General features: G+C 40.7%; 1 protein-coding gene across 4 annotated transcripts; it reads left to right on the plus strand.

The window, feature by feature from the left end:
* The first annotated feature begins 7,424 nt into the window (after positions 1-7,424).
* On the plus strand, positions 7,425-117,975 carry TBL1XR1 (transducin beta like 1 X-linked receptor 1). 4 transcript variants are annotated; one of them, XM_027647308.1, is made up of 18 exons: positions 7,425-7,638; positions 9,750-9,831; positions 55,597-55,661; positions 79,369-79,436; positions 96,215-96,317; positions 98,485-98,630; positions 100,102-100,321; positions 102,274-102,421; positions 102,632-102,773; positions 103,064-103,127; positions 103,229-103,326; positions 105,049-105,109; positions 106,277-106,398; positions 106,851-106,925; positions 109,341-109,468; positions 109,648-109,813; positions 110,493-110,594; positions 112,642-117,975. In XM_027647308.1, exons 5-18 carry the CDS (start codon positions 96,260-96,262, stop codon positions 112,666-112,668), a joined length of 1,557 nt encoding a protein of 518 aa, XP_027503109.1. In that variant the 5' UTR covers positions 7,425-7,638; positions 9,750-9,831; positions 55,597-55,661; positions 79,369-79,436; positions 96,215-96,259; the 3' UTR covers positions 112,669-117,975. The 4 variants fall into 4 exon arrangements, with proteins under 4 accessions (XP_027503109.1, XP_027503107.1, XP_027503111.1 ...); XM_027647306.1 differs by lacking the exon at positions 9,750-9,831; XM_027647310.1 differs by lacking the exon at positions 9,750-9,831 and having other exon boundaries at positions 102,289-102,421.
* Positions 117,976-144,179: the final 26,204 nt, after the last annotated feature.

Here is a 144,179-nt window from a genome sequence, read left to right on the forward strand (position 1 = left end):
TGTGTGTGTGTTTTTCGGTCTCATGTTATGGCACACATTTAGCACCGTGAAAGATGGAGAGCTGTTTCTAATACACTGCTCTAAACAGTCAAATCTCTCTTTCTCTATATACCCTGAAGTGTTTTATGAACCTGCTCAGAATGTTACAAAGGATGCTCACACAGCTCACAAAATTTGGTCTCATTTTGGAAATGTTTTGTGGAAATATGCTGCTTAATCTGCTGCAGCCAGTCACAGTTACTGTCGCGGCGGTGCATGTCGGAGGGGGTGAAGATTACAGCCAGCTTGGGGAAGTTTGATACGTTATCAGAAGTCCTCAAGAATAAAACTGAAAGAAGTGGATGTTCAAAGAAATGTAGAAAATCGACAAAAAAAAAGGGGGAAATACAGGAGGCCCCGGGGAAATCATCCTTCTGGCTGGACTTGTGCTGCTCCTTCTGAGTACCTGCAGTCACCCTCTCACTAAGGGATTGTGTGGAATAAATCCTGGGTGTGCTTTAATTGAGTGCTAAGCACATAAGCAATGTGCAGTGAAAGACAAGGCTGGAGATCCAGGATGAAATCCTTGCCCAGCGGGGTGGGGAAACAAAAACAACCCAACAACTGCAAAACCTCTATTGACTTCAAGGGCTTTAATCACCGGAGCAAGTTGTCTAATAACACACTGCAGGGTGTGCTTTGGCACTGCCATCTACTTCGTTCATTTTATGCTTAATATGCCAGAAAACAATGTTTAACATCTTGTATAAATGGATATGGCATATCTGTCTGCAGGAAATCAGCTGATGCAAATAATATAAGAAACAAAACCAGGGTCTTTCGAGTGTACCTACTGATGTTTTTCTACACCTTTTTGACACCATCATTAGCAAAACCTAATTAGAAGGTGGTTTTCAACAACTGCTGTCCTCAAGACATAAAGTATACCCCTCAAATAAATAATATTATCATCATCTTTAAAATACTCCATAAACACTAATTTACCCTCCCAATTTACTTGTGAGATAGATAATTATGTGTTAACAATAATATAATCACCATTAGTAGCTGTGTTAGTCCTCTCTTTTTATAGATGGAAGCTCATGCCCTGATAATAAACAGCTTGCTGAAGGCCACATGAGGAGTCTTTCAGGACTCTGATTATGGAGCAAATCAGTCCTGGGTCTGTCCTCTCCTCACATAAAAAACGGAACAATGTCAGTATAACAAAAAAGAAAGCAGGATTTAAGCATGGGCAAGAAAGAGAAATCTTCTTCAGGTTGGCTGGATTCTTGAACTGACAGGAAATATTAAATTAGTATGTGACAGAAATCAAGGTAAATAATAAATATTATACCTTTTGTACTTGTGCCTTTATTTACTCTGCAGTAATTATACCGAGTAATGTAGATTATATTATGAATCACTATGACGCTTACAAGACTGAATTTTTTTGCAACCACATCCTGGCCCTGTGAGATAATCTGTTTGATCTCCTACGAGGGCCAGATATGTCTTGCTTGAAACTTCAGAGGTGTGTGAGAGCAGCTGGTACACACCCTTTTTCGTAACCATGTTAAAATAAAACAGGTTTGGATTTGCTCAGCCAGTGTAGGATGTAACATCTGAGTTACAACCCCACTGTGAAGGGAGCTTTGCCATAACCACAGAGTTAACAGGGACCCCTTCAGTATTTCTGTTTGAGAAGTAACATTTTCTTTCCATCTTAATGTGGATATTTTCATATGCAACTAAAAAAAAAGAAAAAAAAAAAGAAAAAAATTTAAAATAATCCTTAGTGATTAAAGTCAAAACATAAATGTGTTCCTATGCCTCCAACAACCCCAGTTCATGCTAAAGCAACAGTGCTGCACCTGTGATAACTAAACCCGCTGAGGTCAGTCAGTGCCACTTCCCAGAGTCAGGTCTGTGTCAGCACCTTTCTGTGTTGTTCGCTCATTTTTCTCCCCTTCTTGTGTGAAATATCCACCAGTCCTCCTGGGGCCGGATTCTGGGTCGCAAGGGATGATATTCGATGATATTCGGCTTTTATTTTGTCCTCCCTCTTGTGCCAGGACCCACTGTGGGAGCCCGGGGAGGGACAGTGTCATCCTTTGCCCTCAGTATCAGCCCTCTGTGGGCAGAGGCCCTGGGACAGCAGCAACAAACCCACTGGTTTTCTTCTCCAAAAAAAAAGAGGACAATGTGCCCAGGTGGGAGCAGCTGCTTCCCTGCAGGAAGCCAACGTGCAGGAGCCCTTGCTTGAAGGGGCTCAAGCGACAGGCATCTCTTCTCTGTTTCTTCCACTTTTCCTTTAAAAATCCTTTCCTCTGGCACTGATCTGGAAGCTCTCCTTGGTACAACACGTTCACACACACATTTCTGTTCCTGTTAAAAAGACTTCAGGGAATGCTGGGCCTCTGGATGGGAAGTCAGCAGCAATAACACAGTAAGGCCAATGGCACGGTTCGGTAAGTATCCCCACCCCCTCTGTTTTTTGGGGGCCTGCTGGTAGATTTTAAAATCAGAAATGTGAAATTGGCCCTGTGCAGAAGGGCTGAGGCAAGCAGCCCGTGCCCTGTTGGAGCTCTGTACAGCAGGGAGATGCTGACAGGTTCTTGTGCCTCAACACCAATGTAGGGCAAAATGTGCTCTGAGCAGCATAACTTGTGTCCTGAAACTTCTGAAAGAGCCACTTCATGGCTTCGGATCACACAGTCCATCAACTGCCTATGAATGAGGGACTATTCACCTGGTCATGCTGTGCCTCTGCTCTTGCTGTTTATTCTGGGAAGCAGAAGCCTCTGAGATCGATCTGGGAAGTGTATCAATGAGATGATTGTTTTGGGATTGACTCCTCCCTGCCTTATGGAGTTCTACAACTTTATCTCTGTGTGTATACTTTAAAGCATCTGATAAAAACTAGTGCTACAGGTATGCTAATGACTAATGTTAGACATTTTTTACCATATATGTCCACTGTTCAGTTACTGATGAATTTGTACACTAAGGTATGGCCAAAAAATGCTCCATACTCAGAAAGAAGCCCTTTTCCAGCATGTCATCTTCTGCAGTCATTGTCAGCAGACTCAGAATAAAACCAGTGCTTTCAAACTGGTGAAACCTCCATTTCCTTTCTTAGCACAATACAAAGACAAATAGTTTACAGGTGTGGGTTGGTTTGGGTTTGTTTTGTTGGGGGTTTTTTTGTGTTTTTTTTTTTAAGTTGATATCTGCCTCAAATTAAGGAGAAAACTAAAGTCTTAGAGTATGAAGGCCACCAGCCCTAACTGTTCAGTGCTTCCGGCTTGCAGCCACAGGGAATTCACGGTGGAATTGTTAGGGTGTGGGTGTACCTGTTCATTAGGATTAAAGTGCCCCTGTGGTTTATGTTAATCCACTTTGGGATGCAAACTGACGAAAGCATCTTTGCGGGGAATTGGACCGTCCACGCCGGGAGCCCGATTCCAGCACCCAAGTCCCTCCTCCACCCTGGCAAGCCCGGGAGCTCCCCCGTGGGAGCCTGATGGTTCTTCTATTTAAGTCAACAGGGTTTAAGTACCGCTGGTTTAAATATCAGGTTTAACTGGGGCTTGCCTGCATATCAAAGGCACTATGGTAATTTTTACAAGGGAAAGTGTTGAGGGAAAGTGTTTGCCTAGTGCTGTCCAGGCTCCTCCCCGCTGTCCCTGTTGCTCAACACGGTGCTGAGTCACTGCCCTTTCTCACCCAGTAAGCGCCTGCACTTTCTTGGTGCTGTGTTTGTGTAGGATGGGGTCATGCATGCCCAAGCTGGGGGAGTCCTCTGCATAAACAAGAGCTAAAAAGAACAAAGAGCCTTCCTGCTTCACTGGTATTTATTTACGCACTACCATGCGTGGCAAGTTCCATTCTGGCACCTGGATTACGTGTGGACTGGGCTTGAACTTTCCTGGAGTCAGTCATACACTTCCTGCTGATGTACTGGTGCCTCACTGGGCCTTCAGTATCGCCTCGATCTGCAGAAGATTTATGGAAGGATATTATATAGATTTAACACAATACCATGGGTTTTATTATTTGCTGGAAAATGTTAATAAACCTCAAGTATTACAGATGCATTTTAATCCCTGAAGTGATTTTTGAGTAGAATGCATGAATTATTAATTGTTGTTATTGTTATTATCGCAGTGCATACCTATCTCACAGGGCATTGTGAGGATTAATTAATTCTTGTAAAGATGTAAAAGGCCATATAGGTGTCAAGGGTTATGACTAAAGTGCTTTGAAAATGGAAACCATTCTGTGAGTGCCAAGTATTATTATTTATGGAGTCCAGGCAATGTGCTTGGTGCTGTGCAAACACTGGGCCAGTTATTGCAAATATTTGCTTATATGTGCTTGGTAGGCTGAGCACTCCCTGTTACAAGTAATTTCAGCTATTTTAAGGATGTGTCTTAAAAATATGTCTGTGAGAAGACTTGCCAGTCTCTGGGATGCCATGGGCCATGAACAGCTGGGCCACTGAAGCACTTTGGAGGCATGCTTTTATTCAAACACAGGTATGAACCAAGACCTCAGAACCGCTCCAATTACATATCCAAAAGTCAGAGCTTTGCCCCGTCTTTCCCATTACTCTGTGAAAGGAAACATAACAACAGTCATTGTTTTAGAGTGCCTCTCCCAGCTAAAGGCAAAGCCGACTGCCCAAGCTCAGCTTGCTCACCAAACAATCTGCTGTAAACCACAACCTGCTCAACTGCCCTGTGTTACCCAACATCCGTTCTTGGAAACCTCTGAGAGCGAGAATCTCCCTCCCAGATGCTCAGGAAGTGGCCTCTGGTAGCTCTGAGCCCAGCTACGCATTTGGGCAACAAGAACTACAAAGTCTAAAGCTCATCGTGGAGAGCAAAAGGCCTTTGTGCAGTCCTGTGGGGTATTCGCCTTCGTGAAGAAAGGGAAACCAGAACAAAACGGATGGGGTACAATTATTAAAGCATCAATCTGCCGGAGCACACTTTGTAGATCCTGCAGAGCAGAACGTCTCCTCGGGTAATTGCCCAGCACGTCAGCAGGTTAAAAACGAGAGCCTGGCACCCCGGAGCCATGACTGAACATTTGGAGAACGCCAGACCACGGAAACCTCCAGCCAGATGACTTCAGTTCAGCACGTTGTTGCTGCTCAGCAGATGGATGGGAAGTCGGTGTTTGTAGTTCCTGAGGGCCAAACAACGCACACTCCAGGGATTTTCCCTCCCCCGTTTCTCACACAAGCTTTCTGAACGTTACACCCCTCATTCCCGTTTCATGGACTTTTCTCACAGCTCCTCCCATATCCTTCTTTAGGCCCCGGTGTCCCCCACTCCCCTAGAAGAGCTCCTTTTCCTTTTGCCTTAGGCTACGTGTGTATTCCCATTCCCCTTCCTCCACCCAGTGTTTTTGCTTATCTTCTTTCAGTAAATCAGAGTATCAAGGAGGTTAAACTCCTTTAGAAGCATGGTCAGATCTGAGATAATAATGCAGAAACTAACGAGTGCTAACGAGTTCCTTTGCACTTTTTTTTGCCCCATTTAAATTTCCCAACTTTCATCAAAGTGGTCAAATTTTGGAATTGGACTGGTTGTGGTCTTCAAAAATTATCACTTCTTACATACCTAAAGCAGATAACCTACACACCATCACTGAGAAGAGAAAGTTGCCCACTTGGGCCATCGAAACCATTGCAAAAATAAATATTGGACATCAAGGGATTTGCAATTACAAATATGCTTCCTGACTTCCTAGAGAGATTTTAGTTTTCTCATATAACTCTGCCCTCTTCAAGCAAATGGTCTGAAGGCCTAGGGTTTTCTCAGAATTGTATGATTTTGCAATGCAAAAAAATCTGTTTTCTCAGAGTATTTTAATATTTTTCTTCATAAAAGAAGGAAAAATGCATGGGCTTGACCCTGAGGGAAATGAGCACTGTGAGGTGATCCTACACCCAGACACCCACTTATCCAAGACTTTGTGGAGTGGTTGGGTCTCATCTGTTTTTGAGAGGATGCTCAGGTAGGTAAAATCTGCCTATGGTATGTCCCAGGCTGAAAGTAAAATCCACTCTTAACTCCAGAACTGCTGCCTTACGACCGTAATTCTCCAACAATGCCGAGCAATATCCATTAAAAAAAAAAAAAAAGGAAAAGCAGCACTGAATTCGTGGCCCATCTCTTTATCCTCTTTTGCCAGCAGTGAAATCAAGCTCTGCAGAACTGTGGTGATGTGGAGGCCCTGTTTGAGCAGCACCAGGCCTGGGATAGGGCCCATGGCGAGCCTTTGGAACGAGCAGGGATAACATCGGATGTTTCTATCGGATCCGTGCATGGTTTGTGGTCATTGTGACTCTGCACAGTGCCAATGACCGGACATGAGAGTGCTGGACCATCGCCCAAGAGTGTGAAATGCTGTTGCAAAACCATTTTAAGATGGAAAGGGCTGCCTGGTCACGAATGTGCTTTTGATTAACAAAGCTCGCTTTCAAAAACAAACAATACAGATGGCAAACAGCATTTCAATTCTAAAAACGAGCAGAACCCAGGTAGGGCACTACACTGCTGCAGCGGAGGATTATTTTCATTAAATGAAATTAGAGGGCAGAGGCGGTAGCGGCGCTGGATCCCGGTGCCCATCGCCAACCGGGCTGCGAGAGGAGAGAAGGAAAAAACCACCATGTTACATCCTGCATTTACATAAGCGCTGTTGGCAGCGCAGTTTAATGGCTTTCCTAGAAAAGCTCCACGGCCCGGGGCCTGCCATGCCCGAGCGGCCTCCCCTTCCCCTCCCATCCCATTCCCCGCAGCCGCTTCCCCGGGAGCAGCGGCGGCGAAGGACGGGCGGGCGGGAGGCAGGGAAGGAAAGGGATCCGGGAGCGGGTCCCCCGCCCCGACCCCCGCGCTGCCAGGGCGGCGGGGTTGTGTGGCCGGGCCGGCCCGCTCCTCCTCGCCTTGGCCTCGCCTCCCGGCTCCACTCCTTCCCTTCCTCCCTTCCTTCCTTCCCTCCCTTCCTCCCCTTTCCCTTCCCTTCCCGTCCCTTCCCCGGCGCCCATTTCGGCGCGGCCGGGCACCCGGAGTGTCTGCGGGCCGCCGGCTGCTCCGCGCCGCTTGGCTCCTTCCCCCAGTAACAGCTCCCACATTCCGCCCCGATCCCTCCTCAATCTCAATCACACACACACACATATTACTTTTTTTTTTTTTTTCTCCCCTCCTTCCTCGGGACTTAATCTCCAGCCCCCCCTCGCCCTCCCCACCCTCCCCTCCCCCGGCCCCTGGCTCGGATATAATTGAATATCACAGCGCTACGCGCTGGGTATTTTTTTTCCTTCCTCCTCCTGTGTGTGTGTGTGTGTGGTGGTTTTGTTGTTTTTGGGTTTGTTTTTTTTTCTCCCCCCCCCCTCTCCTGGTATTTTTTTTCTCCTCCTCCTCTCGGTGTGGACACCTTAAAAATACATATATATAGATATTTATATATATATATATATTATCGACACCTATACGCGTGTACACACACACACACTCACACGCAGGGATGTGCGCGTATAATATACACGCGGCGGTATAAAACACACGGGAGGAGGAGAGACAATCCAGGGTGAATTCCTCGTGCCTCCATTCCCTGGGAAAGGGGGGAGCAGCCGCTCGCAAGGTAAGGACCGGGGGGCTCCGAGCCCCGGGGGCGGGAGGGGGCCGGGGATAGGGATGGGGGGGCGGCCGCCCTGTTTGTGCCGGTGGAGGCGGGAGGGGGATGGGACCAGAACGCCCCTGTGACCCCCCTGTTTTTTGATATATGTGCATATATACACGTATATGTGTGTATAATATATATATATTTACCCCCCTCCCCTCCCCCACTCCGCGCCGCTGGCTTCCCCTCCCCCACCCGCCTTCATTTTTTTTTTAATTTTTTTTTTTTTTTTTAAGAAAAAAGGGTTTAACGGAGCGGGGGATGGGGCGATGGGGGGGACACCGGACTCGGCAGCGAATGGCACACGGGAGCCATGGCGAGAGGCCTATTTTTAGCCTGATTTGTGTGGAAGAGCGGCTTCCCCTCCCCCCCATAAGTAAATATGCGGGAAGGGGGGGAGGGGAAAGGGGGGAGGGGAGGCCCTGCCCCTCCCCCCACTGCTCGGAGTTCTCCCCCATCCCGACCCGGCCATTCCTTGGAAGGGGATACACACCCCTCCCCCAACCCCCCCCCGGGCCATTCCCGATGTTTCTCCCCCCGTCGCGAGCCAAGTTATTGATCAGTTTTCCTGCGAAGTTCGGGGCGGAACATGCAATACCCCGCGGTCGCAGCGAGCTGGCCCAGTTTGGGGCATAAAATAAGCTTTTTCCCCCACTTCACAGCGTCTTTCTGTTTCCGGGTTTATCCCTGTCTGAAACCCTGGTGTAAATTGTGTGTTGCATCAATTAGACGGGCTCACACGTTGATGCAATGTGTACATTTTCTTGGTGGAGGATATAAGCCCTGTAATATGTGGCTTATTATTGTTGTACCCTCGAAAGGGTTAAAATCTATCGTGTTGTTCCAGGTGAATTTAATCTTTCATCACCGAATTTCCTTTTAAGGCAGCTTGACAGAATAAAAGTCTCCCCTAGCTTGTCTTTATCCCCAGAACAGCAAAACTTTGTCTGTGCTTTATGGCAGGGGCTGGTTGCTGCAGATGACACGTGAGTCTGGAGGAAAGTTTGGTTTGTAGGTCGCTGTGTAGGAAAGTGAAGTTTGCTGGTGAAGTTTTTACTATTCTCCAGTGTGCTCAACTTCCTCGTTTTCCTGTCTGTGTAAATCAAATTCCTAACTGATTTATGGGGGGAGGGGATCACAAAACATACTCCTTATTGTTAAGGCATGGGAGGCATGATCAGGAGAACCAAGTCTTTGTTGCGTAAAAAAAAAAAAAAGGAGTATTCTATTCTGGGCTTGTCTGACTTGCTTTGCTGTCCTGTGGTACAAAAATAAATGTCTGAGCATGCTGAATGTATTAACTGAGGTTCTTTGGTGTTGGTGGTCTCTACCCTTTGGGTGTTGGAAGTTGTGCCCCTTTGGCAGAGCAGGCACCATTTTGCAAAACTGAACTTTAGGGTTTGAGTTGTGCCTGAGCTTTTGGGCAGTTTTGGGCCCTCTTTTTGCTCTGAGCAGCCTGAAGACTGATGTGTGTGAGGCTCATTCTGGGTTTTGGGCCTTCCTTTGGACACGTGTTAGCAGGGTTTTTGGAATATATTTCAAATGAGGACTGAACCTCCAAACTCTTGTGTGTGCCCCTGTATTTAAGCAAGTGGGCATGTGGCTGAGCATGTGAAAGGCTTTTTTTCCCCTTATTCATAGAAGTAAGGGGTCCACGCTGGTGATGGTGCTTAGGGCACAGGTGGTGCCCAGTACATGATCATGACAAGCTTTCTGTGGTTTCTTGTAGTGATTTTTTCCTCTTTGCTTTTGGCTGAGGTCTAATGGAACAGCAGCATACTGTAGTATTTGCCTAAGATCACCTCAGCTTGTACACTGTTGTTACCTTAAGTTTTCTTAAGGGAAGGTGAATTTGTCTTCTGGTGCTGTGTCTTGGGAACTTGGTGGCCTGCCTCCTAAACTGTTATTGGGAACACCTGGAAAACACTTGGTTCTCACTCCATGAGGAAAGGGGTAGGAAATGTAATTTATATGTATGAAAAGAGTTGGTGTTTGGCTTTTGGGCTTTATGTTTATTTTTAAGATTGTTCAAGAGTTTATTTATTTATTTATGTTTGTTTGAATATGTGCAGCCATAACACGTATGCGTAGCGTGAAGAATGCAATAATTACAGGAGATTGTGTTGCTCAAGCTTTTTTCCCCTCTTCAAACAGGTAGTTAAGATTTTTTTTTCCTGTGAATTTTTTTTCATATGAATACTTCTTTCAGTTTTACTCTATATATGGTAATTATTGATGTTTGTATAATGCTTTGAAGTTGTAAGGCAGGGTATAAGCGCTAAGTACCCAACAGCAATACTTCATAGTCATTTTCCCATCATGAAAGAGTTTGATGCTAAAAAGTGCTACAGCCCTAAGCATAAAGAGGCTCTGGATGGATTAGGGAAAATGGTCAAAGTTGCTGATTAATGTTGTTTTCAGATAATAGTTTTTAGTTAGGAAGAACAGATCTGAATGATGTAAAGCAAACTGAGTTATTTTACCTAACTTGATTTTAGTCTGGAATTTAGTTGAACGTGGACTTCACATTTGAGTCAGAATGTGTTTACTGTTATAAATTTTGTAGTGGCAGTAAAGACCCGCATCCTACAAGGTTGTAATCGTGCAGAAGTCAGGAAGTCCTGTAAAAAACACAACTTTGTGAACATTAGTGATCTCGTTCGGCTGAATAAGCTCTGCAGCTGTCTGTGAAGTTGCTCCCAGAAGCTGGGTGTGTTTTGTATTAGTGGTGGGCAGTAGGATGTGAATCTTTCATTATACTGATGCTGTTTTGATATCACAGGGCTGTTAAGGGTTTTCGAGAAGGCTGAAGTAGTGACATGTGTGATACCTTTCCATTACTAATCCTGTTCCACTGCACGTTGGGAGTCCCAAGCAGTAGCCAACCCCCGCCAGTTTTGGCTTACTTTGCCTCTCTTCCATCCCCCCAGTCCCACAGCCACTGGGGATTGTGGTGCCTGTGTGAATTCAGACACCTTACTGGCAAGGACACTCTGCTGGCAAATGGAGAAGAGGCAGACACAAACCTCCTGCCAGCCATTCCCCTTCTGAACTGGGATAGGGAGGTCATGAAGTGGTCTGGTCCCTGCTTTGGAGAGGAGTGCAAGGGCAGGGTGTGCTGCTGTGTCCGTGCTGCAATATTGTGATACTGAAATGTATCATACCAAAGTGTGACTCATTCACAGTCTAATTCGTGTTGTTTATATGGAGTGGTGTGATGCCGTTCTGTGTGCTGACCATCCTCCCTGTGCGTGTCTTTGGGCGTGCGTGCACACAGGGTTTAGGGTGTAATAATGGCTGTGTTTAATGCCCTAAACATCAGCTCATGCAAGTAGCTGCAGGTTGGGAGAGAAGTGAAAGTGTGTGTGCGTGCACACTGTAATTATGCATGTTTGGCTCCTACCAAAAGTAACTGCTGTGAGAATATACTCATTGCGTGCTCATTTTTAAATACAAATTTAAGTGTTTGTGTTTGGTGGAGAGGTGTCAGTAGTTTCCCATTAGGAACTATGATTGACAGCTCTTTTCAGTGTTGGAGTTTCACTGCAGCATTAATGTAGTAGCTTCAAATTAACAGGTGATGAAGAAACCATTTCTATGTTCCTGCTATTGCTTTGGCTAACCCATTCCCAAACATGTGCAGTTTTCTAAGTGCTGCAGTATGAAATTAGATGGTCTTAATTTCTATAAAGTAACTTAATAACAAGAGTGACTTTACTAGAAAAAGGTTCATCCAGTGATCCTGAGCAGAGTAGATGGAGACTGCTTTATTCGTCTCGTAATTGGTTTCCTCCGAGATAAAGTATGACAATGAAATGAGGAATAAGAAATATCTTTTGATATGAAATTGTAGGGGAATACATTGGCTTTCTTTTAATTTTGCAAAATTGAATTAGCTAACTGGAGGTAAGAAGCAGTGAAGATGAGGCAGCATAGCTGTCACTTTGGGAGGGTTGATTGCTTGAGTGAAAAGGTTCGGAAATCTGGTCTGGAAATCACACTGCCAGTTTGTATGAAAACTGTGAACAACTTCTTCTCCTTAGGATTTCATCTTGTGATGTCAAATCCAGAATGGGAAGGCCCTTTTCTTCTTTCTTGTAATGAAAACAAGGCTGAACTTGTTGATACAAAATGCCCTGGAGTCTCAGTGGCCTTGTTTGAGCTCACATTGAATTTTCCTTTGGTTCTGAAGGATCTATAGAGTCGTAACTCAGCTTACACTCTGAAACCCTGATCTTTAATACTTTACCACATAGCTTTCTGTGACATCCTTTGGACTTTCCTTTTTACATGGTTAAAAAAAAAAAATCATTCCTTGATAAGAAATAGGCAGTCATTCCAAGCTGGAGGTTATTTAACTACAGGGATAAGTGCACGCACTGATCAGGTGTGAAGGATCTTGCTGTCTTGGCTAGCTAAGGAGTGAAATGCTGGTGCTGCACCTCACCCTTGCTCACTTTCTTTCTTGGATGGGCTGATTGCAGGGAAGACTTCTGAGTGTATTTCCTTACCCATAGAAATAGTTATCCAAAGGTTTGGGGAATTGGTGTAGCTCTCTGAAAAACCTACTGAAAGAAGCTCCAAAGCGATGAGGAGGAATATTATGGAATTGTCTTGGCCAATGTGCGTGACCTCATTCAAAGAGTCCCTTTTTGGTCTTTGAATGTACGCGTATGTGGCCTTAGCGCTACGAGGACATACTAAGGTCCTTCTCAATATGTGGGTTTGAATACCAGAAGCAACATCCCTGGGTGTGCTATCAGACTAACACATCATTTTTTCAGGATGAGTAATGCAAGCAGGTTGGGTGTCAACCTGGTTACGTGGTTCAGTGCCTGCCCGTGGCCCTTCGTGGTGCTCTGTGTGCCGTGTGTGGCTCCAGGAGCTGAGTGCTCCAGAGTGCAGTGGGAGTGGGGATCAGTCCCCTGGATTTGTGCTGCAGTTCTGTTTGGTGCAAACATGACTCCTCTGAAGAGTATAAACTGGCATCTGCATCTGTAAAGTAAGATATTAATAGTCTTATTTTCTAAGATGCTGAGTCCCCGCAGTTGCATGTGAAGTTGGCAGTCTCTGTGTGTGCTTAGCATTTCTAAAAATCAACTCTTGTGTGTGGTTTGCTGGCTTTTGCAAACTCCCGTGAGGGTGTAGTTTCTGTTCCTGGGAGTAGTATTAGTAAAAGGCTATGTTGTGTACTCTGACTTGTGTTTATTGTTGTAATTCTGAAGTCTCCATGTTGCAAAGGAGCAATCTTGTTTACTAGTAATGTCTAGCAGTAAAAAATCAGAATCATCCAGAGAAAAAACAATTGTGTGGTTTTTCTGTTTTTCTTTTATGATCTCAGGCTCAGTTCAATCTCTGTTCAATGTCAGTGTACTACAGACACACTCTCTACAACCGTGTGCCATATGCAGACATGCTGAGTGTCATTTCAGATTGCTGGAAGCGCATTACTGGAAGTTTTAGGTGGTGTGGTGTTAGTAGTAGGCCTTCCCTTCCCCCAGTTTTGCCAGCCTGGCAAGGCAGACAAGAAGCAGGAGCACCCTGCAGCTAATGCTGGTGCTCCTTTTAACCGGTTGTGGGTTCGGGGAACGGTTCAGTCACTTCCCCAGCTGCACGCAGAGCTCCCTCTGAACCCCACTGACGTCAGGCCGATGGTAGACTTTTATGAATTGGGACTGTGAAAGTGCCTGTGGAAACTTTCTTGCTCTGTACACAGCTACGTGCCTGCTGGTGGAGACCAGAGAGCGCACAGAAAAGATCTCTCTGCAGTCTATTCCTGGAGCATTTTTCCAAGGTTACGAGTTAAGGGTCAAATATTTACTGTTTGTGAAAATGTAGTGCTAAATATTGTGCCCAGTGCCAAAACCACAGAAATTGTCAAGGTCTAGAGCCCTAAATAGAACCAGCCCTAAAAGTTGCATCCATTTGACATTAACGATGTTAAAAGTTCGGGCTCTTCACATGGGTGGCCTATCGCCGGCAAACTGAGCAGGGAATTTGCTGCATGGTGAGCACACACGAGGTGGATTTCAGTCTCCTGATGGTTCCCTAAAAGTATCAGGCAAAGAAGCAGCAGTTTGATTTCCTGCAAGAAGTTGCCCAGGCTGGCCAAGGAGAGGAATAATAAGTTTCATAGCTCTTTTGTGGTTTTTGGACAGACTGATTAATGCTCGATTGTCAGCAAGACTTCTGAAAATGTGTTTTTGCTTTGTAAAAATAGTAATAAAAAGATTCAATTATTTTTCATTTATTATTGATGTTGGCGTAACTTAGAGTCCTCTTGGACAAATGAGCATTTTTGCCATTAATTTGAGCACTTGGGAGAGTGTTAAATGTGGCTGAAAATCTTACCTTAAAATACCAATTGATCTTAACAGATGTGAATGAGTCTGTTGCCCCTCCCCTCTGCTTCCTGGTCTCTCCACCTCAAAGAAATCATGAGGACTTTTCCTCTTTTAGGTTATGTTTAAATTTGTGGAGAAAGAAATAGTTTTGATATTGCATAGACCTATGGGGGAAACAACAAGAGATCTGGGTCAAAAAAGTAGGACGTGCAAGATTTAGAAGCTGTTGAAGTGTATTTATTTGTCCTGTATTAGGTTAAAGGAAGTATTGGTGCTCTCAGTTTGGCAACGTGTCCTTCAGTCCGCAGTGTGCTGTAAAGGGAAGACAACTGTTAAACAGTGAATCACTGCTAATTTTTGTATGGATGTCCACATTCTTCTCTAGTGCAGAAATTTTTGCCTGGATATTAACACAAACATGCATTCCTAAATAAATACTCTTGGAGATAAATTTTAATTAGGAAGTGCTTTGTAAAAATACAGATTTTTGCCATGATGATGTTTGTGAATCTGTAACGTATTTACTTAGGGGTTACGTTTGTTCAGATATAATACTTTTTAGTGTACTTTGAAAGCAGCGTTAGCACAGATGTGGATGGAGGAAAATGAGGGACCCGTGTTGCCAAAACCATCTATTAATACTGACATCAAATAAATTGTGCTAGAAATGGCTAATGCAGTGGATGTGGGGTTTAGAGAAGTAGGGTCCATACTCGCTGAACAACATGAATATTTTGCTGGTTCAGACCCAGGACCTGAATTTTCACTTTATTTCAAATGCACAACTAAATTTTACAATCTGGTGTCTTGTTTAGATTGTAAGTATCTAGCACTGGGTAGGATGAAAAAAAGTCTTGAATAAGAAACTTCAGTATGTTGAATTACAATAAAACTTGAACAAAAATACAATGAAACAGCCTAGTAGGCAGTTTTGGTGAGCTTGATCTGATAGCAGGAACGGATATCTAAATGTAGCTGATTAATAGAAACCAACTTTTTTTTTTAACAGCTTTTGCCATTATAGTAAATGTTTGTCACAATTATTTGAATTGTGAGAAAATTGCTTTGTATTACTGTGACTGTCTTCCAGGGCAGATTGTGGAGGGCCTTGGATTATATTAGAAATATCAATGTGTTTATCTTACTGTTGGCAAAGTCCATGTTAGTTGGGTCTTCTGCTGTCTACACATGCAAGGTTATTTTGATATGGATTAGTTATTCCTAGTTCATTGAGGCTCTTTGTAAGAGTCTTTCTTACAGTGCATTTCATACACAGTAAATACATAAGTAATTAAGTTCTAAGAGTCTGTTCCATTAAAACAAAACACCCCCTTGATTGTTGCGTCATCCCATTAGGGTGCCTGGGCACCACAGCACTCCCAGGGGGATTATTTTCCAGTAGAATGCATGGGCATTGCTTTTGCCTTAGAAATTAACTTAGAAATTGCTCTCTGTGTGGTTCTGGGGGCTGGCTGTGAAAGCATCAAACTCAATACTCCTGTCAGTCTCCTCTTGTTGTCCCAGTGCCTGGGACACAGCTTGGGGTCCCCATGTTGGAGAGATGATGTCTGCTTGTATGTACTGGGGCACTTTGGACTTTTAGAGACCCTGTGTGTATTGACAGAATTGGTAAGAAGAACTTTAAAAAAAATATATGAAGGATAAAGGGATGGAAACTTTCAGAGGTAGCCAGGGAAAACACTTTCGATGTGTTTTGACTCGCTTTTTGATGCTATGGATGACTTCACACATGAGGCTCGGAGGGTATGTGAAATGCAGTGGCAGACTCCAGCTAAGAGTACGTCCCCTACGTAGGCTGAGGTTCTCTGTTGTGCCAGCAGTAAGGCTTGTGTGCGTTGGACATTGCTGCAGAGCTCCAGAAAGCTCCACTGATGGTGTTAGAATATGTAAAATCTAATTTGCCTGCTCGATGTGCCTCCTGCTTTCCCAGCTGTGGTTTGTAGCTACCTGCTTGCGGAACAGAGTTTTTTCAAGGTGAAGGGAAAGAAATGTGCTGGTTTTAAAAACACACGTTCAGAGATCAGGTTAGTCAGATTTCATTTGCATTAATGTTCCTGTAAATGCTGTAAATTTGGAACTGCAGTGTACTTCCATGTGCCTCTTGGTGCCTAGTTTTATTTGTTAATCTGGTGCTGTTGGGCCTACTGCTGTTCTGTGTGATTGAAATAACCCCCCAAACTTCCCCCTTCATAATAAAAGACAAGTGGTGCAAGATTGTACTGCTTTTTTTCTTTCTGACACTTACCCTTCCAAGGGTCAGAGTGGCTGTGCCTGGTCCTCTTCTTGGCTCTGCTTCCTTGTCTGTGATGTAGCGTGAATATGGTAAATTAATGTTGTGTACCGAGGTGTTTTGTGTCCGTCCTGGCAGTTTCCATCACTTTATTCTTACCCCATGCTGAGGCTTTATTTGAGTTTTCTAATCTTTCCCCACTTGTTTTTTTCCCTGGACTTTCTCTCTCTTCTTTGTCATTTTGGACTTTTCTTTTGTGTTCTCCTCATCTGTTCTTGTCAGTCCTTTAAATTGGTGCCTTTTTGTTTCTGTTCTGTGGGTTTTCTCTGCTTTCTTCCCATTTCTCATAGCGTTAGTTAAGTTTATGTGTAGGGCTTGATCCCAGGTAGGTAGCCCTCTTGAACCAGAGGGCTTGGAAGGGTTTGGATGGTGCTGCTGAGGAAGTCTCATTTTGCGGGTTGGCAGCGAGCGGAGGTGAGCGAGGGCTCTGCCTGTGGGCAGATGGGTGGCTGGGACAGGCACACAGGAAACAGAGAGGACAAATTTTGGCAGTGCTTTATTTGATAAAAGTAATCTTGGCTTTAGGCATAAAGCATTGATCCAACTCTTGATGAAGTCAGAGGGAGGCTTTGGAGGGAGTTGGTGCGAGCGTTTAGTGCGAACACGAAGAGCTGAGGAAGCCTGAGCGAAAACCTCAGCGCAAGGTGAGGTTGGCTTTGGGCTTTTCAAAATAAGGGGTTTTGTGCAATAAGCTTTTCACTGACGTTGTGACTTAAAATTAGCAAAAACAAAGTCAGTCATCCCGAAATCAGTGGCAGCCTTATCTTATTGTTTTTGTTGTGGGTAGTGTTGACAAGTCACATGCCCCATTGTTCTGGGTGAACAAACACTGCTTTGAGGCTGGGAGCTGCGACTACGTGCACACAGGCGCCTCCGTCCTACCCGTCGTGGATGAGTGTGTGCAACTGTGACTTTGGAGTGGAAAGATTGTCTTTAAAGACTTCACGGCTAGAAACTGCTGTAATATACGAAATAACCTCTTGCTTGGTATCTAAGCAGCATTTTTATTTGGTGTCTTGTCGTCCCAAACCTAAGAAAACAAGCACAAGTGGTTAGGGAGTCATAAACTCTCTCCTACCTTGTTGTCTAGAGAAACCTATGGATAGCAGGCTTGTGTTCTGGCTCGGAAGCGCAGATGTGCTTGGGACAGAGAGAGCACAAGATGTTCTTTCTCAAAAGTCAGGAAAAGATTTTTGCTTGGAAGTCTTTCAGGTGTAGGTCCTTTACCTCAAAGCTGTTGACACTTGAGACGATAATAGTGAACCTCATCTCTACTGAGATCACAGTTTTGTGGATCACCTCTAAATTACTCTTGCCATGTATAAATCCCTGTAATCAGGATATGTGTAGTGTAACTAAGATGGATGCAATAGAGGCTGGCTGCAGGAGCAGACTTGGCACGTGGAGGCTGTGGATGTAGTCATCCAGCCGTATCTGGGGGAGAATTCCATTGAAATTGCTGTGAGTTTCGCTTAAGGAAGAGCAGAAAGATTACTCTTCCCTGCCTACAGTGATTTCTATTATGTTGTTGTGTTTAGTACATCTTAATAATGCCAGTGTAGTAGCTCATTGTCTGGTCCAGTATTTTTGATTTGTAGAATAAGTTTGTTTTTTTTTTTTCTCTTTTTGTCAGCTCGTAGTCTTGCTTTTTCCTCTTTGGAAACCTGTGCTTGTGGTGTGTTTTATACCTAAACAAGAGCATTCACCAAAATGGTCCTGAATTGTTAGAGTTCCATAGCAGGTATTATCAAGATGCTTTCATATGTAATGTCACGAATGGTGGTAGAAACTTTCAGGCTGGTAGAAACTGTCGTAGCTTGATAGAGGCAATTATGGAATTACTTTCTGGTTATAAAGTATTTCTCTGCATTTTCAGAGGCCTCTCTAGCTTTGTGGTGGATTCCCAAGGACACACCTCCAGTCCCCACACCCAAAATTTTGCTTTTCTGAGTCGACCTAATATACGTGTATGTAACAGATAACTATGTTTACTTTAGTTTGCATCACTGAAGATTTTCTGTCCTCATAATGATTAGGACAGAAAGCTGGTGTCAGGATTATCTGCTATTTCTGCCACTGTGTGACCTTAGCAAATGGATTAACAAATTTACCCATGCACCAGTGATTTAATTCTTACCAGGAGCATTTTCAGACCTGTTCAGTGCCCTGAGACCTTCTGGTGAAAGGCTGCATGGCAGTGTAAAGTGGCTCTTGTTTCATTTTTCATCCTCTGCTTCCTTGGAGTTTTCAATTTAGGCAAGTGCTCCATTCCTTGCTTTTGTGTGTGTCTTTTAGTTTTGTCTTATGTTAGACAAAACATGGTTCTTCACATTGGAAATATTTTTTGATAGTGCCAATACATGTTGAAATCAAGCTACTTGGTTCATAAAGTGGATCGTATTTGTGTCCTTAGTAACGTGGGAATGCCACCTTATATGAAGTTTTAAGACGCCTGTGCTTTTTCTGGACCCTGGCAGCTGAATTTTTGTGGTGGAACCACTTGAGGAATGGTTTTTGGAGAGCAGCTACCCAAGCAGCCACTTAACTCAGCAGTAGGGGTGGGAAGGGAGGTGTTGGGGACCCTTAAGCTGACCCTGTTCTTGATGGAGCAGAGATGCAAAAAAGTTTCTATTGTCTCCTCTGCTCTGCTGATAAAGAGGCTTATTACTCCTAAAAACATCATCTCTGTAAGGATGTGTTTAAGACAACAGCTATTTTGGGAGCGGGATGTGTGTATTAAAATCCAGGTAGTTTTGCTGAACCAGTTTGCAGCATGACCTCACAAACTGCTGCGTTTTTGCTGTAAAGGTGGTGGTAAACTCTAACTTAACCAGAGGTGTGAACGGTGAGGGTGGGCCGTGAACTTCTTATCTCAGCTTTGCTATCAGACAGAATCTTCCCAGGCTGCAGTGGGGTGGCTGATAGCTCAGCCCAGTCTGACACCAGCCAGCAGGATCGCATGACTCAAACCGTCTGGGCTGCTTGGGTTTGTCCGTGTATAAAATAAAAATAAATGGTGACACGGTCTTTGTCACGTGCTCACAATTTCATTTGGGCAAGTCTTTCTTTATAACTTCCTAAATGATTCTTGTTTATAAGTTTATAGTTAAGCAAATGCACAAGCTTGTATAAATATCTTTTTTTAATGCCCTTTACTGGGAGACAGTGTTGTTTTCCTTGTCTGAGGGCATTGATTTCAGGTGAGTGTCAGTATTGGTGTCTCCTAAAACACACTTCAGTCTTGGCTGTCACAGCTGTGCTTGTGACACTGATGAGCACATACTCCCCGTTGTTTGGCTGTTTTTCACCTGCTGGAAAATGAAATTTTTGGGAGTGTTTTAATTTTTGGGAATTTCTTCAGTTTGGGAATAGTACTTTGGGGTTTCCTATTGTAAATTGCAATTTTGTATGGTGACTTTTCTTATTTTCACCATATTCTACTCTGAGAAGTATTCTCTGGTTAATTTGAAAAGCAAGTCCTGCCAGCACTTTAATAAATCCCTTAAACTTTACAAAAATGTATTTACGCTTGCTGGCAGCATGGCTTGAAGTTTAAAAGTGGGAATTTACAGTATGTTCACATTTTTGTTTGGAATGACTCCAGAAAGAAAGTGTTTAATTCCTCTTTAGTGTAATATATATCTATATATCAGCAGATATAGCTGTTGGTGTAGTCAAGCCCTAATTGTTTAAAAATTATCACTTTTAAGTGTGATCCTTGTGTATATTTAGAAGAGCTGATTGAAGCCCTTTCTTAGTTGAACCATTTTCTCGTGTTCTGAGGCAGTTTGTGTTCTTTGTAAGAAATGTATTATCACACCATGGAAGTCAATTCAGGTTCTCTGGAAATGATCCAACCTTCAGGAAAGAAAAATATTAGTGCGCATGTTGAGGGAAAGGGTTTCCCTTTATTTCAGAATTTGCTTGTCATGTGTAGCAAATAAGCCATTTTCAGATGCATTAAGGCTCTGTGAAACTAATTTTCAGGGCTGACAGTTTTCTAGTCCCGGGTTAAACAAAAAGATTTAAATTTAATGTTTCCAATTTTTTTGTTTTGTTTTAAATAGCAAGGGATATGTACATTTGCTCAGTTATAATTTGAGTGCCATGCATATTTCAGGGGAACAGAAAAATGAACTGTTTGAAATTATGATGACGATGGGGTAGCATTTTTTAGCCAGTCGTTTGTCTCAGTGTCTAAAATGTTTTGTTGCCAGTTTAAATGTTGGAATTTACAGAAGTAGCCTTTGCTTGGAAGCCTTAAATATTTGCAATGTGTTGTTTATTTGGTTTATGAAGTCTTGTGCTGTTTGAACGCTGGTTTTTGTTTTAACTATGAGTTTTGGCAACGCACATTCTAGCCTATGTAGTCAGTCATAAACAAACCAGAGGCCACTAATGTTTTAGTCCTGCGGCTGTATCAAATTGTATGAGGTTAAAATTAAAGCTGGATGGGCACGTGCATCTTGGACCTGTGCTCCACTGAGACATTCAAGATGCTCATGTAAAAATTCCGTGCCTTCTGTCATCAAAGCAGTGACTATCTCAAGTTTTTTTTATGACTTTAATCTTTTAATTGAGGAGGGGTTTGCAGGTTTCTAGGCCTGGTTTGTGGCTGAAGACCAGCACTGCACATACAAACCTGTCTCGAGTTGGGTACCTGCTCTCCAGAGCGAGTGGAGGTTCAGTGATTTTTGCAGGATTTCGTGTGCTTCCCTGGGGAGGGCAGGGATTTGGCAGCAGACTGTCCTTCGGTAGCTGTGTGCTCTTCGAAGTTATGCAAGCTGAGCCATTTAGCAATCGGTTTCTGAAGGCTGCAGACAGGCTTCAGAAGGGTGGAGATGAGGTGCAGCCAAGAGGAGCCCCACGATCAAGGACTCTTCTCTCAAGGCTGCTCAAAGGCTTGCGCCGAGGTGCCCAGGGAAGCGGGCGCTGGGTCAGGGGGTCACCCCAAAGGACAGTCCAGATGGCCTCTGTCCGGGGTCAACAGGAGAAGAGGCTGGAGCCTTCCCCCAAACAGAAGGGGTAACTAGACTGTGCTTGAGCACAGCCCTTCTCCAGGAAAGTGCCACCCTCCTGTGCCCATTGGGACCTGCCCTTCGTTCCCTCCTCTCCTCTGATTTAGCTACCAAACCGATGGCATTTTTCCTGCACCTGTCCAGAGCACTTCTCTCAGTGTTGCTTCTGAAACAAATGCCATCTTTGCCCCCTTGTCATTGCAGTCATAGAGCCGCAGTTTAGAAATTATTTTTTTTTTTTAATATTTGCACATATTTCAGTTTATTTTCCTCACTTAGGCTTTTAACATCTTAGTGACTCAAAACTTGAACTGGCTTTGTTTGGAACTGTTTCTTCCTCAGGCAGAAATCAGACCTGAAGTTTCTGAAGCAAAAGCTCTGTGGTAGCATTTCTGAGTTGTTGAGATTAGCTCTGAATTTCCAGATAATGTAATTTTCTTTCTTAAAAGAGCTCCCCTCCCCCCTACCCGGCAAGCCCTAAAGTATTCTTTGTGTGAATATACTATATGATCTCTAATTATATGATCACATACCATTCCACAAATAGTGCAATACAATAGCATAGAATTATTCCTAGGATCTTGTAGAGGTCTATTCACCAGACTACCTTAAACCCTGAGCTTGCAATTTGTTTTGTGTAAATCGACTCCTTCGCCTCCCAGAAGCCGTGTTTACTGTAGCTCTGCCTTAAAGCCCAGGTTCAGAGCTTGTTATGGAATCAGGGTTTGGGATGTCAGCCTTGAAAGTTGCCATTTAGCTGCTCTTACACAGCATATGCATATTAAGTAGGATAGCAGAAGCTCACCTAGGTCTGCAGATGGATTACCATAATTAACTGCTTCTTCCTATGAATTGCACCTAACGAGGGCTGTGCTGTTGGCTGAAAATAAATTGCATAATGCATTGCTGTTGACTAAATTATTTACATACCTCAGAGAGGAGATGGTATAAAAAGGCTGCAGAATAAGTGCTGGACCATTATGAAAAAGAAGTGGGGGGGAGGGAATCACAGCTAGAACATGGTGTAGCCTGCCTTCTCCCGGGTCACCGAGGAGCTCTGTGTCCTGTTTGCAATACAGTGTGTGCCTCCATGGTTACATATTTATCACATTGTATTGCATAATGTATGTGTGGAGAAAGCAGAGTTAGATCTGTGCACACAGCCCTGGGCCTGCTCTTAAGAAGAGTGTGTCTGTGTGGTTATAAATTGCTAAAAATGACTTTTCTTCCCCCCCTCCGCCCGTGTAACTGGTCCCAAAATACATGAAGTCAAAAGCAGAATGTGGCTTAACAAAATCAATTATAAACCAAGTTGGACAATTTTTGAAATGCTTGCTGTTCTGTGTTTATTTGTGAAGCGTCTTTTGTGTGCCTGTTGTGAGGTGGTTCAGCATTTGTGGGCTATATTCATGACCTGTTTTTCTTAGCTTCCTGTTTAGCCAAGAAGTGTTTTAAAAGAGCTGTATTTTCATCTGCTATCCTATTTTTGTGTTGTGGAATCCTCTGCAGCCCTATTTGTTGATACTTATTAGAAAAGATGGTTTCGCTGTATAGAGATTACTTACACTAATTTACCAGAGGAGTCAGACAATAAATATATGTGTGAGCTGCTCCACACACAAGCACTGGCAACACCAAATAACTGCAATAATAAATGTGAGCTCAAACAGAGGTGGCGATTTGTGTTAAGGCTTTTCCAAAGTGAGGCTTGTCACAGCTTGTGTTTTCCATGGGCAAAAGCCGGTCTGGAATCGTAGCTCTTGATTGCTGCTTTTTTGGGGGTTTGCTTTTTTCTGGGGACTTTGTTTTGGGCCTAATCTTGTCAATTGTTGACAAAACTTGAAGATACTTTTTGTTCCTGGGTGTAGGGATGTCCATCCCTGTGCCTCCGTCACAGAGGTGGTGGTGGTAGTTTGGGATGGACAAGGAAGCTGCAAGTGGGGTCACGGCCCTCACAGTAACTCACTTGTTTACGTGATCACTTCTGGTTATGATCCCAGTGGAAATGTAGTTGCAGAGGGGAAAAGCTTTGTAAAAACAACTAAGCTTGGGAAATTGGATCACATTTGTTTTTTTATAAGTAGGCCAAAACATTTCGTGATAAGGCTGGTATTGAGTAGGCTCCCTTCTCTTGCCAGAGGAGTTGGAATAGCTCAGCTGTTGCGATAACAGCAACAAGAAAAATGAGTCAGTTGTTTTCTTTACCTGTTAAAAATTTTTCTTGAAAAGCTTTATTTCCTGTTCGACAACATGTGCTTGAAGTTTGGCAAAGTTGTGACCTTTGTGTCAGCAAGGGATATTTTTGGTTTTGTTTTGGGTTTCTTTTGTTGTTTTGTTTTTTTTTTATGTTGGTGGGGCTATTCCGTAGAACACAAATCTGACATTTTGCATTTCTAATATAATACGCTGTTCAGGTGAGTGAACCACTTACTGTGGAGAGGTTGTGTGTAATATTATTAGTAAGCCTTAAGTGACAAAATGGTATTATTTGGTATGCAAGCAAAAGGGTAAAGATAGCAGAATAATCTTTGAAACAAAATGCATTAATGTTCATCCAACATTTGTGACATACCTAACAAATTATGACAAAACATTTTTAACAAATGTTTTTCTCCAGAATTTCAGAACATTTTCACTTCGTTGCACAATGTTCTTTGTAATGATGGGTGATTGACAGTGGTGTAAATACATCCTATGCAAAAAAGTGCCACAGAGGTAAAAATTTGGGTCTGTGTGTGTTGTTTGTTTTTTTTTAAAAAATATTATTTTGTCTGCTTTATTTATGTTTTTAGAGAGGGATCTAAATTTAATTTACAGTAACAAATTAGAGTTTTCCATGTAAAAGTTGAGATTGCAGTGTTCCTGGCTGGTATGGTCCTTCACATACATGGTGAACCCTGAAGGCACTGCTGAAGGACAGGGCCTTTCCTGCTGTCCTTCTCCTCTTGGTGTTTGTCACTGAACTTCCGAACTGTTATTTAGGAGAGAAGGATGATCAGAAAGGGCAGCAGAGACCTTGGAAATGCTCTGCCAAAATCTGAAATCTGAACTGGGGTGTGTGAATGCATATTTCCTTTATGAGGACTGGAAGAAGAGTCCAGGGCCTTAAGAGCATAGAGGAGGGGGAGCAGTGGCAGTAATTGTGTTTCTTGCTCTTCTCTTTTGAGCACTGATTACATGAAGACATAAGTTCAATGTGCTGCTTTAGCTTGGTAGGAACTTCACCAGCTTCCTAGTCCTGTCTGTCAGCAAAGAACTGTGTGAGGATCACGAGCGTTTCAGGATACTGCCACCTGACGTGGCACTGTGTGTTACCTGTGGGACAGGGATCCATCATTCTGGGCACACCACGGGGCTTAGTTGTGTTTGTGTGTGGTTAGAACTGCAGTGACAAAATGCTGCAGTAGGGAATGCATACTCAGAGATGAAAGTGTGCATGGCGTTGTAACGTCCAGGAAGAGGAAATGGTCACTTTAGTACCTGTGGCACCACTGTCTTCAAATTCGTTTGGCTTTTTGGTTTGTTGGATGAAGTTTTTTGTGTGTTACAGAAAGGTTGCAAAGGGAATAAATAAAAAAATTCGTGCAAAGCCTTGGGGCAGTGAGAACCTGTTATGAAGTATGAGTAGAAGGGGCAGGATTTTACACTTAGGGTATAACTATGGATATGGAACAATTGTAAATTTGCAGGTGAGAAAATATTCTACTTTGCATCAGGCTTTCCAAGTCCCAGTTGAGCACGGATAGAATTTGTCTTGGCTAACATCTGTTCCTTTCTGGAGTAATTGACTTTAGAGGAAGGCATGAAACTTTAATATGATTTCTATTTAGCTCAATCTATCTCTTTCTTTGTATTTTCAAAACATATTTTATTTTATTAGATTCAAAAATACAGGTTACCTATACAAGCTGCTGGCTCCTTACATAAGTAATCATATGATAAATACAATTAGGTTGAACTTCAGCAATATTGAAGCCACTTCCATAGGAAGTTGGCTGACTGCCCAGGCATCTGACGTCATTGTAGGAACCACACACTCGGTCTTGGACAAATGTCTTTGGCACAGTCCTGTGAAAGTCACTGGGGTTGGGATCTAGGTGGAAATAAGCTCTGAAGTCTCAGTGTGTTATGCCTGATGCCATCTCCCTCCCATCAGATACTCAGAGGCTGGCAGGAATGTGTCTGTACTGTCCGCAGGCGCGGGGAGGAGGAGGAGGAGCTCCAATCCTCGGCCATTAAACGTTCCTTCATATACAGCGACGAGTTTCCACTCAGCCTTCCAGACTCCTGTGATGTGGTGTAATAATGTGGGATGAGGACTCAGTTGTGGCCAACGTAATTCTTGGTAAACAGAGACGGGGAATGATGTCTCATTAAAAAATGTAGTGTGGCAATAGGAAAATCATGTTTATTACCAGTTCTAGAGTTGTATAAATAGAGATGGGAGACATCTGCTGAGCATTGCTGTAGAAGAAATACTGAAATCACATTTACTCAAGTTAATAAATCCCAGAGCTAGGAAGGAAAGTGGTGGAGCAAGGGGTAGAAGCAAGGCAAATGAAATGAGCAGTGGCAATGGAATCATGGGAGAGTTTTTGAATTTATTTTCATGAGAAGGTAGCTGTATATAGTTGAATATAACAATATTCAGTGTTGTAGGATTTTATCTCCTCATACTTGTTGAAAGGGCAGGGCAGACTAAACATGACTATGGAACTCCTTGCATCAGGCCATTAATTACACTTTTATTTAGGTAATGAATGTGTATTGAACTGGTGGAAGTGAGAACTGCATCTGTAGAGCAAGTGTTGTCCCAGCAGTGGGGAGCTCCCTGTGCTCTAGGGACAGTTATAGGGGGATTCCCAAATCGTAGAAGGTTTTTGTCTCCTCTTTACACACCTGCAGGATTTGATCTTGAAAGATTGTTAATGCTTATTGTAGAGTGGGAGTTGGGTTTTTTGGTGGCCTTTTGATTTTTTTTTTTTTTTAGCAGTGAATGCGTCTCAATAAAATTTTGAAAATGAGAAAAAAACCACTGTTTTTGTGTAACGCAGTTCTAAGCTACTAAGGAACAGAGTTGTAGTCTAGATTTAATTTCAAAAGCAAAAGTAATTTACTGCCTGTTACACATGAGCAAAGAAAATCCCAATATGTTGAAGAATGTTTTGGAACTACTTTCACTGGAAAATGTAGACAGAAATCTCTCAAAATTGGTCACTGGCTACCTAAACAAGGTAATTGTGTCCCCTGTGTGACCAAGTTCTTGCAGGATCACTGGTTTTACCTATTGGAGCAAGAATAAAATAGAAGGTATGAGTGCCACATAGTGTAGTTCCACAAATAGATGCCGGTATTTCTCTTTTTAATAACAAAGTGGGTCGAAATAAAGAGAAATTTAGAAATTACATCAGGCATTTTTCAGGGTGGTTTGATAGAGCTCTGATCACTCTTTTATTTTGTTTTGGGGCTTTTTTGTTGCTTGGTTTTTGATTAGGTGGACCTAACTTTTTCTTTGGCGGTTTCACATGTCTTGTCCTCAATCTATTCTGCTCAGTGTTTATCTACCGCATTTGTCTCTTGAAATTTGCAAGTTATTCTGTTGACCAGCACTTCTCTTTTATCTCCTGAATTTGTATTCAGGATTTTTTGTTTGTTTAGCAAAAAACCATAAAATAATGCTGTGCTGTTTTCCACTCCTCTTTATTGCCTGAGCAAAATTGGTTCTGATGGTAGCAATGTTACCTCAACAGCTGTCCCTTCCCCCTCTTGTGTTGGCTTTCCTCAATAAAAACACATTGTTCATCCATTTCCAGTTAACAACCAGCTCCCTGAACCCATTCAGCTTTATCCAAGTGTGACACCAACCCACATTCTCTGTGGAGCATCCACAAATTTATACATTCTGACCCTATTGTTAGTATGATTATTTTCTTTAAGGTTATTTTTAGAAATTTTATAATAAAAATCAATTTGGAACAGCTCAGGAGGAGCAGGGCAATACTTTTTTTGATCCCCGAATCATTCTAGTTTGAACCTTTTTTTTTTTTTTTTTCCAAAGATATCTTTTTGTAATATGTATTTTGAGGTAGAAAAATTGTAACATTTTGAATGTTGTCCAAACAGACCCAAAAACTCAGAGACTTTCTGACTGCAGGCTGGATGGATATGCCTTCATGTTCTGTAGACACCCCTGTGTGTAAATGAAATAGTTGCATTTTGTTTAATTTGAATGGTGGAAATTATTGTAGTATTTAGTGAACCAGTAGGATTACTGTAATAGGGTGGCATGGGAAGACTTCATTATTTATGGGGCAGTTTTTATTTCGTGGTTCATTATATTGACTTAAAATTAATTCACTGTGAGATTCCTATAAAATTGCTCTCTATGAAATGGTATTTATTTTGCCTTTTAATAGGCAAACCCCAACTCCTATGATAGGCATGAAAATAATTGAAATAAATTATATGCAAATAATTATTTAAATGCAATTGAAATGCCTGGACCCCCATCAGTCTTCCTAAGTGAAGTCCTTGTAATGGTGTTTTTCAGCTGCATTTGCCTGTGTCCTGCTCTCAGGTTGTCCCATGTGAAGTTTAACAGGAACTTGGGTCAACTGGAGCAACTCTTTGCATTAGAAACGTGACCTGGATTGTCTTTCTGGTAATGCCATGGTGAGGATTTTAGGAACACCTAGACAATACTGTTCTCGTTGCTGCCTGGATTTAAGGCCTCAGAGGGTTTAAGTCTGTAAATTCTGCTGGGGTCAGAAAGGTGATGGACTCCTTGTCCGTGTCAGGCTGCCTCTCCACTCCCTGTGCTCAGTGAGGAGGATGCCAAAATCAGTGTTGAGGTGGGGTTTGAGTTACACACTGAACTCTCACTGGGGTTTTGATACACAGAGAAGTAAGGAAAGCTCTTTAGGATCCTTGTTGAGGCAAGATATTAAGCTATAACCAGATCTGTGCCTTTCTTGGGTGTCTCCAGGTCCAGTTTCCTCACAACGCTATGTTTTCAGAAGCTCAAAATAATGCCTTGTTCTCTACTGATATTAATCATCTTGCATGCATTGAAATGTGGATCTGACTGTGACCCAGAACAATTCAAAATCAGACTTCACGTCTTATGAAAATAAGTGGCTCCCAGAGGAGAAAGGACTTCTGTTTTCACTTATCGCTTGTGATGCTGGGCTGTACTTCATAGCTTGAGACGTCCCATCTTGCACTGACTTCCTCGTGTCCCAGTTCATGCTGACAGTGAGATTGGCTTTGATCCCAGCCTTTACTGGGAGAAAATCTTGTAATGGTTTAGGTGGCCTGGGGACAGATCTGATAAGAGACGATTTCTGATGTTTCATCAGTGGGTCAGGTAGGAATTGACAGAAATACAGCTGGTGTACATTTGAAGCATGGAGAGGGAAGGTATCATTGAAGGGAAGACAGCTCATGGGAAGAATTGAATTGGCTTTGGGAACAGCCCTGGAGCGGGAAACTATTGAAGTAAAGGCTGTGAAGATTGATCTTTTGGGGGTTATAGCTGGAGGGTATGTGAAACATTTTGCTTTCATTAAAATAAATTGTATTTGAGTGTTTTCTTACTGGTACCTTATCTCTGCACCACAATTGAAGGAAGTTACTTTTTGTCCTCTTGGATTGCAGTGGGTGTGTCTGTTTTTAGCCAGTTTGGGGGTTTTTAGCTGCAATGAATGGTCTAGGATGGTTACTTAAGTAACAGGTTTCAAATTGGGAATGGAAAGATAGATTTTGAGCACTGTGTATGTTCACAGTGGACTCATCTGAGAACATCATTTAATGATTTCATTGAAAACTGTCGAGAGCTACAGGAATATTTGCTTAAATTAATTCACCTCATTAATTTCTAGATGACACTGGGTAGCATGGGTGTGCTGGCTACCCTGTAGTTCCACCTTGAGGCATGGACGAGTGGATTTTTGAAGCGTGATCTTCTCTGTCAGAGGCTGTGTGTAAGACTGGTTGCCCATTTGTCAGAATTTTAGACAGTCTGTGAGACAAAGTTGCTCTTGTAGAGGGACCTGTTTCTGAAATATGTTCTGGAGACAGTAGGTTGTGGTGGCAATTTTTGTTTGTATTTTGAGGGCTTTCTCATTGTCCTCATTCTTGTTGAGCTGGACAAAATGGTTACATTTTAAGGCAAAAAATGTAATCCTTTTTGATAGCATTGCATTATTCAACAGCAGCCTCCAACAGTTAAATGTAGTATCGACAGTCACAGTAACACCCTTCAATATATTGAAGATTAAAATACGCGTGTATGTTTTTGGGAGAGCATTTCTGGTGCTTTGTATTTGATATATCATTGCCTATTTGTCATTATCTGTCTAGTTTCAGACCTACCCACATCAAACCTGTGATTCTGCAGAGAACATGTGGTCAGAGTTATACTTCTGTGCAAAGGCAAGCGGTTTTTGGTGCTCTTCCCCTAAAAAGTGTGAAACAAGCTGCATGGAAGTTAGAGCAGATTCAGAGCCTGCAGTTTGATCTTGTGTTATCCTGGTTACCTGCTATGGCAGTTTGGCCTCCCCTTCATTAGAGCGTTCCTCTATTTTATTCTTTCATTTAGGAAATTTGGGTTTTGATGGCACTAGTGAAAGCAAAATCTCAGGAGACCATGCTGACTGGCTGCAGTTATTTGAGGAAAACTCAGAATGAAATTTACCTTCTTTTCTCAGCTAGCAAGAACACAAGAATTAATACAGATTAAAACCAGATTCCTCCTCCTTTATTGTCATCTTGTTAATTGTAACTTTCAGTTATGGCTTGGGGGGAAGAGGGTGTGTCAGTTTACCCAATGAATTAAGAGGGGTAGTGGGTGGAGAATGTGGTAATGAGGAGAGACAATGAATCTTTGAGTAGTTCAGTCCAGCACATGAAGTGATGTGTTTGTATGGAGGGGATTGAATTAGTTTTCCTTGCTTGTGACTTTTTTTTTTTTTCTGGAGTGTCTTGTGCAGCACTTTGTGGTTGGATTTGGGGCAGGATGTCTTCTTGATCAGTGATGACTTTCTGTTGCACTTTATTGGGCTGTGTATTCCTGGAAATGATGAACTCTGAGTGGCACTGGGAGACTCTGGCATTTCTTTGTTGTCCTGAGCGACATCTGTAGACAGCTGTATTGTTTCAGAGAGCAGGGCAGGTATTTAAGAACCCCAAATATCTACATGACATTTGAGGCTTCCAACAACAGTTGCCCTTAGTACATGGCCAAATGGAAAATGGCAATCCCATCTGCATTCTCTGTCCTGTTTTCAGTCTGATATGGAGACTTAGAAAAGTTACCTAAACTGCCTAAAAACCCAAACAAGACTAACCTTAGGTCAGAACTCCCATGTTCACGCTAATGGGTATGTTATTTTGTATTTGTGCTTTTTGACTGTCTTGTTTCTAGGAAATCAGCAAGGGCATGATGTGACGGATACACTGCCTTTGGAGGAGCCCTAGTGTCTGATCAAACCTGGAGTGTGTCAGATCACAGCTGCTCCTTCTGGCCTTTTTTTTGTGCAAATTCAACCTGGCAACATAGTTTTGCACCAGTTTCTCTCTTGTGTGGTGATTTTGTTTTGGTGTTCCATGTTCTGCTGAAAGAGCCCTTGACCTGTTTCAGCGGGAGTCCTTGGTGTGGTCGCAGAGAGAGGGGGGGAAAAGGTTCACATTTGTGGCAAAAAAAGCCCCAAACCCTTGCAATACAAGGAACAGTATTTGCCACTGTAAAAATTTCAGATTACTGCAGTGCAAAATGTGAGGAGAAACGGTCTCTGGTAACCAGTTCTGCAATAAGACTTACATCTCCAGTATGTTTCTCTAGCTTTTCAGTCTTCAGACATGGAAGGAAAAAGCATGTTGAAGTTTGTCCTTGCAGTACCACCACGATGGTCCAATCTACTGCTGTGGGTTTGTGTTGTTAATGAGGGTGCTGGGTGAGGTGTGTTTTATGGCCACAACCATGGGTCATGTACACTAGGTACAGTTCCTCTGTGTTCTTACCATGCTGGTACTCCATGGTCCCAGGCTCTAAAACTCCAGGCTCCTGAGAATTTATCTGGTGTCCTCTGAAACTTCCAACAGCTGAAACAACTTCCATCAAACTTGAGGATAAGCGAGAGGGAGTTTGCTTAATAAAGAAATAAATTCTACAATGTCTTCTGGATGTGAACTTCTCACATAGGAGTGTGCAGTTAAGGTAATTTTAAAGAAATGAAAGTTATTTTATGTGAGTGGCAGACTCTTACATCTCCATATGATTTCCTCATTGGATCCCCTGTTGGCAGTTCACAATTTGTCCTTCAGGCTTGCACGTACTGGATGAGTGTTCACTGCATTTTCTCCTCCTAACTACCACAGGTGCTTATTTGCTCCTCTCTGGCCTGTGGCACTTACAGGTTTGCCTCTGGAGTGAGGAAATGAGGAGTCATTAAACTAGAGGAAACTCGAAAATAGCTTGCTTCAGGCACCTTATTGCGAGGTTGTTTAGTGTTATTCTTTTTTTTGAATAGCAGAACAAAGCCACAACAGTTCAAATGTTTTAAAAGCCTTTTCTTCACTGCTGTGACTTGTTTATTTCTTTTTGTAATTTTTTTTTTCTCCCCTCATGTTATATTATGCAATTTTTGGGCTGCTACCTTACCACAACTACTGCTTTAGTGAAGATGAAAATAGTAACCTGAGTAATACCTTATGCCAGGGATGGCACTGACACGTTCACAGGGAGCAGTTTGTTACCAGTGGTGTCTGCAGGGCTGTTCTTGCTGCTGATGGCACGGCTGGGAAGCAAACTCTGTCCAGTTAAGGAGCAGGGAGAACCAAACACCCTGTGCCTGGTGAGCAGCTCTTGGCATCACAGGAGCTTGAGGTGATCCCCACATAGTGAAGTTTGGTGATGTTGGAGGTGAGGAGCAATTGACTGCGAGGGGTGAATCTGACTGCTTGGGGCTTGAAGGCTTGGCCTGGGAGGGAGAAAAACATGTCACCACCTTAGGGGAAAAAAAAGCCAGGAGGTATCGGGCATTTGGTGTGGCAAAATTTGAGAACAAAGAAGATGGCAGCAAAGCCTTGAGAGGAAAAAATGGCTGGAAAGTGTCAAGGCAGTAGACAGAGGTGAGTAGCTGGCAGAGGAGAAGCTTGTTTCAAAATGACTGGGACCATTTGGTTTGTGTTAACACGTTCGACTTCACAGTTTGGGAGGAGTGCAAATAAACTAGGTCATCTCATGCAAGCCTTGTTAAAAGAAACGTGAAAAAATGGCTAAGTGTAGTAAGAGAAACTATGGGAGACATCAAAGATAAAACTGTTTGAATGGTTTTATAATTTTTGAAATGATTATTTTTATTGGATGTGTAATGTTAACTTAGTGAGGCAGCATGGATTTTATTTTCCCTACTGCTATAGTTAATGATTATCTTGCTTCTTTTGGAGGCTGAAAAATAACAGTGGTCGAGTGTGGCTGGGGCTTTGGAAATATCTGTAACTCACTAGGCAGTGGTTCTGTAAACAGATGCGAGACATCTTGGAGGAGGATATAAAATTATTTAACCATCAAACAGTGAAACTATAGAACCTTTCAGTGTGTTCACCCAAGTTCTTACAGGTTCTCCCTCAAAGGAAATAAAACCACTGCTAGAGAACCTCATTAATTTATGTCTCAGTCAGCTCCAAATATGTACCAAAAATGCATTTCCTGACTTAAAAATATGAATTTATTAGGACACTACTGCTGTGCTGTGGGTATCATGGGGAAGTTAACTCATCTAGTGAATTAATGGAGGCATGTGTGTTGAACTTCCTTACACAGCCATTCCCTTTTGCTGCCTATGGCAGGAACTGATAACTTTTTTCCTGCTGTTGCAGAATAAGGAATTGGACCAGAGGCAGATTAGGCTCTAACAACAGTTCTGTTAGAGTTGCTACCCAAGTGCAGGGGAACCAGGTCTGTGGCTTCCCTGAAGGTTTGTGGTTCGTCACAGCCACCTTGTCATCCCCAGTAAAGTTCAGCCCTTGAGAGGAAATCTAATTAATTCATTTTTCACGGTAGTGATATCAGATGTGGAGGCTGAATAACCAGAGCAACCGGGGAAGGATTTGGTAATCCTCAGTATCCCTTGCTGTCCTTTCCCTTCTGCTGCCATGGGTGATAGGGAACATCTCTCTTTTCCTGGCAGCAGAGATTAGTAGTGCTGACAACTTTCTTTGTACACTGGACTCAGCATCGAATGTCCTTGAGGTAGAACAATTCCAGAAGCCTGTCCTGCTAATGAGAAGACAAACTGATTTCTTTTTAAGTCTTTGCTGGAAACTTAGTGAGGTGTCTGCTCAGGTTCACAAGTCGGGTCATCCCCACAGTCAGAATCAGCAGTGGAAAAGTTTCATTAAACAGTCGAGTAGTCTCCAGTTTGTGTCAGGAACCCATTAACAGCTGAGGGAGGTGTTGGGAGAGATTTGTAAATTGGGGAGCACTGTGGTGAAGGTAATCAGGGAGTGATTGTTGTCACTCTAGCAAAGGCTAAAGGCATCAAATGAAACTAAAAAGTGATATCCAAAATAAACAACAGTTAAGTATTTTTTTTCCTAGAATATTCCTACAGAATTCTTTGCCTCAGAACACGGTAATGCTAAAAGTTTATGCGAATTCAGAAAACCATTGTATATTCATGGAATAAAAAAATCACCTGGAGTTACTGAACACAGTTTTTGAGCTAACATAGAAAAGGAGAGTTTTGAAAGGGTTTGAGGGGAGTCTTGTGAATTTGGGAGCAGCTCTCATAATGAGCACTGTGTGAGAAAGCATGCTGATGTTCATCAGAAAATACATCAAGTGCATCATTAGCCATTTGGAGGGAGCTGAAGTTGGCTCTTTGGTACCAAATGAGTGATAAGCAAAGTGCAAAGGCCCTTCTTGGCTATTTAGAGAAGCCTGGTAAGTGTGATGTGTTCGAAGGTGAAGCTGAGTAGGGAGTACAAAGAGATGTGGCAAGACAAAAGCCAGTCATCTCTTCAGAAGGATTTTAAGTGGATATGAGTGGGGCAAGCTTGCTTTTTCCAGGACCAGCACCAGGTCAGGTGGGAGGTAATGAAGAACTTCAGTTGGATGGATGGAATAGGCCACGTTTTACAAGTGCTAGGCAGAAAGAATTGCAAAATTTAGATATAACCTAATTACATCTATAGTCTATAGAAAGATAGAGGCATATAGACCTGTAAAAAATTTGTTTTTTATTGAGCAACACTTTGCATCTCAATGTATAGGTATGTATGTACTTGAGTGTTTTGAAGATGTACAGTCACAGTCTCTAAGCCTACAGAAACACTTTAAAAATAAGAATATCTTTGTTTTTTATTGCTGTTTACTCAAAGTATAAGGAGCCCTGGAATGTACACTGAGACTTGCAGAAGTAAAATGGTCTTGCTTTTCTTTGTGATTATTTAAGGAGTAGATACACTGATTGCAGAGGCTTAGTTAAAGGATTCTTTGAAGAGCAGTGGAAATGGAATGATGGTGTATGTCAGCCTCCCAGCTAATATTCAGACTGTGTGCTTTAATTAATCCTTTTTTCTTCCAAAGTGATCATTACATGAGATTGTGGTTACTCTAATGCAAAGACTAAAGGCACCACGTGAAAATAGAAAGTGATGTCCAAAATAAACAGGTATTTTTTTCCTAGAATATTCCTGGAATCTGCCAAGTATTGCTCAGATATGTCATATGGCCTTTTTTGTTTAACCTTAATTTGTGAATGTTTATGACATTTTTTTCGTTTTTTTACTGTGGGAAGAAGTTTTTACTAAGCAGATATTTAGCTAAAGAGAAGAACTTTGCAGGTATTTCAAAATTCTAGGAGCACTATAAACATCATCCTGCCAAATTAAATCTACTTTAACCCTCAGAATGTGGTTAAAGAAATTCCTTTTAACAACTATGGACTTGATTCTTTTTATCTACATAAATGTTCAATTAGAAGCCTTGTGCTCATAAAATTAAAATATGCCACTTAGTTCAGCCTCCTTGAGTGGTTGAATGTTACATCTCTGAATATTAGCAAAGTGGGGTGGGTTGGAGACAGCGCTGCTGTACGTGCTTGGGGAGACAGTCATGTTAAAGTTTCTTGCCTCTTTTTCTTCCCCCCAGATGCTCACAGTTTAACCTCCAGCTTTCCTCTCTGTGCAGCTGCTGTTCTTTTTCCTGGAAAAAGATAACTTTGAGGGAACATTAGTTACAGTGTGGGTGCACGTGCTTAGCAACCTTGGTGTCTAGGGGAAATGAAGCTAGGCTCTGTATGCCCCCAGCATACTTTGTTTCAAAAATGTGCTTCTATATAAAATATTTAAAAGTGTTTGTGCGAATATACATACATATCAAATATAGTGTTTATATGAACATGCCTCTTGGATAGATTTGCTTTGGTTTAGGTTAGAAATAGCAATTATGTGCTCACAAATTGCCTATTACATATGCCCAGTATACAGTTTTTTCCAGTAAATTTGTAACAGTTTGCTCAGTTCCAAGCCCCTGTGAGCATGCGCTGCCTCTACAACTCGTTCTGGCTTTTGCGTGTGGAAACAAATTAATTTGGCTTTGCGTGTTAAGTGCTGTATTAATGAAAACTCAAATAATCACATATATTTATGGGACTTTGCAGTTGCCTGACTTTTAAGATGCTCGATAACGAATTAGAATTAAATACAAACTCAAGGAGCTCCTTTGGCAAATAAGCAAAGATGCTCATTGCACTCATCATGCGGCGCTTTTTCATGCACATAGTATTTACTTTAGCAGCATGCACTGTAGAATGTGCCCCTTAAAGTGCCAATTGTGGCTTAATTATAGACACAGGAATCACAATTTTAAGTTGTTTTGCTGAAGGCTCTACACTGGCTCTCTCTGAAGACAAAGTGCACATTTTCGGAACAAAAAAATCCACAACCAGCAGTACCTGCTGGATATGGAGGTGGGCTACTTTATTTTATAAAAGAACAGCCAAAACCGTGTTATTAAGGTTTCAAAGTCGTCAAATATTCCAAAGGCAGTGAATAGACAGAATTAACCATTATAGGACCAAGACATTTAGCAAATACACACCACCACTGGCTGGTGCTCAACCCATAGGCTCTTCTCAACAGAACGATTCTCTGGCCATGGGTCCCAACCTGGGGTTATGCAAGGGCTCTTCCCTCCCTGGAACAACACACTGTGCTTTTCCCTGTGGAATTGCAGTGGGTTCCTGGTCCCTCTGGATGGCAACCCTGCCTCCAAGGAGCTGCCTGCAAGGGGCTGCTGGTTGCCCCCAAGCTGGGTGTTACCTACAAGCTTAATGAGAGTGTTCTCTAAGTCACAGATAGAGACATTGGATAGGTCAGGTCTCAGGAGAGATGGTTGCAGTATCCCATATGTTACTGGCCTCTAAGTTCACAGAATCAGTGTGAGCAAAATCACAGAATCATAGAATGGATTGGGTTGGCAGGGACCTCAAAGATCACTTCATTCCATCCCCCTGCCATGGACAGGGACACCTTTCACTAGACCAGGTTGCTCAGAGCCCTGTCCAACCTGACCTTGAACACTTCCAGGGATGAGGCAACCACAGCTTCTCTGGGCAACCTATTCCAATGTCTGACCACCCTCACAGTAAAGAATTCCTTCCTTATATCTAATCTAAACTGACTCTCTGTCAGTTTAAAGCTGTTCCCATTATCCTGTACAAAATTCCTCTCTAGCTTTCCTGTAGACTTCCTTTAGGTATTGGAAGGTGCTTTAAGGTCTCCCTGAAGCCTTTTCTTCTTCAGGCTGAAAAACCCCAGCTCTCTCAGCCTGTCTTCATAGCCGAGGTGTCCATCCCTCTGAGCATCTTTGTGGCCTCCTCTCGGTAGCTGAAGAACCCATTAACTGCTGCCTGTGGAGCCCAAGCATCCAACCATGTTTCCACCCATCTGGTGGTGTTTCATCCAGCTGGCAACGTCCCAGGTTGGATATGTGGATATGGTGTCAGGCAGTGTCAAGCCTCACTAAGGTTGGGGTAATAGCCTCTGCTGCTCTCCCTTTTTGTTTAAAGGTAGCAGAAAATCTACCTTTCTGCAGCCATCAAGGACCCCTCAGTCTCCACGTGCTTTCTGACGTGACAGTGGCCTTGCTGTGACTTTGGCTCTCTGCACCCTTGGACATGGCCCATCTGGTCCCGTGGGTCAGGTTGTATCAAATAATCCCTGATATGAGCCTCAGCCTTATCTCCCATCTGCTGTCACTAAATCATCCACCTCCTTCAGCAACGGGCCTACTTTTCCCCTGTTTAGCCTTTTGCTATTATTTGCAGCGTTAAACATCAGACTTTTTTCTAAGCGTTTTGACGAAATGTTGATTTGGAAAGTTATGATTTATCAGTGAAATGCAATGCAGCGTGTGTGCTACACTCCGGTTATGTGTGCATTAAGTGTTCCCATAAGAAGTCTAAACTGAATTTTGCAAATTTTTATTTAATTATAGACTTACATTTCAGGATGTATTAGGCCACCCACTGTGTGTGAGGGCGTTCTAGATTGCTCCCAAAGAGCTACTGGTTGCTTTGGGAAAACTTAGTTCTTGTCATCAACCTGATGAAGCTTACAGGAAATTTTCCTGCAAAAATGACAGCAACAGCTCTACTCTGACTTCTCTATCTTACCTGATAATTTAATTTTAAAAACGTGAAGTCTAGTATTTGAAATAACTTCTTGCTAGTGACAATATAAATATTTTTCATTTTTATTTAATATTTAAAGCAGGTGTTTGTGTATGAATGTGTGCACTTGTACACTGCGTAGAAAAATACTCAGCATTTATGTCTGCTGCATTCATTTAGTGTTCTCAAAAAACCCCTTGTATGTCTAGCCAAAACAGGATTTTACTGTAAACCTAATGCAGTGTGCTCATTTGTATGGGTTGCTGCAACTGGAATTTTTCAAATGCATAATGTGGTGGTCATGATAATGTGTTTACAGAGTGTAAAATTTGAGCTTGAATTAGGATTGCTAAAATAATTGATCATCAGGATTTGTGCTTTGCATAAGAAGAGTTCAAGAAAACTGAATATTAAATAAACAGCATGTTGGATGAACAGCATTTGTCTTTACTCACAACTCATCAAAGAAACAAAAACTAAGAGAAGAGCATGTATTCTTATTGCCAATTACTGTCCAAGGAGGATAATGATACAATCTTTATGACCTGCTAGAACTGTATGCTTAAAATAAATTTCCCATTACATTCCTCTCAGTGTTAAAATACAGTCTTTCTACCAGCAGATAAGTTGTGCTAAAAATAAAACCAGAAAGGTCTCTCATACATAGTTTCTGGTTATTAAATAATGTGCAGTCTCTCCATTCCCTTCCCAGCAGGCTCTTCTAGTTTCTCCAAAGGCTTTGGGAGCTCCTGTGGGAATTCAAGGAGCTGGTAGATGCAGGGGGTAAATGAACAAAATTGAAACCCTCTCCTTAGAACTTCTCACCTGTTTTGGATCATCTTGCAAATGAGTAGAAATGTATAGAATTTCTGTTTGTTTTAAAGCATTATTTACACTGTATCTCTGACATCTACAGTAGAGCACTCAGACATCAAATGTGATCTTCCTTTTGTGGGAATTTATGTTCTGTGAGTAAAATTGTTAGAGAAATTGTTAGGATTTAGAGGTACAGATTTAATTTATAGGAGTCAATAGTGCATTCAGTATGTTTGATCAACCTGTAATCTGGGAATGTAATCTTTTAGAGAAGCAGCCGAAGGGGTCTGTAGCGTGGGTGGGCCAGGGAGAAGGATGGAATAAACAGCTCTGGTCGGAGTGGAAAAGCACAGAGAGCCTCATGTCTTGTTTTGATGTGGTGCGTTTTCTGCTCCGAATAAAGAAATAATGCTGTCTCGGGGCCGGGGCCGTCGACAGTGCAGTCGGTAGAAATCTTTTAGAAATGATACATTAGTCTCACAGAGATGTTTACACCCCCGTGCCTTTGTTTTCCCGGAACACTGTGGTCTGGAAGTGTGGGAGCGATGCAGCTGCTGCAGAGCCAACAGGTTGCAGGGCTTTGGATGTGGCAGCAAAGACAGGGAATGTGTCTGTCATGGAATAGGCAGGAGGAATACAGGACATACACACCCTCCACCCCCCCTTTTTTTTCTTTTATTCCCTTTGGCAGTTCTACCATCTCTAGTACATCTCTGTTTGTATGCTAAAATGATCAAATTGGTAATGATCACTTTCTTGGGGTTTTTATAGTTTTTCTTGTTTCTTTTCCGTAAGGAGTCCTTCAGGGCTTCTAAAGATCTCATTTCTATTCTTGTGATAGCAGGTGCCTTTGATAATCTGTTTTTCTCTAGTCTTGATTATTCTTTTTCTGCGTTGTTTGTTTTTTCCTTTTGGCAATTACATCCTCAATTTTGGATTATTTTAGATTTCTATTGCTAAAATCAAAACATAGTCAGTAACCGTCTTTCTGCATTTGCTGATTTATTTTTTTGGGCTGCGAGCCCCCTGCCCCTTTGGCATCCTAGTTGTCTACATATGGTAATTTATATTGTCTCTTAGCTGCAAGATATTTTTTGTTCAGCAGATTATTCGTGTTTGTTTGCAGTCGATCATTTTTGTTTAATAGCATTTTCTATTCCATGGCACAGCAGTGTCCTAGGAGAAAAGGATTTTCTCCCAGTGCTCTAATGAGTTGTTTTCTTAGCTCTCCCAAATGGTGTCCCATTCTTAGAAACAGTCCAGTAAGTGTCCTTGTGGTGTGGATGTACATCAGGGTTTGGCAGATTCATTCTGCCTTGTTTGGAAATTTCTCAGGCACTGAACTGAATAAAACTGAATCCGACAGCAAGTTGATGGAGCCAGAGTGGCAATTAGATGCCAGTCCTGGCCTGCTGGATCCTTCTGTGCACACTCTGCTCAGGGACTCCAGTGACTGCGCTCGTATGCTTCACAGAAGGAATGACTCGGCAGAACACGAATCCCCAGTGTCTCTAGGAATGATCTGAAATGAGATTTTTGGTGCTATGATCTAAAGAGGGTTTTTTTTACAGTTTCTCTAAGTGAAATCCATCCAAAACTAGCAGAAAGGGTTGTATTTGCTGACCAAAGGGTGCTCGCTCCCCTCCTCCTTTGGCGTCTCCAACCAGTGATACTCAATGTAAAGGGAATTTTCAGAAAGCTCTTTAAAAATTAATAAGATTGGGGGGTGAAAAAGCCCAGAGATAAAGCTTTAGAAATCACATTCCTTTAATAAAAGTTTTTCTTGAAATGAGAATAACCTGAATAGCAACTAGAAACCAATTTTTGTCATATATTCTTTTTACCACATTCCCTCTTTGAAGATATGGGAGGTTTAGAAATTCTTGATTTATAACCTGTTTTGCTTGTTATATGAAGATCTGTTTGATTTATGTCAGTGTTTGCTACTATACAATTTAACATATTTTTTTAAAAAAAAATAAAATTATTGATTTCTCCACCTTAGATTCTTATTTGTTGTATTGATCTTTCAGGACCTTTAATGCTTTTGAAGTGTGTAAGACAGTGAAATATAAATTCAGAAGGGGGTTTCTGAGGTTTCTTTTTTTATAATGTGTATATTTTATGTTATTATTGATTCCTCATTTGCCATTGTACAAATGGGAACAACTTTATTATTCTTCTGACATTGCTTGTAGTTAAAATCAGCCCTCTTGTTCCAGTCATTGGTGTTTCTTACAGATGTTCCAGAAGGGATAGAGAGGAGGAACTGCAAAAAAAACTTAGTTGTCCACGAGCTGAGATTTTCTGATCTCCAAAGTGAACTTTTGGGGAACCCTTGCCTGCAAAAGGAAGAGCAAGTGTGGCACTGCTGTGTGCAAATTACAAAAGTGAAGTGCAAAAAGCTTAGTTTTGATTACATAGTGAATACAAAAATAATTGCAGGCACAGTAAGATATGTGACTTTCTGTGGCAACTGCCCTCTTATTCTCTTCCTGTTTCTCAGGGTAGTTACTTGAAGATTGCTATATTCTGGATACACTTTTGTAGTTTATTTAAATGTTTCCTGGTTTACAATTAAGTGATAAAGCTAAACTTAAAAACCCCCACAAACAAACAAAAAACACAAACAAAAAACCACCAAAGCAACCCAGAAAAGAGTAGTTAAATTTTCTTATTTGTTTGTTTGGTGCTTGCTGTTTTACCTCCAAAGGAGCACCAACAACCTCAGGATGTATGTCCTGCTAGGGTTTTCCTTGGATCTGTTGCCTGCCTTTGCTGCCCTATTCAAAATCTTTTTCTTTTGAAAGTATTGAACTGCTCTTTGAATATCAAGGCTGATTTTAGATGTTTCTTTAAGGAGGTCTTTCAAGCTTTAATTTACACCTTTGACTACTTAATACCAGAAGAAATGTCTGCAAGGCCCAGGGTGGATCAAAGTGAAGACGATTTAATCAACAGGCAGAAGCCCTTGTTTGAAGTAATTGATTGTAATTTTGTTTTGGATTTAGAGAAATCAAACTTTGTCGAGAAAATAACTGTGCTGCAGTCTGTTAAAATGTTCGATTTGCTACTAGGATTGAGTTGTTGTAGTAAAAATGGTATTTATTTTGCTAATTAGGCTGATTTACTGCTTTGCTCTGCTTTTGTTAAAGTGCATAACCTTCATTTATACAGATTATTTAAGTTTTTATGACTTTTTATGAAGTTGCAAGTTGATGCATAACATATTCCTTATTTATTGTGTCAAGCTGCATTTAGATGAATGTGTGTATCTGTTGCACAAAATCTTCACTTACTTTTCCTCTTGCAGTGTACTGGATAAAGAGGGACTATTTGTGTAAATTGTGCATTTAAAACTAGGAAGAACTACTACTATTTTAAAAGAAGTGAAATGAATTGATTTTGTTCTTCAGCATTTTGGAATTAGTAGGGGTTTGTTGTCTTATAGATGGCAAATAAATTTCTTATCCTTGAATGTCCAGAATACATACAAGGCAGTGAAGTTAGTTGAATGCAAACTAGTTGGGGTATTAAAATTAATTTCTATGCCACTGTGAAAGCTGACCACTTAACAGTTTTAAAACATGCTCTTTGTGAACACTGTCTGTGATTTCCAACAGTTCCATCGGTGTTTTAGCTTTCTTCAAAATTTAATGTATTGCTTGAATATTTCATTTATCTGAAACTATTTTAGTGGTTTAAGTCAGATTTTGGTATAGTTTGCAAGATTTTAAATTTAATTTGAAGTTAAAATTTAAGCTCAGTCTCGACACAAGGTATATCCATAGAAAACACCCTAGCCCTCAGGTGCTGTTCCTGCTGCTGGGGCTCAGCTGTGCCCGGCTTGGGGGTCAAGGCAGTGCCATCTCAGGCAGTGCAGAGCACATGGAGCAGCGTTTTCCTGAGTGCACTGGCTCTGTGTGTGGGTTTGGTTGGTTTGAAACACCAGGTTCAACTTCTTACTTGTCAGAGATGCAAGAGAGATGTTTGTGAATTAGTTTCGCTGTGTGTCTCTGGCCACCCGTTACTCTGTGGAAAGTGGAAGTAGCCGGGTGTGATTTCCTGTAACTTGGTGTTGCATCCCTGAGTTTTGAAGGCTTTCCTATGCTTCAAGGATCTCCTGTGTGGCTCAGTGCAGCCTTTCTTTTACAGAAATGTACACCAGAGCACCCTCACCCTCTCCATCTGACTCAGCTGTTGTGGGGCATCAGTGACACCTCTGGATTTCTCTTTCTCATATCTCGCTGATATCAACCAATGTCTTTTTATCTCAACCTTAAAATTATATTATCCAAGACAAACTGTGTAACTGTAAAAGCTTTGTTTTTACTGAGGAAATAATAGTGCACATACCAAAGATGCTGCAGTGGCTTCTGTTGCCAGAACACTGATGAATTTTAGTTAAAGAGTAATGAAAGACTTTTTTATTATATTTTTAATAGAAATTTTTTGCAAAGGTTAAAAAAACCCAAAATAAACACTTTTAAAAAGAACAAACAAATGCTTCTGTGGTATTCCCTCTTCTTTTCTGCTGCCCTCATGCCATGACTGCCTGGTGAGACAGTGGCACTGGGCTGGAGATGCAGCCTATGCTGGAACTGGAGATCCTGCTGCCAGTTCTCTTCAGGCACCGTCATTTAGTTTTGTTTTATTCTAGCTGGTTAAAAGAATAAGCAGTGTGGTTTAAAATTTACTATGTGGTATCTCTAGGGGTTTGTATTTCAATCTTTGATAATTCCAATCATATTTAATATTGATATTGTGGAAGTGTCTGTGTTCCTTACCAGGAATTTTAAGTTTGCCATGCCTCAGGTCTGGCTTTTTGGGTCCTTCTGGCCATGAGTAACTCAGCTACTCATCTTGGGCACTGCCCATAGCTTTTCTTTGCAAGAGTGTGTTGGAGATGCTCCTGTACACGTCCAGGCTGTGAGCAACCACAAGTCCATCTGAATCCTGATAATTTCACTCAGATTATGGGGCAAGGCCAGCGGTCTGTTGGGAGGCTGAGGAAATGTCTGTCCTTTAAACTTGATTTATATCATCGTTAATTCACAGTTACCAGTGAGAAATGATTAATCTAAAAGAGAAAAATAACCCCCCAGGAGGGTTTGGGTGGAGTGCCTCAGATAGGACTGCTGAAATGACTTCACCAGGTCAAGTCTTCTGGTAACTAAGGATGAGCAGACCATTTGGATCCTCAGTAGTATCTTTCTGGTTTGTTAATCAAAAGAAATGCAAATGTTGGCTTTAATGTTTTTGCAAGTACACCTCTCTTTCTAAAATGTGCCACGTGAGAGGTTTTTACGTGGAGAGTTCCACGTGAAATCACATCGCCCCCTTGGCAGTGTCGTTATGTACAGCAAAAGTGAAAAGCTGTTTCGTTGCACCACATTGCTGGAATCCAGGGCTATTTCCTTACCTTACCCTTTATGGCTCTCCCAGCATGTCTGGGACAGTGGAATTTCACGCAGTGACAGGAGGCTTCATAGATCCCTGTCACTCATGTGTTACTAACACTTCACACTATTGTTACTTCTCTGGCATGAAACATTTGCACTTCCCTGTGGCTGAATGCCTTCACCCACACTCATCTTTGCCCTGTGAGCCCATGGGTGGTCTCTGGCTGGTCCATGGAGCCAGTATCTTCAAAATTTGGTAAGAGTACTTGGCAAGTGTCGTTTTGAGGACTGGCAATTGTCCAAGTCACTTAAGAATTTTGTAGTAAGTCGTTACACACTGAAGTAATAAAAAGTAACTTCATGTGTAGACTAAAATAAATGAACGTAGTTTCAAATCCATTTTTACTACTTTACAGGAGGATATTATTAGGAACAAGATAAAACTAGTGAAATTTTCTGAATCATTGCATTAACAAATTATTTAGGTAAAAATGCCCCAAGGAAATTATCTTAACTTGATAAAAGAACAAATAGTGCTAATTACTCTTAAACTTAGAGTGTTTAGTCTGCAAATGTTGCTAGCAAAACTGTATCCTTTTTGTTTTTGTGGGAGACGGCCAGTCAGTGTGTCTGTGGTGAGCACACCCAACCTGCTACAACAGTCCAGAAGGGTCAAATGGGACTTCTCTGAAAGGGTGTCTAAACCAGTGAAGTAGCAATATTCCTAGGAAAATATGGCAAGTGTATTTATTTCGGGGTAAAGCTGGCGTGGAAAAAAAAATAAATTAAATGGGTTAGAAGTGCTTGTGTTTGAGACATTTTTGTAATTCCAAGATTTTGCTTTTTCCTTAGGCAGTGATAAGAATGATAAGGCACAAGAAAAAGTCTGATAAATGATTGCAGCTGTAGAGTGTCATACAACAAAAAATATATATATATTGAACCTTGTTTTTATCTGATCTGGTAAACAGTCTCTTCTGAAGCACAGCAGCTTGTAAAGCTGGGTTGTTATTACTTGTGGCTGATGGAAGATGCATCATTATCGGGCTGCCAAGTTCTGTGCATTTATTACAGTGTGCTGTATAGGTTCTGTGTATCTGTTAGTGCTAAATACATCATACTGTTCCATTTTAACATTTTTAAACATTCTGCCGCTGACTTGAAAAAGTGTGGTAAAAAAGCATTGTCAAAAAAACAGGGAAGAAAAGTCCTTGACTAGGTGTGACTAAGATAATACCTACAATGTTCTGTTTGGAGATGAACCAGACCCTGATATTTGATGTCTCTGACGCTGAGGGGAAATACTTTTGCCAGATGGAGTATTTTTGAGAAATGTGTTTGATACTCCTCATCCCAGCATTCACCGGTTGTTTCCTTGGTTAACCAGTGTGTGTTAGCATGACCACAAAAGAAAACAGCAAAATCTTCATTTTGTTCTCCATCAGTAAAAATAACTAAATATCTGTAGGTTCAAACTGAAAACAGGTGTAGCCTTTTTTAATTTTATTTTTAAAATTCATAGACATTCATCACTTTTATTTGTAGAAGTGAAAGCTGGGCTAGTTTGTGGATGCTTATTGAAGCTGTTTCAGAGCAGCAGAAACCATTCATGGACCAAGTAATTTCAGTGATGGTAGCTATCTGATGTATCTTAAAATTAAACTGTGGCTAAATTTTCTATCTTTCACAAGTTGCAAAATTAAGGAAGTTTTCCTTCTCAAAGACCAAGAACAGAGGACTTGAGTTTGTTACTTTCTCCAATCAGTCTAGTAGATCACATTGATAAATGTGAGTTGACTTAAAAAAAAAAAAAAAAAAAAAAGAAAAACCCCAAACCCACCGGTTTTGTGAACCCTGACAGCAGTTACAAAGAATTCTGCAGGCGGCTGCAGAGGCAGAATTCTGTAAATGAAATTCCCAAATGGTGAAATCCTATCCCCAGCCTATTCTAGTTTGAACGAGATTTGCAGGATGCACAGCTCAGCCAGTTTCACATTCCTGGTGTGAAACAATCAAGATAAGAATCAAAAAGTAAAGAAAGGGAAAAGCCCTGTTAGATCAAACGCTATACACTAATCTTTCTCCTTAGGCAGAATTACTCCTTCCAGAGTCCTTACTACTCTTGCTTAAAATAAGAGGCCCCATGGCACAGGCTGTTTCTCATGATCAGTCTTCAGCTGCATGATTTTGTTTTGGGCAAGTTTTTCCTGGTTATTTAAAATGTGTTTCCAGCTACCCAATCTTCACTGGATAAACCTAAATCTTTTCTTACCCTTGACATTTGTTCTTGTGAAATCACGCTGTCTCTTCTGCTGCTCAAGATGTTACATACCTGTACCTGAGACTGATCCCCTAACTAACATCAGCAGTACTTTTTCCACCTTTTTAACTCTTTGCAAAGGGGTGTAATAGGTTATCTAATCACACTTCCACTTGTTTGTAGGGTAAACACCTTCTGTGTGTTGCTCTGTACCTGTAATACATTAATTCAAAGGGAGTATAAGTTGAGCTATACAGTTGCAATGACCGCAGGAAATTCAATAGAAAATATTTCCAGTGAAACAAAAACACTGACTTCACTCATTTTGGCAACAAATTGCGTTTGCTTAGAGTTTTTTACCCTCTTTTTTAATAGGGAGAGACCTCTTCCTCCAGTAGGAAGACCCAACACAACTGAAGTGTTAATTAATGTAGCGAACAGTATTTTTTAGAAAAAGCCTTTTTTTTTTTTTTTTTAGTTTCAGAATGGACCAGCTGGGTCTGTTTGGGGGGTACATAGTTTATTAGCTCCACTCTGTACATGTAGCTAAGCCCTCTTTACTGCTTAGGACAGACTTGAATAAGGGCACTGTTAGGTTTTTACCAATTGATCATAGCCTAGTGATGATCTTTGTGAGACCTCTCTACTGTGGTTTCATTTCCTGATGCTCATCAGATCTTTTGAATATGCTGTCACTGATGAAACAAATATATGTTTTCCTTGGTTATGCTTAAGTCCTGCTGTTAACCATTCCCCCCAAAAACAAAACCAAAAAAAAACCCACAAAAAAACAAAAGCAAAGAACAAGCAGGATTATTATATTAGTTTAATGTTGCTGTTGATTAATGACTTTAGTCCATTTATTTAATAAATGTTTTTCTCCTTGACCATAGTGCTAAAGTAAATATTTTGCTATGTTTCTCTGTACTGTAAGCTTCTTATTCTTTGGAACAGGTTTCAGTGTGTCCTACTCCATGTACAAGTCTAATATTGATGCAACTATTTTGCTATTCAGTCAGTGTGACAGATAAACAGCTCTAGTTTGTAAATGGTTTGCAAAGACAACAGAATAATAGATACATATTTTATACAGTTAATGTCTCTGTTGTTTCTGGTATGACTCATACCTTGTACATCATTCCATGTTTGCTGTGAGCTTTTTGTGCTGTAATGCCCACTACCATCCAGGGCACCAGGCATCCCTTGGAAACAGATGTATTTTGATGATGGAGCTGTAAGGCAGTGCTGTTCCCGCATTTCTTCCCTTTCAGGACTGCCTTCCCTCTTCCTCTCTTGAGCCAGTTCTGTCCTCTTCTGACCCTGCAGTGGGATGCTTCAGGAACTGGGTGGTAGACAGCTACTAATTTTTTTTAGAGGAAAGGAAATGTTGAGTGCACCCAGCTGGCAGAGGGTAGATGAGGGGTACTGAGGTCTCCCCTTGCAATAGCAATTAGGTTTTTGTCTAGGAGTGACTTGAGCATAAACTAAACCAAAGCCTTCAGGTGAGCCACACCTCTGAGCTCTTATGGACACTAGCCAGCTGATTTGGGAACAAGTGTGCTGTCCCTCTGCTTTCCATGTTTTCAGCCCCTGCTACAGGGATGTCTTACCTGCTTGTGAGGCAGGAAAGCTTTTCATGGTAATGAGAGGCACAGGCTTTTTTTTCCTACACCCTCATCTGTAATTTGTTACAGCTCAGTAGCTGCTGTGTAAGTTGTCCTTTTAGCAGGGATGGCTGGATGTGCATGAACAAGGGCAGCCCTCATGGGTAGGTTTTAACTCCTTGTGAGTCAGAGCCCTCACATAAGGATGCAAATTACCCTGTTGGAGAAATGAGAAGGGTAGAGGCAAGAGGTTTGTAGGAATGATGATGTCCTACTGATGGGAGGTAGTGGAGATTTGGAAAAAGGGAAAATACCTTTGTGTTGCTTGGTCTTGGACAACTTGTCTGCTGCTTAGTCATGGGGTTTACCTGTACAGAAATAAGATAATCTGATGGTTATTTGTGTGAAACGATCACCAAGGCATAGTATTTCTATAGAAAGGTGTTGCTACTGCATAAGTATATTGTGCCTCAGATGTCACTCAGTTTTCAAAAGTTCCTGGTGAACTGAGAGGGGACTCTAAGCAGAAGTGCAGCAGCCTTTGATAGCCAGTATTTTTAGGAAAAAAAAAAATAATTATTTCTCAATGTGTTCTATGTATCATTTCAGGGCAATCAGTGTTACCTTTTTCAACAGAGTGAGAGGCTTATGTTTTTCTCTGGCTTTGCACAAAGTAGTAATAGTAGTAATAATTTTAGGAAGAATCTGGAACACATTATAAACACCTTATTTTAGTGGAGCTGCATCGCAGGAACATCTGGAGTACATGAGCCCAAGCTCCACCACAGGCTTTACTTCTGACCTCTGGTATGACTAAAAGTTTTCAGAAAAATGTTTTCATACCTGTGGATTTTTAAGTGCTTTTGAGTATTAAAAGTAACTCATAATTTTGAGGGCGATTTTAAAAGATTTCTTGGATCCTGACTCTTCAGCCTGTGCTATTGCTTTCACATGCCCAATATCACAAGTAAGGTGGATTTTTTTTAGAACATTTTGGAATCTGTTTTGTTTTTTAAACCCGATACTTTGCTGCGAGGACAAATATCCTGCGAGGCACTCCTGCAGCGGGCAGACGGAAGGCAACCAGCCTTCCTACTGTGTTCCCAGAGAGGGAGAGAGCCTCAACTTCAACACCACTGGGTGTACTCGATGTTCAGGGTCAGTGGCCACAGCGGGACGACTTGAGCCTGTTGACGTCAAACCCGTCTGCAAACACCCAAGTCTTGCAGCAGAACCCAAGTCCTGCTGCATTGTTTCAATGTCCTCAGCAGCTCGTTAGCTTGGCTTGACAAAAATGTGGATGGAGCTTTTACACTGAAAGAATTGACTTTTGGGTGCCCAAAAAAGTAAGGGTGGTAGCGCTACTGATACTGAGGGAAACACAGCCAGGGCTTGAATGATGGTTACATTAATTGGGGTTGAAAATAACATGATATTGTCACATCCTCTTCTTATTTTGGGAGATTTCTTTATTTAAACATTTTGAGCCTAGTTCCAAATGTGATGTCTGAGTAAAACGTGGATCCCACCTCCCCTAAGCATGGCATGTTTGAGACAGTTTTAAATGAGTTTAATAATTTAAGCTCTTGTGCTTTTGTCCCACTGTAATGATTTCTGATGCTTGCCACAATCTACCTATGTTCCTCTGCAAGGCCACCGTGAATCTCAAAGCAGAGGAATATATTGCTGTGAAAACACAGTATCTGTTTAAAGGCACAGATGGGGCTGGCACTGTTAGAAGCAGCAGGGAAAGGGAAGAAGGTGATTTTCCCAGGGAAACAGTTTGAGCTTTGTTCCATATCCCAGCATTGGAGACCAATCTAAAAGTCCCAGCAACCTTGGAAGTATCAGTTCCCTACAAACATATTTCCATGTTGACAAAAGGAGGTGCTGCCTCTGTTCAGCTGTGAAGGCTCATCTGAGTTAACAGGCTCTGCGTGGGGAAGGGAAGGGTTGTCACCCAGCAGCACGGCTGAGTTGATTTAGCAACCTGGAGCAGGCTGGATTAGTATTGTGGGAAACATGGCTCTTCCAACCTCGAGGGAAGGGAATGGGGAAAAAAAATCTGATTTTTTTTTTCTTTTTTTCCTTTTTTTTAAAGTGGTATGTTTTGTCTCTGTCTTGGTTCAGTTTTTAGGTGTGTATTTGAAATCTGTAGTAAACATAGAGAGAGAAAGAGTGGCCCCTAAATGCTACAAAGTAGATTTTTTTGTTGTTGTTGTTTTTAAGAGAGCGAAAAATTTTTTTCTCTTTCCAATTTGAGGTGAGTCTGCTGAGAGCACTCAGGTTGACAGGCTATTTTCTCTGATTAATCTTAAATTTAAAACTCAGTTCTAGAATAAAATCACCAAAAAATTATTTGTCAGTATGCTGCTGTTATTATCAATATGTCACTAGTCAACCGTCATGTCCCACTATTTTCAGAAAGAAAACCTCACAAATTGGAAACTACCTGGAATTTTCACAGGTGGGCTGCCATCCTGCAGGTAGCAGTCTGTGAAGGTGGGGTTTTGTGACTGCTCCAGAGGCCAGAGTCCCTTCATGTAACACTCAGTGCTTTGAGTAATAACTGTTCATACCCTTTCCCAGTCTAGACTGGGTTTAACTTCATTCTCTAGGATCCTTTAACTTACAGTTTATGCGAATTGGATTACTTACTAATGAATTTCATTTAAATGCCTTGCAAGTGAAATGGTGCTGCAGCACAACTCACCCTCCTCCATCTCAGTGGTACCAGCTGATTGGTATTGACAAGATTACTGGGCTGCGTTATGGGTTTTTAATGGAGCTGGCTAAGTTGGTTTCCTCTCCAGCAGTTCAGCTTCCTTCTCTTTCAGTGGGCTGTGAGCTGTTTTCTGTGAGTGCCTCAATTTTTTGACTGTTACAGAAACTGGTGTTTAAACTTGTGTATAGCTGCTACAGTATTCCTTTTCTCTGGTCTGATTTGCTCTGTGTTTCTCATTGCACAGTGAATCCTCTTTCTGTGTACTTCTGAAGAGTGATTCCTATATATGGATGATCTTTTTTCCATAACAGTGCTGTCTGCTTACCCAGTTCTTACTCTTTATCCCCTCAGATACCTTGCTTTGTTTTGATTGTTGGCTTACATACGTCCTCAGACAGACAGGTAGTTGTTCTTTGAAAGAATACTTCTGACACGTGGAAAGCTGGGCAACTTTAATGTGATATGAATATACAAGTTAAAAATTTCACCTCTGAAACATCCAGAAAGTCAGCTTACGTCAGGTTTTTCTATATTTCTGATGTAATAAAGGTAAAAGATGGAAAAAAAGATCAGGAAATAAAAGTTTCTCAATTGACAGAGAAAAGCTGTTTCAGACAGAGTTCAGGAATATGGGTGGATCTGTCTCTGGGCAGGTCTTGGGATGTTTTCAGTGCTCGCTGATGAGGCTTCTTGTAAAATACCCTCTGTGATGCCCCTCTCCATCTGAGCACACTCCCGGTGCTGTGCCACTCCCTGCTCCCAGAATGAACTATTGGAGCAGTCTGTGGGTGTTATTTTGTCACTAGGATCCCTATTGCTACCTCCTACTTGCAAGTAATGACAGTTTTTCACAATGTCTTGTGTGTGGTGCTGATTCCTCCTCCCCACAATTATATGTATTTGTTTCTCCTGAATTTTCTGACTTTGTATTTATCTCAGTTCAGCGTCACTGTTAGATCTGAAAAGCAGATGTTATTGTCAACATGCTAAATTGCTTAAAAGAATTGCCATACCTTGCTGTGGAACTGTGATTAAAAGAAGTAGCTTTGTTTTTCTCTTGTTTATGTTCCAAGCATGGCAGTGGTATAATCACCGCTAGTTTTGTGTGTGCCTGTTAACCAAATGAAAGGAAGGATTCAATGGAGTGATTAGTTTTCAATTTAGGCTTTTAAAATTATTGTCTGATGCTTTTTACAACCTAGTTACTGAGGGGAATATCCAGGATGTAGTTATTTTTAATTCTGTTTTGATTTGGACGCTTTTTCCAGATACTGAATCCAGATAAAAGCTGGATACTTGAGGATAATTTAGAAGAAAAGATACCATGTCCTTAGAAGGCTTTTGTAATTCGCAAAGCACAACATCTAGTGACTAAATTTGTTGTTAGGGCTCAAATAGCACCAAAATCTCAGAAAGTAGTATAAACAGTGTGATCCTAAGAGGATTAGAAGAGAAACACAAGTGCAGAAGTTCACAGGGGGAACAGGAGCAATTCAAAGCTCACGCAAAAATCGCGGGTTTAGCCGTGGCACAAACACCATGTAATGGCTGGAGAGGAGAAAGTAACTTGAATGGTGGCCTTTCTGGAAGAAAATGGCTAAGGATTTTTGCAATAGCTTGTAGAGAAATCCTTGCTTTGAACTGATTATGTTTGGAAGCAGGTAAGGAATAACATCAGTGTACATCTGAGCTACGTGTTTATAACTGGATTTGTCACTGTGTGGTTCCAGGGCTGTTTTTATCTGTGGCTTCCTTTGTACCACATGATTATTACTTGGTTGATAGCAGCAGCCCTGTCTGTGCTATCAGCATGGATTGTTATTTATTTGCCTCTTTGATGTAGTTGGTTTGGTGTGTTCGTTTTTGGCCCTGCAGGTGGGAACTGCCTGTCTTGTGCAACCTGTTTGCCCCAACCTCTGTGTGCAAGCTCTGGCCTCGAGTTTATGGCCTCAGGATGCTCTTTAGGAGGAGATGATGTGTGGTGGTGTACTGACTGTTTGGGTACAGTGTCCCAGAGGGACATGGGCATTAAGTGTGCCATTCTGTGCAGAAAGAGCTGGTGTGGGCAAGGCTGGTGAGTGCTGTCTGTGAGCAGGTCACTGCACACATGGCAAAATCTTCTTTATTTTTAAGTCGAGGGGAGCAGTCTTCAGGCCACGTTTAGTGTGTTAAGTCATCAGGCAGTGGTGAACTGTTCCCAGCCTCTCCAAGATGAAGGATCCAAACTCACAAGCTACTGTGCATTCCCCAGGTGTGCTTTATCAACTTCAAGGGCATCTGGTGGATTATTTTTAAGTGTCACATAGTGTAGCAGTTACTGCGCCTGGGCACCTGTTTAAATCACCATAACAGGTCAGAATATAAAGGCAAGAGATAGTCTAAAATCAATAAATTATAACTGTCACCTGCACTGTTTCAAGGTGCATGCCAAAATCCAATAGGATAAATTTGGAAAGAAGAAAAGCTGCTGATGAGGCATTTGTACTCAGCACTCGATTCTGAAGAAGGACATCGCAGAGTTTTCTAAATGTTTATGTGTCATTTCAAGCGCCCTTATTTAAAACTGGAACTTACAACCAATTAACATTGAGTGAGGAATGAAGTCAGTGAGCCCTTTCTTTTCTCATTCTCTGCTCTCTTGAGTCTTTGCTTCCAGCTTCTTTCCGTGTCACTGCCCTGTTAGATATAAAGCGAAGGACAAGAAGCCTCTTCCACGGATCAGGCGGAAAGGTTTCCCTCTCTGGCTCTGATGATAAGTACTGCACTCAAGATTGCACAAGGGCAAAGAGGTGTTGGAAGGAGACAGTTTGGGCAGTATGTACCAAAGAAGGCCTTTTTTCGTTGACGAAAATGGTTTATGTTTGTGCAATCATCCTTTTATTTACGTTTGCCGTGTTCCTTCCCAAATGAAATAACCCAAACCAAGCGTCACATTTGGAACAGGGCAGCGGGGCCCTCCTCTGCCTTTCTCTGCACACAGCTTTTATAATGATTGAGACTGTTTTTCATAAGGAATATTCGTTGGTTAGTTGGTGTTTTGTTCAGCTTTTAAGGAAAATTCTTTTTATAAGCAAGTAACGTTTTAATGGGGTCTGCAGAGCGATGTGTTAAAGCTTTCCCTTCTGTGCTGGTCTGTGGCTCTGGCTGTGGAAAAAGCAGACTTTCTGAGTGGCCTTGCATAGGATACGGTGCCACTTGAGGAATAGTTTTCCTCAACCTATTTACATAATTTCTGCTGCCCCAGTACAACTAAGCAAGGAAATAAGAGCATGTTTGCAAATTCTTTCAATTCCCAGCATTCCTCAGCATCCTCTGCAGTGCCTCTTGCTTGCACTGTGAAGGTGACGTTTCTACCTGCTGTGTGGGATCTTCTAAGAATAAAGTAAGCCCAAATGCTGCAGGTTGTTTTGGTTTTGTTTTTTGTTTTGTTTTGGGTTTTTTTGGTTTTGTTTTGTTTGTGTGTTTTTTTGTTTGTTTGTGGTTTTTTTTTGGCTGGGTCCAAGAATGGCTTTATAATAATTTGTTTCCTACTTGTTGAGCTTGAAAATTGTACCTGAGAACCTCGTGTTGATCATGAGCCCCAAACCCCATAGTTATTCTTTAGTCACAGTAAAAGTTTTTTAGCACAGGTTACAGATGCTTTGTAAAGAGTTTAATCTAAAAATAGTCTGATAATACTTTATTAGTCACCCATGTCCATCTGTCACCCTTCCTGCTCTTTGAGTGGGCGATTAGATTATATCCTAAAGAAAAGTCGTCTGGTAAGTATTTGTGTGAAGGGCAGTCGCTCAGGAATATTGGTGTGAACAGAAATCATTTGTCATTGCCGAATATAAAAATGAATGTTGCAGTGGATGGACATCAGAATCTGTTTGCTTATACTGAACTATTTCATTCTTAGATGCATAAAATTATTATTGACATGCAGCGAGAATTACTGAAATGTAGGAGAGTGTGGATTTGTTTGGATTATATTTTTGTTGGGGTTATGAACGTGGGCTAGATTTCTCTTGAATATTGTGCTAGGAAGATTTCTATTATGTACATGTTGTCAAATATTGGCAGCAATTATTATGAGCTGGTTTTTTTTAATTACTGAGGTCACTGCAGGAGTTGGTAACTGTCTGGGCACATGGGTACACCTCTGTACATAAACAGAGTTATTTAGCGCAAGATGTGTTTGAAAAGCAGATATTTATTTTTTTTACTGCTTCACAGTGGATGTAACCATTTTGGAAGTCAAAGCATTGGAATGTTGATTTTTGTTCGGGGCTTTTCAGAGTGTTTAGGTGTTGGTAGCTGAGGTTTATTTCCAGAAGAAATTTGGCATGGGCAGAAGATACTGTCAGTTGCCTAGTTGCCTTCCCGAAGCTTTTTCCAGAGAGTTAAGGCAAAATCCAGACATCAGGATTTTTTCTACCCGGGTTGTTTTGTTTGTGTGTGCTCCTGCTGAATGGGTGCGACCGTCTAGAGGTCTAATGGTGCAAGTGTTCATTCACCAGGCTTGTTTGTTCAAAGGTCTGTGTTTCAGGCTCCCCGCAGGAGCCGATGTGTGATGTGGGGAGTGACAGGATATGCAAAACCCCAGCTCTGCTGTGCTCTGCTCCAGGCTGTGCAAACTCAGTGGTAACCACTCAGCAACCTGAACAGAGCAGGCTGCAAGGCCCATATTTGATAACATTTTATTGTGTGTTAACACCACCATTTTCAAAATAATAAATATTAATGCGTCCTGTTTCGTCTCCTTATTTCCTTGTCAGCATCACCCTTCTGTGGCAAGAGGCGCTCGAAAGGAAAACTTCTGCATATCAATGCACTGCCAATGGTAAGTACCTTTTTAATTGACTGAAGCTGGTGTGGTTCCTTCCTGCTCACGCGCCATTAGCAGACTTGTATTGCAAATCGTATTTTCTAGAATAATTACTTTTTAGCACACAGTGCTAATTGTAGTTTTTTTGAAGAACCTCTAGACCATTATGCTGTTTGACAGAAACGTTACAGTCGCACCTGGTTTTTATCCTGTGGAACGTAGGGCAGCGTGTTAATTCTGAAGCGAGAAGTGTGACTTTGACACTAACATGGCTCATCCTGTTGGTAGCTGGTGTTGCTTCCTCTTTTGGCCAAAAGCCTGTTTGGGGCAAGCTGTAGCCGAGCTGAGTGTTCTGTTGCCCTCACTTGGGTGCTCTCTGCAGTTTGTTTCAATATTAAACAGCTTCTCCTATTAAAAAAACCCAACTCTACAGTGTAAGGTGTATTTTGCTTCAGGCCATTTGTCAGTGCAAGACCAGTGAAGTTAAAATCTTAGCTTCTGTAGGAAAGGGATTGGTTGGTGCAGTCTTTCCATCTCTGGAATGTTAGTCAGTGTTACAGACTATTGGAAGCTTATATTTTCAGATTGTCTTCATGGTTTGCTGGTGATTCCTGGTAGGTGTGCATATGGAAAGCAGAGGTGAGGTCTGAAGGGAAGGACTGTAACTTACTGTTTCAGCTTTGATCAAATAGTCTTTTTTCAGCAGTCTTGGGTTCTTGTGTTGTCACAGTTGAGGTGTACAAGAATGGTAACTGCAGCCTAAAGAAATAAATGGATAAAGTGCCAGCCTGAGTTTTATATTTGAAGCATCTCTAGATCATTATGCTGAGTACAGAAGTCAAAGGGATGATATTTTGGACCACTTGCTTTGAAACCTGAATTTTGGATCCTAGAGCTGTTTCCTTTGGTTTGTGTGTGGGCATGGGTCTAAGCAATGTGTAAATAGCCACTGTCTTTGCCCTGTGAGGAAAATGACACTCCAGGAGAGTTTGCTTGGCTGTAACTACTTTACTTTGAAATGCAGTAAGCAATTCTGTTCACTCCCAAAGATGACATGGAGTGAAATGTAATATATTTGGCACTAAGTAAAGCAAATACACACCTGAAATCAGCAGATTTGCACCAAATGTGTATGTCATTTAATAGTCTGATTTTTTAGGCTCAGAGTTGATAATGTGTAGAGTTTGTATTGATTTGGGATGAATTTCAGCTGGTGATTCAGATTTGTTGAGTGAAAAAGCATCGTGTTTATATGGTCACTTAACCTGGTATTTCAGCTTCTCAAACCTGAAATGAGCAGTGTTCTCAGCCTTTTCTAGTATTGCTAAACTTTCATTGTTGTTGTTGACCTTCTTCCAGTAAAAAGCTACTCTGATTTCTTTTTATTTTGTAGTAACTGAGTGTTATTTTAGTTATGATTTAAGATACTGATCTGTATTACTGCTTCTCTTAAAAACATGACTCATTTCATATTAACCTAGTCCTTATACTTCATAAAATTTTAAAATACTGAGAGACTGTACTTGAAATGTTGCTGCATTTTGTCCTAATTTTCCCCCTACAAATTATATTAGAAATTCAGAATTGCTCAGTCCCCAGGGCATGGTAGTTGTTACAGTGATCATAAAATATGCCCAACTGTTACTTGTAGTGAAGTGCTCTTTTCTTTAAGGGTTGTTTTTGTGCTATAAGTTATTGTATTTTATTATTCAAGAGATTTCTAAACAGTTACTCACCTCTAATTAACTTTGAAATAGTTTGAATTTACATCCAAGAGACAAGTTAGACACATTCTTCATCACTCCAAAAGTAATCATAACTTCATCAGTATAGTAAAAAAGGCTTTTATAGGTTCTTACTATGATATTTTTTTCTCTGATGTGTGTAAACAAAATGGGGGCCAGAGGTTGCTGAAAAAAGCAGTTTGTGTACATCTCCCAAACAGGACTTGGTTTAGCTTGGCTGCCCATGTTCAACACATGTATTTGAATAAGAAATTAATTTCTGATTCCCTTGAGAAATGGTAGTAGCATTTTGGATCATTTTTTAATCCTGATTGTCAGTTCCATTTCTCAATAGTAAAAAAAAATAGTAAAACAATTTACACATCCTCTTTTTTTTTCCTTAGATTTTCTGTTTTAGAGGTAATTAAAAGAAGCTTATTTTTTGCATGATATATGATACATAGCTGATAACTAAATAGGGTAAAATTCCAGTTACTCCTTAAAAATACATTGTAGTTGTTGGCAATTTTTTAAAAAATAAAATATTTATATTGTGATATAGCCTGCTAAAAGAGGATATGGCTGTGTCCAGTGGGTGTAAGTTCTCTTTCCCATTCTTCAGTCAGCTTTAATGTTCCTCACCCTCTCAAAGGAAAGATGCAAAGGCTTAACGAAAAAGACCTGTTAAGTGCAGGAAAATAAGTGTATAATGCTACTTTTTCTAGGATTTCGAAGGTTCATTTAGAGACTGATAACTGGGCACTTAATCCACAGTCACAAGGATTAATGGATGTGTTGGAAATAAAAATTTAAAGCCTTGGTCTAAGTAAAAGATGATGTCAGGATTTCAGCAAAGGCTTTAGCAAATAAATTTTCTTATGTGATGGATCAGGTAGCTTGCCCAAGAGAGGTTTTCCATCGTACCTTGCAGGGTACGATGTGAGTTTTGGAAGCAAAACAGTTTGTCTTTCTGTCTTCTGCAAGTTACTGAAGCAGGTCTCTGTGTGTGCATAAATTTGTGTGGCAATAGGAGTGTGCTTATCTGTGCATGTATCTATGCAGGCACGTATATGTGCATCTCAATATATATAAAGGACTGTGCAAAACCCAGAAACTTAGAGAAAGGTGGGAGGTACAGTTTGAGGCTCTTACATGACAGATTGCTGTGATGGGTTTAATTTTGCACCCAAAAAGGCCTGTGAAGGAATCAAACAAGCAAGGCAACATGGTGGCCTTCTGAGAGGCATCCTGGAAAACACTGTGCCTGGGTTGTTAGCTCCATCTTTTACTACATGACTGGTTTGTCAAACATCAGCACCCTCATCGGTTGAAAAGGTCTCATGCAGAAAAGAATAGGGGATGTTCTTGTTTATTACAAACTGCCACAGGCGAAGTCTGAGGATAGGCAGTGAGCCTGTGTTACTTATTCTCCAGAAAACTGGTGTCATCAAAAGCTAATGCATGTCCACATAGTCTTGGGGGCAATACAAACTAGGTGATTTGAATCCATTCTTTTTAATGCTGTCTGCTTTTAGGTAAAGCCGTCATAGTGTGTTTTGAAGGTGCGACACACCTATTGTTTGTTACATCAACTGTTCCTGTCTGTAAGAGATGTTATAGAACAACTCTGCAGGTGCTAAATGTCTTGGGCTGGGAAATTCCATGGGTGCAACATTTCAGTGTAATTATCTACCCAACTTGTTTAGCCCAGAAACAGCAGGAGTGCTTGGAGGAGATAGGGAGGATAAGTCACTCCAAAGAAAAAAGGCCGTTCAGTGAAGGGATTGGAATATGTCTCCAGAAATTCCCCCAAGACTGGAGCAAGATTTTTTACTTTGAACCCCTCTATGGTGCCTTTAGGTTGTCCTGTGACCCTACCACTCCTTAGAAGAGAGGTGAAGGAATAAATGAATATTAACCTGTGGTTCTCCAGCAGCTAAACCCATCTAAATGCTGATCTATCTGCCATTAACCTTCTGCCAGTCCATTATGTTAAAATGGTTTCATGCAGAGGAAGACAAATGAGGGAGAGGGCAGGAGCCTGCACCCAGAACTGGAGGGGTTTGGTGTGGAAGTTTTGCCTCTGCTGGCAGCTGCCAAGGACAGCTGGAGGTCTGTGCCACCAGCTCCAAGGTTTTTGCACTGGAATTGCAAAATTGGCTTTGTTTCAAGAGGAGCTGAGTGGCGTCTCTCCAGTGTAAGTATATACGACGGAGTATCTGGAGATGGGCAGAACTTTGTAAGGTGGTAGAGCTGAAGGTCAGTTGTGATTATACTGAGCACAGGGACCCCTGCTTTCAAGAGTTTATGAAACTTGACAGTGCTGAAGATGTTGGCTTAAAAATAAATAACCCTGCAAGACTAAGGCCCTTATTCTATGAAATACAAATGCATGTGCATACATATAACTTTGAATGTAGGAGTAGTTGTTTTGAGATATAAATAAGGAGCACTCGCATGCATAAAGCTAACCAGGCTTGAAAGCACTTTGAACAGTAGGGCCTAAAAGTGCCCATGAAATTTATTGTTGAGGCTGTTGGTTGTACAGTTTATGGAGTGCAGCTTTAAAAGGGAAAAAAAAAAATATATTTCTAGCAGTTTCTAAAATAGTCTAAAGTAAGTGACAACATGAAATTTTAGACTGTTCTGCTCCTTCTGAAATCAGTGGATGCTATTACCAATGAAGGAATGTGAAGTGCAATGTATTTTGTCTGATAATTTGTTATGGCTGAGAAATTATATTTCAGAATGTTTATACATCAGTTCTATTTCTTTGATCAGCATGAATTAGTTGATCTAGTGGTTTATGTGTGGAAGAGGAAATGCTAATAATGTGATACAAAAGAAAAATTGTGTCGTGTGGTAGGGGGCATACTGTGATAAGCATTAAAAATTGTATGTACGTTGTATTCTGAACCATTTTTGGAAGGGTTTTTGAAATGTCTGTTTCTTTACAGAAAGCAAGTTAAACACATTAGCAAGATCTCTTTCTGCTTCAGAAGGAAAACACCCCTTTTCCCCTTTTTCTACCGTTAAAGGTCATCATGGAATGAGTCAACTAAACCCGAAATGGAACGTCCTTAAAAAATTAAGAAGTTGAGGCTCCATTTTGAAGTAACATTTGTCAGAGAACTTTCTACACTGGTTCTCTAAGCATTTTACAGTTCAGAAGTAAGCTTCGACTAAGAATTCTCGGCAGAATCATAAATATATAATTATCTAAGCAACCGGGATTATTTAGCCCCTGGCAGGTGCCCAGTGCTGTGCAAGAGCAGAGGGAACTGGGCCAGTATCTCAAGCTCTATGGGAACATCCTCTAAAATAGGATAAGGGCCACTGGCTGTTCCTTGTCTACTGCCATTCATACATTTTAAATCTTAAATGTACCTGAAAAGAGGCCTCTTCTGGTGCAATGGGTTGTCTTCTCTTACAGCTGGTTTACTCTGGTTTTTTCCTTGTTGTCTTCCTCCTGCTTCACCTCTCCTGCCTTGGGTTTTTTCTGTCTTTACTGCTTTATGCTGGTTTTGTTCAATAGATAATGGCAGCAATAGTAGTGCAGTTAGCATTAGATTATATCTTACTTGATCAGTGTGCCATCTGCTATAGAGGAGAGGGAGATTTTATGTTTTTGCTCTGGGTTCACTGCCATATGCCCATGGTGAAGTCGTGTAACCTGAAATGACCCTTTTCCTGCTCTATTATATGAAAGAACTAGAAATACAGTGTAAAATCTTCTTGACATTGACTAATTTTGTTGTGTAGTTAAAAAATTAGACTGCATATCATAGGTGTGCATGAAGTAGGATGTCGTAGAGAAAACTCAAGGACAGGCTCTTTTGTGTCTCAGCTCATGAGTGTTGCCATCTGGAGAAGAGCAAGGCTTGTTTCGCGGAAGACTGTGTTAATGTGTCACTTGTACCATCAGCCCTTGATCCTGGTTTCCTTCTTGTCAGCAGAAAGCTGTTGTAAGTTCAAGTTAACAAAGGTAAAAGCTTCCCCTAGTCTCAGCGGTGCTGATGCTGGGAGATAATGGATATTGCTGCAAAACAACAGGAAGTCTGCAGGCTGTGGGGAATGACAGTAGTGATACTGACTTTTATTTACTTAGGAGAAGCTGAGACCTTTCGTGACCTGGTCACTGAAGACCAGGGACCCTGTGTCTTCATGGCCATCAACAGGGATGGCAGGTCTGGAAGCTGTACTTGGATGCCAAGTCTCCAGTTCACCAAATTAACAGAAACAGAAATTGTAATCAGTGGGTTATTGCACCCGTATTTGTAAATAAAGGTCATGTGTGGTGTTCTTATTGTAATTTAGTGAACAAATATAAGAAACTATTCAAGTCAAGGGATCTGAATAATCGGGGGGGGGGGGTGGTACTGAGCATATGTGTGTAGGATCAGCATCCATGAGTTTAATACTCACAGAAATGGAGGGTATTGGTGTCAAATGTGAGCCACACTTGGAATCTTTGTCCTCATTAATGGTATTCATGAAATCTTCCCCTTTCACTTAATTTCTTTTGGCTGTAGATGGACCATATTTTATTAAGGTCTGCATGTGTTTTAATGATGTTTTATGATCTGTTCAGGCGTTTGACAGCTGTTTTTAGAAAAAGATAAGCCTAGTAGCGTAGGTCAAGTTAAAGTCCATCATAACAATATGAAAGGGAGAGGATTTCAATAAAGTAATAAACTGGCAAATGAGCTTTTACAAAATCAGCCATTTCACTCTTGTAACTTGTTTTTTCTATTAGCTTAGTTGACATGTTTTGTGAAAACAGCCATGCACTTCTGGTAAAGAGCATACAGTAAGTCAGATAATATATATATATATATATATATATATATGATGGACTGTGAAGAAATGATTTTAAGTGTATGCTTATTAATGAACTCAGTGGTTAAAATGAACAGGGGGCAGATCAACAATCAGAGCAGATTCTTTTTTCATGAATAAAAGAAACAAATTTAAAAGTATCAGGTACATAACACACAAATTAAGGGAAAAAATAGATGGTCAAAGGTTAAAGAGGGAATGAAAACACAAGTTTTATGGTCACAAGATCAAATGAGGCATTAGTTAATTTTCCTTTTTTTGGTGCAGTTCAGCGAGAGTTCAAGTAATTCAACCGAGTGATTGAACTGGAACAGAAAAGAGTGCCAGAAAAACTGGTTGCTAATAACATAAACAGAAAAAATAATCAAATGAACTTAAGACTCGATGTCAGCATTTCACATTAAAATGCATTTGAAAAGGCTAGAATTCCATCCTAGTTCATGGAACCTGATTTACATAGAAAACAAATTTGTAACAGCTTTTCTTGCAACAGCTGATAAATTATTCTGCTAATGAGCCGTCAGAATGGATTTAACCAACAAGTGGCTGAGGCTCAGAAGGTGTTTTCTGGAGACTGACCATCTGGGAAATGGGAAGTAACTTGAGGAGTAGGTGAGGATATTTGAGCCCTTACCTTTGAACTGTGAGGAGGTCACTTAATTATGTAAATTGCAAATGGAAACCACATTAGGGATGCTGGGGTTTTGCTCTAAATAAAAGATAAAATACATTGTATTATTTCCTACCATTGGCACCCCTGAGGTGATGTTCTGCTCTTTAGCCAAGATCATTGCTACCTTTTCTCATGCACATTTCATTCTTTTTATGATAAGCAAGTAACTAGTATGTTTTTGAGTTCATGACTGTGAATGCAGCTTAGAAGAGATTGTTGACATACCTTTCCACTGGCCTAATTCCTAGCTTCTTTTATATTTAACTTCTTCTAAAAACAAAATCCTTTTGTGCTGAACCGTTCAATTTTGGTTATCACGAAGATATTCCCTGTGCTGTTGCAGTTCATGAAATTCCTGGTTGAAAGTCCACCCCAGTGGATGGACAGACTCTGGCCCATCCTCATTCTTGGCTCAAGCTGGGAGCTGTGGTAAATGGGCTGTCGTGGACCAAAGTTGCTTTCACTGACCCATCCAGTTTTGTTTTACCATTCTCTTTGCTGAAGTTGACTGAAACTGAAGTTTCTCAGCATATTGGCCTCCTTGTAGCCTACAGGAACAAGCATTCCCTCTTTTTTTTTTTTTTTTTGTGTGTGTGTGGTTTTTTTTGTGGGTTTTTTTTGTGGGGTTTTTTTGGTGTGGTTTTTTTTTGTGTGTGTGTGTTTTTTAAGGCTGGGGGTTTTTTATTATTTTTTCTTTTTATTCACACATGCTGTGATTGTCTGCATGGTGGTCTGTGTGTTTCAACTGAATTTCCTTTTCATCGTAACATAAAGTAAATAAAATCCCAGTTTTTGTCTTGCAGTATGCCCGTGTAGAGGCAGTTGCAGGGATTGCCCCAGTGATGTTGACTTAGACTCGGACTGCCCCTGTTAAAGCTTCTCATTTTCATCAGGCTGCTTTTCAGTCATCTGCAGTCAGATGTGGCTTGTAGCATATTTGGAAGAAGATCAAGTGTTACATGGCATAGCATAACTGTCATCCTCTGAAATGCCTTAGTCCTGGGGTCCCTGTGTCTGTAGTTCTTGGGAGGTCTGGTGTTGGGTTGTGAGGGAACTGAGAACATGGGACAAAAACTGTCACCTGGGAGAAAACAGTATAATTAATGTGAACATTTTACTTCAGCGAATTCGGAAGCACATAAGTCTTGGACTCATTTTTTGTCTGATTTGGAAAGCAGTTTAATCTGTTATATAAATCTTTAAATTTATGCTTCGAAAAGGAGTGTTACATGCGTAAATTCTAAAGCATTCCAAAGAGAACTTGTGGCATCTATACATAGCAAACCTATGGAAAAAAAATACTCATTTTTGGGGTTCCTAAGGTTCTGTTGTTACCCCAAGATAGATGTGGGACTTTTTGCATAATGGATTAGTGGAGAAACATAGGGAAAGGCAAAGCTTGAGCAGAGTTTTACTAGAAGCGCCAAGTTACAGCTGTGGTGGGTGACATCAACTTAAAAAGATGTCAACTATGCAGGACTCATAAGTTAGGAACCTCTCTGCTTGCTTTTGAAGAAAAGGCATTGCAGCTTAAGCCAAGTCAATTGTTCCACATATTTTTGTGACTTGTAACTCATCCGGTGGAAAATCCACAGTGGTTTGTAGGCACAGTGCTCTGAGTAGGGAAAGGAGCTTGGGGATTCCAGGAGGAGATCTAGGTCACAGAGTAACACACTTGCTTCCTTATTTTCTTGCCCTGGCAGCGTGTCGTTTGTGTTCTAAATAGTGCTATATCCACAGGAATCTTTCACCAGAAAATTAATGTGTGTCAGAGAAGTCATATATTTAAAAATAAAATAAATCTAGCCTTGCCTCGCACATCTCTTCTGGCTACAGTCATGAAAACTGCCTAGAGGTCAACTGAAAGGGCCTGTTTGGGAAGTGGGTGAAGTCACAGCCCTTCCTTGGGTGGTTTGTGGGAACTGAGTGTAAGTTAGGACCATTTGGAGGATAATGCTGTGGCTCATTCACAACAAGCAGCTTGCTGCACACTGTGTCAGAGTTGAGGCAGCACAGTGTGATCTTACCATGGGCATGGTTTTAGAGGGCTTGAAGAGCAGTTTTGTGGCCCTCTCAGCTTTGAATTCAGTGTGCTATACAGTCCCTCTGCCAGCATATGTTGAAATCCTGTGATAAGAGTGCTATAATTAGGAAGCTCAGTTGGAGAACTGGGTGAAGGAAACACTTGCATTCCTTAAGTGCAGTGGATTTGTCAAAAGGAAAAGTGTACTGTGATTCGCTGTGTATTCCAGAGAAGAATTTCATGATACTTCTCTTGAGTTAAATGAAAAGAGCAGGAATATACTGAAAGGGGGAGGAGGACAATTCTGTTCTAAGAGGTGAATGCCAAAAAATCCTCCAAAATCAAAGCATTTTGAGGAAGGATTTTTGCTTCTTTTTGTCTTTCTCTCATTGCATCTTAGTACAGGAGACTGTAGGGTCTGTAAAGTGCAGACTTCGCTGTGGGAGATGCATCTCTTTATCACTTCTAACCAATTCTAAGTGAGGTGTATGGATTTTTTTAGTAACACCTAAAAAAAAATATTTTGTTTTAGGAATCTTAAATCTACTAAATATTTGGTGAGTGAAGAAAAAAATCCTAGCCAGGCAGAAGTGCATGTGTAACGCTTTACCTCACACCAGGATAATGGCTGCAAATTTCTGGAGCTTCAACTGTTTAATAAGGCATTCCTTAACTCAGCCCAGCAACCAGAGCCAAGAGCAGAAAAAGTGACTGTTCCTGTGATGCTTTTTCCTTTCCTCTCTCAGCCTGTTCCCACAAGACACTTCCCTACCTACTCGGCTCTAGTCTTGCTTGGTGCCCATGTTTATGCTGGCTGTTGTTTTGTTTTAACATATATTCCCTTAGACCAGGGAATATATATATATATATTATTTTTTTTTTACTGTTTGCTGTATGGTTAGAAAATGAGAGAAATCACATTCTCTCACTGTATAGATTGTTTTTTCTGAACACAGAATGGACTTGTTACCTAGCTCTTTATCTAGTTTTTTTCCACGTAAACTGAGGGCCAGCATTTAATCCTCATTCAGTACTACAAATATTTCATTCCACTGGTCAGAGAAGGAGGTTACTGAATTTAGATAAAGATGGCAATATTCAACATTGTATTTATCCTAAGTCAGAAACAACTGGCACTTTCACAAATGTCTAGAAAAGCTATGTTACATCTCAACACTTTCATTATCTTTGAAGACTCTTCAGTGTATTTTGTCTCCCACAGAGGAGGAATCTCTTTTCTATTTTTTTTTTTAATAGTTGTTCTAGGAGGACAGACAGTCAACAGTGATACTGACTCTCTGGAGAACCTTGGTCCATAAGAGAGAGCAGCAGATGGTCTAAGGGCATATATATTAAAATAAAATGAAAGTCCTGGAAAGGAAACTTTGTTGTTGACTTTTGATGTTGTTTATTGACCTTGTCTAGTTAAATTACATCTCTTCAGCACAGGAATGAAGTACTATGTGTTTATGCAACATTAACACAATGGGGCCCTCACCTTAGAAAAGGGTCTTTTGGATGCTGCTGTTATTCAAACAAATGATAATAATGATGTTCATTATGTCTGGTTTTAGTTGTAGTGAAGGTTCCTTGAGCAAAAAGAGATGTGCCTGAAATAGAGCAGCAACATTTTTAAGTGAAATGAGTAAAGGCCCCATGATCCTTGCATGTGTTGCTTTTTAATTGTCTGTTTTGTAGATGTTTTTGTACTGCTCCATTTTATCTGTGTATAAAACCACATCAGAGTTTTTACAAGGGTTTGTATCAGTGCATGTTGTGATTTATACTCAATAGTAAAGATGATGACTACCAGAGGTTTCTTGGTTTTATATAATCCTGGCTTTGCAGCCTTGTAATTCACTTGCTGTCTGTTTTGCAGTGCAAAGCAGTGATATAAATTCTACCCATAGGCTTATTTGACTTCTCCTTCTCTACAAGTTACAGAAGCAGAGCTGTGGGGGTGGCAATCCCCCCCCTGCTCCTGTACCTGCTTGGTTTTCTCCCAGGCACTGATTTCTGGTAGCCTTGGGGTTTTTTTCCCTTAGGTTTCAGTGTTACAGATGGAATTGAGGGACAGGGTAAACAGAGGTAAATTTGGTTACATACGGCTGTGCTGTGAAAAATGCAGGTCGTTTGTGTCTTAGAAATTGGGTCAGGTTTTAATTGCATTGTCAAGGGTAGTTAATGCTTAAATTGTTTGCTTCTCAATATAAAAGGGAACAAAAATGGATCTGCTATTAACTTATTCTAACACTTCTTAAATTACAGTATTTATGTGTAAATCTAAACTGCAACAAGTCTAGAAAGCCCTACAATCCTTTAACTACTTGCAAGTGGTCTCAGTTTTCTTTGTGACAAAATGAGCTATTTTTGTTTTTCAATAATACATCCTGTGGCATATCTACAATGAACCTCTTCTCATCTGAATGTTGCTATTCTGAACAGACAGACCTGTTTGCTTCACCTGAGGCAGAATACAACATTTTTGGTGTATTTTGAATAACACTTCTAGCAGATTTGGGAGCCAAAGTCAAAGTCCATGATCACTTGACAGTGCTGCCTCATCCCTCTGCCTCTACCTGCCTTCCAAGGCGTGGATCACACGTTTGCCCTCGGTGTATCCACAGAGGTTGTGTAAGTGAATAACTGTCTGCCTTTCTTGCTGTGCTGCATGGGGTTATCAGGTTTTGCTCTTCTTCTAAACTGCAATTCAGGTGAAGAATATGATGGCAAAGGATTTATTGTTTCTGTGGTTATGTAACAGGATATTCAGTTACAATAATTTCAGTTAGTTAGGTTAAATTCAGCGGAAAGGCAGCTTCCCTGGCATCTTTGAGGGGGAATCCTCTTACCAGGAGATCCACATGGACTGCCCACGAAGTCTGTGGTTTGTCTGGTTCCCTCTGCAATGGCAGGGTACATGTGGGATATGGAATAATAGTCTGAAAACACAGTACTTAAAAAGGTGTTCATCTGTCAGCAACAGGGGTTAAGTGTTCACTATATCCTTGGGGTTTTTTCCGTGAAGAAGTTTTTGGTGTGGATTTTTTCGAATGATCTGTATGAGGCAGGACTTCCTAGAAAACCACTTGTCTTCATCTCTGTAACATACCCAAGCCTCTAAATTCTGTCCCTGTTTCTGTTAAGATTAACTAAACAATAAAAAATAATGTCAAATGTCCTTCCCTCTCTAAAGCCAGCTGTGCCTGGGGTAAGGGTAACTAAAAAAAAAGAATTAAAATTAAAATAATATTTTCCTTCTGCTGGTAGTGTTTGCATGTTTAAGGTAAGTGTTGGAGCAATCTGATTTGGAATAGGAGAAAAATCAGAAAATGTGAACTAGGTCTTGACTTGGTGCTGGTTTTATATAAAGCAGCTGGTTTGAGGTTGAATGTGGTGGTACAGCTACAGAGGGAAAAATCACTTATTGATAGCTGGGCTCCAGTTTTTATTTCCAGCTGTAAGACATGTGGATTCCTAAAACCATTGCTTCAATGAAATTTGCTGATAGTGAAGACTTCCACTTAGCTGGTCAAGGCCACCCTAATCCTGAAAATTTTTATATGATCTTCTTAAGGTTTAAATGCTTTCAGTATACATAAAGGAAAAGCCCATCAAGGGATGGATGGAACCAAGGTCATCTTTTCTTTATTACCTCCTTTTCAAGTACCTTGCAGCTTTTCTGCTTACAAGTGTGACAGTTGTTAGAAAAAATAAATTGTACAATGGATATAAAAATATCCCATGTGATGAAAGTGGCTTTGGATCCCAGATAGCTTTGTGTTTTGTTTCTTCTTGCAGGTCTTATTTCCTTTTCTCAATTTTGACTCCTTTAGTTTTTAATGTTTATAGTGTTCTAGTGAATTTTAAGATAAAAGGAAAATTTAGGAAATGGAAAAACATAGACAATCCTGTTCCCAGAAAGCAAATTATGTTCTTAATAATTCAGAATTCTCTTCACTCCCCTTGGATTTAAAGGTGAATTGGCAACGTGCAAAATTAGTTACAACTACAATTGATTTCTTTGTGCAAGTACTTTGGTATGCATAAATACATGAGAAATTAAACAGCTGGCATAGGGCCCCTGGTTTTGTGTAAATCTTTAGGCTAGGAGGATGATTTTTTTTTTATTTTTTACAAGACTGAAAGAGCTAGCTTTAGAAGTAAGTAAAAGGCATTATTAGGAGGAATGTGCTCCTGCAAGCTGATGGAAAGTGATGTGCTTTTATGCCAAGGGGAAAACTGAGCAGCAGTGATTACTGTGTTTCTCTTCAAGTCTATCTTTCAAACATTTCTGGACATTCCAGATTAATCTGCTATAAAACTGTAAAAATAGATTATTATCCACTGAAACATGAGCACAGGTCACCTTGTTGAGGAGTTGGTGTTCCTTAGGCTTAAGTTTGTTTGGAGAACTGTTTCTATGTAATTCTGTCTCCATTTCTGTTTCCTCTCCATGGCAGACATACCTGAAACAATTGAGTCCTCCTGCTTTTCTCTCAGCAGAAGGCTTGAGGCAATTTAGTGTGCATTGGCAGAGTTTCTCCTGCCAGCTCTCCATCTTCAGTGAACCTCGGCAGGATGCTCTTTTTTTCCTCTTTTCTGCAGATAGTGTCAGGCATCTGGAGCGAGAAAGGGAGGCAAACTGTTTTCAGGGCAAATCACAAAACAGAAGAAAACGGTGGTCGTAATAGTAAAAAATGTAATTCACCTTTTCTGAAGCCTATGCTCTAGTTTTGCCAGAGAAGTCCTCAGTTGCATCATTCACAAAAGCTTCAGAGAAGGGGTGTTCCTTGTTGATTTTCCATGATAGAAGGGAAGAAACAGGAGAGGCCTTAGCAGGACCTCAGTGTGTCAGCAGGTAGCCACATATGGAATGTGTCTTTCTCTTGGTTAGCTGGGAGTCACTGCTGGGCTTGGTCTGGATCTAGTGTGGTTTTGTGCAGTGTCTTATGCAGGTGCAGACACTTCCCTCCATTGATTGATAGGATATATTGTTAGAGAGGTGGTTTCTGCTTTGTTGGTGACTATTCCATTTAAATACAGTCTAAAGATGTAGTACATTTTATTGCATCTCACAGTGCACTGCTTGTAGCACCCGCAATCCAAGCTAGTCTGTGGATGGGAGGTAATAAAATCAGGTCCAAAAATCACTACCATTTCCTGGACACTCGCTTCTCCCAGCATCACTGTGTCCAGTGTCCGATCCTTTCTCTTTGCGTAGACTTCTAGATGGAAAAATGTTTGCACCAGCTTGTGTGATGTAATAAAGGCTATTAAAATGTAGCATGGCTTTTGGTATAGTTGCTGCTGCTGAAGGTTAGGTGTTAATTTGGGAAGGCACACAATGGGGGTATTGTAATTGAGCAGTGGCTGACATGTCGCTCAAAACTCAAAGTAGGTTGTGCTATAAATATAGTCTCTTGTTTTGCAATTGACATTTTGCTAGTGGGTGGCTAATTTGAAGGGAAATAGACCAGTGATCTAATATTAATAACTAATTAATAGTTATGTGGGTATTTTAAGTCTATTTTTCTGCTTATTTATAGGCATATATTATTCATCTATGCTGTGTATCCTTCTTTGTATGTTTAATTCTGAAACTTTTGCTTCGATAATATTCAGGTTTATGTGCCTTTGCAATCAAAAATTTGAAAGGAAAGTTGGTGTATTCTTCAAAACCACTTTTTGAGGATGACAATTTCAAAGTAATGATACCTCAGCTACTGAGGAAAGTCTCCCTCTTGAAGCAAGGCCTAACGGGAAAGCCAGCGATACATTGCCTACATCTCCCCTTCATCTGTGAGTCCTAAATCAGCATCAGTACTATGTTTTCCTGTGTATAAAGTAGAACATAGGGGCAGATTTTAGGCCTCTATTGAAAGTGTGTAGTTCATGGGCAAACTGAAGAAGAATAAAATAAGAAGGGACATCTCACAAGAAGCCTTATCCTGTGGGATCAGAGTAAAACATGCATTCAAGTGCACATCGCTTCTCACAGCGTATGTGTTACTATACCAAAGAGATGTCGTGTTTTTCTTTGCTCTGATGGGGCAAACTTCTCTGCAGGTTTGTATCTCTTCTACCTATTTCCTTTGCCTCCTGCCTTTTCTCTCACACTTGCAATTGTCTGTAAATTAATAAGTGTGCTATACTTGTCCTTTTAATGAATTCTTAATTGAATTGATAATAAAGCAGGAAGACTATGTGAGAGATGCATTATACTTTGTATATGCTTGATATTTTTAGATCTGTTTTGTCACATATCCAAACATTTTTAAATGCATTCCATCAAACTCTGTAGAACAGTGCTGTGATACCCCAGGCTGTAACTGCTGCAGAATTCGTGTGTGTTGCCTTTGTATCTTGTCCCTCTTGTGTAACTTTGCTGTGAGCACTCAACTCACAGGGAACAAAAAATGTTTCCCCACTATCTATAGAGTTTACATTACTCATTTAGCTGCTGTCCTAGGAGGTTTAAGTTCTGTCCTAGAAAGCATTTGCTACTGTTAGATTAGAACCTGGCTTCTGTTACTTGTGGAATGCACTTGTTAGTGGAAGTACCATGGTCCCTTTGACCACGTGCTGCATCTTCTGCATAAAGGTCTTCTCAGCATTTGTTACAAGTGTGAGGAGAAGCCCATATTAGTACCAAATGTCTGACAACAAGCAGATGTAGTGTTTTGCCTTTTAATACCCTGCACTTCGGGGGGTGGGAGTTTGCATGCAGCTGTTTGCGTGTTGGAAGGCACAGTTATTGATGATAGAGGAAGCACAATGTGGGACTTGGAGCTTTCACAGCCAAATTGACAACTGCCAGCACCCTTCCAAAGGTGTTGAACTTTTGTGTTTGCTCTCCACAAAGCTGTGTCTTTTCATGTTTCTCAGTGTAGCTCATGGAGTCATCGTCGTGAAACAAACAATCCCAGATACACAGACTCCTTGAAGGAAAGCTTCTTGCTCCCCATTTTCTTGCAGATATCGAAAGATTTCAATTTCAAAGCAGGTTGGTTTGTTTGTGAGGGTTTTTTTTGGGTTCTTTTTCCTGGCTCTTACGTACTGTGTTGTACACAGGACATCTCTGGGCAGAGAACGAACCCAAAACAACTTGTGTCACTGGTGCAGTGAGCTTTAGCTGGAGAGAGAGATTGGTGTTTTGGGCATCGCTTGGGACTCACACCATTTCAAGAAGTGCTTGAGGTTCAGTTGTCCATTGATAAAATGCAACTGGTAGTGTTTGTCCAGTTCACAGTGGTCTGAGGAAGAGCTGACACCACTGACACACTCGCCAGCACTGGTGGTGAGAGTTGTGTATGAAGGCAGATAACGAGGCCCATGTTTAAACTCTGCAGGACACATGAAGTATGATTTCTGTAATTTCTCTTGTTTCATGGTTAGTTTGAGCCATGTTGGAAGTGACTATCAGGGGGTTGTTTTGAAGTTTTTGTCCCTGTGTATTTTTCTGTCTCTTTTTGCGTTACAGTTCATGTTTTTGTTTTCAGTTCCCTGTGACTCAGGGAATCTTTTGTCTATGCGTGTGCTTATTGTAAGTAGCCTCCTGTGTAACATAGTCCCATTGCTTCTCTTGTAATAATGAGAACCCACTGCAAGATTCATTCTTAATCTGCCAAGGTGTTTAGGCAAATTTTAAGATTCTCTACTAATAAAAAAAAATCCCTTAATACATTGAAAATTTACAGAAATTTGCTTGTATTTCAAGCGTTGACATTGTGGTGTTGGGTCAAAGATTGGACTCTGATCTCAGAGGTCTTTTCCAACCTAAGTGATTCTGTGATTCAGCAGCAACTTCAGTGCTTTCTCCTCTGCTAAGAAGTGTGTCTGCATCTGGGCAATCCTGCTTGTCCTTCTAATATTTACTTGCTAATCTTTCGTATCAAAAATAATAAACCATATTTGTCAAAGTACTAATACAGCAGGTCACAACACTTTAAACATCTTAAAAATTACCTGTATCCCAATACACAGGAAGTGTCTGTCAAACACTGGAAATATGAAGCAATGATTCCTGTACCAAGTTCTTGTGTCTTGAGCTGCTGCTGATCTACCAATAAATTCAAGAACTTCAGCTGCCCTCTGAAGGATTGAGAGCAAGGGCAATAGACTGTTCATGTGTTGGAGGTTCATGAGTTACTTTCACACCTACATGAGTTTTGAAATACAGAACTTTTTTAATGGCTGGGATCCTTATTTGTTTTGGATGTCAAGACATGGAATATATTCTTCCAGCTGAGTGGATTTTTGACCTTTTATATTCAAGTTTGTCATATGTTCCATAAGTACCTCTGTATGTGCTGCTCTGGTATTTATAGGTTTTGAGACAGTGTTTTCCTACTCAAACACATAACGTTCTGAGTAACACCACAAATTAGTGTCCTTTTGCAAACATACTTTATTTTCTCTCTCATATTATTAAAGGCCCATTGAGTCTGAAAATTAAGTAATGTAACTTTCCACATATTATGCTTTTTCAGCATAATTGGAAGATGTTTTGGATTACTGTCTTTAGGCCTATGCAGCCAAGAACCCAATTATAGGCATGGTTAGAACGCGCTAGCGTGCGTTAGTCTGATTATAACAAGATTCCAATAATGTAAAATTGCTGCACGACAAATTAGCTTGTATAGATTTTGACAGTTGTTGCCTTTAACAAACTAAATTATTAAGCAATACACAGCTGCAAGGCTTCTAAAATTGAAGAAAAATATTCTTATTTCCTTGTCAAAGTCTTTTCTGTAGAGCAGGACCACAGGCGTGAATAAGTCTGGTTTGAGTTGTTCAGTTGACTTTGTGAATCCATCTGTCCCAAGATGATTTTGTCTCTGTAAGCAGATGATAGACAGATTACAAGAGCTACGTTAAAGACTTTGTCAGGCACCTTCTTTTTGCCGTTAGTCCTGACAAATGCGCTCACAGTCTTTTGGGCTGCCACTTAGTAAACTGAGTTTTGGGAGGTTTTATTGTAATTTATGAATAAATGGTTACTAGATTAATGCTGCCTGTTTATTTTCACTACAAACCTGAGCCAAGAATTTACCTTGAGTCTCCTGGGAGAGTGCAAGAGCTGTTGGTGTGGTAACTCCATATACTGATTGAATTGCATCTCTGAAATCCAAGAACCTGTCGCTCTCTCTAGTAAGGTGTTACTACAACGCTATAAAATAAAGCAAAATCTACTACATTCCAGCAATCAGGTTATTCAATCAGTAGCTTTATTACACTTTCCTGTCCTGAGCTATGTTCCAACTGCAGGTTTTGAGAACCACCATGGCTGTCAAGTGATGTTTGTATCTATGTTGGCGAGTCTCTCTTTTAGTGTTGTGAGCTTTAATTAGATATGACATAATTATGATACAAACCTACTTTCAGTCCGATTTAAGACCAAGCCCTACTATTTTTACATACATTTCCAAGCAAATTAAAGCCCAGTTTTGGGGCTGTGCTCCATCCCAAAGTGCTACTTGATATCTGTTCAAAGGAACTGGGACTCCAGCAAAGCAAAGTCACTGCCCAGCAGTTTGGCTCTTTCCTTCCTCACAGTTCAAGGGCACCAGGGGCAGACCTGATTTCTGAGTGTCCTTGGCTGCTGTTGCTTGTGGTGTTTTAGCTCTTGCACTTTTCTCCTGGGAGAGCACAATGGCACTGACTTAATGGGGGTAAACGGAAAGATGAAGGCTGCTCATTTTCTGCACGTGGAGAAGGGTGAACCTCTGGTCATGAATTCAGAGGCAGTCATGAACTATGCAGCAGCCTTCTGCTCTGGGAATGGTGACAGTGATGCTGGCTGATGGCATAAAATAAGCTTATAGAGGTTGTATAGAATGGGGGGGGGGGATAAGAAAAATATATTAATTTACCAAATTCTAAAATGGTAAAATAGAGGGTTTTCAAGAATGATAAAATGACAAACCAGCTTTACAATGCTTTTGAGTGGCTTACACTTTGAAGGCTGCTTTTTAAGGAAAAAGAGATGCAAGCTCCAGAGATCATTTTTAATGAGTCTGTGAAGTAGTGCCTGTAGCATTTGCATCACCAGTCATGAAACAGCACGAGAGGGGGCAACCTTTAGCAAATGAAATGCTTCTGCCTTCCAGTTTGGTAAAAATGATTCCTGTGTTTGATTTTTTTTTTTTTTCCACTGACCATATACTTACAAAACTTAAATGCTTTAAGCCAAGTAGTGCGAATTATGATCAGGACAAAGAATTGGAATATCTGTCTCTAAAATAGAAAGAATGAGAATTTCAGCATCTTGTTTCCAAAATAGTCGCACATACTTCTTGCTTCCTTGAAGTGCCCTTGGCAGTCAGTCAACTATAAGACTTTTTGAGCTGCATTGATGTACTCTGAAAATATCCTCTGCACTTAAATCGTTAAGAGGATGAATTATGGAAATGACAGGGGATAAGGAAGAGAAGAATAGATGCACATTCACTTGGGGCATTGCCTTAAGGCTGGTGTCATTTGTTGGTTGGATGGTCTTTGAAATAGAGGCATTAGACGGAATGAGTTGTAGTGAGCAGATCAGATATCTCATCTATAGTCATCATACAGAAAGGAAACAACATCAAATACTGTTAACAGGTGGTCTGGTGGGGAAGACAACAGTAAACAATACTTCCTAAGAGTAGATAATTTCTCTCTCTGTGATGGGCCATATTCAATTTATAAAATGCCCATCAGTACTGTTTATGACCACATAATTTACTTTTTTTCTTGTTTTCCCTAACTAAACATGGTTTAAAATCAAAACAGGCAAAACCACCAGACAGTCATTAAAACAAAGCTATTTGTTTGTTTGTTGAAAACCAATTTTGGGGGTATTTTTGTGGATTTTTTTTGGTGTTTAATTTAAAAATCGGGACTTAAGGAGTCTCCATCTAATAGCAATAAGGATTTCAGTTACAAGAAGTGGAAGAGAAGAACATCTAATAGAAGTTACTGCCCAAAGCTTGGGAGAGTTGCAAACAAAGCTATCATTGGAAGAAATTAAGTCAGTCTAGTGTGGATAGCTATATCCTTTAATTTGGAGAAGTACTGGACACATTTTCCCTGTGTTTCTTTCTTTCAGCAAAATGAAAAAGGTTGTGGAAAAAACCCCCACCCATGAAATGGGTGAATGGGCTCCGTGCTGATCGAGGAGCACGCTCTAGTGGCAGGTTAATCCAGCGTGGCCTTCTCAGGTTCCCGTCCTCCACCTTCACTCGTATTAATCAGCCACTTCAGGAAAGAGAGTGACATTTTCACAGGATCCTTTAAATTTTACCATTTGTGTTGCTGTCCTTTGCCAAAACAAGTGCAGTGTGTTTACATGTGGCATCATTACGTGTATTGATGCTAGTGAGATGAAACTCCTGCTCTGTAATTAATTTTGCAGTGGGGAAGTAATGTCTATTTTTGCATACGGTTTTTAAATGCATAGATATTTTAAGCTGCAGTGAGAAAGATTTCATGCTCACGATGCACAAATTCTTATGGAGTGTGAGCAGTTTAGTAACAGATACAGTTGTTAAGCCTGCCTGTTAGCATCAGAGAAAATGTTTGGTTCTCAAAATCATGCACATTTTTGCAGTGTTTTCTGTTCTTGTCCTCCCCCCGCGGCTGGTAAATCTCTTAGGCCTTTCCCTCCTGCTCATCTCTTTTTTTTTTTTTTTTTTTTTTAAACTATGATGAGGCTGTAGTTTTGCAGTGTGATTCTCATCAGATTCCCTAAAACACATGTAGATAGTCATCTTGGAAGAAAAATAAAAGACTGAGCATGTAACTATGAAGCAATTCACATCTGAAGAGTGAGGATACAGTAAGGGAAATTATGCCCTGTGATTATAGGTGAGCACTGTGGAATGTGCTTCATTTCATCACATCACTTGGTAGGAATATGATTAAATTCAAAGTTTTTATCCTACATCCTTCACTGTATGTGAAGCTTTTCTTGCTACAAATTCTGCTCATGTCATTAACATAGATTAAAAAAAAAAAGAACATGTTCTCTTTATGTAATGTGCTTCTGCCACACATGCAATGGCTTTTACTCATATGTTAACTTGAAACAGGTTAAAAGGGTTTTCAGGATAAATATAATTTAGGGGATTCTCTGATAGTCACATGTTCTGCAAGTGCCTGCAGAAGTAGCTGACTGTTGGAACCATCTGAAAAATTACTTTTGTCGCTTAGTTGTTCTTAAAAGCCCTGGTAAGTTGGGCCACGCATTTAATTCTTGCTGTGCACCTCAGCCCTCTCCATCCCATGGCAAATGAGTTAATGTGAGGAGCTTTGCTGCGAGAGGTTAATGCAATGGTGAATTTCTGGTCTTCTGTGTTGTGTTTTTTGTGTGCTCTCTGGGGAATTGTGGAGAGGAAAGGAATTCCTCTTAAAGCAGCTTCTGTTGAGGGTGTGGTGGTACCCTGCCCTCCTTTAGGGCCTCTGGATTCTTTCTCCTGTTTGGCATCATTTTGGGGGTAATTTTAGTTATTTACTTGAAACAGAGTTTCTTCCAAATGAATGAAAAGTACTTAATGTAAACATAAAGTGTACAAAGTTCAAACCATGGAAGTGTTGAAACTTACTGCTTCGTCTTGTTTATTCAGCCAGGAGGATCAACATCCCCTTTTAATGACCTTTTGCACTTAAAGTTAAAATTTTATAAGTATTTTAAACTTTGCTTCTGATTATTTTTTCCAAATTAAATTTTAGCAGTACAGTTAGTATATACAGTTAGGTTCATGGAAATGATCAAAGCAGTACGTGATAGCCTAGCAGAGGATTAAAATTACATTAATATGGGGTCAGGACCTTTTCAGTTATCTTGTGAACTACTGTCAGTAAGTGTTACAGAGAGGACCAGGACACTTTTCCAGTCCAGGGTGGTGGTACTGGAATGTTTTTCTCGGAAATGTAGTGATGAATAAACTGACTTTATTCTGAGTGCACTGGTGATCTCACAGTGACGCTTTGTAGCATTTATTTCTCACTCCTCTGCAACGGTGTATTTATGTCTTCTTGTTCTGAAAAGTAGAACTGTTAATATGTAGATGTTAATTAAATATTAATTAAATACTGCCATCCCTATACATAGAATTAGTGTAGTGCCATCAGTGCATGTGGTATTCTCCCATCTCTCACCCAGAGCTCTTCTGACATGGTTTTGGTGACAAATGTCCATTTGGCTGTTGGAGCTTTTGCTGGAGGGAGGGAGGGGAGAAGAAGTTTACTTGAATCTCTTGGGAATTTAAACATGGAAAATGATTGCAAACCGAAGTACCCTGTGATTCCTCAATCAGAAAAGGAAAACAACATTTTCAAGTCTTATTCAGCTTAGCAACAGACTAAATAGCTGAGAGTTTCTTAGAGGTCAGTGGTTACTTTTAGGATGATGGAAAGTCTGAAATGCTACATCCTGTTTAAGGCATGTGTTGCCTTGCTTGGTTTTAATCCTTGTTTTAAGGAGGTGTTTGGGAAGTTTCAGTATTATTTGTAATGTATTTCATGAGCCTTTGTAGCTCGAGTTTAGTATTCAGAAAATTGCTTGTTGCTTTTCAAATCCTCTTCCATTTGAGGCAGGGTTTTATCTGTTTTACTATTGAGTATGTCCTGCTTCAAACAGCAGGACATATGTGGATTCTTTTCTTGTGGTACCCAGACAATGTTCCTGTGCTTCTGCCTTCAAACCTTTTCTTTTTAATCTGTTAGTTTACGTAAGATCACTCTCTAAGGATTTAATCTGTAATGAGTATTGGTGGTGGGAATCACTGTGTTACACAAATATAGGATCAGTAATTATTCTGATCACAGGTGCATAATGTACTTTTAGGAAGTGTTTTAAGTTTTGAAGTTGCCTGTAGAAATTAACTTCATGAGGGTATTTTAAGGATTATTTCATATAATGTGCTCTTTTTACTTTTTTGGTGTTAAATTCAGCTAAAAAATGATGACTTTTGAAAACAATTTTTGTTTGTTTGTTTGTTTGATCATGGCCTTATGTTTCCTAATTTTTATCTTGCTGTTGAATCATTTTAGTTGTATGTATTGGCTAACACTGCAATAAGCTACTGCATCAATACTTACCCATTTGTAAACTTTAATCTGGATTCTTATAAAGTTCCCCTTTGTCAGTATGGGCAGACAAAAAGAACAGAAGTTCCTTTGAAGCTAATGCTCTGTTCTGAGGTGGGGTTTTGCTTTCAACTAACACAGTGAGAAGAGGATAGAGTTGAAACTGTGCCTGTAATTTGTTTTTTAAATAAATTCCATGTAAATAATCAAAAGATGGTCTTTAATTTTTGCTTGTTTATTTTCTTAACTAAGCATATATTGTTATCAGTAGGAAACTGAATGTTGTTTTAATTCTTTCAGTAAAAAGACTGGTAGAAAAATAGCTTTTATCCTTTTTTCATCCTTTAAAAATAAACATTGATAGAAACTATCATAATATGGTTTGTGTTACAGGTGGTGTAATACCAAGGGCTGTACTGCTGCCACATCACAATTTTGTGGGGTTTCAGAGAGTAGTTCTGGTAAGGACACTCAATGATTTATCTATTTATTTGTCATACAAGTGGACTGATAGTTTGGTACAATTTAGTATTACGTTCATTTACAGTATTTGTTAGGTATTGGTTTCCACAGTTCACTAAATCCTTACATTAAGTGTTCTTTTATTCAATGGTCTTTATTAACAGCTCTTTTTGGAGCTGTTAGTGTCTCATGTGTAAATCCATATTCATTTTGTTGAGAATTATTATGATATAACACATCAATTCACAGCATGGAAATATTAATAAATAGAGCTTTTGTCAAAACACACCATAAAAACTGTTTTGTCTCCTGGAAATGGGGAGTCACTATTGCTTTGGTGTGTATCAGTTTTTAAAAAAGGGTGGAAAGTTACTGTATTTTGGTTATAGTATGCTTTTTTTCAAGTTCTGAAGTCTTGTCACCCTAAAGGAAAATACAAGTATGTGGTTCAGAGGGCAAATATTCAGACCATGTGGTATTACTTGTCTCTTCTTAAATGTACTGCACAGTCACAATTTTGCAATAATTTTTTTTAAATGCATGTAACTACACTCCCTCTATCATTTTTTATTTTGGATGCTTTCTTTAAATATATTTTCTTATCTCTTCTCCATGGCTGGGGTTACAAGGGAGATGAGATTACCTTTACTTCTTCTTAGAAAGGGAAAATTCATTCTACACCAGTCCACCAGCAGCCATGCTCAAGTATTGTGCAAGAGCACAACTGAGCATTTGTTCTTTCAGCAGGAGATAACTGATACCACATTTGTATCTGTAGAATTTTTAATATCTACTGTAATTTAACAAATGTCTTGTGGGTGTAGCAGATGTCTTTTCTCCCCCCTCTTCTCTCGCCTCCCCCCCACCCCTTTTTTTGGTTTTAATTCACATTCCCGTAAAGTTTTTGGCAAGCTCTCTTTGTGTGCTGTCTTAGGTCTATAGAGGGCATTCAAAGACAGAGGGAATTTGTTTTTAAAAAACCTTATCTTGCAAGTAGACCCCATAAGGTGGAGAAAAGGATATTGCTGATGTTCTCTGTGGCCTTGCAGGGTATTGTTGTACTGGCTCTGCTCCAGCACATCACTTAAGTAATTGCAGTCAATGGGACCAGAATACATTGAAATATTCTTCTGGATTGATCTGTATCTATGTATACTTTCTAAAAATGAGATGGGCTACCATGAGAACTTCTCAATGGGATTCCATGGTCAAGCTAAGAAACAAGCAGCAGGTCTTTCTGTGTTGGAGATATTGGGGAGGGGGTGGGCCTTGCTTGAGAAATCTCTGTAGGCTGGTGAATTAAGGAAGCAAAAGGGTACTGGAAGTTGTGAGTAAGTGTAAAGACTGAAGCCATTTCCCCTTCTGTTGTTGCATTAGATTGGTTTATCTAAAATAGTTGGGCATGGTACTGTTCACACTGTATGATTTCCAGCCCGATAAGTGCATAATGCCTTGAGCATGCACTATTCATGCATGTAGGCTTACATTAGAGTTTGTTAGTCTTGGAGTGGAAGAAAATGGGCTTTCAGATTTATATGGGAGAAATGGCATTAGGAAGTTTTGAGTAGCATCACTCAAGAATGTTAAATGGCAATTCTGCAAAGTAAAAACATCACAGCTTTATAAATATTTTAAGAAAAGAAAGATGATGGGAGCTCCTTGGAGTCTGAGAAATACTGAAAATTTTTCAAAATGTTGTGAGCAATTTGTGCAATACTTATTAAAGTATAATGTCATCTGGAGAAGTTATGGACTTCTTCCTCTCTATCATCTCTTTATTTTCAAATAATGCTCCCGTTACTGGAAATGGGTGAGCAGAACTTTTCATGCATAGAATCTGTTATTCCAGTGTTTGAGATAAGGTAAAGATAACCAAAGACAGTGGGTTTCTTTTTCTGAAAGGCTGTCCTATCTAATTTGTTTAACTCTGAACTAGCAGAAGTAGTTACTGTGATTGCTTAATTCTGCAAAAGACAGAGTAGAGGTCACTTGTGGGACAAGCTGAAGATCATTTCAGTGCAGCTGCCTGTGTAATAGTGGCCTGCAGTTACAAGACGTGGTGTATTTCCATTTCTGCTGATGTTTTAGCTTGACTAAGCAAAACTGTTCTCTCTACACAAAGCTATGATTGTGTTTTCCAACCGCATCAGTAGAGGAGTCAGTTTAATTCAAAATAGCACCTTCTAATGGAAGAGGTCCTTATTGGACACATGATATATCGTCACGTTTTGAATAGTTTGCTGTAGAGGGGAGTAATTAAAAAATTAGTGAGAACAGATGTCTAATGTTGGCCTAAGCAGTCAGAAAGAAGAGGAAATGTCCTGGGTTTGAACTTTTTATCTTAATTGGATCCCTTGTGACTTTCAGCCCATTTGATAAGAGTTTCTTCAGTGGACTCTCCTGCTTCTACTGTTCAAAGCCAACAGCTTTAAATGTTAATGTTTTTATGTGTGGGTATAGGCACTCACACAAGTCTTTGCATACAGTTTGGAAGGATGATTCCTTCACTAAACAAAAACTTTATATACCACAGACTGCTTTGGTATAGCTTTTTTATCTCCCATGTGCTGTACAGAAAAAATACTGCTCTTTTAAACAGCATTTTAGTATTTATTTGAATCTTTTTGCATGTTCTTCTACAGGTGTGTTCAGGCTCCTTTTATTAGTCAGACCCTCTGTAAAGTGCCAAATTAGCAAGAGGAACATTTGGTACACTGCTTTAATCTTAAAGATCAACAGTGCAATTGCTTCTAGAGATACAGGTGACTTTGCAATGTGTAGGAGCTGTCCGGGGCTGTGTTATGGCAGGCATGTTCATGGAATCTCTGGGAATTTTTCCTTTGCAGCAGTATAAATATGCCTCTAGACTTAAGCACTGATGAAGTACCAGAACTTGGCATTCATTCAAAGTTGTCCTTGATCTAGGATAATTTGAGTTAGGTAAAATATTCCATTTTCTACAGGCAAGGAAAGAAGCTTGTTTTTATTTTTCAGGGCATACTGTAAAAGAAAAAACTGCTCTTGACGATTCAGATATTGGAATAGTTCCCAGAAAAAAAAAAAAAAAGAAAGGGTATAGTTCAGGGTATGGAAAATCTAGTCGAGTATGATGACAGTATTGCATGCCTTTTCCATGTATTCTAGGCATATCACCTCAGCATATATCCTATTCTTAACATTCTGCCAAAAGACCCTTGATACAGCTTCATTTAGAGAAAAAAATAAGCAGATGTTGAAGGCAGAAGGGGGACCAGCTTAATGTCTAGACAACCTTTGGAGGCATGAGTGAGTTATTCATCAAATACATATGCTAGAAGGGAAAAACCAAAACTGTTTCTCATTGAACTTTGGGTATAGCTGATATAGATGGAGACATTTTCTGCCAAAATACATAGCACTAATGCCTAGACAGTATAGTTTTTGCTCATGACAACTTCCACCGTCAGATTTGGGGTGTGGTGCAGAGTAGGATGTAGAGATGCAGAGATTGAATGCCTGCACTGAAGGTGGTTACTGTAGGAGAAACTGAAAATTGTATAAATTAAGGAAAGAGATGCTTGCAGGCTTGGAAAACAATCTGTCCCTTTTTGCAGAGTTACTGGGGGCAGGGTGTTTTTCTTGGAGCTACCCATGTCCTGGTGAGGGTCTTGTGGCTGCAGCTCAACGTGTTGTGCAGTTGAGTGTCCAGTCTCACAGGGGGCTCTGGGCTGAGCAAGTCACTGCACTGCCTCTCTCTTGTTCTTTCTTTGTCACCTCACTGTTTCTTGTCACTGCACTGCCTCTCTCATTTTTTATTTCTCACCTCACTGTCTCCTGTCACGGCACTGCCTCTCTCTCGATCTTTGGTTATCACCTCGCTGCCTCCCAGACCACATGTGACAGCCCTGAGAGACCAACGATGATGGAATGGTGGCCCAGGAATGCCCAGTGTTTTATTTCATAACAGTAAAGCAGTACTCTGCCCTCCTGACCTGCCCCAGGAGCCCTTATAACCCACCTCTGGGCTGCCTCAGGCACACACTCCTCCTTCTCGGCTGCCTCGGCCAGTGCCGCAGCTCCAAGATGTTGCTGGGGTTGCTGTTGCTTTATTTCTCTGTTACTTCATTGCAGGTCACACCTGTACTGCAGGTTAGTACATAGTGCAGTGCAAGAGAAATGGGAATTTTACGTTGGTCTCACATTTCTGTTACTTGAGGTTGTAAATAGAAAACAGGATAAGTAGGATGATGGTGTCACACCAAGTGAATCACTGCGTGCTGTCTGCAGCTGCACTTGATCCTGCTCAGGAGTGGCCATGCCCAGTGTCCAGAGCAGGGCTGAGATCATGAGTATTAAACTCCTACTGTAATATTTGATTTAAGTTTCACAGATAAGAGCAGGTTTGCCTCTTTGAATACCAAAAGTAATGTTTGTCAGACAATGTTTGTTTCTTAATTTATTTCATGTTTTTTTTAAGAGATGTGTCTTGGTGTTAGGAAGCCAGAAGAGGCAAGTACTTCACATCCCGTTCTTCATTAGAAATAATTCTGATAAGACTTCTAAGTGATCTAAGTGCTTCTGGGAAATTTAGCTACCTAATTTCAAGGTTCACCTGCAATTAAATCTGAGGTGCCAAAGTAAATACAGTTGGTTTCTAATCCACTTCAGTGGTCCTTTTTCTAAAATAAATCTGTAAGCATTAAATTAATTTTAATTAGTACTTTTTTTTTTTTGAGGAATCTCTGATTTAGTATTTTTTTTTCCTGCTAATTGATCTTTAATTAAAAAAAATAAAGCCTAGGTGAAGATGGTTTCATACTGCCATTTTGCACTTGTTTACACTGGTAACTGATTTCTGTCATTTGTCCTCAGACACTGCAGTGCTGTAGTTCCAAAATGGCTTTTTAAAGACCCAGAGCTGTGGTTTGCACTTTTTAATACCGATGTTGCATTTGGTTTCATATAGGAGTAAGATAAAGTGGTGTTGTAGGTGGCATTGATGGAGTGGTATGAGGAAAGGAGGCTTTTTTTTTTTTTTGGCAGATTTGCAGCCTAGTAGGGCAGGGATAGTGGAGCAGCGTGAGAGTAGACATACCTAAAGTAGATTCACATGTTGTTCTGTTTTTACATGCATATGACCAATTGCCGAAGCATGTTATCCATAACATTTGGGTTTTTTGAAAAGTGGGGATTTTTTCTTTTTTTTTTCTTTTTTGAGATCCTCAGCTCATAATGATTATTTACCTGCGGAGTCCCACAGGCTCGTTTCAGGCTGCTTTAGTGAACAGGGCTGGATGTGAAAATGCTTGGGTAAAGAAAAGAGTTGAGTTTTTAGTCTGAGGGCAAACTTTCTTAAGCTTTCTTTAAAACTCTCCATTCATGCATAATGCTGCAGTCAGTCATGAATTACATGTCTTTAAATCTTTCAAGGTGAACATCTTGGGGCTAGAAAGAACCTGTCAGTTTACATTTAATTTATTCCATGCTTTAGGATGTGTTTCATGGCTGTAGAGAACTTTGAACATTAAATATGATGAATGTTAGCACATATTTTCAATACCAAATTCTGCAGTCCAACTCTAGTTAGATTCTCAACATGTTTAATATCTGGATTAATGGAGAAAAACTTGTCTAAAGCACCGTGTATTTTTACTGTTAATGCTCATAAATACCAGTCTACCTGTTTGCCATCAATCCATAGCTCATGAATAGTACTGGCCTTTTTCCAAGTAGCCAGAAGTATTCAAGGTTTTTTATTTAAAAAAACCACAACAAACCCCTGCATTGTTAATATAATCAATTCATTGTTTTCCCTATCCAAAGGGCACTCTTTGCTTTTTCTTCATCCCAAATTTAAAAATAAATAAATAAGCCTGGCCTCCTCTTCGGTAAGTAGCAAGTTCTGACATAGTTGCTCTTGATTAATGGCCACTAAAGCTGGAAATTTTACCTTCCCTTGTTAACAGTTTATATTTTCCTGACTTGAAATTTTAATAAATTGTAACTGAAGGATCTTCTCTGTGTCCTGTGAGGTTGTTAGGTTGGGGGGGTTTTTTCCACTTTTTTTCACCCCATTGTGGTGTTGTCTCCGAGGGGTTTTGCATTTCATCCTTCATCTTTCAGAAACGCAGGGCTCAGAACTGTTGCTATTCAGCAAGACATCTGCCTCAGGAAAAGAATTGGCAGCTTTCATGCACTCACAAAGGAATTTCAGAAAAATTATTTGTTGTTCCCAAACTAGATGCTGCCAGAGTACATAATTCCAAAACTTCTTTTCTCATGGGAAAGGCATAAAAGACCAGGCTTAACAATGGGGAAATAAGCCGAGTTTATTTGCGTTTAGAATAGATCAAAGCCTCTTCACCTGTTCTGTTACTGTCTCTTTTTTTTCATATGTTTGTATCCCCAGCACTGCAGAAGTTATGTTCTGTGCCTGATGATCTCTGGTCTTTTCTAAAATACTGTAGGAGTTGGGGAAGATGCTCACACACACACACAGCATCTTTCTCTGGGTCTTCCACTGCAGGAAATGCTTCTCTTGCTCCATTTATGTGGTCAGTATTATTTATAGAGTAGTTCTGTCAAATTCTATGCTGAAAATAACACCTGTACTTGAAAATAGCTTTGTAAGTGCTGAAAAAGCTGTGGCAAGAGTGTTCAGGCTCATACATGAAGGGCAGGGCAAATGAATGAGTGAATCCTTTGTTGGAAAAGGTCATGTTCGTGAAGCTGTCTGTGCCTAGAACAATGTAAATGTGTTTAGTTTTTAGTTTTCCTTTGGTTGTTCACTAGGAAACACGAACCAGTCCCCAAAGACCTGCAGAAATTTAGGATAATTACCTGAGTAATGATACCAACCTTAATAAAACCTTAAAATCTAGTGTTTCACAAAAAAGCCTGTTGCAAAACCATGAGGCAATGGTGGCCACTGTTTCAGAACTTGGACTCTAACAAAATTCATTGGTGTACATCTGGATGCTCTCGGAACACCCAGACAAGGCTGCTTGGGTCCCTGCAGGCTCAGCCTTGCAAGTACCCAGTGACACCACAGAGCAAGACTTAGGAGTCTTTTTGTTTTACTTTTTGTTATGCAAGGATTCTAGATGTGCAGTATGCAAGGAGGTGCCCCATCTTGTGCTAAATTATAGATGTTGACCCTGGTGCAGAGGGGTCCCAGGAGAAGATGCTGGTTGCCTCTGGCAGGCGTGCTCTGGTCCCAGTTTCTGCACCAATCCAGGTGCTGCTAATTCTGACAGGTTCTGTGCTTAGTTACTGTGGGCAGGTGTAACTCCAACTCAATTAGTTGTTGTTATGGCAGCATTAAAAACACTTCCTTATCAAGAATGAGGGAACCCACTCTGGTAAATACACTGACCTGAGTCAGACAAAGGCCCTTCTCCTGCAGGCACTTCAGGACATGACTCAGGGCACAAGGACAAATAAAATGAGCAGGGTTTAGTTGGACTAGAAAACACTGTTGTTGAAGATGAATTGAATTTTTTTTCAACCAGCAGAATTTATTTGTGAGAAATGTTAGCAGCTCATGGTTTGTAATGGAAAAACAGTGAAAGAAGAACGTAGAAAAAGAAATGACTGAAGGAGGTACAGATACAGCCATCACTCTCTTGATGGAGGGATGGATTCAGGAGTGTAGAGTATGTGTAGGCAGTGCACGGTGAGGAGGTGAAAACCAGGGCAAATGCGTGACCACAGGCTCGAGATTGTATGTCAGATCAAGAGATGAAAGCTGGAAGATGGATCACCAGCTTGGGAGAGATAGCAAGTGCAGTGGATGGAAACTGCACAAGGGTCACAGTACAGGAAAAGGGAATAGGAGTCCATGCAGCTGTATAAAAAAATCCCTAGTGAAGAAGGGGCTGCTGTTGTAGGAGTGCCTTTCCACAGATGCCTCTGAGAAGTACATCTGCTCTTTTAGTGCCATCAGGTATCAATGTAAATATTTTAATATTTAATATATTAATATTTTTGTAACAAATAGAATCCATTCCAGGCTACATGGTCACTAATCACTACTTCACCCTAGGATTTACAGAACACACAAAAAACCCAAAACCACAGACAGTTGAAAACTGACTAATTACAGAAGTCTGCTTGAATTTCAGTAGTTTTCCATGGACAAATAGATAGCATTAGTTTGAGCTCAGAATGAATCTTATTTTGTAAGCCATCAGCATCCAGGGCAGCAGTGTAGTGAAAAACTGTGTCACTGTTAGTGCACCAATATCCATCAGCTCAAGCAATTGATGTAGATGTAATCACTGTCTCTAATAGAAATAAAGTCGGGGTAATGGAACACTGTCACAGGATCAATGTCTCCTGTTTTGAAAATAAACCCCCTCAGCTTTGCCTTTGCATTTATGTACCAGCAGGCGACCACATCATTCAATTCAATTGACACAGTCCCTTAGAGCCCTGAATGATCTATTGTGGGAACATCAGGAACAGCGTATTGGAAAAAATGGAATGTTCCTGATCAGACTTATCAGGCCACATTATTCGGTGGGTTTTCCAGCAGTGAAAATGAGAATAAATCAGCTGAGAGCAGAAACTTAGCACGGTATGGAGATCTTTAACCGCGTTTAACTGTTTAATTTCTACAGGTTCTTGGTCAAAAAGCTTGAACCACAGGACTTGAGTTTATTTTCAGTGGTGCGTGTTCACAGATAGAAGAACATTTTTGAATGTTGCCCCTCCCCACCTTAGTCTCAGCAGAAACTCTTGACAGGGGTTGTTTTAACTCACTTAAGGGCTCTTCTCAATCTGTTATTTTCTCAGAACGTTTTACACAGTTTGATCCAAGCGAGGATTAATGGGTGTGCTCCCACATTCATCCATAATTAAATTTTTTGCAAAGGCTTTAATGAAGTGCAGGAGATTAGTAGTTGTATAGTTGCATGCTTAAAACTGGGTACATGCCGAAGAGGCATATATGGGATTTTAAACAATGTTGCAGATAAGGCTTCTTCCAGTTTCCACCTTTCTTGCGCTTGATTCCAGCAGCTGTTCTGTAACAGATCTGGATCCAGAGAGTATTACCAGGCTGCTATTTTAGTGCTTAGTGCTTTAAGCCATTGAGCAATTTCACAAAGCCTTCTTGAGACAGGGTCTAAAAGTTTGATTGCAAAAGTCTTTATTTATTGAAATTCGGTATTGCTGAAGGACTGTAACTCTGTCTAAAGGGGCGTTCTTTTAATGGCCTAAGAATGGAAGCTCCACAGCTTCCTTGACGTTACCTCTGTTCCCAAGATGGCCCCTCCAATAAGAAAATTTTCCCTTTTGAGGGACAGATGGACAGGTGTCTCTTCTGGAGTATTGCCAAGCATTTGTCTGGTAGTTCCCTCTCCGTTACAGGGTTAGATATATTAAGCATACAGAGCCTGGAAGTTGGACTTTGCAGGTCAGCTTGAAGGAATCCATACTGGACAAACCTATACTGCTGCTTCTCCTGGTGACTTTGCTAATTCTGGTCATCAACCAGGAGCTATCACTTTCTGATCAGTTTTAGAAATGCTACATTTCCAGTTTTGCTGCCATAAGCATCTATTGAGCCTGTGTACAGGTAGGACACTCTAACCCTGAAGGTCATCCTATCAAAATGCCTTTGGTCTAGTTTAGATGTTTGATCAAGGAGAATTGCATAATGTTATATTTCCTGGGGTGTTCTGAAAAATTATTTAAGTATTGAAAGAGGATGGTGGTTTTATTTTTGAACTACTACGTCTGGTGAGTTTTCATTTAAGCCTAGTTTGTCTGCATCAGTGGGCTTGAGTTCTGTGATTAAAAGCCTTCTCCAAACATGATGTGTGGGCTTCGGATCTTGTGGAGAGTCAGGGAGGGATGGCTTTCATGAAGTAATCAGACTTGAGGCAGGACTTACTGCTGGTGGTTTTACTGCATATTTGGTACATATTCAGAGCAGCTGAGTTTGGCTTTTAAGTTTTAAAGCAGTAACATATTTGCATCTGGAGAAGGGTGTATCAGAACTATCCATTTCAACAGGGTTCTAATTGTCATAGAGGAAAGTTGTGCCTGGAAAGAGATGTCATAGAATCACAGAATGGTTGGGGTTGGAAGGGGACCTCTGGAGCTTGTTTAGTCCATCTACGTCTATTTTCATTGTTACCCAGAAAGTTGAAAAGTCTTTAAAATACTAATATACCTCTTTGCTATTCTGTTACAGGAAATGAGGAGAGTCTTCCTCAAACACATAATTTCTTCTGGTGTTGCACTGTAATAATGTAAAAAAAAAAAAGGTTTAAGAATATAAAGAGTGTCAAATAAAGTGTCAGTACCAGAAATATCCCTGTTTCCTTAGTCAGCCTAGGGATTTACAAAATATGGCTGCCAAGAATCACTGCAAGATGCCCTAAAGCTGTCCAGGAAGATGTATTTTTAACTCTAGAAAGTATAGAAATGTGCAGCCTTGTAGCCATAGCCCTGGAAATATGATACTGAATATATTGTCGCTCATGTCTCTGCTGTAACATCCGGAATCCCAGCCTCCTGGGTCACACAACATATGACTTTGGGGAGGAGATTTGGAGTGCAGTAATTAAATACTACTTTGCTCTAGGCAAAACCAACAAATGGGCTTTATCTGCAGCATATTTTGTAATAGTACTCAGGGCTGGGATCGGTGTTTCTGGGGACTGAATACTCAGATAAGTAGACGGTAACTTATTTTAGCCAAGGTTTTGGGTGTTTGTTTTGTTTTGTTTTGTTTTGTTGTGGGTTTGGGGTTTTTTGCTCCTCTTCCCCTTCAGGGTTGTAATTCTTTCTCTTCAAAAAATTTCAGACTGGCTTTGTCATTTTGTATGCTTCATACTCTCAAATTGGCATGAAAAGAGAGAGACTGTTGCCATAAATTAGGTCACTAAAGCTGAAGTACAGAATACAAATATTTATTGCCTGAGCTAAGGAAGACAGTTCAGATGAGAAAAGGAAAAGTTATTTTTTTAGTATTTGGAAATTAAGCTGTATTCTTGGTTAAAAGCAAAGCAGTAGAGTTAAAAGCTGAACGTGAGAAGCAACACTTGGTTTAAATTGCTAGAAGGAAAACCAACAAAGTCTGATCATATGAGAAATCAGTAAGAAGGTTCGTGAGATAGAATTACAGATTTTTTTTAATGCAGTTTCACATTTGACATATATTATTGAATCTTAAAAAAAAGGCCACATTTAAATAGTGGCAATTTTGAGACACGGGTAAAAATACAGAAAATGAGAACTTTATTTTGAAATACTGCAAAAAACCCTTTATACATCTAACTTAAAAAAAGTTTATCTTTAAATTCAGAAGGTTAGAAAGAATTCCCACCTGCAGATTATCAGGTAGGAGAACCTGAGAGATCATTTATATTGTGCCCAATACAGTTTCGACCCCCCATCTCTCAAGTGACAATGTGAAAGAACAAATAGGAGTGTTTAAAGCAAGGAGTTGATTCAGCTAAAGAAAACTCAGCTTTTTATCTTTTTAAAGTGTGAGAAAACATTCATTTTTATCAAAATTGGTGTCTAATAAATTCTAACACAGAAGGACATGGGTCATACACTGCATGCTTGAACCACTAATTTATTTTATGAATTCTCCTTTATAAAGTGTTTCTAAAGGGCTCTACAGAACTCTTCTCTGGATGTAGTCTTAGGAAGACTTGGGGCATTGGTGCCTCACTGCCCTAATCAACCCAGATGCAGTTGGAGAAGTGGTGGAGTTCAGTGTATCAGCACTTTCTTGGGCTACAGGGATTGTCTGTCATCTGAGTCGCCGTGGCAGTGATCACAGAGCTGTCGAGGGCAGCAGGTTTGCCTGGCTGAGGGACTCACAGTATTTGTGGCAAAGCATAACAAGGAGGAATTGTGTCTCACATGCAGTACTGAAGTATTGTTTTTATGATAACTGATAAAAATGTGGAGTGGTAATAAAACCTTCCAAAGGCCTTGTAGGCATATTCAGGCTTTTTGGGTGGAATTAAAAAGACTTCACGTTCCCAGGTGGAGTCACATAATTTGCTTTTTTTTTTTTTTAATGGTCATGGTCATTAATACAAGGAAGAATCTTAAGCAACAGTTAATAAAATGGTGTCACTGTCTATGTGCACACATGCTAGCAAAATATTTGTCTGGATTTCTTGCAAAACAGGAAAAAAATAAAAGCTCTAGTGGCAGTATTTTTGTTCTAGGGGATTTACTGTTTCTGTAGCCAGACTTCTGTTTTCCATGGATAAATGTAGCAGTCTGCCGATATCTGAACATTAAGCATTTTTCAGAGCTACCCAGAGCATGAGCTGCTCCCTTTAACTTATCATATCTGGTATCAAACTAATGATTGGTATGTTTTGGGAGATTATTATTCACAGCAACCTGCCAGGTTTTCCTGTTATCCTACCTAATGAGGATGTGTTAGAGCCCACCTACAACTGCAGAAATATCACTTTCTTAGGCTGTTATTTGATGATACAATAACTCTAATTGTAGTGTAAATCTAGTGTACGTTATCAAATGGTGATTAAGAGATACACAGCGCTAATCTCATTTATAAACTTTCTCTGCCAGTTCAGGTTTGTCTGAAAAGAAACCCCAGAACAACAAAAAAACCCTATTAGGCCAGGAGCCCTATCGGGCAGCATCTGTTCTCCAGCATTTGGCATGAACCTGGAAGAGGAGTACAAAGCTATAATAAACATGCAGAGTGGAATAATGATTTGTCAGAAATACAATCAGATTTTCACTGTTGGGCACCCATTAGCCTGCAGATCTGGTGTTGGTGAGAGTAGAATTTGATCTCCTTATTAGCAGATTTTACTTGTAAATTTTACCTGAAGTGTGAAATATGTGAATTGTTCTCAAGGGACGGAGGTGCTGGGCTGAGACCTGCCCTGTCTGATTTGAGGTAGGCAGGTACTGAAACACAGGCACAGTTTTGCTGTTAGGGAGCAAAGTCAGAGCTGATGTGCTGTCTCTGGGAAAAGAAACCTCATTTCCTCTTTGAAAAAGTAGCTTCCAAAAGAGTTTTGAAGTGATTCCTGACATGGAATGAGCGGGTCAGTTTGTGTAAAGTGCAGGCATGTGTCTGGTCTGTTCCTGACGTGTGGTTTTCAGTAAATCTTAAGGCCAGCACCTGTATAGACTGATACATGTAATGCCTGATAAATTTGAGAGTTTAGGAGCTTTGTGTAGCAACATTAAAAGTTACCTGGGATATCTGGATACTGTGCAGATTCTAGTTAAACAGCAGTGTTATCAACCACAGGCACATCCTCCGGGAAGGGGATCCTACAGCAAACCAGTGTCGTTAGCTTGGTGTTTTCAGATGATTGAGGGACAACAGGGCGACGAGTCGCTCACACTGTAATCCAGTCTCCTTGGCACTGTGTCACTGCTGAGCATCGCAGGGATGTGTGCGTTGTGAGCCTGAGAAGGCATGTGCTGAAGAGGACTTGATTTTGAGGAGTGAATATCGACCTTGGTGTGGTCTCAGGGACTGGAAGCCCATGAGCAATTTGGGCATGGTTTATAAGCCCCAGTATGCATCCTTTTTTGACATGTTATGGGGTATTTTATTTATTTAATCCTGATTTTACCAGTAAGGAGTCTCATTCCCATACGCTGCGCCTGCTCCAAGGTGCAAAACAAAAGTAGAGGCAAGTGGGGGAGATTCCCTTTAAAAGCAGACTTGGATCTAAAACAGCAGTGTGGGTGCATTATGCTTTGCCGTGTAATTCCACAAAATGTTTTGAGGAAGACTTGGAAATTTTTTTAAGGGCTGGAAAAAAAGGGCCTCAAGGATCTTGTTACATTTTCGGAATGGGTTTGGGACATACAGCTGCAAATATTTTAAGATATTTTTAATCGTCCCTTTGCAAATTAGGCAAAAAATATAAGACTGGTTGGAGTTATGTGTAACTTCTACTTATTTTTGTATCATTCTTCTGTGTCTTTTTGGTGACTTAATTCCTGTATCTAAAATAAAGAGCAATATTAATATTTATTAAGTGCCCAAAATAAGTAGCTGATTGCACGTGGAAATAGTGGATTTGTAGGAAATAAGCCAGCATTAATGAGTTGGATTTATTAGTATCTGTGGTACATGTGTACAGGCGTGGGTGGATACATAGAGATAAATTTATTTTTTTCTCCTGTAATTTTCTTGTTTTCAGCCTTTCTTCCTCTATTTGTGTTTCCATTTACATGACACCGCTTCTAAGAAATCTCCTCTGTCACCTCCCGAACAAGCCCTGTGGCCATGTTGGGGCACCAGGGAAAACAGAGTTCACGTGGTTCGTAGGTTAGCGGGTTTATTTTCTTTGCCATTACTGTTTTTCTTCGGCAGACACCCTTAGCAAGTTGTAACTTCTTGAAGTGAGGGGGTGGCCGTGTGTGATGAGCACTGGGAGCAACATGACCGGTGTGTCCCCTCTCCATCCCACCTCTACTCCTTCTCGCCATCATCCCCTCACTGCTGCTGTCATTCCCACTGGGTGCTTCCCAGGAAGCTGTGAGTGAGAAGGAGGGGAGGAAGCACAGTTCCTTGGGATGGAAACAACAGCAGTTTGAGTGTTGGCAGCATAAGCCCGTCAACCAGAATCCATCACTGTATCAATTCAGAACTTGTCAAAGGGAAATAATTACTGTATCGTCTCCTGTCTGTACTTCTGCTGTATTTCCTCTCTAATGGGTCATTTTGCCTTGGGATGGGAAGGAAGATGGATTTGGTGTTGCTCGTTCTTCTCACAGTTCCTTGCTTCCCTTGTCTGTGGACACTTGTCCCCGGGGCACTGCCGGAGCCCCTGGCCCTGGGCTGGGGGAGACACAGCAGCGAGCTTTCAGAAAGTGTAAATAGGCACAGAAAAAATGGATAAAGCTGTATCTTGGTAAAACACTGGAACCTTCTGCACCCTTTTCAGTTTCATGTCCTCATCAGGCGGGCGATGTATTTATCGAAGGCATTCCTGTGTTTTTTCTGGTTGTCAGGGTCCCGCAGCCAGTGCTGCACTGCCACCTCCTGATAGCCGGGTGCCAGCTCCTGCCTTGCCAGAGAGTCTTGTGGAAAATACTTGGAACCAGCCCTGAATAAAGGAGGCTCGTTTGATTTGGGCAGGGTGAAGAACACTTTTAACAGACAAGAAAAAATTTAGTTGTTTTTTTTTTCTTCAGGTGAATTTATGCGGGATCTCCACGGTTCTGCTTTGAGTGGGGAGCCCTCTGTTTATTAATAATTCAGGACTTCTCTGTGTGGCAAACAGTGCTTTCATCTGATTTCTGCCTTTTGATCTGTCTTTTTTGGTGATGCAGCAAGGTCTTAAAAATCAGTGACAGACCCATGAAACAAATACTGCCATTTGTGCATGCGTGTGTGTATTGTAAAAAGGTTTCTTTATGAGTCTCTTAAAAGTTAATTACCTTTTTTCTCTGAAGGAAAATATTGTTCCTCTTCCTACATAATTTCTCTGTAACAAACAATCTTAAAGAAAGATAATTTGTGCTACGTATGGCAACAAAACATAGCTGAATAAATTGTTGTTTGGTCCGGCACATGGTGAAATTGGTTGCTAATTCATGAAATGGCTAAAAATGCCATTCATTTCACATACTGCTCAGTAAATAAGCCCTCAAATTATATTGGAATTTGGCAGGTGTGTCTTGTACCCTAGTCATGGCTGGTGGCTGTGCAGAGGTGGGGTAGGGTTGGTATCAATGTTCTTTCCTTTACCAGTCCTTTTGCACCCACTAGAAGTTATTGTACTGGAGCAATTATGGTGGTGAGTGGCTGAGTAAAAAACCTAGGAAAGTTTGCTGATGAAAAGTGCTGGACGGATAGTAGGAACAGGAGATGGACATTATTTCATAATGTGTTCTGGAAACTGATGTTTTTACTTGTTTACTTGGAAAGGTCAGGGTTTTCAAACATTCAGAAGTCATGAGAATGTTCTTAAAAATGAGACTAGGAGTTAGAAAAAAATACTGTATTCTGTCTCTTCTTGTTTTAAAGACTCTTCGTTGCTTCAGGTTTTCAGAGGTTTTCATCAAAAGTACATATAGTCAGATACATTATTTGTCTTGCTAAATGTTTACCATTTATAAAATCAGGGGAAAATAGTATATATGTGTATATCCATCAATATTTTTAAAGTATTGAATGAAAGCCTAGAGAAATGTTGCTACAAAAGGTCTGTTTAAAGCTTGTCTCTAATGTCAAGAATTGCTTTTGCAAAGCTGAGGTTTATCCCTGAGATGTTTTCTAATTTTTAGTGGAAATAACTGGGCTTTCTTTGAACAGACACCATGTTGTAGCCCATATTGCACCCTTTTACTAGAGAAGGAATACCTGAAAATAAGAGTGGATTAGAAAGTAAAAGCGGGAACTTGCTTGGATACCAATGTGAAACCAAGTTCTTGGTCTTTGTTAGCCAGGGAGAGAAAATTCCATGTTTTAAAAGTGTTCCATAGCAATAATGTTGAATAGATGAAACTCACTTCATTATTTTTTAAAACCTGTGAAATGAGGCCTTTTTAATACTGGTATTAAACAGCATAGTTCCCCAGTCCATACCAATTTGTATTGTTTGAAAATCTGGCCCCTCCATATTTAATTTACTGACCTTTATGTTGTGGTGAGACAAATGCCTTTTTAATGACTCCAGTAGACTTATTTGCATCATAAAATAAAACTATTGTCTATGCTGCCAGGGAGGTACTTAGTTTATAAATACACTTTGTTGGGAAATACCTATTAGGTACTAAAAATATTTAATTGACCTACTTTTCTTTTTATTTGCAGGGTTGTGTCCTTTGTTGTGACCTCATGGTTTAACTGGGAATAAAGATGAGTATAAGCAGTGATGAGGTTAACTTCCTGGTATATAGATACTTGCAAGAGTCAGGTGAGTTTTTACAATTCTGTTTGTTAAACAATGCATAATTTATTTGGTCTTCATCGGCAACCAGCTTTAGCAAACACAGGCTCTTTTAATTATTTTGCCAGTAGGCATGTGCTTCTGTCTGAACTGTTTCTTGGTATTTCTTCTCAACAAGAGAACGAATCCCTGCCAAGTTACCTTCTGTAACTTAATCAGATTTAGTCATTTGGAGTCTTCAGATGGCAGTCAACCAGCCACGGACTCACTCGATTGCTAGAAATGCATTTTCCTGGAGATCACTTCTCTGCAGGGTGACCGTGGCACTTTGCACCATTTTCTTTGGAGCTACTTGAAGAAGAAAATAGGATGATCAGCAAAATACTGTTTTTTCCTGTGTTCTTGGAGCAATGGTGCTCTTGCAGGCTGGTCTTGTGTCGCTGAATTCCTTGCCTGAATGTGACTGTGGGAGGGCAGATGTTGCTGTGCTTCAAAGGAAGAAGTGGCAACTGTGACTGTATGGCTTGTATCACTTGAATCTAAATGGAGATGAACAGATTTTTTTACAGTCTTGGGTTCCCAAAAGCCTCCCTGCAGGATGCTTTCTTGGAGGATCTTGTCCTTTGGCATCAGGCTGGCCAAAACCTCCTGCTTCTTGGGAGTAAAAGGCAGTTGAATATTGTCAGACTTAAAAGGAAACCTTTTTCCTATCATATTCATCCAAACTGACTGTACTTGTAAAACACAAGCAAGAACGCAGCAGTGTTCCCTTATTTTTAAAGCTTCCCAAACCCAGTCAGATCAGCAGTTTGTGTTGCATGTTTGGGTTTCTAGATGCGGCCATATGGCTGCAGGGAGTTTTGTGGTGGTGGTTATTCTTGAAGCTGCGTAAGAGACAACATCATCTTTACTCACAGCTGTGACATTGACTACTTAATGCAGCCTACATTTAGAACGGGTAGATTTGACTGGAAGTCAGGGCATGCCCTAGTAAATGAACAAGGGATGATTGTCAGCTGCCAGGAGGGAATATGATCTCAGCAATTCATAAAAGAAGTCTGCATATTAAAGCAAAAATAAACTCCAGTCTTAAGGGTGTAAGAGATCAACATTAATGTATATATATATATACATTTAAAAATACATAATATATATTTTACCTTGCTGTTTCAACATTTAGTGATTCTTAGTTTTGTTTAGTGATTGCTGATGGGTGGCTTCAGGCTTCTTGAAAATGCATTTGGCTCATGCAACACAGGTTCACTTCTCATGGACTTCCAAATTTGAGACAGAAAAGCACCAGAAGTAGTGGTGGATGGCAGAGTTTTTCAGTATCTGCCTGTCAAAAGAAAGCAGAATCTCACTGTTCCATCTGAATTTACTGAAAACTATTACACGTTCTCATTCCAGTTGCAGATTGCTTTTGTCACAGAAGCCAAACTTACAAAATTGCTTCATCTTCATTTGAAAGTTTTCAGGCAGCTTCTTACTTACCTGACAGGGTAAAAGGAAAAAAAAAAATAAAGTGTTTTAAGAAAAAAATCCATGACAGAAAAGTTAATTTGCTGAAACAACTATTTTTCTCTAGGTTAAATTCAGTTTTTCAGGGTGATCAAATAAGTAGCAAGCAGCTGCCAGTGCTGCACCATAACATGTTTGCTACTTCTTAATCAGTGCACAGTGCTGATGTAGCTCTAGGTGCCAAAGCATACAGAATTATGACAGCAGTGTACCGTGAGCTGAATTCTGTTCTATGTACAGGTCCATTTCGCTTTCATGGGTCTTAAATCACTTAGTAAAAATAGCAAGTGAGTCTTGGTGTGTTGGGGAGATAGATAGATTTTATTAAATACTGTATATTATGCAATACACACATGTAGTTTATGAATATATAAATATATTTAAATGCTGTTGTGAACTGTATATTTTATATTTTTTTATTGACTCATGCACAGATATTCTGCCAATGGTACCGTAGTTACGTTCATATTTAAACGTCTTTTATCTTTTTGTATGTTTAAATTAGAGACATATGAGGGAAATGAGGTGTTTTGCTGAGGGTTTTTTGTAGCTCATAAGCATGCTATAACTTTGTATAAGTTGCTCAGGTTTGTAAACAGAAGATCCTACCATGGTACAGCAAATAGCGTTGTCTGTCTGTAAATCAATTCTGATGTCTTTGCCTTGTCTTTAGGGTTTTCCCATTCAGCATTTACCTTTGGTATAGAGAGCCATATCAGCCAGTCTAATATAAATGGTGCTCTGGTGCCACCAGCTGCTTTGATTTCCATCATCCAGAAAGGTCTGCAATATGTAGAGGCAGAAGTCAGTATTAATGAGGTAAGGAGGCTTTGCCTGCTGGAGCGTTGTATCCTTGCTTGCAGTAAGTTTGAATGTTAGTATTTTTTCTTAACTTTCTTGTATCCTATTTATTTACTTTTACTTCAGATTCCTTACTGCTGGTGTTCACCATGACTCCAGTGGTGGAACCAGAATGGAGTGACATAACTGGGTAGGGGTTCTGCCCAGTGCAGCCACACAACACCAGGCATGGTGTTCTGGCTCATTGCTTAAAGGTCCGTTGTCTGTAGAGTTTTTACCCTAATATAATGTTGTAGTACATCCAGACAAGTGAGATAAGATAATAATTGAGAGAAGTAATCTCTTAATTTTTTATTTTCCTAGGCTGGCAGTAGGGAGGTGGGAGAGCACTATGCAGCTCTCATTTGGGTGATGTGTCGTTATAATGAAGTAATGAGAGCCCAAAGGCAAGGTTTCCAAGTAAGAGAGGGTTTGAATTTGTGGCAGGAGGGATGAAGGTAAATGCCACTTTGCCTTTTGCCTCTACTGGCTAATTCATCTTGAGCAGGATCTATTAAATTTGATGTTTAAATGGTTATTCCAGCAGTACAGAAAGCTATGTATCTTCCTGCCTGATGCTGCAGACACTCACCCTCAATTTCCATCCTCATTTATGCCTGGAAGGTTAGCAGCCTTTCTATATGTCAGTTAGATTACAGAAGGAAACTATTTTTTTCCTCTACTAATTCTGCTCTCTTTCCAGTCTCCCTTATGCCTGCTGTTTATATGTAGTTTTCATAGTTCCAAGCAAATCCTTTCCCTTAGGAAGCCTCAGAAAAATAAAGCAAGTGATAGGAATAGAAGAAGGAGACTCTGTATTTATTGCAAGGAATCCTTCTAGCTCCTAAAAATAGATCCTTACAAAGGCCTAGCATATGTATAAGTGTATTTTTAACTGGGTCTTGTCCATTTCAGGATAAAATTCTTCCTTGTTGTTTGAAAGCATGCCAGCACTGTTTAAAAAAAGGAAGAAAACTAGTCAACTCTCCAGATAATATGTTTATGGAAAGTATTAGTCTAATAAGATAGAATAACTTCACAAGTCAGTGACCCGAGTTGCAATGTTTGCAGCTCGCTCTTCAAACAAACCATTAGATTTTGCTGCAGCCACTCATGTTTGAAATCATATTCATAGATAGCTTACAGAATTTTTTACTTTAGCAGACGAATTAGCAAACTCGAAGCAAATAACTTGTGATTCCACAGGCTCTCCCAGAGGGCTGCAGTGGCTTTTTTGGCATATTTATAGTGGCCACTTAACTTTAGATCAGAATTCCAATCCTGACCATGACAATGATGAGATACCACTTCCAGCACCATTTGTTATATGTATCATATTAAATCAGAACTTTTGTTTTAATGTTTCTTGGAATTTTTGCTCATAATGTTAATTTGTACTTGGTGTTGTCTTTTGTTTGTTTGTTTGTTTTCTCCCTCTGCTGTAATTTAGGATGGTACCTTGTTTGATGGTAGGCCGATAGAGTCTCTCTCACTGATAGATGCAGTGATGCCTGATGTGGTACAGACAAGACAACAGGCCTACAGAGATAAACTTGCACAACAGCAGGCAGCAGCTGCTGCAGCTGCAGCTGCCACCAACCAACAGGGATCAGCAAAAAATGGAGAGAATACTGCAAATGGGGAAGAGAATGGAGCACATACTATAGCAAGTAAGTTGAGACAGAAATGACCTTAAGCTGTGATAGCATTTTCTTGTCGTTTCTCAAAGTATGAGCCAGTAGACAGTGAGGTAAAAGTGAAGAGGTAACCCCTCAGCTTGCAGAGAATACCTTCAGATGGTATTGACTGTCCCCAGTTTGATATTTGGAATCGCAGGAGATGCAAACTTCTGAATTCATTAATTCACCATACTCCCTTCACCCAGTCTCACTTCTATTACTGCTCCTTTCCCATCATCTGAAGGTTTTTCACAGGACCCTCTGAAAGCTCTTGCAGAAAATAATCAGAGACAACTCTTAAAATGTTGCACCTCCTCAGGTTTGGCTCCTGTACAGGGAAAGAGGAGGGGATTCTGCCAATCCACAACCAGTTAAAACTGAGCATTGAAGCTCCACAAACTCCTTCCAACAGGTTCTGTTAATCCATGGATTGGTGGCTCTACCTGGCTCCCCTTAGGACAGGCCTACCTGAGGTCACGGTTGCTGGGACAAGTCAGGTGTCACTTGTCTCTTTTGTCAGTATCAGTTTTCATGATTTGCTATTCAGAATTATTCAATGCTTTCAAGGTTGGTTTATTCATCAATTCCATTTTAGCTGTGATTGGTGAAATAAATGAGTTCTCTTTGTCGTCACTGATCAAAGGAACATACCTTACAGTCAGGCTCAGTTTGGAAAAGTTTGGGTCAGATGTTAAAAAATTATTCTGAAAATATTGTTCTGGAAGTCTGAATTTCACATTTAAGAGTGGGAGTTACAGCTCTTGCTGTAAAAACACCTGAAGAAATTACATTTTTGAGAGAATATTAATATCAGGCCACATACAAGTTCTGGATTTTACTAAGAGTTTTTTTATTAGTATATATGATAAAAAACTGGAAATATAATCTTTGGCTGAAACAAATAAGCTCTCTACTTTGATGCTCTCATTTAAAAATCTCAAAAGAACATCTCGTTAACTGTGAACTGGATAGAGGAAGGGTAAACCTCAGATCACAGCACTGTTAACTGTGATCTACCAGCAGCCCCTGCTGGCTGGTACAGCACTTCATACTGGCATCGATTCTCTGACTGAAGCAATACTTTATATGGTGTCTTTCTGAAAACTGTGCATGTTCTAACAGCCTTTTCTGTTTTCTGACACGTACGAACAGTGACAGAAACCCTTAATGCTAAATTAAGCAATAGATGTGGAATGATTTGTTTAACCGCGGTGAATAAGTACGGAACAGGTGACCTGTGCAGCATTTCTCATATTCTGCATTTACACTCAGCGTGAATTTATTTTTAATAATAGAAAATGACTGATGATAGATGCCAAGAGAACTATTGAATTACCCCCAGTGTGTTTTACAGAACAATATGGATACAACCTCACTTCCACGCAGGAAGTTCTGTGTTGCCACAATTCCATGGTAATTGCTGAGAGGTTCTGTTATCAGTTTACTATATCACCAAATGTGATTATATTAATTAAAGCCATTTTGTAAATGAAGTGTCTGAGATGTAGATTTAAAACCTGTTTGACTGCAATTGGTGAAAAGAGAGATTTTTGAAAATGAATGTGTAAGAAGCATATTTGAAAGCACAAGTTAGACTAGTAACATACTGTAACTGTGCAGCACTGGGCCTGAGAAACTGAGTACTTGTAACAGCATTTGTTTTTTAACATAGCAAAAAAATAACTTTCAGCCTCAGTTTTGAAGCTTCAAAATTAAATCCATTTGGATGCGAAGGTTTAGAAGGGCAAAGAGCTTTCCCACATTTTTGAAACTCCCTATCTGTTTATAGCACTTCATAAATTGGAACTGGAAAAATAAGGGAACGTGACAGCTTTGTTGGATTTTTGCATCACATAAATTGTGGATTGTTGTCCTTATCCCAGAAGAATCTGAACCATACACTAGTACTGTCCCAAAATATTAAAATCCACCTCTCTCTACTGTTTCCCACAATGCAGATAATCACACAGACATGATGGAAGTAGACGGAGATGTTGAAATCCCTCCCAACAAGGCAGTGGTGCTGCGTGGCCATGAATCTGAAGTATTCATCTGTGCCTGGAATCCCGTTAGTGACCTTTTGGCCTCAGGGTATGTGCACTTAGCAGGAATGTGTGGAATATCCGGCTCACTGCTGAGTGCTGATGGCAACGAGTTAAAATAACACCTACCCCAACGCCCTCTGCACCAAGTGCCGTGTTTGCTGTTCAGAAAAGAGTACTTCCAATTATATATTTTTTTTCAAATAACAATAATAATGTTATATAATTATATATGATTCTATACAATAATGTTTTGTAGATCTGGAGATTCGACAGCACGGATATGGAACCTCAGTGAGAACAGCACGAGCGGCTCGACGCAGCTGGTACTTCGGCACTGCATCCGGGAAGGAGGGCAGGATGTACCCAGCAACAAAGATGTGACATCGCTGGACTGGAACGTAAGTGCAAAAGGCAGCGCTCAAAACACCCAGGGAAAATTGTACTTACAGTTTTGCATAGTCAAATTTTAAGTGACAGCAACGGTGCATCCTCTGGTGGTGCCTGAAATATTTCTGTTTTGAGTAATTTCTTCTATTGCACTTATGGAACTTCTTTTTAATAACTTGTAGTCAGTGGAATAAATACCACAAATCTTATGCAGATGTATTCTACCTGAAATTTGTGCTCTTTAGCTTTGAGTTATATGGTAAAAAAAAATAAAAAAAATAAATGACCTTTCTGCTGGCAGAGTGAAGGTACACTTCTAGCAACTGGGTCTTACGATGGCTTTGCCAGGATATGGACTAAAGATGGTAAGTAAAATACTTTTAATTTCCAGTATATTTTCCTGTATTGTGGCTCACAGCATAGTTTTTTATTTTTTTAATGTATTCATATCAATATAAATTTTCAGGTAATCTTGCCAGCACCTTAGGGCAACATAAAGGTCCTATATTTGCGTTAAAATGGAACAAGAAAGGAAACTTCATTTTAAGTGCAGGAGTGGACAAGGTGAGATAATCTTTGGTAAAATTAAAATTCTTTCCTTCACCATTATAATCTAATTGTAAGCAAAATAACAAAACTATGAAAAGTAAGTAAATTGAACTGAAGGCATGGGATGTAAATATGTACTTAGAAAGAACTTGTTGTTCTAGCTGTGTTTCTTTGGGTTTCATGGTAGTTTATTGAGATATTTTAATTTCTTAGATTTCAATGTCCGTGGATCTCTTCACAATTAGTTTAGCCTAAGCTGGAAAGTAAGTGCGTTGAAAGCAGAAACATTAAACCTTTTTAAAACTGAATCATCTAAAATTTAGTGAAGCACTTTATGCAAAGCCTCAGGGGAAAAAAATCACTGAGTTGGATATCAGTCAAGCCTGAGAATGGTTGAAAAGTTTAGAACTGGAATATCAAAAAAGTTGATATATGTAACTGGGGAAGTACCAGTGGTGTAATGCCATGGAGCTCATTGTTTAACTCTGTTTTATTTCACATCTCTAAACAAACTTAGACTCACAAGGTCTTTAATTCAGAGCTGTTGTTAGTGTGAGAGATTCTATGAATATTAGGAAGGACACATAGTTATGAAGAATAGTCTTAAGATGAATTCAAAGAATCAAATAGAGTGTTCAAAAGTGTAAGAAGAGTTGAGTAGCTGATTCAAGGTGCAGAAGTCAGCACAGGCTTTCTCTTAGCAAGAGCAGCAAACTGCAAACTCAGTACAACCACTTAAAACTGGCAGTGTCACTGTAAAGCTGTAAATTCTCTCCTTTATTTGTTATTTTTTTCCTGCACACATTTAACCTGGTTTGCTTTAGTGCCCAGCTTTATAAATGCTTGTGCTGGCACAAAGGAAGGAAAATGGAATGTTTCAAAGCATGGAAAGGATGTGTTTCCTCTTTTGGCAGCTGTGATGTTATGCCAGTTTTTAAATCTTTGTAGAGGTACAGCTTTAATTTGCAGAAAAATATTCTAGAGGAAAATAAAATCCTCATTTCAGTCAATAAAACTTCCTAGACAAAACAACTGAGTTTATGCTTCGAAAAATATTTTGCATTAGCAGAAAGATTGTTCCAACCTTAATGCTTCTTTTTCATAAATTATTTATGTGGTCAATTCATGCTTCCATTGAATGTGGTGTCAAAACTTTCATTGATCATTGAGGTAGATCAGGGATATTGGCAAATAATATAGTGAACATAAGACACAAATTTTGTCCTGTAAGATTTCTTTAACCAAAATATTGGCAGAGAATAACTCAGAACAAAATTGCACCCTTAAATCTTTCAGAATGTGACCAATTGTTGATAAGATCTCCTTAGGGACAAGTGAGTAGTTGATATTACAATCTGAATATTCAAGTATTTGAAATAAAAGTAGATGTATTGAATGTATTACAAGAATATAAATAGGACTAAGGAGGTAAATCTATTTAATTTTTGTTTATTAAAAATAAAAAACCCCCACAACTCCCTTCTACCCTCCAGACCTCAAAATGTTGTGATTAAACACCTTTCTAATGTTACAGCATATTAAGGTTTTCTACAGCTGTCTGTATGTCTACTACCATTTCCTTTAGTACTGGTTAAAACACTAGAAATGTATAATCAGGATCAGGTTTGGGTGGTGGGGAGCAGCGTAGGTACTCTGCTACTTGTGAATGGTGGTAATTGTTGGGAAATTACCAATTTGTACAAGTTTGTTTATTGTTTATTTATCTGTTTAATACAGACCACAATTATTTGGGATGCCCACACTGGTGAAGCCAAGCAGCAGTTTCCTTTTCATTCTGGTAAGTCTTGATTTTGGTCATTCAGGATTGTCATCTGAAAAGATGAAAAAAGTGTTATTTATTAAAGTAAGTTAAAAGATCCAGTGCTTGTGGTGCTTGTTCACACCATTTTAAAATCTAACGGGCAGTCTTTGGTTACTGACTCCCATATTCGTAATGAGAATGTGAACAAAGGTAGATTTGTTCTGATTTTATAACTCACAGTTTTATTGCATTTCTGTGAAAGTCATAAGAGATAAATAATCCAAATATTCCCGACTTTCTGTAGTACAGTGGCAGACAAATCAAGTGGGTGGGCCACAAGGGACTTGTGTTTATTACCTAAGGACTACATTTGTCATCTTCCCGCTACAGTAATCCCAGCCCCTCATCCCATTGTTCCCTGCTTCCCGCTGAGCTGTCCCCAATTTGTTTGGCCACAAACCAGCTGAAAGGCTGTTCAGTGGCCAGCTGGGATGAGACTGCAGCCTCACAGGAGGTCAGACAAATTGCTCCGTGGGCTGCATGCTGAGCAAGCCTGCCAGAATCAGCTGGGAAATAGAAGGGAGAGGATGACGGACATGTCGTTGAAGGGCCTTTAAGAAATGTGTCGTTTCCACTCTTCATTCCGCTCACACTACATTTCCAGTGGCATGACAACAATAAAAAACTTCATTATTTACTCCAAGCAGTTCTGAGTGCTATCTGCCATAAATATCTGGCTTGATCAAATGGAATATGTTGCCCATGATTAAGCTTCAAGTTACCACACCTTATAATACTGGAATTAAGAAAGGAAGTAAATCATTACCTTTCCCTGGCTGTCATGTATCAGCACAGGCAGGGGCTGTTAATGGAGATGAGCTCATGTGTGACAACGTGTGAAGTTGTAGGAACCTGTTCTTTGTGCTGAATCCTGAGATGTCCAACTACCCTGTCTTCTGTATAACTTCCATTTCAGATATGTTCTTTATTTTAATGACTTACATTAAATTTTGTTTCATTTTGTGTAAGACTCATTTTGACTGAATTTCTTACTGTTTATAGTGTTTGATTAGCTTCAGAGCTGCAGTAAAATTAATCATTGCTTCCTGTTGGCATTTGTTCTAAGGTGGTGCATGCTGAATTTGCACATGAAATTCCTGCAGAATACAGGAATAGCTTTAAATGTCTTTCTTTTTCTTTTAGCACCAGCATTAGATGTTGATTGGCAGAGTAACAACACATTTGCCTCTTGCAGTACAGACATGTGTATTCACGTTTGTAAACTAGGACAAGATAGGCCCATCAAAACCTTCCAGGGTCACACAGTAAGTACTGGAAGATTGGGGATTTATTAATGAGAGACTGGGGTCCCAGTAAACTTGCCAGTACACAGCACTTGTACAGGCAATAGGTGCACATACAGGTAGTTGTGGTTAAGGGCGTATGGTAACTGTAGTCTTTGTGATTATTAGAGCAATTCTCACTCCCACGTGCAGCTTCTTTTGCCAGTGCCAGAATGCAAAAGTGAGCTTTAGAAGAAGAAACACGGTAACTTTAAAACTTTGCTATGTGGTGTACAAGCATGCATGGGAAAATGTGGTGAACAGGTAGCAAAAAGCTGTTGTTGTTGTTGAAGGCAGAGCTGTAAATGAAAATTAAATGTTAAAATTCTGACAGTTATGCACATACTCATAACTGCTGTCCAACTTTGTCTTTTGTAAGCTGTCATTTGTAATGGAAGTGAAGACTCCAATTTACTCTCATTGTTCAATTTTAGAATGAAGTAAATGCAATCAAATGGGATCCAACTGGTAATCTCCTGGCATCCTGCTCTGATGACATGACTCTAAAGGTAATGGGAGTTCTGGTTCTGGCCCTTGTCTTTGTAGGACTCTGGAATGCACAGCATTCATGTGGACGAAGTATCACTGTGCTTCCCAATGTATTGTCCAATATTTGCTCTTTTTTAATATAACAAGGTTAGGCAATCCTAGAAATCCATGTTAATCAAAGCCAAGCTTTGGTCCAGAGAACTTGTTACAGGCTGCCACCCTGAGACTCTGAGCATGATTTATTAGGTGCTTTTAGCTGTTTACAGAATCAGGTCATTAATCATTAAGATGTCCTGCTTGATGGTTGCTTTTGGTTAAAAGAAAAAGCTGGAATGCATGTCATGTAGCACATACAAGAATGGGTGACTTGCTCCTTTCCTGGTTTTGCCCTATTTTCTCCTTCTTTCTAGTTAAAATCTTTGGCATATTGTTTCTTCAGAGGCTGTGTGCACTCCTTGGTTTTTCCAATTCATCAGGAGTCATTCTATAATTCATAGCAACCTGCTTTCCTGTAGAACTGGGGCAAACCTTTGAGTGCAGAGGACACACATATGAGTTCAGGGCACCCTAGAGATCCCTACAAAAATGCCTCCAGGTTACATGCACTTGAATAAATGAGGCTGTTCATGCCTGACAGGCCTGTGCTACTTCCATGGCACAGATGCTTTCCATTACTCCCATACTGCTTTACATTCAGTGGGTGCTTTAGCCCTGTGTTCAGAAGGGTTTTAGGACACACTTTTTGCACTGACAGCGCTGTCCTGCTACAGCCCTTGGGACAGTTAATTCTGTCCAGCTCGTGTTCTTTAATCAGGGACAGGGAATAGCTGAATGAGTAGCCACATATTCCTCCTGCTGGCACACTGTCAGCCTCTGGCAATGGAAATCACCTTATCTAAATATAAACATTTAAGCATTAAGCCTCCTGTCTAAAGCTAGATGTCTGGACATCTTCAGTCAGCAGCGTCCAGCACTGCTGAAGAGCAATTCATCCTTTCCTAAGTTGTGTCTTAAGTCAAGTGTGATGAGTTAAACCCCCGAGAGCATCAGTTGTTCTCCATTGGCAATGGATGGAGTCGAAGTAGCCAGTTTAAGCTGGGTGTTTAATACTTAAGCAGCTGAAACTCCAGTGTAATGAATTCCAATCTAGAGCTCGATCTGTTGCTGCTGCGTCTCAGTGAGTAGAGGTGACAACTGGGAACATGTCAGTGTTCCTGGGCTCAGGCAAGGCAGGCAATTAACTTCTTGGGTGCTGATTTGAATTCAGCCCAGGCTGGAATGAGTGTTATCATTTTGTTCAGGATTAGTTCAAAGACCAAGTGCTTGAGGATAAGTCTACACATCACTAATCACTTGTGGATCACTTACTTTTGAATGGCAGAAGGAATAAATGTCAGGTTTTGAAGCATATGTAAGGTGCCTAGTGATTTATCTACTTAGTTTTGTCTCTTGTGATGACAACTCGATGTTCCTTAGGGCAGCTGATATGGACTCTTTTCATCTATACTAGTTTTGGGAAGAGAAGCTAGATTTTGATCTCATCAATTTAAACTGGAAATACAATTTCAATTCTGTCTGCACATTGAAAATCAATTTCCTCTTCAGTGAAGCAGCAGTTCTGAAAAGCATCATTTATTTAAGCATGCACCTCAATTGCATCTTGAATACAGTTGGGCCTGAGCATGCTTCTTTAACTTTTTCTAACAAATGATGAGCTAAAAGCATTACTGAAACAGATATCATTTAAAAAAAGCATTCAGATGGCTAACTGCCATATCAAGTTTCAGATTTAGGAAAAGGTATAAAAGTTCTGCAAAATCCCTTCTGTAGTGGCAGTGTAAAGTCTTTATAGAATAAAGTTATTTTGTTTGTTGAATATGATCATAAAGGAGTTGGGAGTCCTCATGACCTGTGTGGAATACTGAACACACACCTGGCAATGCAAATCCTAATAAGCCAGGAAATTTCCATAATAGTTTTTGCAGTATGTGTCTATGGATTTGTAAGAAAGCAGAAAATTTCTCTACTATCCCTTTATTTTGCTGAGTCAGTGTAGCAAGAAGTTCATTTAAAAATAGGACTGTGATGTTTTGTCAACTCAGACGTGAACATATACATATTGCTCTTCTCATTTCAGCATCTGTTCTCATCCCTGCACTTTTCAAGGGTTTGCAGTTAACTCAGGCAGACTGGTTTCTATAGACAGCACCTTTATTACTCATTAAGCTCACTGGGGGACTTAGAACCCAAAGAATGGAAGGTCCTGGAATAATACTTGGCATAATCACTCTAGGAACCCAGCAGTCATAGCAAATGTTTTGAGTGGCTTAAAAGGTAGCAATCAGCCTGCAAATGATAAAGAAGAAAGATGTAAAATGTGTTTTAATATAATATTGTGCTAAATATCTTTGTATTTTCTTCCCTTTTTATCATAGATCTGGAGTATGAAACAAGACAGTTGTGTCCATGATTTACAAGCACACAACAAAGAAATTTATACTATCAAATGGAGTCCTACAGGACCAGGAACAAATAATCCAAATGCCAATCTTATGTTAGCAAGGTACTATTTAATCCTGGTTTAAAATGCTAGTTAAACATTGTTTTTACTTGACTCTCTATAAATGTACGTTCACTGAATGTTTTGAAGCATGTAGGATATTTTGTCATGTTCTGTTTGTATTAGTAACAAAAATATGTTGAATTGAGATACAATTCATCTCTTGTCTTTTTCCTTGACAGTGCATCCTTTGACTCTACTGTTAGGTTATGGGATGTAGACAGAGGAATTTGTATTCATACTCTGACAAAACATCAAGAACCTGTGTACAGTGTAGCTTTCAGTCCTGATGGCAGGTATCTGGCCAGTGGCTCCTTTGATAAATGTGTACACATCTGGAATACACAGGTATTTTAATACTCTTCTGTCTGTTGGGAACTTTGTTTTGGTCTTTTCCATCAGCACCTTTCCAACCTTTGTTGCTCTGTCGTGTTTCAGCCACAAAGAGCTTTGCCATTCCTACTGTGCTGCTTCGCCTTCTCTTTATTCTAACGTTACTTCTGTTCTCGGATGTACATTTAACCTCTCACCTGAGTGCTTGCCTATGGTGAAGTAATAATTATCCTTATATTGTCTTTACTTAGCAGAAAAACCCCTACAAACAAACCAAAAAGACCCAACCAAAAAATGACCAACAAAAAAACACTCAGCAAAATGTCTCCAATAAGACGTTGCATCCAAATACTATCTTTAACTCTGAACTTTCAACTCCTGATAAAACAGGTTTCTTGTGAAAAATGACTGGATGTAGACTAATACTAATCTGATTAGCTGTTTCACTGAATTTCACTGAAAAACAAGAGAATGTAAAGCGAGAGAAGGTGATGACGACAAAAATGTTTCTACATAACTTTGTAAAATAGGACACTATTACTTGTTTGGTATTTCTGGCAAAAAGAAGTCTCACCTGGACCATCTTCTTCTGAGAATTTCAGCTTTTAAAAGCAGTGGGGAATTTTTACATGTACAAATTGTACTTGTTCACTTCCATTTTGTTGTATTAATTACCTGGTTTGTCCCTTTTTAGACAGGTGCCCTAGTTCACAGTTATCGGGGAACAGGAGGGATTTTCGAGGTTTGCTGGAATGCAGCAGGAGACAAAGTTGGAGCAAGTGCTTCAGATGGTTCAGTAAGTGCTGCTTGACTTGGCCTCACATTCTAATAACAAACATCTTCTGAAAATCTTTTGACTAACAACAGAAACAAAATTTCCTTCTCTAGCTGCAGATTGAATACAGCCAGCTCACCTGTAGGTTTTCACCTGTAGTGGTGCTGTAAGGAAAATGTGTTTATTCCAGTTCAATGCATCACTGTTCTAAGCCCTCCAAAAACTTCAGAAGGTGGAGATGTCACCAATTTATATTTTCTATTCCTACTGGGCTTACTATGGAAGTACGTCCAGTCTGGAAACAAGTTCATTTTTACCTCTTTGCCCTTTTCAAGTGAAAATGTTCAGTGTAGGTGATATTATTATAATGCATGATGGAAAAGACATACCCTCTGCCTTGCATTCAGCAGCAAAACAAAGTACAAATTTCTGAATGCTTGTAATTAAAAAGTTCCTAAAAATGTCAGGAACTGTATGTAAATAATGTTCTGCTTATTGTGCTTAGGAAAAAGGAGGGAATAAAATCATATGTTTAACTAATCATGAATACCCCCACCATCATCTCCCAGTGGGGTATTGGAGCATCACCTCGTGGCTGCTCTGACACTGCCCTGCAGAGCACTGCAGTGAAATGTGAACGTGGAGGTCTTTATAATGAGCACAATACAGGGGTTTTTTGCTTGCCTCTCTCTCACCATGGTTTTCAAAGCATGGAGAAGAGAGCCTAAGGAAAAGCAAAATTAAAAGAAAATAAGGGTGATAAAAGAGCTGTGTTTTGAAGTGCTGTAGCTTCCTTTACCAAAGTCAGCAAAAGCAATCCTGGCAGTTTAGTAGTCCAGTCTCAGGTAGTATCTTAACAGAGGTGGCAAAGCATTCTCCCTCCTACATTCTCTGTGCTGTTAAGTAAGGTTATCTTGTTAAGAGTTCAGAACAGAAAATGGAAGTTTTGGCTTTTAAGAAACCAAAATTCTAGAGAATTATTTTTGATTGGTCTTTCATATCATTTTATCATTGCAAGTGTAGGCAATATCATAAAAGTACAAAAGCTCAAGGCATATCCTGAGTAGAAATTAATTATCATTCCCCCTAGATGACCCTTTTTTATACATGCTGTGTAACCTTTCCAGTCCTCCAGTTAATTTGGCCTAAGAGGCTGATTGTATTTGCAATAGATTTGTTTTCACTTAGTTTCTGGGGGGTTTTTTAATTTTTGGGCTTACTTTGTTTGCTATTGTTTGCTATTGAAAAGCTCTTCTCATCCACTCTGTACTTACAGCTGGTAGTGCCTTGTACATGTTTATACTTTACTAATAGATTTCTATATCTGACACACATAGAAGCACTACTTAGGGAAGATTTTTAGAAGACTAAAACTGGAATTTGTATACTGTCACTGTTTTTTTCTGAATTATTCTGATCAATTCTACTATTTGCCCAGCCCACAGATTTTTGAGTTCATTTGACTGTATTTTTATAATCTAGATTACAAGAGAATTTAGTGACAGGATGAGGGGGAATGGCTTCAAACTGAAAGAGGGCAGGTTTAGGTTAGATATTAGGAAAAAAGTCTTTACTGTGATGGTGGTGAGGCCCTGGCACAGGTTGCCCAGAGAAGCTGTGGCTGCCCTGTTCCTGAAAGTGTTCAAGGCCAGGTTGGATGGGGCTGTCAGCAGGTCTGGTCTAGTGGAAGGTGTCCCTGCCCATGGCAGGGGGGTTGGAACGAGATGATCTTTGAGGTCTCTTCCAACCCAGGCATTTTATGAGTTTATGATTCAAGTAAGTTCTCAGCCTCGTAGTATTAAATAACAGGCAAACAGCTTACATAAGACATTGTTACTGTTCTGATAGTAATTCTCTAGGCAGCAGTGCCCTCAGCACCTGGGGCTGGCTGGGCGTTCATGAGCAAAGTGAGCTCACCTGGTCGTTTTTCTCCCTAATCTATTTTTAACAGATACAAGGTTAAGCTCACACAGCCTGTGTCATAGGTTTTGCTCGGATACTTTACGCAGAATTGTAAAAACATGTCATATTGTGCAGTTTCTGTACCTTTTATCTCTTTCTCTTGCAGGTTTGTGTATTAGACCTACGGAAATAGCGCTACTAGTTGGAAGCCATGGACCGACTATGAATGTGTACATAGCCAAAATGACTGTCCCTGACCCATGTACTGCTATAGTCCCAATCGAACCATGGCCAGTCCACTACAGCCAAATGTAAAAGAAATATATACATATACTGTATATATAAAAAAAAAAAAAAAAAAAAGGAAAAAAAAAGAGGAAAAAAAAATTACACCCTGAAGAGGATGACAGAGTTTTGTCACAGCTTGTGAATCCTGTTCACCAAGTGCTGGAATCTGCTGTGCCCCAAAATAACATTTAAAGGTTTTGGATATGAAAAACAGAAGAGAGAGCGAGAGAGAGAGAGAGAGAAATATACCATATACAAGAGCAGACCCATATACATACCAAATTCAGAAGATACTAATGGCAGCCTTCATTACCCCTTCCCCCATTAAATCCATTCTCACACGGATTGTGGGGTATTTTTGTTCTCAGTAGTTGAACAGTTTTGTGTGTACAGAGAAAATGGACTTACAGAAATCTGCAGCAGTAGGTTTTTTTCTTTGCTTTTAAACATTGGGTTTTCTGTTTTGTTTTGGTTAAGTTTACGGATGCATGAAGTAAGGGAGTGAATTAGTTTCTTGTTTATGTTTTTTTCACCTTGGAAAAAAAAAAGTGCGTTTCTCTGAAACGTGTTTTGATGCGTTCTTTGAAGAGGTAGTTTGAACCTGATAATGTTTGTTAACATTTTGTGGCTCCCAGAGCGCAATTTTGTGAACAGAGGGAGGGTGGAAAAGGGATTATGAAGAGAGAAGAAAAAAAAACCATCCTTCTTCAAGGCGTGGTATTTCACGTCCTGCTCATCTACAAAGTATGACAGTAATGGGTATAAGGTTATGTTTGATTTTTCTGGTGACATGGCTGAAATGCAGTAGTTTCTTATTTGGGACATAATTCTGCCAATCTTAAGACCAGAAGGGCATAAAAACACAGGAAAAAATACAGGGATGCAAAAAAAAAGAAAAAAAAAAGTAAAAAAAGAAGACAAAAAAAGAGGAAAAAAGTGCATCTTCTGTTGCTTTAAGACCATAGCTAAAATATGGTTAAATTGTGCACTATTGTGAAAAGGAGCAAAGTATAGCGGGGGGATTTTGTTTAAGAGGTTAAGATCTTTCTGGACAAGGGTTCATGCCACAGCTTCTTTAAGAGTTGCCCATCATTATTTGTAGGAGCTTAGATGTATAACTGTAACCAAACTCCAGTATTAAAAGTATTTCATGTAATTTTTCTTTATTAAAAATAAAATCTTTGGCATATATTTGATAACACTGCCATTAAGAGGCAAAATGTTTACTACCTTAGATTTAAAAAAAAAATCTGAAACAGAGGACTTGCTTCAAGTTTATTTTAATAGCAGTGATTCAGCTTATTTAAAAGATGAATACTTGCACTAACTGCCCTGCTGCTCCAGTCCTGCAGTTCATTGTATCTTGTAACTACATTTTTTCCAAATATAGGGTAGATGTAAGCTGCTATTTTTTTAATAATCACTACTATATAGTGTCTTTTACTCTGTTTACAATATCAAGTATTTTTCTTACAATGACAGATGTATATGGCAAACCTTTTTCTGCTCATGTGATTAAAAGTATATTGATAGTGATTTTATTTGTAAATGATAGCATGAGGTTGTGTTTACGCGTATGTGTAGTCAAAAAGGTTGCATCATGTCTTGCATAAGATTCCAAGAATGTAAATTTATAAAAAGAGAGGTTGTCAAATTTATGTCACAGACATTTTACTTAAGGAATGGTTTATATTACAGAGCTTTGCGAAGTTATCAGTTTTATAACACTATTTCAATCACAATTAATTTTGTGGCTTATGATTGTTAGTCTCTAACCTATTTTTTTATTCATTTCGGGGTTTTTCCCCCTCTCCAAGTTAGGTATAAATTCATTTAATTGAGATAATGCAGCTTTGACATTTTAACCATTGTTCTTTAGGCATCGATTTCTGCTATTTCCATGAAATAAACACGACTTGAAGCAAGTCTGAGTTTGGCTAAGGTAGGGTAGCAATTTGCCAGTGGTAAAGACAAGTCAACAGTACATTCTTTATATATACCCCAGGATTATGCTACTATTGTACACAGCGTTTAAAACCAACACAAAGTCATATCCATAAAGACAGTTATCTGCGGTGGTTCGGTGCCAGCTATTTTTAGGGTTTTGAAGCATATTGCAAATGTTTAGAGCAATTACCCTGTGAGTTACAATATGTAGGAAACCTAATATATTGAGTGTCTGGCACTTGAAATATTGCTTTTATTGCTGGAGGTCCATGACTGTGGCTGACCTCTGTCATTTAATGAAAAAAAAATAAAAATAAAAAAAAATTCTGTGCAATAATTTAAACTGTGCTCCCAGGAATAGACACAAATGTTTTGAGTATGTTTAAGCTGCATTTTTCGTTTAGCAATGCATTTGTCAATTGCACTGAATTTAAATCTGAAAGTCAGAAGTGATTCTTGATAGTACTTTTGTATTTTAATATGGACAGTTTATTCATTTTCATAAAAGTTACTGGGACAATTCTTTCAGCCAATCTAAACAATTGTGGTGGAATTCTGTGACATAGCTGCAAAATCACACAGCCATGTTTTAGGGTATTGCCATTTTCCTCTTTCTCAGTCATCAGCTGTTTTGGTTGTAATTCTAGTTGCTTAAGCATAGCATCACACACTCAGAAATAGATAAAAACCAGAGCTCCAGTGTCACCAGGCCAGGGTTGCCAGGGGCTCGAAGCACAGCCCAGCAGGAATGTCAGATCCATTGGCTGGAGCGCTCTGGATGCACAGGCTGAGCCCCCAGCCTGGTGTGGGTCAGCAGTGCCCCACTGCCTGGAGTGAGGCCAGTTTCCAGTAGGGAAGGATCCGTAGCTGTTTGTTGTTGTTTTCCTGCCATGCCACAGTGCTGCTCCTGCTCCTGCCGCCTCTCGCCTCGTGCTCCATACGCCAGTCACCGCACGTGTGCAAGGTGTGCTGGGTTCTGTGATCACATGAACCAAAAAAGGCAACAAAAAAAGAGAGAACTGCGGCATGAAGTACTATCTTTTATAGCACAAAGGCCTCGTATTCAATAGTGAGGTGGACCATCCAAATTGTTCCTTTAAATTGAGGATGCCAAGTGGCAGCAAGACCCTGACTTTGTGCGACATGTACGCACATGCTTAGTCTTACAGATGGAGTCATTCCTATTTTTTTCCAGTTCAACACAATAATGGGAAAGTATCCAAATAGAGGATAAAAGGAAGGGGAAAAACTGGGCTCAGAATTTAATGATGGGATAAGAAATGAACTGCTCTTGAGTTCACTGTCTTTCTACGCGTCCATCTGAGAATCCCGTTTCTCATTTCTGCATGATCAGATCCAGGTTTCTGTAGAGTTCCTCTTTCCCTATTTTTACTTTAACTTTTTCTGCATTTTTAAATTGATGTAAAGATTCCCAACCAGTGGACTTCTTAGCGTAGTTAAGAGAATATCTAGGTCCTCATAAAAGCTTTTTTAGACTCTTTGTAATGTTGATAAACTGAGTTTATTCTGGGACTACCATTGTGCAGGGTTATTTACCGTGTCTACTAGATGATTGGAAATCTTATATGAAACACTAAAAGTGCCTCTTTTTCTGGGTTGGGTGGAGGGGAGGTAGTAGTTACCAGAGTCAGAATGACATGGCATTTCGAAGCATGTTTCTTGATTTTGTGACACTTTAATGCATCTTGAGAGAAAGGCCAAAGATTTCTACCAATTTTAATTGATTTTCATTTTTAAAAAGCACTCCTTTTTCCTTACACTGCTTACCTCATGCTAGGGTGTTTGATGGGACTTTGTACCTTTGAAATGTTCTTTGTGTTTAGGAAGAATAGTGGGTGGCATAGGGCGGCCGTGCCAGTTTGCCTTTGGAGCAGCCTCAGCAGCTGATCTGTTTGGTTCTGCTTAAGGGAAGGGGTTTCATTGCGATTACAAACTGGGGGTTCCAGCCTGTAAATAAAAGGTTGTCTGTTTTTATCCGTTTAGCGAAGAGGAGCCTTGGGACCCGGTTTTTCCAATCTTTGCCTAACCAGAAATCCCATTGTCTTTCACTTCATGAGAAAAACCTTGGCCAGAGCGAGCATTGGAGGCGTTGGGGCCGTGTTGAACTGCCCAACGTTGTGTGTAGGTAAAATGAGCCACATCCCCTCGGCTGCCGTGGGGTTTTGCCAGAGCTGGATTTAAGCCCAGTGTTCCTTTTTGGCTGAAAAGCCTGATAGCTTCTCCCTTCAAAAGCCCTCTAGAGCTGTTCCCTGGGGGGATCTCTCCAGACATCTTGAAGAAAGCAGAAGCAACATTGTGGCATGTTAGAAGCAAATATGGCTTCGGGAGACAGCAGTAAATCTCCGTCAAGATCCCTGACATTTTCCGTAGGGAGAAAGCCATGGAGCAGTACTCACTTCTCCCTCTAGAGAAAGCTCTGAAATACCAGGATCTGTGAAAGTGTGACTGTCTTCACTGTCAGTCTGGTGGGAGGCAGATGAACCAGGAAAATCTGCTGTTTCGAGCGGATCGCAGATTTAGTGTTAATAGTGCTTCAGATCAGTAGTTTTGAGTACATAATTCGCTTTCTCTGCCTTTTAAGTTTGAAGCTTGACAATAACTTGAGGCATGTTTTTGTTTTTGTTTTGTTTTGTTTTTTTTAAATAATCATTCATTTTTACTTCATAATGTTTTTTGACATTTGTGGGTAAATACAAGAAAACAGTCTGCATGTTGTTGCTAGTCCAGTGTACTTTGCAATCTTGTCCTCAACAGACTGCAGTGTGCAGAACAGTAATTCTAGAATACAGAAGTAATTTTCTCTCTCTCCTGACATTGACATTGTAGTTGTAATGGTTTCATTTGGAGTTACAAATCCTTTGGGTCTAATTCTGTGAGCCTACCTATAGCACTGGATTAAAATGTCTGCATCATTTCTTCAGTTATCCAGTTAAATTACAACTGTTGTAAAAGTGTAAACCAGCCCATGACAGTTTTTTGTACTTGTTTAAAGGACTTTTATTGTTCAGTTTTCATGATTATTGTCTAAAGAAGACTGATATAGATGTTCTATACTGTCCTGGACCATGTTAATTACACTTTATGATGTATTTTGGTTCTACATCACAATGATTTGTCCCCAAGGCCCTTATATCCCTTCTAGGCACATTTTCTGTTGCAGTTTCCCTTTGCATTGTATTGCTTTGACAACTGTAATTTGAATCAGAATTGAAAGAGGTCCAGAATAAAATATATTTTGATATTACCTTGGCTGAATGTTATATACCAGTAATTTTAAATACTTGGGATGGAAGATGCTTAGGCTGGGGAAGTGAAAGACTGAAACACTGTTTCTAATATTTAGTTTGGCACATTTTCACGTAAGACAAGCTGTAAACAGCAGCAAGAGGCAGTGCATTGTGTGGCTGCATGATCTTTGGGAACACACAGTAGATCCTCTGATGGTGACCCATCCTGTGCTACTACTTCTCTCTGTTTGATTTAGAGGAACTAGTTTCTCTCATGTGTGTTTTATGTACTTCATCTTCTCTTTATCCCTGCACTTGTGGAAGAGAAACTGAGTCCAGGGGTGTTTGCAGCTGCACCCCAGCTGTGTAGAAGACTTCGGAGGAGCAGCTCCTGTATGGTAAAGGAATCTCATGTTGGAAAGATCTGTTGGTATGGAGCAATTCAGTTTGATTGTGCAGAGGGATGTTGTTTGTGCTACTGTATTTCAGATGCGTGAAGCCATTTAGATTTGCACATTTAGAAATAACATAGATCCATCTTTACATAATGATGGTTTAATTCCTTTAGAATTGTGGTTCGTGTCATGGTCCAAGTGAGGGAATTCAGTTTATTTTCAATGTCTCTAGAACTTTATGGTGAAATTTCTGCTTTTTCACGTGCATTACTGATTTGCTCTGTGTTCATGAAGTAATAGTTTTCTCAGTAACGTTATCAAAATCAATTGATTTTAATCTTATGAAACTTGCTGTCAAAAAGTGTCTGTAATGGATTGAAAACAGAGGAGGGGCTCTGTTTTACAAGACTAAAACCAGTCTTGGATTCCCTTCATCTGGAGTCTGAGAGTGCTGCAGGATTCCTCTGTCATCTCATGGATTTTGAGAGAGAAATACTGAAGCAATTTCATGTTTCCAAGACAGTCTGTACTGACTAATGTCACGAGACAGAGGGTTTGTGTGTGTTGAGATTTCATTAGTGCAAATCCTCCCTGTGAGAGCAGCCACCCCAAGATGCAGGAACCAGGGGGTGGTGGTGTGTTACATATATGTTGTGTTTGGGTGGTGGTGGTGCCCAGATCCATCCTGTGAGGAGGAGACAGTATTTCAGGTAGGTGCCTTATGCCATTGCTTCCCAAATCTTCCCTTTGGAGTTTATTTACCCTCATGCTGTAACAGTCTGGTTCTTCTGTAGGAACTTGTGATCTCGGGTATTCATAAAGTCCACATTCCCTGCCTTGTAGGGAAATGATTTAATGGAAGTCTAAGCAATATCTTTGGTTTGCTGATGTCAGCACAGGGCAGCTGTAATGGAATAATAATTTAGGAGGAATTTATCGATGATTCTGTAGAGAATGATGATGCCCCAGTTAGTACAGTTTGTCCTTAAGGAAAGCTGACCCAGGAGTTCTGCAGTGCAGAGGCTTTTCTGTTTCTCTGACTAGGTGAAAATTGGTGCCATAAAGGATTGTTTGAAGGATTAATGAAGACACAGGTTTTCTTAATAGATGTAATATGAAAATGTTCAGCTTCTAGATTAATTCTTCAGATATCAAGGCAAGATCTTGGGCTCAAAAAGATGTCAAGAAATCTCAGAGAAGTTGATTACTTTCAGCAGACTATTTTCTTGTTTCCCCAGAGATTTTTTGACTTTTTCTAGATGCTGAGAACCCTGTTTTTAACCTTGAGAATGCTGTATTTTGAGCTTTCTGAGTTATGTGTTCTTGGACATTTCAAGACTTCACTGGACTGGTGACAGCTTACACTGAGTGTTCTGCCTTCCCAATTAGAGAATCAAAGGCCCCTGCTCACAGTAACACTGAGGGGGAATTCCCAATTACTCCTTCAGTGGAAGCAGACCTAGGGCAGCACTTCTGAAGGGAAATGTTGGTGGATGAAGGATTTTTTTTTTTTTGACATATCAAAAAATCCATCTGTTAAATATCATGTTTCCCATTCCACTATGTTGAAGTGCTCATACAACAAACTTAAGGCATCATTTGCTCTTTGCGTGTTGTCTCAGCCTTGATGGAAACCATGAAATCTGCAGGCTCCATTTAATTTCCACCTTTGTCCTTGCTTCAAACATCTGCTGACAAGAACATCTGAAGGTGTAGGGTCTGCCTTTGAGGAATACCAGGCAGAGGGACATAGGTGGGATGTAAGTCATCTGAACACAGCTGTTGGCTCTCCAAAGTTGTATTGGGTCTCTACAGTCTCTTTCTTGCTCATACAGTTGTGCATTATTTGCAGGTACAGAAGCCATTGGAGCACAATGTGTGCTGGCTGTTATGTTTGAGTTGCACTGGGGCTCTATGCTTTATAAATTTGGAATAAGACCATTTTTTATGATACATTGACCTTGCATTCCTAATACTTGGGAGCCAGAGTAAATTTTGACATATATCTCATAATTTCTTGTAAGTGAATAATTTTTAAGGTAGCAAATTCCCACCTCAGGAAAACAGTGAAGAATTGCAATTACTGATCTATGGTTTACTTCTTGAATAGTTATTTGAAAGTTTTGCAGTTCTTTCCCTTTCTATTGCCTCATCCCATTTATCTTCAGTTTGCTTGAGCGCTGCAGCAAAGTCAGGTGCTGATTAGGTGGATGGGGACAAACTGTTTTCTAGCAGTGAGTAATTTGAAGCCAGGAGCCAATTCCCAAGACAGAGAAGTAGGAGTTTGTGTGGTTTGTTGCAATTGTGTTGTTTACCCTCTCATGCTCAAGTCAGTAAAACTTGCTGTGTGTGCTGAATTAAATATTCTATTATTTTATTCTATTTATTTTCATTCAGTTCCTGCAGCTAATTCCATAAGAATTCATTCAATGCAGTTTTCATAGAGAACAAATTATAACTTTGCCCTTTGTGTTGTTCAAGCAGGGAAATCTCCAGTAGCCCTTGGAAATGTCAGCTGTATAGAGGCGTAATTTGTTGCTGTTGCCTGGACAGTGGGTAACTTCCAAGCTTGGGCTTTAGGTATATGATATCTTATCTTGAGCATTCAAGTGTGAAAGACTTATTGAGCCATTTATTTATTTATCTCCTGGCTTATTACTGTTTGCTTGGCTGGGTGGATAAATCAACTCAGTGTTTCCGTCAGATGCTCTTCTCATTGCAGGTAAGTTGTGCCTCTGAATTGGACAAGAAATGAAATAATAAGAAATCTGTGCCCATAGTGCTCTGTTAGTTTGAAATTTGTGCATTGTGTGACTTTGTGTTGTTGGTAGCTTGATCACTTTTTACACACATGGATATAGGAATTCCAAGAGTTTTGTCTCTACAGCTCTCCAGTCATTTTATTCCACTTTCTCTCAGAGGACCTGTAAATAAGCAGGATCAAATTGAATACTTTTGCCTTTGGAGATTCTGTTTGAAATGAATGGGGGTCATCAAGTATTCAGGAAGGTGAGGGGACGTGTTTGCAGTTGTAGGTGTGGAAGAGCCCTCAGCAGTCAGGCAGCTCCTCGTGCCTGTTGCTGACAAACAGCTGCCAATACTGCAATGCTCTTAATGGTGAAGCACTTTCCTCTCTCATCTGAGTCTTCTTTGCTGCAATTAAGAGCTTAGGTTTTTGAGCACCCGGAATTTGGGGGAAAGAAAAAGCTGTTTATTGTTCACAGCAGCTTTTTATATATTTGAAATCTTCTGTTGTGTCTTTTCTTCTTTAAGCTGAACTGTCCTCAGTGAGTCTTTAATCAATTCATCAACACCAGCTGCTCTCCCTGACAAACAGTCTAATGAATACTGAAATGAGAATCTTGTTTATAAGAAATACAGTCTCTGAAAGGAGGCAGGAAGGAACTGAAAACAAAATAAGGCTTTTGGTTTTGAAGTTCTGCTGTAATAAGTATGAACAGTGGCTCAAAAATTTGTAGGTTTGCATTGCTGATGTCCCAGCAAGGGTGGGACCCCCTTGTTCCTGGAAGTTTTACATAAACAGCTTTTTTGTCATCTGCAACCTTTGTTTGTATTGTTCCACCTTCCTGGTTTTCAGGTACTGGTAGGGTTTTGTCCAAAGCTGCCAAACAGGCCTGTGGCAAAACTAGGAATTAAAATGAAAATTTCCCCCAAAATAGGATGGAGGACCAGGCTGAGGGTTGTATCTCCCCATGGGTTCCACCTGAGATTGTGCTCCCAGAAAAATACTGTTACAGAAATGTTCCAGAAACAGTGAGAATGGAGAAGGGCCCCTGGGAAGTGGGGCCTGCAGATAACAACAGAAAAGTGAATTCATAAAATGCTTCAGTGATATGTTAATATACTTGGTAAGAGTACCAAGGAAGAGAGAAAAAAATCTTTGCTGCTTTGTATTAAACATACTTTCAAGCAGTAAATGTTTTTTAATATGATAAAAATATATTTCAGTCAAGGCTACTTCTGTCTCATGGAGACCTACATATTCCTGGTTTCTGACCACACAGCTATTTTGTCTTATGAAGAGCTTCTTTTAAACAGATCAAAGTCACAAGGATTCAGTAATAACCAAATCTATTGTGAATACAAAGCTTTAAACACATACCACATTTTAGAACTGGAAAACCCCAAACATCTGCAAACTAACTAGAGGTCGCTTCTCAACTGGGGCTGCTACTGCTGTGGGGAGTAAGAAGAAAATGCATCTTCTTTTTCAGCCTTATTTGAGAGAGTTTTAAGGATCCAGCAGTCCCAGCGGTGGTAGAGAGCGTAGGTGTGTGCTGTATTCTCAGCTGCTTCCATATCCCCAAGGAGAAGTGGATGCTAGAAGAGGAAGTTTTATTAGCGTGGGATCATATATCATGCTATCTGTTCATTAATATTAAGAAATTATCACTGCTGCTGAGCAGGAAGGATATGTTATTTTCCCATTAGATTTATGCATCTTCACTGTTTTCCAAAAACGGTGGTTTTGGAAACCTTGCTACTCCAGCTGGGATGGCAGCAGCAGTGCTATACTTAGTTTATGGTCATCTGCAAGATTTTGTTTTATTTTCCTTTCCCCAGTGTTAGGGTAGGACTTGTGCTTTGTATGGGCTTCTAAGCAGTTGTAATTCTGAGGCTGAGAGCAGGAACATCCAGTGGAAGCTCAGGAGCTGCTGCAGGGTATCCCAGCAAGACTCATGTTGTATTGAAGGCTGTTTCCAGAAACACAAAAAAGAACTTGATCTAGACTAATAGAGCTGGGGTCTAAGTTTCAGGGTGTGGGTGAGTGACTCATCAAGGTATCCTGACACCTCTTCTAACCCAGAGGGATGCTGCTCGCACGCACCTACCCAGCGTCCAGTGTGTGTAAATGTGGAGACAGGATAAAAGGGCAGTGTGGTGTTGCAATTGCTTGTGTAATCTGAAATAAAGTACAAATAGATAACAGAAAACTGTCTTTTAAAGGGAGCAAGTGTAGTCAGTCAGATTCAGAACATAAGTGGTGTTATTATTTCCCACTTCCTGTAAGCCAATTTACTGTACTTCCAGCCTGCCTTGTCCTCTATACAAAGCAGCAGCCGGAGGAGTCATTAAAACAAAGATTGGATCCCGAGATTGCCTATAATTCAGATACTTCAGTGATAGAAAAATGTGTAGTTTCAAGAGAAGGCATGTGCAAGTACCAAATCTCACCAAATTGCAGAGATGTAAGCTTGTTCAAACCAACCCCTCTGTGCTTTAGAGGAAACAATTTACTGCTTTAGTAAATAAACACAGCTGTTTAGAAGTTAAGATTAGCCTGTCAGATTCATAGTCTGCTGAGTAAATGATAGTGTACAGGCCTTCCCTATCTGCAGAAGGGAAGATGTTGAAGCATGCCTCAAGTGCAGGACAAAAGGAGATGAAAAGGCAGATAGAAGAGCTGATGCATTGGGACCACAGTCCTTCCAGCTGAAGGGGGGATGGAGTGCTCTTCCAAAGTCAAGTCTGCTGTTGCAGCAGGCACGCGTGTGTCTGGGGGGGAGGGTGGTACAGGAAGGAGGAGAGAAAAGTTAGGATTTCAGGAAGAGTACCAGGCTGTCAGCCTTGCAGAATGACAGGGAAACTTCCACAGGCACAGGTTGGAGTCAGCTACTGTGGACTTACAGACCTTCCTCTCATTTCCTTGCATTAGTTTGTCTTGCAGGAGCGCTGCCTCTCCCCACTGTTCTGTCTCCCTGTGCCATAGTCCACAGCCATTAGCATTAAATGCAGGATTTAAAGTATGATTAATATCGGAGGCAGTCTCCTAACCAGCAGCTGGGAGGGGTATCTGAGCAATGCCACATTTTACCTTTCTCACTCATAAATGTCATTCCCCAGGAGGGTGGAAGGTGTTTTCCCACTTGGTATTGTAGATATTTCTAGGGTGGCTGACTGCTGGCTCCATGAAATTAAGCAGCCAAATCTCTGGGAACTCCGCTACAACTTTAGTACAAAACAAGGTAAAACCCTATCTCTGTGACTTTGGCCTTAAATATTAATTACTGATACTCAGTGTGACCTCAGGCAACAGTTGCAATTTTGCACGGAAATCCACTGCTTTGGTATTTTTTTGGTGCTGTCCTGCTAAACTATACTGCAGCTTTTCCTAGAGCAAATGCCGTTGTTGAAGTGCATGTTTCAGGTTTTGTTGCATCTATTTTTTATCAGCCTCACTCCCTGCCTTCCCCCCCAGAGGCTGTGGCAAAAGCTCTGTTGATTTTCCTACTTGTTCCTGTCCTTCCATCCTTCACCAGTTACTCTTCACTGGCCTGTTTCTGTCCCTGTATCTTCTGCTGCTTTCAGTCAGCTGCTGAGTCAGTGATTCAGTTTTCCAGCTGCCTTAAGAGATGACATTTCAGTGCAGCAGCTCATCTCTGACACTATCTCATGGCTCTCCAGCCATGAGGGGTGCTGTTTTGGGAAGCAGCAGTGGTTCATCCCAGCCAACAGCTTGTACTTCATAATCCTTCCTTGCCTTTTTCCCTTGAATGAAGATATGGGAGAGTGTTGAGGTTTTGAAGGATATGACATGCTATCTATTTAATTCTGCCTAGATGCTCATTTTAAACAATAAATATCCACATAAAAGTGCATAGAATTAACATCCATGGTTAATGGCAATTTAAAACCCAGTCATCGGGGGATTTATCTAAGTGATGCACATTGGATGTTTTTGAGATACAAGTTGATTGTTTGAGAAAATTAAGTTTTGTTTCACTAGAAAACATAGTAGTTACTTATTGGGTTTAATTATTCCATATGTTAATGCCTTGCTGCCTTTACAGCTGCTGGCAGAGAAGGGCTCCTTTCAGGCAGGGTTTTGCATGATAATGAATCCCAAGGTTTGTTTTCCTGGCTTTTACACTTGTGCTACCACTCCAACTGTGCATAGCCCTGGATAACTACAGCAGAGAATCCCATATTTAGTGGAAACAAAATCTACTGATGACAAAAAAATTTTCTGTTAAAAGTGATAAGGACTGATGTGAATTCAGTGTGTGCTGAGTAGACAACCATGGGACTTGTTAGAGAAATCAGATGTGCCTTTAAATAGCATGGGAGAAATGATCCAGAGACTTGATTTTATTTTTTAGTCATTGTGATTTAAAATGTGTGCAGGAGATAAGCCTCTTTTTTCTCCTTCCATCCAAGAGCCTTACAGCTGCAGGAGACTTGGGGATGAGTTATCCCTATGGCATCTCTCCCGAGTCCACAACTCTTATCTCATCACCCACTTCTCTCTTACAGGCTGGCCTTGACTATAACGTTTTGTTCAGTTCTCAGTTTCCGTTGAATTTATGGCCCCACCATTGTGCCTAATATCTGCTTAAGAGACTATTTCTGCTTTATTTCCATGCTGTGGTGTTATTTAAAGCAGAGCTGCCAGTACATTCTCTGCCCTAAATACCAGCAGAGTGTGTTTAACAGGTGTTGCTTTCCCAGCCAGCAGTAAAGCCTGTGGCTCCTTGGCTCTGCCCATCCACCAGGAACTGGGTCTGTGCCGTGTTCTTCCATGCACACCAGCTCTTCTGTCTGTGGTGTCTGGGCCCCATTTTCATGGTTGTTGGCCTCTAAAATCAAAGTACAAAATAAATAAATGAAAAAAAAATTATGAGGGGGAGGGAAGGGAGAGAGGAAACAAGTCAGGCTCTGCTCCTGTTTCTTTTCAAGCCCTATTCAGACCTCACACTTCTTGGACAGCTCTTCAGGGGTATGTAATTATCTGGCACAGCCATGTACTTTGCTCTCCCTTCTCTCTGTTGAGAGAAAGCTGCTGAGCCCATGTTCTTTTCAAAAATAACAGTAATAAAAGAGACATTAAAGGAAAAGGTGCTATTCCCCTGCAGAGTGTGCTTGTTTGGGCAGTTTGATGTCCTATTTTTATTATAAATATAATTGAATTTCCATTAGTTACACGCAAACAACTGTCATTTGGGAATAAAAAGAAGTAGACATATGCTAATCGAAAGCTCTGACAATTACACAATCTTCAAATTAATTAACGAGCCAAAGGCAGCCAAACATTAGCATTTAGAAAGCGCTTTGCTGCATTAACCACTAATGAGTTCATTTAAATCCATCATGCAACCCATTTTGGAAAGCATGAGCCATACTTAATCATATTCAATCAGATTTAATAATGGAATCCTTAACACCAGGCATTGTTGATTGTGAAATTACCGTAGAATTTTATTTGTTAAATACAGGGAATAAGACGTTGGTATTTATTGTTGGCTGAATTGTACCTTGAGAGAAATGTGGAAAATAAAAGATACACATTTACAGGGAAGCATATTCTTAGTATAATTGAGAAGTGGCAAAGGATTTTGTATGGTTGGGTTTTTTTGATTTGGTTTGGTTTGGGTTTTTGTGCTGCTTTTGTTTTCATTAAATGAAAAGAATTTATGTTACTTTTGAGAAATGAATAAGTAATTTCTCAAATATACTTGGGAATTCTTTGATAAAACATTTTTCTTGAACTATTTGCTGGTTTCAGCCTAGGCAATTATGGCACAGCTCTGCTCTCCATTCCGTTCCTTCAGAGCTGAAATAGCACAAAAGGAGTCACAAGAGCTTCTCTGCATTTAAATCAGAGCAACTGAGGTGAAACCTCCATCCACTGCCTTTTCACAGACAGTCTAATTTCTGGTCCCATTGAAAGCACCAGCGCTTTGTCATCGGACTTAATAGAGCAGATAAATCACCATCAGCTCAGAGAGGAGACTTCTTCCACCAAAGTCAGGGGAGTTACTAAACTCAAGACATTTCTTTTGGATAAAATATCTTTCTCTGGGAAGCCTTTTGTTGAACGTTTCAGCCAGATAGAGCTGTTTCAGTGGGAAATTGCAACCCAACCCTTGAATTCAAGGCTATGCTGGCACATGCACCAGCCAGAGGTTGGGCTACCCACCTGGCATGTGGAAGGCCAATGAGGACACCAGTACAGAGCTATCCTAGGATAGAGGCTGTCCTGGCATGGGATTCTTCCCATTTCTCATGAGAGGCTTTGACGAGGCTCAGTTTTGTTCCCCTGTTTTGAATTTTCATAGTGAGTATTTGGTCCCTAGGGCAAGTGAGGACAGTGGAGATCAGCACTGGCCCCCCAAGACTGTACTGGTCCAACTCAGTCCTGGCACAGTACCACTGGTGATGAAGTTCTCATGAGAGTAACAAGCAAAGACTATAATGCTAAAAAACCATGGAATTCTCCAGGGGTCTTGTTCATATCCTTGTCCTTGGGGACAAGTTTATTTGAAATAGGGGGGAGAACCAGAGGCTGAGATTAGAACAATATCTGGCTAGAGTTACCTGCCTGGCTCTCTGCAGGTATGGGAGAGGAAGCCTGATGCTCCCTCAGAGCTACCCTTGGGGATTTCTGCAGGACAGCTGGAGCTGTGTCCCTCTTACACCTCTGCTCACTCCTGCAGGATGTTCTTCAGGTGGCTGTACTGCTTGTCTGCCCTGTCTGTTCATCAGGTCCTGGAAGTGAAGGTTCCAGGAGCATGGAGGTCAGATGTTCTTCTTTTTTTTCTTCTTTTAATTGAAAAAACAAAGCTCAAAGATTTTATTAGAAATGAAGAAGTTTACAGTCTTTGGCTCTTGGAGTGGTAGTGGTTTCATTTTCTTTCTAAAAAGTTGGATACTTCCAGAAAAATGTAATCCTCTCCCCAAATAAATAGGGCTTATTTGAAAATACTTTTAATAACAACTCAATTTCTCTTTAATTTTCTTGAACTTCTCTGTTCTACCTCTTATCCAGTGTTGTTTGTTCAAAATCAGGTTCTCAGCTTTGTGACTCAGGTCAGAGAGAAAGGGATTAATTCATTCAGTCACCCATAAACACCAATAAACCTACTCTGAGAATCTCTAAGGACCTTACCAGCAGTAAAATCCCCTGGAGTGAATGTGCAGGTTAAAGGATTAAATGCCAAAAAAAAGTCACCCTTTTATTGAATATGTTCTTGATAATTTCTTGGCAAAATTGCTATGCATTGAATGGATAAGGGAATCAAAGTGATTCACTTTGGGGACAGCACATTGTGTCTGTCCCACAGCTCAGAAGAAACCCAGGAATCCCAATTCCCAAAATCTTGGTGTAATTACGAAACTTTCTTTAGTGAAATGTTGTTTGTAGGAGCCGCTGCTTTGCGTCCTGATGCAAAAATATCCACCATTAATAGCAGCATAAGGGAATAAATTTGCCAGGTCTCATGAAAACACACTGACTGAAACATTTGATTAGGACTAGTTTAAGACTTCAGAGGGTGTCTTTAGCTGCTGGTAAAGACAGAAGCAATCGTAAAAACTAAGTGACTCTCAGTTAGAAGCTGTGTTCTTAAGCTTTTAAATGCACATTTTTTTCTAATTATCAAGTACTTTACCGCACTGTTCACTTTACAAGTTTCAGAGCATTGTGTTTCTGCAAGTTGAAAGCCATTAACATTTTAGAACTTCTTCACAAAGGGAAAACTGCACTGATAAAAGGAGTGATTTCTGTGAGTATACTTTCATTTTTCATTTAAGAACTGTTTACTTACCCTTGACTTAATCAAGAATACATTCAAGTTGAGCTACGTGCAGTCCCTTGAATCCAAAATGCTGAAGTCCCTCTAGCTGCTGTGCTGCCTAAACTTCAGTGTTTCTGAGGCTGAAGTAAACCAGGTTGATGCAGCCAAACGCAGACAAAACCTTACCCAAAAACACCATGCTCACCTCTGACTACCCCAATACTGGTGCCTTTCCCAAGCTGATCTTGTAATGTGTTGCTTAAAACATCCCCGACAGGAAGGGTAGGGGTCCCACTCCAGTCTTTTCCCCATGCCCCACTCCAGATGTTGATCTACAGCAGGACACATGCACAGCCTGACAGATGTTCAATCTACACAAAGGGAAAGACACCACACATTTAATTATGTGGTGCTCCAAAGAATGCTCTCGTATTTTCAAGGAGGTTTATTTTAAGTGATGTGCGAGACAACCTCACAAGATGCTTATAGAGCAGGCAGTGCATGTCAAACTGCTGAGAAAAATATCCTACTCACTTGAAATCACGTTTGAGAGTATGAATACCAAATTAGACGGGCCACTAAACACTCATTCCTTTTTCAAGGTTTCTCTCACTTTTTTCCTCCGAAAAGGTAATGGGAAAATCCCAGGCCTGCTAAACTGAAGCAGGGAGAGGTAACCTTCCTTCATTTCCAAATCAAGGCACGAGAAATCTTCACCTGATTCTGGCATTCCCAGATCTACACATTTCTGCTCTCACTTGAGTGATGTCCTTCAGTTAAGTGTCCGGTTTGGTGCTGAGGGTGGTTCGAGGCAGGATTCATAGCACATCCCAGTGTTCCCCATCTGAGTGCTCTTAACATTCAGGTTGCTTCCATGTACTGAGCAAGGTTTATGGATTGAGCTCAGGGTGATCTGTGCTCTGGTTATGTCTATGATGTGTTAAACCAACCTGGGCAAATGTGGTCGTATGCAGAGTATGGAGACAAAACCCAGTGCAGCCCTTCTGTGAGAGTCAAGGCATCAGGGAAAAGGCAGTGAAGTGTTGTCATCTTGCAGCTAATGAGGGCTCTTGTGCCCTGATACATGGCCCCATGTGAAATAGAAGAGTGGAAGGCTCTTGCTCTGAAGTGAAAACCCATCTGTCTTCAAATGCCAGAACTTAGAGGTGTTTGAAATCCAAATCAGGAGTTCAGTAGCTTAAGCCCCATCCCTAATTCAAATAAGTGAGGATGCCTATACTCTTTAGTAGTGTTGGTGTCATAAATATCTCCATTAAGTAGCAATTAAGCTGCTGGGATTTGGGCTGTATGCCATTATAGGAGGTAATTATAAAAGAATTGGATTAATTGGTTCCTGAATTATTTATGTAGACATAAATATTGCACATGAGATCAGTGTTAAACAGGATGCTGGCATGAAGAGAGGAAGGGAATGATGCACTGATTTATACTATTTCTTTAGTTCTTTCTCCCCAAAATATTAGGAAGGTAGAAGTTTGTTAAAAACTACCTATTCCCACTGTTAATGTGCATAGAACACCTCATCCACTTTTATAGAAATAGATTCCCCAGATAAAGCCATTCTGTGAGCTTGTGTAATCTCTCCAAGTCCCCACAAATAATAAGTGTTGAGAGTTCTCTCTTGTCAATACAATGAAGTCAATCTTCTGTCTCTTGCAGTATAATTTAGAGCTAAGGGAAATGACTGATTTCACAGATATTAACTTTATCGAATATACAAACAACAGATGTATTATAGGGGAAAGAAATTTTGTGTGAGCAGCACAAAGAACTCCTGCAATCAGCAAATTCAATCTGCTTTTGACACTGCAGTGTTCCCACAGTCTAGCGGTGCTTGTCAGCTGTAAAAATAATATCATACAAGGAGGTGGCAAAGTGAAAACAAGGCAGGCTATTTAGTATGCAATCAGCCAAGAAACTTACAGAGGAGACATTTTTTAAAACAGAAATTCTGGTTTGAATTAAAAATGTAATCTCTAAATTTATCTATTTTCATGTTTCAGGGCAGTACTTGATGGGGTCAGGAAGAAATATCCTGAAAGGTAAAACACAGTGTTGAAGTGGGAAAAGGCCACACTGCTCCTCCTAGGACAGACTGGGCAATGGGGAAAATGTGCCTTGAACTTTGTGGTCCTTCCTATGGCCACTTTACGTTGGCCAGACCAGCTGATGGGAAAAGTTACCTGATATAAATGTATTAACTGCATGTCTTATGGATCTCTCCTTTGCCATCCTTTTTTTAAGATAGATGCAGGATCCTTTTAATACTGCAGCAGTGTGCTCACACAGGGGAGGTTGTGCATGCAATGGTTGGCACCCTGGGGAATCCACAACCAGGGGAGATGGAAAAGAAAGTGTCAGAGAGAGGATCCTGCCCTTGTCAAAATGGTCTCCAGCAGCACTTGAGTGATGTGTGCAGGGAGCCAGGCTGCCTGCAGACTGGTTTTGTGGAAATCAAAATTTTCTCTAATTTTTCTGAGCCTCCACTGCTTTGCAGCTGGCTGGCCTCACTGCTTTTGGGAGCTGTAATCAGTATTTGAAGTTTTGTGCATTTCTTAAACTGCGGTAGACAGGGAGAGGTTTTTTGTGTCCTTGTGAGGAAAAGACGTGGGGGGAATATTTTGGGCCATGACTTGCAGCATTAAAACCTATTTCAGCTTCCCTTTCATGGAAGCTGAAATACTTGAAAATGACATGTTGAAAGGAAGTTGAGACCTGGAATATCACAGTCTGAAGTTTCTTCTGTAGAAATAAGCATAGAAAGGAATGGAAATGCTACCAGATACCTTCTGACAGGCCCAGTTTTTCAGCTTGATTTTAAAGGCTCTCAGCGGGCAAGAAATCACCCACTCCTAATTACAAATTAGCAGAGTCTGAGTGGTTTGGTACAGCTTCAGAAGTCGTGACTGGTCTCAGCCGTGTGTGCGCTTGGTGATTCCACACAGATGATAAAGATTATTTTCCAGGCTATTAACTTCTCATGACCAAAATTTTCCTTTGAGCTGTCACCTGGCTGTCAGTTTCTTTAGTTTTACCTGCTCATTCCCAGGGACCAGCAGAAGACAAAGCAAAAGCAGCCCCAAGGGTACAGCTTGGGGCTGTACACACACCATAGTTGTGGTCAGCTCTTTACCACAGGCCTCACGTCCCAGGAGCTCCAGAAGAGTAGGATGTGGATCATGCACCAACAAAGCAATGGATATTGCTGGAACTGAAGTCAGTCTGGCTGTTTATGTGAAGAGCTAGTCTAAAACAGTCTGGAAGAGCTACCTTGTAGGAAAGGCAACATTATTAGCATTGAAAACTCAGGTTTCTGGTAATTTGACAATTTTTAAAGGAGGAAGTCAAAACAAATCATTCTGACTTGCTGGTGTAAGGCATTTTGCCTTAATAAAATGGTTATTCTGTTTACTATTTTACATAAAACAATATTTTAGGATATTTTGACATTATCAAAATGAAATGGCTCAGCATCATAGAATCAGAAGACTTTTGTGACTTTGTCTCACGGAAGAGCTTACTTTTCTCCTAATAGTGATTTAGAATAAATTTTGAGATGTTAGAATTTCCTCTGAAATTCAGAAATTCAGCTTTATGAAAATATTTGATTTCATATCACATGAGAACTTTCTTGTACTAGGAAAACAACCTGTCACTCACCTTTGGTGAGATTTCAACCTTTAAGTCAGCTTTTCTGGTGGAAAGCAGATAGAATAAAAGACAGATTTAGGGCCTGGGAATTCCTGGGTGTGACTGCTGTTGTGGAGTTTGCTGGTGGGACATGTGGAGTAGCATTTGGGTGAGTCCTTCTGTCTCCATCTCACCTATCTGTTGACTACATCCCCAGCAGGCAGTGAGAGTGGGCTAATACTCCCCAAAAAGCAATTCTGAGGTAAGACACAGTTCAGGTGTACAGCTTGACCTTTACATAGTGTTGAATCCTGTTGGCTTCACTCTTGCTTTAGTCCCTGGTGATGCTGAATACCCCAGCTCCACACTGCTCACAATCCTCCTTAGGGCTGTGGGCTTGGAGCATTAAAGGCACCTCACTGTGTGGTCTGGGATCACCCTCTTCCCTCCCAGCTGGCTACAACAGAAAAGCTTAAGTACACAGATAAAACCAAATGAGGTCTGGAGAGAAATGTAAATGTTTGTACAAGGCATCTGCAAAAGCCAGCTGATAGCTTCCCAACTGCACGCCAGCTAGTGCCAATATGGGGAGCAGACTGCTCCTAGGCATATCCTGCATCTTCCCTCTGCTCTCCCAGCCTGGCAGCAGGGCACTCTGGTGACATGTTTATTCCCTCAGGTGGGTGAGGAGTGGAAGGGAAAGGCTTGTGACTGGCTTAATTCATGTATCAGAGGTTCACACAAGCCCCTAGAGCAGTCATCTGTCTTTCCACTGATGATTAGGAACTAAGCCACAGGTCCACTCATCCAAAATCACAAATACTAACTCCACTCTCTGTGGAGCAGCTCATTTATATGTCCAGGTTGCAGTGCTGGGGAGATCTCTGAGATCAGTGATGGGAGCCCTGGGAAATGGCTGAGAATTAAATATGAGCTTCCAGTTCACATTCCAGCTCTTCTCACCTTGAAAGCCAAGAGTTCTTCATAGCCAAAAGACTTCAGCTGAGGACCTGACATGTATTTGTAGGTCCTTTAGCCTGTGGAATTGGACAACACAATTGTACGTGAGTAGCCTGAACCAGTGTCTTTCACACTATCTTTACTGAAATTATTTAAACACTGATACAGTCTGGTGTGTCTCAGAGGGGGATTTTTGATTGCTGAAGCAATGCAAAATGGTTTGCTGGGATTTTTTGTTTGTTTTGGTTTTGGTTAGGGCTTTTAAGTGGAAAAGTGGAAGGGTAGATGGCAGCAGTCCCTCAGCAGCTCAGATGGGGAAGTGATATTGGTAATTACTGGTTGAAAATGTTTACACTGTTGAGGGTACTACTGACTGTCTTTAACTGCTGGAAGAGCTTAATTCCTGCAGAGCAGGAATTGAACATAAATGCCAGTAACAGTCATTTCTGCCAGCTCTTATTCTGGCATTTTGTGGATGAGACAAAGTCCACCAGGTACTAGGAATAATCATCACACAACTGGCTTCCCTGTCACCTCGGCTGGCAGCTGGTTCTCCACGGATTCACCCACTGATTCTCCAGAGGAGGTGCTGATGCCCAACACCAAACTGATCCCTGTGCCTGAGCCCAGTCGCCTCAGGCTGAGGGGCTGGTCCCAGCCCCCTGCTCTGGCTTGGATGCACAGCCCAGCACCCTCAGAGCAGCTCAGCCACCGGTCAAAGCATCTTATAAATGCAGTGCAGGTGGTACTGCCTCTTCCAGATGTCCAGGTATCTGTCTCAGGAGCCAAATCCCGTTTGCCAAAACCAACAGTGACATGGTTGTATGTCACCAGGATATCCCCAGCTGGCAGAGGTGTGAAAGGCAAGAAGCTCCATCAAAGAGCTTGATAACCTAATCTTGTCATTCTCTTTGTATTTATTGTTATATATTACTGTGAATAATATAATTATAGAGGGCGGTGGGTGGGTGGCTGCTGGACCCCCCCCCCCAGCACTCAGGGAAGCTGCCCCACAGCCGCGGCGCTGGGTGGGCTGCGGCCACAAACACGTTATTACAGAGTCTTTGGCCCTTTTTTTTTTTTTTTTGTCCATCCCCTAGGCGCAGAAGAGCCCGGGCGGGTCCGCTCTGTCTTCCCAGCGGCGGGAATGCCGAATTCCGGGCGGGAAGCGGGGCCGGTGCCCGCGCTGCAGGTGCCGCCCGCCGCCGCCAGGTGGAGCCCGCGCCCCGCGGAGAACAGGAACGGCCCCGAAACGGGATGGAGGGAGGTGGGGACGGACGGATGGATGGATGGATGGATGGATGGAGGGCTGCCCGTTGTCCCGCTGAGATGGTCTGAAAGTGTAGGCAGGGGCTGCCGAGCAGGCGGCTCTCACTCGCTTCTCACTTGTGACTCCATCACCGCCGCCGAGAGCCCCATCTGTCTTCCTGCCACTGCTGCCACTCCATCGCGGGGCAGAGTACAAAAAAAAAAAAAAGCCTGGAAAACCTCTTTATTGGATAGACGAGGAGCTCTTTGGAAATTAGTATTCAGAAGAGACGCTCGGATTGGGGTTTTCTTTCCAAATTCGCTGAATATCTGCCTGGCTTGAGAACCCCAAAGGGAAGACATGTAAGCAGATGCTCCTGTAAGCAGGATCTAACTCAGGGAGAGAGGGTGCAGGTTTCCCAACAGCACCTGAGCCCTTTAGAGGCTTTACCTCTAAGGAGTCATCCTGGCTGAAGCAGCAATATTTCCTGCTAAGTTAGGTTATCTCGTAACTCCTGGCAGTGATGGGAGCAAGGAGCTGGGATGATGGTATGTGTTTCCTCTTCAGGACTCACTTTTGGCCCTGAGTCTCTATGTCTCCACCCCTGCACTGGAGAGATCCTAGAGGAGCCAGCAGGAATGGTAATGATGTTGAGTAAAACTCACATTTTTTGGTGGCAAGCATAGCTAGGAAATGCTGGTGGCCAAAAAGACAACATTGCCTTGGTGAGCAAAGATGACATGAATCACCTGGGAAGAAAAGGTGGAAAGGGGAAAATTTTTTTTTAGGGGAAGGGATGGATCTGCCAAGGTATGGGACATCTTTATGTCTCATTGTCCCAAATCCAGCACTTTCTGGTGTCAGCCATACTTCTTTGCAGCTTGTCTGATGGGTGATCTCCTGGGCACAGAGCCAGAATGAGGTAACACATGGCAAGCAGACAGGACAGTGTCACCCCCAAAAGACCTGCCCAAGAAAGAGGCTCCTCATCCAAGCTAGCAGGGGCTAAGGTGGTGCCTCCATTGCAAACCTGTTGTCCTGGGGTTGTGTGATGGTACCTCCTGCTCCAGCAGCAGTTGGACAGGGCCTGGGCAATCTGGACATGCTGGCATCTCTGACCCTGTGGTTGTCACTTGTGTAAGTACACCAAGGGCAAAAGAGAACAAAACTATATAACACACAACACTTCAGTGCAAGAACCAAGTGTAAATCTCGGGAGCTCAAACACAGTCCCAGTCTGTGACCTTTAGGAAACTTTTCCAAGTGCTGCCTCATAATAAAAGACTCCTTCCTTAGTAGTTTTAACTTGACTGGAAGGAGCAGACTTTACCCAGAAATTTTCTGAAAGAGGGGAAAAAAGGCCCCTGGTCTGTTTGTGTGATATTTCTGAGCCCATCTCTAACAGTCCACAGGAGGCAGGGTTAAACAGGAAAAATGAGATGCTGTGCATTAAAATTGCAGCTGAAACCTTCTATCACTCATTGTAACCATGTTTTTCTGCACTACAATGGAGAACTAGGGAGAAAGTACATGGAAAACGGTAAAAAAGCCATCTCAGACATTTAATGGTGCAACTGTGGCAAAAATGAATTGTAAAACCCTGCTTCCCCCTCTTTCTGGTGGAAGGACCCCAAACTCAGTGTCCCAGTGCCATCCAGTGGGAACATGAGGCTGCATGCCCAGGCAACAGTGTGCTTTCACTTCTGTCTCAGCATGCTGGATTTCTTAGAACCTCAAAAAGAAAAAAAAAAAAAATAAAAAAAATTTGCTAGTGGGAACTCAGCTCTGTTTTCTAAAAGCCTCGGAGTAAAAGGCATGCCTGCCTGCCTCTAAATTAGATCACAAATTTTCTGGCTGTTGGCAGCATCTTAGTGTTCACCCTGAAGGCAGATATCTGAACAAATTACATTTTACTATCACAGGTCCGTGTACCTGTCCTGTGTTCCTGCCAGAGGTGGAGGAATGTACCTACAGGAAACACGGGGCTTTGGGGAACCCAGAGGGATTGCTGTTCTTGGGAAGGCATGAGGGAACCACTGCTCCATGTGGGTGGTCCACAGTCTGTGGCACTTAACATGTGTCACCAACTTGGTGAAATATAGTTCTCTGGGGGAAAAAAAAGGTGTGTGATGGATGCACATGCTGCAGTCTGGAATCACTCATGTAGTTTATTGCCAGATGTTTTATTCAATGGAATTCTTTGTAAACATGGGGAGTGCTGGTGTTGACATATGTGCTGCCTACTGCATCTATGGGTGTGCCCCTGCATCTCTTCCTGTGTCAAAAGCATTTTCACCAGCCCAAGATGTGCTCCAGCAACGCTGAATGATTTTGCTCATGGGGTCTCCCTCTCCTTGCCATGTTCACGCAGCTCTTGTCAATCCTCATGCATCAAAAGCAGGTTCAGACCCTCAGGAAGCACAGGGTGACACTGGTGACTAAAGAGGATCAGATGCTGATGTGTTTCTCGTCCTGGCTCTGAACTTTTCCTTTGTTCCTCCAATTGATTGTTTGCTGCCAATGTTTTCTGTAATGAGGATGATTTCTGAGCAGGAGGCAATGACACTCATGCCCTTGGCCAGTCTCAGCTCAATAAGCTGCTTCAGTTGTGCCACAGGCGTCAGAGTGGGACCCAGATTGCCACGGACCCAGGCCACGGGGCAGGTTTCCTTCAGCTCCCAATGCTGCTGGCCCTTGTAGAATCCAGGTATGTTTGTTTTTACTGACTTTTGATGCTGCTGACAGGAGAATGCTAAAAACTAAGGAGATGGATGGACCCAAAGTGGGCAAAACCGCATTTGCTGTTCTAAATTGCAGCCTTCACTGGAGAATATCAAGTGTAATAAGATGTACCACACTCCTTGAAAATAACTCCTGCTGGCTCCAACACCCCCTCCTGTGAGGTGTAATCCTTGAAATACCCTTTCTGTAGAGCTCTGTCCCCCTCCGTTTCTCATCCCATATGGCACACGAAATTTTGTCTTTACTAGCACAAACATGTTCGTGAGCTGACATGAGAGGAGACCCTTAGCGAGGGATGAGGCAGTGCAGGGTTTTCACAAGAACCTGTAGATAGCTGTGAATGCTCTGTTCCCTCTCAGACTTGAGTCTGGCCACAAAAAAAGCAATAGAAACCTTAGACTAGACTTCAGGTTCTTGCCTGTTTAGTAGACCTGATTAAAGAACAAATTTTTCCCCTGTTGAACACATACCCCAAAACTTCCCTCCCTTCGCCTCTTTTCATCCCTCCTCCAGACAGGTATAACCAGGATGGCTTCTCTGCAAGCCATCTCTGTTCCAGAGGCATTTTCAGATAAAGGAAAGTAGTTGTGGCTGTGGCATGTTACATAGGCTGGCAGAAGAATGGTTCAACTCTTTCTTTAGGAAGGGGGCACAGTAACTGCCCCTCTGCCCTGCCCCTGGCCAGAGGTGTATGTGTGTACAGAGGAAAAGGATGTCCTGGGTTTTTATAGGAAAAGAAATCATTTTTGCAGTGCTTTGAGAGAGGCAAAGGTAATAACTACTCAAACATCTCTGAGTAATCCCAAATAGTTCTTCTGTCTGGGTTTTCCCATTTGTTTTACACAAATGGGCTAGGGATTTTCACAACCAAACTTCAAAGGTTAAATGCAGTGAAGTCAGCAGGAAAATATGTGAGCTTAACCTTCGGCTGTAGCTAGGTAAACCACTTAATTTCACAGAGTTTGCACTGGAATAACAAAAACGTTTGTGTTTTATAATTGTCAGAAGGACATAAACTGAGTGTGGGCAGGAAGAGAAAAACAGCTCAGGAAAATGGTCTTCAGAGTTTGCTTGTAAGTACACTTAATTGGTGCAAGCTTTTTCATGGCTATGTACATACAAAAAACTTGACCTTCTCCAGGACTCTCCTGTTGTGTGGGATCCTGCCCTCCCTTATCTTTGCTTTGACAAGAAACCAGGTGTAAAGGCTGGTGGTGCTGGGGCAGGGACCCCACCAGTCACCTTTGTGTCCTCAGGGCTGGCTCAGAGGGGAAAACCATCTTTTGGCTTTCCCGAGAGTAATTCAGCTTCTGTGTGTCCCTTCTAGAAAATCCTCAGCACAACTCCAGATAGGAATAGCCTGGAAATATTTGCTTGACATTCCAAGAGAGGCCTCCAAAGATCAGAGGAAGAGATGTCCTGTTAGGGAGGTATTGCATTCAGATCTATGACCTGCAGGCTCAGTGGTCACAGCCCAGAAGGTTCCACGCATTCAGCACAGCCCCGGGAATGAGGGACTGGACCCCTGGCAACACCCACCTGAGAAGCTGAACAAAACATTCCCGCACAAACACTGAAAAGCATTTTGCTGACAGCTGCCAGTGCTCAGAGCTTGGCTGGTGCCAGCTGAGAGGAGCGTGGGGGGGGATCTCCCCAGCACTGCACTTTGCTCCTGTGTGCCAGCAGCACGGACAGTTTGTCTGGCAGGAGTCCCTGCTGCTCAGCCAGCACTGTTTTGGGTGAGCTGGTGGGAGACAGTGCTGCCCAAATTCTGATCTGTCTGGCTGGCAGCCAGCTCAGGGCTGGACAGGATGCTGGGCTTAAGCAAACACTCTGTGTCCATGGCTGGAGAGCCAACCTGAGCGCAGCCACGTCTGAGCCCGAGCACAGGGTATTTAATGGAAAAGCTCTATAATGACACACTGGCCATTTCTTCTGCCGTGCATTTTTTCCCAGGAATAAAGAGAGGATAAAATCTCTTTTCTCCATCTTCCCATTATGTTGCATTACTGCTGCCATGTGCCCCTATGGGACAGAAACAGCCTACAGAACATATGGGTGCAGCAGAAGAGGGACCTCATATCAACTGTGAGTAACTCAGGTCACTTTGGAGCAAATAGGCAGTAACATGGTTGTTCTTGGCTGTATCACAATGATAATAAACTGGACAAGTGCCATCCAAGTGGTTCTGCTGCAGTTATGTCACCTGGTCTAGCAACTAAAAATAGTTCAATGATAAAACTAGTCCAGTTGCTATAATCACAATATTTTAGGTAAATCTCATCTTTCATTAAAAAAAAAAAAAGAAAAGAAAAAGAAAAAAGAAAAGGTTAAGCTCATCTTCCTGAGCAAGAGAAAAGTTTAAAATATTAAGCAAACATGACCCTGCATTTCAAAGATCAGAAGTTAGGTGCTACACAGAAAAGCACACACCATTCACAAATTATTGTAAATTCAGTTATTATTTACTGAGTGTTTTTATTTTATTTATTCTAAAGACTGCATCATGATGGTGGGCAACTGCAGCCAAGATTTTAATAATTGAAAATTTGCAGAGCTTTTTAAATTGTTACACAATCAATGAAGGTGCTTCACAGGAATTGGGAAGATCAAGATAGATAATAGACTGAACTTGCTAATTAGTGCTAAATACAAAACTTCTGTGCACTGAGTGCCCAGCTATGTTTCTACATCAGGATCAGGGGAAACTGAACTGGTATTCTTACTTTTTTTCTGTTCTGCTTACTGCCTGTGTGCTACTGAATTATCCAAAATATCCACTGAGTTTGCATTCATTTTACAATTTCTTATGGTGTATATTTGTTATGAAATTTATTATATTTTTTTATACTTGCTATCTGAACTCATAGGAAAGAAAAGTCCTTTTGCACCTGTATCAAGTTTAATTTTGGGAAAAGGCTCTTCTGGGGACGTGAGCAAGAACACGATGACGTTGATATGTCTGGGACCACACTTTACTGTCAGAGTTTATACGTTTAATGCCTACCTGGAGATTATTTATATCATATGAATGAAGTTGTTATATTAATTGAGTAGTAAAAGGGTGAAACATGATGTGAGCCACTGTGCTGCCCTGTAGAAGTGAGCAGCAGGGTCAGACAAAGGTATTGCTTTGGCAGGGGGGATGTTTGGGCAGGATTCCTTGTGGGAGCAGAGCCCTACAATGGACAGGTGGCTGGAGCAGGACCAGACTGATTCCCGTTCATTCCTGGCATGGCCACTTCGCTGAGCTTGGGGTCATTAGGATGTGACAGCATTTGGGGAAGTTGGGGATGAAATTCTGCCATCAAGTCATCAACACAGGTGACTGTGGTTGTGATTCACAGAGCGAGGTGGGTATCTACAGAGGGGATTTGTTTGGCCAAATAACACTGGTAACAGTTTAAATCAAGTGCCTGAGACTAGGTAGGGGAGACAACACTGCAGTGTCAAAAATATCTTTGCAGCATTGTACTGTTTTGTCTACACTGTAATTTCCCTGTGTAGTGGAGGCAGTGCAGATGTACCTGCCTGACTGGAGAGCAGGGAAGTTAAATCCATTCATATTTAAGAGTCTCCTTCTCAGTGTACATTTGGGTACCTAATGTCTTTCAGCATCTCCATGACTGAATTCCCTCATCCATAACTCAGCCATGTTTTGAGGCTGGGGTGTACCCTGATCCTGTAAAACCTCTGCACGTCACAGCCCGGGAAGGGACTGGGAGCAGGTGGTGGTTTTTCCACGGATGAGACAAATTGATCAGAACAATAATTCCCCTGCTGTTAAAAACTGATTCAGCTTCTGAAAGTGTTTCCACTGGTGTTACTAATAGCAAAGCTTGCTCTTTGCTCCTCTCTTGGCTGTGACCGTTCTGCTCTGTTGCTGTAGGGACGGGAAACTCTTCATGATAGTTGGCTCAAGGACAACAGAGATAGCTGTAATGTTTTATATGTCTTCTGTTAACAGTGCCTTGTTGGCACAAGGGAAAGGGGAGGACATGATTTTTTAAGCAATGGAAGTATGACTGAAAAAGTGAGTGAGGTTTACCAGGAGCAAGTTAGAGTTTATTATTAATGTTAATTGGTTTCATTCTTTCAGCTTTTCAGAGCGTGTGTCTGAGTGATAAGGGATGTGCATGAATGGTTATTTGATTAGAACCAGCAACAAAGGCCAGAGGGTGGTTGCTTTTGCTTGGTGCTTTTTAATAACCAAGTAATTTCTTTGGTATCCTCTCAGAGGCAGCCAATATTAGTCGCATCATTTAAGGCAGTTGTCTACCTCCTGGGGTTGTTTCCAACAATGTAATGATTTTTTCCTGGCTTATTGGCTCTTCTGCTTCATGATGAGAAGTGGACTATTGCCCTCTGATTGGAAAGAAGCTCTGAAATACCTGGCTCTTGTTTCATTGGGAGATATGTAATGATTAAAAGATGGCCAGTACATTCAGGTGATAGTATGTAAATGTTCGACTCTAATTTCTCCTTGAAATGTATCAGATAGATTTGCAGGAGAATTGACTGCCGAGGGACTCAAAATTATTCTACTCCTGAGGGTAGTCCCAGTCTGTAAACACTGAGTCTCTGGTTATGCAAAGACAGCTGTCCCCTAAAAAGTACCTTTGAGGAAAAATCCAAAAAAAATCTGACTCATAGCAATTCTGTGCAAGAAACTGTGATCCTGGAAGGAAGTGTTTGTGTCTGTGAATTCCAAGATGTACTCTAATTCACAGAGGTTGTCCTGTAGTTGTCACCCTCTTATCTTTGCCAAACTCCCTGTTTCTTAAAATGGCTAGTGTATAACTCCATTGATGTATATGTGTATATATATATAGGCAATCTTATTTTCTTCAACATAACTCTGTAGCTAGATGAAATTACTTGTATGTGTAAGTATTTGGAGGATTTGGGCCAGAGCACTGACTGAAGCTATGTACTCAAAAGAGTAAGTTTTGCAAGAAAGTCTGCTTACTCTACTAGAAATGTGGTCGATGGGATCCAGATCTGTGTCATGTCTGTACACTGAAATGTGATCTTCAGAGTTTCAGAGGGTTGTGCTGGTAACTGGGAAGTTACCTGGGATGCTTGCACAGGTTATCCTGCCAGCTAGAGGCAGAAAAGGCACTTTGCAATTGCAGAGAGATCCAGGAAGATCCAAGTAAATTAGAAAAAGGACACATATACTTGTCCCTTGGAGATAGCTTAGACTTGTGGGGTCCCGTTTAGTTGCAGTCATGTAAGTAATTTTGTTCCTCCTGCTGGAGGGTCCTTGAAATTTTGTTCTTCATCCAAAACAACCCAGGTTGGAAAGGTTTACTAAACTTGAATTGGGGTTCCTCGTTATCCAAGGACAGCTCACATTCACATGTCACTCCATATAGGTGTACCAGAAGTATAAGGAAATCGTTCTCCTATGGAAAGTAGGCCTGATTATTTTAAACATTTTGGGTAAAAATAAGAAGTTGCTTTTCAGTGTCAGTGTTTTATTTTGGGGTATATTCCACTGCTTCTGATGTCTTTGTCAGAAGTACTAATGTCGCAGGCTGTCCAGAGAAGTTATGGAGGCTCCTTTTCTGGAGGTGATCAAAATGTGCCTGGGCACAGTCATATGTAACCTGCTTTAGCAGGATGGTCGGACTAGATGATTTCTAGAAGTCCATTCCAATCCCAAGCATTCTGTGATTTCTTTCCACTCCATCTTAAAAAAATAAAATCAAAATCCTATAATTTCTGAGTTTTTCCATAGTCATCTTTAACCACTTCGGAGGGAGGAATTATTACCATAATTTTCCATTTTGTCTGTAAAAAAAATATCATCAGTGCTGGATCAGAAGTGGCTGTGCAGGAACTGAATGGTGCCTCAGTGAGGCTGGTGGTACTGAGTGTCTGGTGAAGGCAAATGCAAACCCCACTCAGGCTGTCAGTGGAGATGGAGATGTATTTTGTCTAGATGAAGGATATGAGAGGGTGGCAGGATTCAGGCATGCTGTTGGTTTTGATGTGCCTGCATCTAGTGACTGCAATAGTGCCATGCCAAGATGTGTTGATTTGGAAGTTGATCCTGTCTGTAGGATGCTCCAGCTTCCTGCAGGCTCTTGTTTAAGTGGAGATGGGTTATCCATGGGATTCCTGCATGTGATTCTTATTTAAAGGACAAATTCCCACCATTTTTATGTGGGAGCAACAGACACCACAGAGATCTTTCTTGCACTTGAGCTAACCCCTCTGGACTGGCTGTAACACTTAGATAATTTAATGTACAAAGCTTCAGGTTGTCATTATGTTCCTTCATGTAAAGTACTTTATACTTTAGGAACAATTTGGCCAAGGCAGCAGGGATACTTCTGTGTAAATATGTCATGAGATCGAACCTTTTTATACTCATAAAAAGGCAGGATGTCAATTTAAGGTCTCATCTGTCCAATGCATCTGAGGTCTGCTGATTTATGGAATACTGTAAATTGCAATCATATAAGCCTGTAACACTCTGGCAGCTATTTAAATAGCAAAACTTTCTTCCAAAAACATGATAAATGGAAGACATAAAAGTTTTAGAGCAAGATTCTGCCTTAATAGGGAAAGAGTATTAGCATTCATTTACTGACAAGAAAGAGGTGATTTTCCTTACAAGAAATGCTCCTTCCATAGCCACCCCATGCTTAGTATTAATCAAATCACTGGTTTTCTGCTGC

The sequence above is a fragment of the Corapipo altera genome, unplaced genomic scaffold, assembly GCF_003945725.1.
Source record: "Corapipo altera isolate COAL_440 unplaced genomic scaffold, ASM394572v1 113, whole genome shotgun sequence".
NCBI classification, from domain to species: domain Eukaryota; kingdom Metazoa; phylum Chordata; class Aves; order Passeriformes; family Pipridae; genus Corapipo; species Corapipo altera.

Excerpts from the sequence above, each read along its gene's own strand:
- TBL1XR1 (XM_027647308.1), top strand. The coding sequence starts at position 96,260 with ATGAGTATAAGCAGTGATGAGGTTAACTTCCTGGTATATAGATACTTG. Across the intron at positions 105,110-106,276 it reads GCAGTTTCCTTTTCATTCTG|CACCAGCATTAGATGTTGAT; the intron begins GTAAGTCTTGAT and ends TTTTTCTTTTAG. Across the intron at positions 109,814-110,492 it reads TACACATCTGGAATACACAG|ACAGGTGCCCTAGTTCACAG; the intron begins GTATTTTAATAC and ends GTCCCTTTTTAG.